Source organism: Arvicola amphibius, chromosome 6 (assembly GCF_903992535.2).
Source record: "Arvicola amphibius chromosome 6, mArvAmp1.2, whole genome shotgun sequence".
Lineage (NCBI taxonomy): Eukaryota > Metazoa > Chordata > Mammalia > Rodentia > Cricetidae > Arvicola > Arvicola amphibius.
The window spans coordinates 82,467,368-82,611,546 of record NC_052052.2 but is presented as its reverse complement, the minus strand read 5'-3'; the positions used below and the strand labels follow the sequence as shown (position 1 = coordinate 82,611,546).

Sequence of the window (144,179 nt, the reverse complement as noted above, 5' to 3'; positions counted from 1 at the left end):
CCTTTCTTTGGGGCTCTAGAGAGCCACTCATGGACACCATGGTCATTGATGTCTCCAGTTGCACTGTTAGTTGTTAATTGAGCAATGCTGTCTTCTATTTGCTGACCATGATGTGTGGTCAATACCCATTTGTCCCTTTCAATGATGGAATCACCTTCAGATCACATTGTTAAAGGAAGCTTGGACTGAGACCTTCCAGAAGTCCAGCAGTCATGTCTGTTCACATCTGTTCTCCTGCAAAATCCCACAGACCTGCCTTAGTGATTCTGTGTTCTCAGCAGCACCACAGTAGATTAGACTTCTTCCCTCAGCCCATCACTTTCTAAGAGGTGCTCGTATTTCATTGTTTTCAAGGGCCTAGAGTTGAAGCCAAGACTTGAAGTATGCCAGGCAAGTGTTATACTCTGCCCTGACATTTCAATTAAGTAAAAGGCTCTGTTATTAACATATTGAAATCCCAGCTGTGAAGCTCCTGGTCTTCTGTCCTTTACAAGTTGCTGAAATAGCATTATGCAGTATGCATATGCAATATGTCTTGCAGAGGATCTGAGGCTTACAATGTAATTATTGCTGTTTTGAAGTTCTAGGAGCAGGGGATTCATCATCTTGGCCCATAAATAAAAGCCTGATGATGGCTATTTCACTAAAAGTACGGATCTGCTGAATTAAGTTCAACTGCTTTAGTTAAAAAGAATGTTATTCAATGTGTCTTGTGAGTGTGCGTGGGGGAGCGCAGGTTGATGTTTGATGCTGTCTTCAATCGCTCTCCAGCTTATTTATTTATTATTTGAATGTCTGTTTATCTATCTATCTATCTATCTATCTATCTATCTATCTATCTATCTACCTACCTACCTACCTACCTACCTACCTACCTACCTACCTACCTATCTATCTATCTATCTATCTATCTATCTATCTATCTATCTATCTATCTATCTATCTATCTATCTATCTATCATCTATCTATCTATTATCTATCTATCTATCTATCTATCTATCTATCATCTATCTATTATCTATCTATCTATCTATCTATCTATCTATCTATCTATCTATCTATCTATATCTATCATCTATCATCTATCTATGTCTGAATCTGAAGCTTGCTGAGGCAGCTCAACTGCCTGGCCAAGAAGCCTCACTATCCTTCTTTGTCTTCCTACCTTGCACTGGTTTCAAGGTGTCTGGTTTTTTTTTCTGGGATCAATTTCAGGTCCCCACAAGGTCCTCATATGCAGTCACAGCAAAGTGCTGTACTAACCAAGTCACTTTCCCATACTTTTTTTTTTTTTTTGCATTTCAGTTTAAGGCTCCTGAATCATTAAGTTTGAGGGGAAAGGCTCTTTTTTCGAGACAGGGTTTCTCTGTGCAGCCTTGGATGTCTTTGAACTCACTCTGTTCAAACTTACAGAGATCCACCTACCTCTGCCTCCCGAGTGCTGGCATTAAAGGTGTGCACCACCGCTACCTAACTTGGAAAAGGTTATTAAATGAGAAAGCTGAAAGCAGATTCATTAAGCATATCTGAGCTTAGTAATCAGGGTTTCTAATCCCTTATTAAAATGCCCTGGAGAACTCAAGAGGAGAATTTTCCTGCCATCCTCAGAGAGGCTCCATGGACCTGATAGTATTTTAGGTCAATGTATTCAGCTCAGTCGTCCAGTCAGTACTTATCAAGTGTCTATCTGCTCTGCCGAGTTTTATATGGCCCTTGCCAAGTCATTGATGGTGCAGGTGGGGTCTCCACTCTCCAGGACTTGCATTTCTGGAGAGCTCAAGGGGAGACATGGTAACTCTCTTCTGTTCTCAGGGCCCATGCCCTTGTTCTCTCTGATTAGAAAGCTCTCCTCCCTGATCTTTGAGTGGATGGTTCCTTCCTCTTTATTCAGATCACCTTATCATAAACATCTCCCCAGACTACTGGCTCCTTTAATCAAATGATTTTTATGAATCTCTTAGTTATTTGTTTCATTGAACCAGGATGTGAAGGATGAGACTTTGCCTTTCTTGTATGTTGCCAACATCCCCAATACCTAGAGTAGAGCTGGGCTCACTAAACAACACATGAATGAGTGAATCCAATTTAAGGGAGTTCTGAAGGTCGTTTCCCTCTAGTGCGCATGAGGGTATTAAACTTCAAACAGAATTTCAAAATATGAATCAAGTTAAAATGAGGCAACTGACTGAGGCAGTAGCAGGGTACCACACATCCTGTTAGGACAGTGTCCTTGCCTGGTCCATAGTGAGCAAGAAAACTAGCCCACTAGCTTCTGAAGAACAAGGGTCCTGCCTGTCCTATGTACTGCTGGGTCTCAGAATCCTCAAACCCGGCATGCAATATATATCTGAAATTATCTGGATAAATATGTTGTGATTGCTTTGAATAAGAATGGGCCCCATAGGCTCATATATTTGAATTCTTATTTACCAGGGAGTGAAACTGTTTGAAAGGATTAGAATGATTAGGAGGTATTGTTAGGAAAAATCTTAAAAAGAACCTCTCCACCGATGCAAAATAACTCCAATTAAACCAAATTAGACTGAATCAAAAATGCCGTACTCCCGGGTGGATTGCGACAGCATGGCAGGGGCAAGACAGAGAGTGGACACACATGCAAAACCCAAAACCACATGTTCCTTTTTCCAGTGCGAGCCTAAATAAGTCTGTAGGGGTGGTCCTGATTGTCTCTGGGGCGGGGTCAGCGCTTGGCAGGCTGGGAGTTGGAGTCCGGACCAAGGCCATGGGCTGGGGTGACACTTTCAACTCAATATTACAGGTGTGGCCTTTTTGGAGGAAGTATGTCCCTGGGGATGGGCTTTGTGGGTTCAAAAGCCCATGTATGTCAGGCCCAGGTTCTCTGTCTCTGCTTGCAGATCAGGATGTAGCTCTCAGCCACAGCTACAGTGCCATGTGTGGCACCATGTTCCCTGCCATGATGAATGTCGACTAAACCTCGGAAACTGTAGGCAATGCCCCCACTTAAATGCTTTCTTTTATAGGAGTTGACTTGATCATGGTATCTCTTCACAGCAATAGGGCAGTGACTAAGAAATAAGTTTTCATTTGGAATTAGTGGTTAACGACAGATACCTAGCTTGTCATTGCTCCACGGTCACGAATGAGCCTCCAGACATGAGAACAGAGGGACTGGTGGGCTTAGAGATTGAATGACTTCTTTGCCATCAGCACCACAAGAGCAGACATGTGATCTGAGAGCCCAGCCCTTGCATTTGGATGGGCCAGTCTCTAGGCCCCAGCTTCTGGTTTCAGCTGCTCCTTTTAGAGTCCGAATGGATTAGGGGTGAAAGCACATGTGTGAATTACATGGATGTGCATGGGTGAGCACTGCATCTAGAGTGTGTGCTTAAGAACGGATGTGGGTGTACATGTTGCATGTCTGCAGTTAGAACACGATGAGGAAGTCTGAGAAAAAACTCAATAAAATGGCTATAAGCACATTTTCTGAGTCCCATTTTGTTTCAGGAGCTTGGGGTTAATACTGATTTCACAGAACCAGTGTCTTTGGCTGAAGATGCTCCTGGTGGGGCTTATCTCACTCTCTCCCGAATTCTTGTTTTACCCTTGCCGTCAAATTTAAATTAACTTAACTTGTTTTGATGGTCTCAGTCCACATGACAGATTTTACAAGTAAAAGAGTGCTCGCATTAGCAAAAGAGAAAAGGGGGTGAAAACATTAGACAGTGTTTAGTGCCTGAGACTATGACTCCAGGTTAAAACAATAATAAACACCACCCACGGAGCCCTTGGAGTGCGCTGCACTGTGGAGTTCACATGGAACTTATTTCCTGTTCAGAGCTGTGCAGAGCGAGGATTCTTATCTTCATTTTAGCCACGCCAAGGTCAGGGCCCTGAGCACCTGCCCCTGGTCACGCACCTGCCCCTGGTCGCGCACCTGCCCCTGGTCGCGCACCTGCCCCTGGTCGTGCACCTGCTGTAAGTAATGCCTCTGAACTGCTGTGAAGGAAGGGATGGGCAACGGACCCCAGACGTTTGACTCCAACCATTGCTTTACTAAGGCTTATGCATCCTTGAGCTGATCCTAAGCTTTCCCCTCACAGAGGAGTTTCATTTGAAATGTCAGTTGCCTTGCTTTTCAGAGGACCAGAATAAACCTTTTCCTTGGAGACCACTCCGCAGGACCCCCCATATTTCCCGACACTTTGGTTTAGGAGTGGTCTGTGAGTCAGCACTTGAAAAATTGAGGTATCAGCTACACTGAGTTCTCTGGGTGGCTGGAGAACTTCACTGTCTGTATCTGGAGACACACCCTGACTCACAGGCTGGGCTGTTGTCCAAAGGTCACATGGTGGAAAGTTTTGGGCTAGCAACTCTGAACACTTAGTTGTTCTTCGTTTTACAACAGGTTCTGCGTAACACAGTTTCCTTATCTCTGGGGAGCTGGAAAATTCCATGTGTTTAGGAACTCAAAGGTATGCGTGTTCCAGCTCTCCCTTCAAAAGAAGGATGAGGTCACTAGCAAACTACCAGTTTTGTTGGCATTTGCTCCTGGGTGTTATTGGAAGGTGGAGCTCTCATGCCCTGTCACCACACTGTGTCTGTTGAGCTGTGGCCCACGCATCTGATTGACTGAGTGTCTACTATCTACTGTAAACCATCATCAAACTAGGAACAAGCAGCAAGACTCATTTCTTGCCCCACCCCCGAATTCTTATTCTAATAGGGTGATAAACATAGGCCCAACACTTTTTACTACCCTATTATTACACAAAACGATGGGGAGTATTATAGTCTAGATAATGTCTTCCTTCCTTCCTTCCTTCCTTCCTTCCTTCCTTCCTTCCTTCCTTTCTTCCTTCCTTCCTTCCTTCCTCCCCTTTCTTCTATTATTATTAAATTTACTTATTGAAAACAATCTTTTCTCATTTTACATACCTATTCCAGTTTCCACGCCCGCCCCTCCTCGCTCTCCCCCCTACCTCAGCCTCCCATCTCTCCTCAGAGAGGGTAAATTTTCTCAAGGGGAGTCAACAAAGTCTGACACATCACTTGGAGGCAGGACCTAGGCCCTGCCCCCTATATCTAGACTGAGCAAGGTATCCTTCCCAAAAGAATGGGTTCCAAAAAGCCAGTACAAACAGTAGGGATAAAGCCTGGTCTTATGCCAGTGGCCCCACAGACTGCCTAAGCCATACAACTGCCACCCACATTCAGTGGGCCCAGTTTGGTCCTATGCAGGTTCCCCCACTATCAGTCCAGAGTCAGTGAGCTCTTGCTAGCTCAGGTCATTTGTTTCTGTGGGTATCCCCATTATGGTCATGACCCCTTTGCTCTTACTATTGCTCCTCCTTCTTCTGGACTGGTCTCCAGAAGCTTGGCCCAGGGCTTAGCTGTGGGTCTCTGCATCCTTCAGTTACTGGATGAAGGTGCTATGATTACAAGGTAATAGTCATCAATCTACCCAAGAGATGCCCAATCATACAACAAAAGCATATGCTCATCTATGTTCATAGCAGCATTATTTGTAATAGCCAGATCCTGGAAACAACCTAGATGCCCTTCAGTGGAAGAATGGATGAAGAAACTGTGGAATATATACATGCTAGAATACTACTCAGCGGTAAAAAAACAATGACATCTTGAATTTTGCAGGCAAATGGATGGAAATAGAAAACACTATTCTGAGTGAGGTAACCCAGACCCAAAAAGATGAATATGGGATGTACTCACTCATAATCGGTTTCTAGCCATAATTAAAGGACATCAAGCCTATAAATTTGGGATCCTTGAGAAGATAATAAAAAGGTGAACTCCCAAAAAAAGATATAGTAATCCTCCTGGATATTGGAAGTAGACACGATCGCCAGGCAAAATTGGGAACTTGAGGGTTGGGCATGTCATCAATCTGATTACAGGGGAGTGCCAGTTCAGGCACCCTCTCCACTACTGCTTAGGGTCTCAGCTGGGGTCATTCTTGTGAATTCCTGGGAATTTCCCTAGTGCTGTGTTTCTCACTGGTTCCATAACGGTTCCCTCAGTCTAGATATCTGTTTCCTTGCTTTTCCTCCCAGTCCTTCCCCCTTCTTGAACATCCCATTCTCTCATGTTTTTCTCACCCCTCCCCTTCTCCCCCTCCTTCTCCCCATACTCCCAACTTTTTCAGGAGATCTTGTCTAATTCCCCATTCCCAGGGGTATCCATGTTTGTCTCTCTTAGGATTCTCCTTGTTACTTAGCTTCTCTGGGGTTGTGGACTATAGGCCGATTATCCTTTGCTTTAAGTCTAATATACACTTATGAGTGAGTACATACCATCCTCTCTTTCTGGGTCTGGGTTACCTCATTCAATATGATGTTTTCTAGTTCCATTTATTTGCATGCAAATTTCAAGATGTCATTTTTTTTCCTGCTGTGTAGTACTCCATTGTGTAAATGTATCACATTTTCTTTATCTATTCTTCAGTTGAGGGGCATCTAGGTTTTTTTCCAGGTTCTGGCTATTAGAAATAATGCTGCAATGAACACAGTTGAGCAAATGTCCTTGTGGTAAAAGTGCACACCTTTTGGGTATATGCCCAAGAGTGGTATTGCTGGGTCTTGAGGTAAATTGGTTCCCAATTTTCTGAGAAACTTCCATACTGGTTTCCAAAGTGGCTGTACAAGTTTGCATTGTTGCCAGCAATGGAGAGTGTTTCCCTGGCTCCACATCCTCTCCAGCATAAGCTATCATTGGTGCTTTTGATCTTAGCTATTCTGACAGGTATAAGATGATATCTTCGAATCATTTCAATTTGCGTTTCCCTGATGGCTAAGGATGTTGAGCAATTCCTCAAGTGCCTTTTGGCCACTAGAGACTTCACTGTTGAAAATTCTCTATTTAGATCTATACCCCATTTTTTGATGGGATTATTTGGTATTTTGATGTCTAGTTTTTTGAGTTCTTTGTATATTTTGAATACCAGTCTTCTGTCTGATATGGGGTTGATGAAAATCTTTTCCCATTTGTAGGCTGCTGTTTTGCCTTATTGACCATGTCCTCTGCTTTACAGAAGCTTCTCAGTTTCAGGAGGTCCCGTTTATTCATTGTCGCTCTTGTTGTCTGTGCTGCTGGGGTTGTATTTAGGAAGTGGTCTTCTGTGTCAATACATTCAAGACTACTTCCTACTTTCTCTTCAGTAAGGTTCAGTGTGATTGAATTTATGTTGAGGTCTTTGATCCATTTGTACTTGAGTTTTGTGCATAGGGATAGATATGAATCTATTTGCATTCTCCTACATGTTGACATCCAGTTATGCCCACACCATTTGTTGAAGATGCTTTTTTCCCATTATATAATTTTAGCTTCTTTGTCAAAAATCAGGTGTTCATAGGTGTGTACATTAATATCAGGGCCTTTGATTTGATTCCCGTGGTCCACTTGTCTGATTTTATGCCAACGCCAGGCTATTTTCATTACTATCGCTCTATAGTAGAGCTTGAAGTCAGGGATGGTGATGCCTCCAGAGGTTCCTTTCTTGTACAGTATTGCTTTGGCTATCCTAGATTTTTTTGTTTTTTTCACATGTAGTTGAATATTGTTCTTTCGAGGTCTGTGAGGAATTGCGTTGGGATTTTGATGGGAATTGCATTGAATCTGTAGATTGCTTTTGTTAAGATTGCCATTTTTATTATGTTGATCCTACCTATCCAAAAGCATAGGAGATCTCTCCATTTTCTGGTATCTTCTTCAATTTCTTTCTTCAAAGACTTAAAGTTTTTTGTTGAACAGGTTTTTCACATCTTTGGTTAGTGTTACTCCAAGATATTTTATATTATTTGTGGCTCTTATAAAGGGTGATGTTTCTCTGATTTCTTTCTGAGCCCTTTTATCCCCTGTATAAAGAAAGAAGGGCTACTAATTTTTTCAAGTTGATCTTGTATCTGCCACATTACTGAAGGTGTTTATCAGATGTAGGAGTATCCTGGAAGAATTTTGGGGTTTACTTATGTATACTCTCGTATCATCTGCAAATAGCAAAGTTTGACTTCTTCCTTTCCAATTTGTATCCCTTTGATCTCCCTTTGTTGTCTTATTGCTCTATTTAGAACTTTGAATACTATACTTAATAGATTTGGAGAAAGTGGACAGCCTGTCTTGTTCCTGATTTTAGTGGAATCATTTTGAGTTTCTCTCGATTTAATTTGATGTTGACTGTTGGCTTGCTGTATATTGTTTTTTTATTATGTTTAGATATGTTCCTTATATCCCTGATCTCTCCAAGACCTTCATCATGAAAGAGTGTTGGATTTTTGTCAAAGTATTTTTTAGCATCTAATGAGATGATCATATGGTGTTTTTCTTTGTTTATTTAAATGGTGGATTACATTGACAGATTTTCATTTGTTGAACCATCCCTGCATCTCTGGAATGAAGTCATTTGATCATGGTGGATGACTTTTTGATGTGTTCTTGGATTTGGTTTGCCAGTATTTTATTGAATATTTTTGCATTGATGTTCATGAGAGAGATTGGTCTGTAATTCTCTTTTTTGTTGAGTCTTTGTGTGGTTTGAGTATCAGGGTAATTGTAGCCTCATAAAAAGAGTTTGGCAATGTTCCTTCTGTTTCTATTGTACAAAACTTATTGAGGAGTATTGGTATTAGCTCTTCTTGAAGTTCTGGTAGAATTCTGTGCTGAAACCAGCTGGTCCTGGGCTTTTGTTGGTTGGGAGACTTGATGACTACTCCTATTTCTTATTTGTTATTGGTCTATTTACAATTGTTCATCTGGTCTTGATTTAGTTTTGTTATGTGGCACCCATCCAGAAAATTGTTCATTTCTTTTAGATTTTCCAATTTTGTGGAGTACATGTTTTTGAAGTATGACCTAATGGTTCTCTAGATTTCTTCAGTGTCTGTTGTTATGGTCCCCTTTTCATTTCTGATTTTGTTAATTTGGACATTCTCTCTCTGCTTTTTGGGTTGTTTGGATAAGGGCTTGTCTATCTTGTTGATTTCCTCAAAGAACCAACTCTTTGTCTTATTGATTCTTTGTATTCTTCTCTTTGTTTCTATTTCATTGATTTTCAGCCCTCAAGTTGATCATTTCCCATCGTCTACTCCCCCTGGGTGAGTTTGCTTCTTTTTGTTCTAGAGCTTTCAGGTGTGCTGTTAAGTTATTATTGTGAGATTTCTTCATTTTCTTGTAGACACTTAACACTGATTTCATAGTGTCTCATAGGTTTGGGTATGTTGTGCGTTAATTTTTGTTGAATTCTAGGAAGTCTTTAATTTCTTTCTTTATTTCTTCCTTGACCCAGGCGTGATTCAGTTGAGCATTGTTCAATTTCCATGAGTTTGTAGGCTTTCTGCATTTAGTGTTGAATTCTTCTAACTTTAAGTCATGGGGATCCAATAAAATAAAGGGGGTTATTCCATTTTTTTTTGTATCCATTGAGGTTTCCTTTGTGACCAAGTACGTGGTCAGTTTTAAAGAAGGTTCCATTAGGTACTGAGAAGAAGGTATATTCTTTTGTGTTTGGGTGAAATGATCTGTAGATGTCTATTGATTCTGTTTGAGTCATGATGTCTGTTAACTTTCTTATGTCTCTGGTAAGTTTCTGTATGGTAGACTGGTCCACTGGTGAGAGTGGGGTGTTGAGGTCTTCTATTAATGTGTGTGTTTGATGTGTGATTTAAGCTTTAGTAATGTTTCTTTTACATATGTGGGTGCTCTTGTAATTGGGGCATAGATATTCAGAATTGAGACTTCATCTTGATGGATTTTTCCTGTGATAAGTTTGAAGTATCCTTCTCTATCTCTTTTAATAGATTTTAGTTTGAAGTTTGTTTTGTTAGAGATTAGATATGGTTATTGAAAGCTTTGCTGGTATAGTAGTCTGGGCTTGCGTCCGTGGTCTCTTAGTGTCTGCAGCTCATTTGTACAGGACCTTCTGTCTTTCACAGTTTCCATTGAGAAGTCAGGTATTATTCTGATTGGTCTACCTTTATATGTTACTTGGCCCTTTTCCTTTGTGGCTCTTAATATTCTTTTTTTATTCTGCATGTTTAGTATTTTGATTATTATATGGTGAAGCGTCTTTTTCCCCTGGTCCAGTCTATTTGGTGTTGTTCTTTAAGCTTCTTGTACCTTCATAGGCATATCCTTTTTTGCGTTGGGAAAATTTTCTTCTATGATTTTGTTGAGCATATTTTCTGTGCCTTTGATCTGGAGTTCTCCTTCTTCTATCCCTATTATTCTTAGGCTTGGGCTTTTCATAATTTCCCAAATTTCCTGGATGTTTTATGTTAAGGATTTCTTAGATATACCATTTTCTTTGACCAATGAATCTAGTTCCTCTATTGTACCTTCAATTCCTGAGATTTTATCTTTCATTTCTTGCAATCTGTTGGTTATGCTTGCATCTCTAGTTCCTGTTCATTTACCCAGATTTTCCACTTCCAGAGTTCCCTTGGTTTGTGTTTTCTTTATTGACTCTATTTCAGTTTTCAAGTATTGAACTGTTTGAACTGTTTGCTTCACCTGTTTGATTATTTTTCTTGGTTTTCTTGGCATTCTTTAAGAGATTTATTGATTTCTTCTAATTTTTTGTACATCTTTTCCTCCATTTCTTTAACAGTATTTTTCATTTCCATTTAAAGGTCTCAATCATCTTCATAAAGTTATGTTTAAGGTCATTTTCTTATGCTTCTTTTGGGTTAGGATGTTCAGGTCTTTCTGTTGTAGAATCGCTAGGTTCTGGTGGTGCCATATTGTTCTTTATGTTGTTGAATGTGTTTTTATACTGCCATCTGCCCATCCCTTCTTCCAGTGGGTCCCTCTTCCTCCAGTTGGTGAAGGTGGGGCTTGTAGTTTAGGTGGTTGCTCTTCCTCCAGATGCAGGCAGGTCTGTGCCTCTAGTGGATGCTGATTTGATTCTGGGGTTCTTCCAGGAGTTGGTAGGACTGACGCTCTCTCCCAGGACAATCACAACCAAGACTCCAGTGGTCATATATGCTCTCCAGAGGCAGTATGGTCCAAGGCTCTGTTGGTCACAGATACAGTGGAGGGATGGTTATGCATGTAGGGAGGCTACTCCAGGGTCTCTGGGGTTTGGTGGGTAGGGGTGAAGGGCATAGGATGTTCTTCCCAGGGCCAGGACCTAGAGAGCAGAGTCCTCCAGCTGGGAAACCACACACTCACCTGCCCAGAGGCTATCTGGGCTAAGGTTCATTTTTGTTCCTTTCTTTTTTTCCTTCCTTCTTTCTCTGTCTCTGTCTCTCTTCTTATGTACATGTGTGTTTGTATGTAGAACCTAGATGCCATGGCATGTGAGGCAAGCACTTTATTATTAAGCTCTAGATCCATATGTAAAAAGGCTGACTACTAATCTGTGGTACCATTGGGAGATAGTGAACCTTTAAGGTATGAGGCTATACAGAAGGAGTTAGATCATTAGGGGCATGTCCTTCAAGGGGTTATTGGAGACCATGCCCTTTCTTCTCTCTTTCTTTCTAGCTATTATGGGTCAGACAGTTTCCCTCAGCTACACAATTCTATCACCATAATGCACTGTGCTTAAAGCAACCAGGTCATGTGACTATGGACCAAAACCTTTGACACCATGAACCAAATAAGTTTTCCTTAAGGTATTTGTCTTAGGGCTTTCATCAGGACAGCAAGATGTCTAACATAAGGAGGTGTTTATGAAAGCTCAGAGGTTCCAGACTTGGTGAAGGAGGAGAAGGATGGGTAGACAATGGTGAGAATAACATCTCATTGGAGACCTGAGTTAAGAGAAATAGGCTAGGTGAAGAAGGGTGTGTGTGTGTGTGTGTGTGTGAAGCCTACATTCTTCAAAGGCTCTTAGTGCGGAAAGGTTCTTAGTATCCTGTTCCCATTCCAAGCTTTCTCTTTTTCCAGAGGAGACAATTGTTCTGGTTTCTACTCTTGCAGATTTTCTTGGTGTACTCTACAAGTGCACATGAATGGGTTCATGCAGTTTGCACTGTTTGAGGCCTATTGTTTCACTCCACACAGTGCTTCTAAGATTTGTACATGTGGTTACATGCTGTATGAAGACGTTGAAGTTTGGACATTTGAGTTCTTTCTATATATTGACCACTTTAAATAATTCTTTTCCATTCATTCTTTTGAGAACATGTTTCATTCCCCCTCTGTGGAATAAACATGTAGGTATAGAATTGCAAGGTCCTAGGCAGATGTACAAGTGAAACCTATGGCAGGTATGTGATATACTGACCCATTTTACACTTTCTCCAGCCCTGTGTGAAGGTTCCAATCACCACATCTTACAACTAGGTAATGCCTGTGCTCTCACTCTGTGCCAATGCTTTTCAACCTTCCTAATGCTGTGACCCTTTAATACAATCCCTCATGCTGTGATGACACCCAACCTGAAATTCTTTTATTGTTACTTCATATCTGTACTTTTCCTATTGCTATGAATTGTAATGTAAATATCTGATAAACACTATGGGTCGTGACCCACAGGTTGAGAACCACTGCTCTATAGCATTCCAGAAGCATAGTATGTTTTCTTTTCCATTATCCTAATGGCCGATGTTCTTAAGCACATTTTTATGTCTTTGCAGTCATTTTCATATCATTATGTATCATTCGTGATATATATGTTCAAATATTTATTCATTTTTCTATTGAGTTGACTTTTTTTTTGTGTTTTGAGACAGGGTTTCTCTGCAGCTTTAGAGCCTGTCCTGGAGCTAGCTCTTGTAGACCAGGCTGGTCTCGAACTCACAGAGATCCACCTGCCTCTGCCTCCCAAGTGCTGGGATTAAAGGCGTGCGCCACTACCGCCCGGCTGAGTTGACTGTTTTTTAAATTAAGTTTTATGTATCCTTGGTACATTCTGAAACCTGATTTTTCTTTTATGGTGAGTATTTTCTATGTCAGGTCTAAAAGATCTCTTTGCTTATCCTTGGGTTGGAAAGGTAAGAGCTTTTCTTTTTAGATTTTATATTTAAGATCAATGATCTGAAAATGGCATTTTAACTTACACGCTATTATTGATCAGGTATATGGCTCTTCCAGTATCATTTGTATAGAAGGCTTTCTGTACCCCCTCTGAATTATATGCTGCTTATGAAACAGCCATTGAAGGTTTTTAATACAGAAATAGTTTGGTCTCCATTCTCTGTTTCACTGGCATCTTTATCTGTTTTGTGTCGGTAGCAAAGAGTCCTGGTCACCACAGCTCCCCTCCTAGACTAGAAATCTGATGAAGGAGTCCTCCAGCTATAGGTTATCTTCACAGCATCTCAGAGTATTTAAAGTCCTTTATAGTCACTCACGTAGTTTAGAGTCATCATAAGGGTATTTATTGTATGAAAGCGTACAGAGATTTGAGTTCCCATGGTACTGGATTTATCAATAGTAATAGATAGATATGGCATCTCTTTCAGCCAGAGGGGTTTTCAGATCTCATCGGAAGGAGTTTTCTCTGCTCTATTAGGTCATTTTTAGCTTCTCTCAACATTCTAGGTTTTAGTGTGGAGCAGGAACCGGCACACTTTTCTTCATGAAGGACTAGATGTCAGCTGTTAACCCCCAGGGCTCTTTGTGTGCAACCTTTCTAACTCTTTCTACCTTAACTAAACTTTCATTAAAGATAAAATTCACTGTTAGGATTTCCCAGGTGTTGTACAGAGTTGCTTTGGTTAGCCTGGGTTTTTTTTTTTTTTTTTGTTTTTCCATATGAAATTGATTATTGTTCTTTCAAGGTCTGTGAAGAATTGTGTTGAGATTTTGATGGGGATTGCATTGACTCTGTAGATTGCTTTTGGTATGATTGCCATTTTTATTATGTTGATCCTACCTATCTAAGAGCATGGGAGATCTTTACTTTTTCTGGTATCTTTTTCAATTTCTTTCTTCAAAGACTTAAAGTTTTTGTTGAACAGGTTTTTCATGTCTTTGGTTAGTGTTACCCCCATGGTATTTTATGTTATTTGTGACTATTGTGAAGGGTGATATTTCTCTGGTTTCTCTCTCAGCTTCTTTATCATTTGTATACAGAAGGGCTACTAACATTTTTGAGTTTATCTTGTATTTTTTCACATTACTGAAGATATTTATCAGCTGTAGGAGTTCCCTGGTAGAGCTTTTGGGGTCACTTATGTATTCTATCATATAATTTGCAAATAGCAAAAGTTTGACTTCTTCCTTTCCAATTTGAATCCCCTTGATCTCCTTTTGTTGCCTTATTGGTCTAGCCAGAACTTCAAGAACTATGTTGAATAGATATGGAGAGTGGACAGCTTTGTGGCATCACTATCCCTGACAGCAAGCACTATTATAGGGCTATAGTAATAAAAACAGCTTGGTATTGGCATAAAAACAGACAGATGAACCAATGGAATCCAATCAAAGACCCAGATATTAATTCACACACCTATGAATACCTGATTTTTGACAAAGAAGCTAAAATTATATAATGGAAAAAAAGAAAGCATCTTCAACAGATGGTGCTGGCATAACTGGATTTCAACATGTAGAAGAATTAAAATAGACCCATATCAAGTCCAAATGGATTAAAGTCCTCAATATAAATCTGACCACACTAAACCTGATAGAAGAGGAAGTGAGAAGTAGCTTCAATGCATGGCCAGAGAAGACTACTTCCTAAATATAATGCCAGTAACATAGACATTGAGATCAACAATAAATAATTTGGACCTTCTAAAACTGAGAAGCTTTTGTAAAGCAAAGCACACAGCCAATAAGACACAAAGGCAGCCTACAGAATGGGAAAAGATCTTCACCAAGCCCACATCAAACAGAGGACTAATCTCCAAATTATACAAAGAACTCAAGAAATTAGACATCAAAATTCCAAGTAATCCAATTAAAAAATGGGGTGCAGATCTAAACAGAGAATTCTCAACAGAAAAATTTCAAATGGCTGAAAGACACTTGAGAAAATGTTCAACATCCTTATCCATCAGGGACAAGCAAATCAAAATGACTCTGAGATAACTTCTTATACCAGTCAGATTGGCTAAGATCAAAAACATCAATGTTAGCTTATGCTGAAAAGAATGTGGAGTAAGAAGAGCACTCCTCCATTGCTGGTGGGAATGCAAACTTATATAAGCACTCTGGAAATTAGTATGGCGGTTTCTCAGAAAATTGGGAATTAAGCTACCTTAGGACCCAGCAATACCACTCTTGGGCATATATCCAAAGGATGCTCATTCATACTACAAGGATATTTGTTCAACTACGTTCATAGCAGCATTATTTATAATAACCAGGACCTGGAAACAACTTAGACTCTCTTCAATTGAACAATGGATAAAGAAAGTGTGATACATTTACACGATGCAGTAATACTCAGTGGTAAAAAAAAAAAGCAAAACAATGACATCTTGAAATTTGCATGCAAATAGATGGAATTAGAAAATATCATACTGAGGGAGGTAACCCTGACCCAGAAAAATGAACATGGTATGCACTCACTCATAAGTGGATACTAGCTTTAAAGCAAAGGGTAACAAGCCTACAGTCCATGATCCTAGAGAAGCTAAGTAACAAGGTGGACCCTAAGAAAAACATATATAGATCCACCTGGGATGGGGAAAAGTCAAGATCTTCTGACAAAATTGGGACATGGGGATGGGGGGAGGAGGGAGGGCAGAAGGGAAGGAGGATGTGAGAAGGGGAGAAAGGGGGAGAACTTGAGGGAACAGGATAGTCGAGATGGAGGAAGGACAGAGATGAGAGCAATGAAAGAGATACTTTGATTGAGGGAGCTATTGAGGGGCTAGCAAGAAACCTGACACTAGAGAAATTCCCAGGAATCCACAAAGATTACCCCAGCTAAGACCCTAAGCGATAGAGGAGAGTGGGCCTGATCTGGTCTTGCCCTGTAGTAAGACTGATGACTGTTTTAAATGTCACTGTAGAACCTTCATCCAGCAACTGATGGAAACAGAGGCAGAGACGTGCATCATAGCACTGGACTGAGCTCCCAAAGTCCAGTAAAAGAGTGGGAGGAATGAGACTATGATCAAAGAGGTCAAGACCAGGATGGGGACACCCACTGAAACAGCTTACCTGAGCTAATGGGATACCTTGCTCAGCCTAGATATAATAGGGAGGGCCTTGGACCTTCCACAAAACAATGTGCCTTACCCTCTCTGAGGAGTGGATGGGGGTGGGGTGGGGGAAAGTTGAAGGGAATGGAAGGAGGAGAGGGAATAAGAACTGGGACTGGTAAAATGTAAAATGAAAAAAAGATAGTTTGTTTTCCTTTTTCTTAAAAAAAAAGAATAAAATGAGCATGGATTGCTAAGCCCCACCCCCCAAAAATTATTCCCAAGTATCATGAACCTCTATTTTCAATTTAAGTCTTTTAAAATTTTTATATTAATTGATTTATTTTACATCCTGATCTCAGCCTCTCCCTCTCTCTCTCCCATTCCCTCCCCTCCCTGTCCCCCTTACCCACTCCTCTGTTTTCACCCAGATAGGGGCAGGCTTCCCACCGGCTTCAGCAAAGCGTGATATGTCAAGCTGCTCTAAGAGCAAGCACCTATCCCTGTATTCAAACTGGACAACGCAATCCAGCATGAGTCCTAGCTTCCCAGGAGCTAGCACCAGCACCAGGGACAGCCCCTGCTCCCTTAGGAGTCCCACAGATGGACTAAGCTGCATAACTGTCACATACATGCAGAGGGCTAGGTCAGCCCCATGCAAGCTCCCTTGTTGTTGGTTCAGTCTCTGTGAGTTCTGGGGAGTCAGGCCAGTCATTGTTGACCCTGCTGCCTCCTGCAGTCCCTCCTCTCTCGCCTCACCTCAGCAGGACTACCCAAGGTTGGCCCAATGTTTGGTTTTGGGTCCCTGAATCTGCCCCCATCAGTCACAGAATGAAGGCTCTCTGGTGACAAGCAGGGTAGTCAGCAATTGGATCACAGGGGATGACCCAATCAGGCTAGGCATCCACTGCTGCCTGGAGTTGCCCTTGCATCAGGCTTCTACCCAACCCATAAAGCCCCTCTATCAAGTTATCTCTCATCTTATTCTACCCCTCCACCCACCCTCAACTCGATCCTGCAAGTTCCTATGCCCATCAGCCCCAAGTCCACCCAGGAGAGCTCCTCTATTCCCCTTCCCAGGGAGATCCATGTGTCCCCCAGGGGCCTTGTTGTTACCTAGCTTCTCTGGGTTGTAGCTGTGGTTATCCTTTACTTTACAGTTAATGTTCATGTATGAGTGACTACATACCATGTTTGTCTTTCTGGGTCACCTCGATCAGGTGTAGTGTATCTATGACGGTAACAGCTGTAGTGTATCTATGACAGTCACAGCTGTAGTGTGTCTATGAAGGTCACAGCTGTAGTGTATCTATGACAGTCACAGCTGTAGTGTGTCTATGAAGGTCACAGCTGTAGTGTATCTATGACAGTCACAGCTGTAGTGTGTCTATGATGGTCACAGCTGTAGTGTGTCTATGACAGTCACAGCTGTAGTGTATCTATGACGGTCACAGCTGTAGTGTGTCTATGACAGTCACAGCTGTAGTGTATCTATGACGGTCATAGCTGTAGTGTGTCTATGACGGTCACAGCTGTAGTGTATCTATGACGGTCACAGCTGTAGTGTATCTATGACAGTCACAGCTGTAGTGTGTCTATGACAGTCACAGCTGTAATGTATTTACGATAGTCACAGCTGTAGTGTATCTCGTGGACAATGTTACACCTTTCATCTGGCTCTATTTTTTTTTTTTTTGTTTTTTTGAGACAGGGTTTCCCTGTAGTTTCTAGAGCCTGTCCTGGATCTAGCTCTTGTAGATTAGGCTGGCCTCGAACTCAGAGATCTGTCTGCCTCTGCCTCCCGAGTGCTGGGATTAAAGACGTGCGCCACCACCGCCCGGCTCATCTGGCTCTATTTTTATATAGTATGTTTCTACTATGTTTTTCTCTCCTCAAAATAATAGCCTTTCTCCCTCTCTCTCTCCTTTCAGGTTAATATGTTTTAGTATCCCTAGAGGGGAGAAAGTCCCTCCCTGTATTGAGAGTCTACTTAGCAGTTGAAAAGGATTTCAATACATATTCTTCCATGTGCGCACTAAGACATGCATGTTGAAGTCATGGGAACTGGACCACTTTTAGTTCACAGTTACCTCAAAAACCTTGTTCAGATTTTCTATGCTCCCAAGTGGGGACACAGGATGACATGTTCTCCACAGTCCCTCCCTATTCATTACTCTCCTCACTATAAATCTTTTTTTGTTTGTTTTGTTAAAATTTCCAAGGAAAATAATTTCTACAGAAAATGTTCCCTACGCTTTTTGATAGGTGAGCACTACCTCTGGGTGATGTAAGCCCTCACTCTATGATGTTGGTCCATCTGTCCTCCTTTTGTTCTCAGGATTTGTCACATGTCTAGGTTCTCTGTTTGAGCTGTTGGTAGGGACTGAACCTTCTGCATACCCTACGAATGCTGTTACTGAACTTGCTTCTCAAGGCTTTTGTGGGGTCCTAGCATGAGACTCCTATGGTGTAGAATATTGTTAAACATGGCCTTTCTGATGTTCCTAGGGTAACAGTGACCTATGTGCTGGCCTGTGATACCTTCATTTTATTCCTGTAGTAGGTGAGCTGTCAGTCCTCTGCAGCCATTTTATACAATGCTTCTGTACCTGTGAGGTTCTGTCTGAAGATCTCTGCAACTACCCCTCCTCCACCTCCAGCACCCTTCTCTGTGTACTTCTTTATGAATTCGAGCCCCTAACATCCCCTGGTGGGCTAGCTCATGGGATAAGCATTGTTAGCTTAAATCTGGAGACGCTTTGACAGAAGCAACTAAGGTAGAAAGGGTTAACTGGGCTCATAATTCCAGGCTGCAGTTCATCTTTGCAGGGAAAGTCATGGTGACAGTTGGAGCCGCTCGTCACATCACACCCACCAGTCAAGAGCACAGAGCAACAAATGGCCTCATGCACACTCGTACTCAGCAAGCTCTCATTTCCTTCACTCCAGGGTCCAGCCTAGCAAATGGCATTGCACACTTTCAAGGTGGGTCTTCCCATTTCAGTTAACCTGCTTAAGAAAATCCCACACATACATACCTATAGACCACTTTAATCTAGAAAGTACCTCATGCAAACCCCTTCCTGGCTGACTTTAGATTGTGCCCAGTTGGCTATTACAACTGACTGTCACAGTCCACAGACCTAATGTGGACTTACCTCACCTTCTGAAGCTCAGTGCTATCTCTAGAGCTTCATTTTCCAGGCTTCCTATTTAGAAACTGGATGGGAGGAAAACGGAAGTAAAGGTGGAACACACATCATTGTGCTTCTCTTCTGAAGAGCACAGTTCTATGTGGCTTGCTTTTCAGTGATCAGATCATCTTCATATATGTTCTCTAGTTTTTAGTGACAAGGTAACATGGGAAGTATGATGTTGAGTCATTACTGTACTATGGATAAAACCCGAAGTCCTAGGATCGTCTTCATTTCTGTTTTCTCGAGCCCCAAGTACTGCCCAGACCCAGATGCCTGAGGTTAGCTGAATGAACAGTCAACCATGTTGACATACAGACTGGCCAAGGGAGCAAGGCAGAAGAACATATAGACTCCGAGTCCCTTGGTGAGGGTTTGCTATGCTGTATTTCATGGTTTTCATTTTCTTCTCTTGTGGTTTCAAGGGAAGGTTCAAAGTTCACCATGAATGGTCTTTTCCTCCCTTCTTGTTGAAACTGAGACCCACACTTGTGATGAAACCTTTGGGTTTACTTTGAGGACTGTGGGGGAAGCACAGGGAAATGTCCAGGAGTTTTCAGTATGATTTTCTTGGTTTCTTTTTTTAATGTAAAATTATTACTATTATTGTTATGTGTGTGTGCGCAGTGCATGTGTGTATGTGCATATGTTGTGTGTGCACACGCGTGTGTGCATGTGTGCGTGCACTCATGTGTGCGTGTGCATGTGTGTGTGCGTGTGTGTGTGTGTGTGTGTGTGTGTGTGCATGTGTATATGTGCCACGGCACAGGTGTGGAAGTTGGAGGACAACTTTTTGGCTTTAACACTCTTTCACACCTAAATCGAGGAGCTTAGGCTTTTGAAGCAAGTGCTTACCCACTAAGCCGTCTTGCCAACCCTCACTTACCTTTTTCATTTTACGAAGTCACAGAATGAATGGAGTATATGTTTGATGAAATCAGCAGCTACTTTCCTTTTTAATTTTTTCAAAGATCCCTTGTTTTTATTTTCTATTTCATGTGCATGTGTTTTTCCTTCATGCTCATCTGTACACCACAGGTCGGCCAGAAGAGGGCTTGGATCCCTCAGAACTAGAATTATGGATGGGTATGAGTTACCATGTGGGTGCTGGGAACTGACCTTGGGTCTTCTGGAATAGCAGCTGCTGAGCTGTCTCTCCAGCCCTCTTCCTGTTTTGTTGAATGACCCTGATGAGTAGCCTCGTCCTCTTGTAGCAAATTCTTATTTGCTTTCTGCATTTCTGGTTGAGGATGGCATATTGACTTCTGTTTGATCCTGGAAATAGTTGCATGGGGTGTGACAAGATGATGTCGAGGGCAGAAACGCGAACCCTAGAAGATGAATTCTGCTGCTTAGGAATTGGCAACATTGGTCAGTTTTTACAAGCTTTCTTAGCCTCAGTTTTATACATGACTGTGGTAGTAATAACATCTACCTTCTAGGCTAGGTAAGGTTTAAGGAATTAACAAGGATGAGGCTCCTTTGCTGTGCCTGCCTATGGTGCCTGCCTCAGAACCCATGACGCTCAGAATAGCAATGCGGTCAAGTGGCCAATGTCTGATGTTGAGCTCAGATCACTCCTTTCCTTGGAGCTGCTTTCTTTCAGGCGCAGCAAGGGAGAGCCCCTAACACAAGAATGCCATGGGGCTCGGAAGTTTGCTTAGTGAGTATTAAATGTGGGTGAAGGCAACCTGTTTTAGACACCACTCTCTGTACAGGGACACTTGGTGGGAATTATAGATGTCTCTGAAATACACTGTATCTCTGGACAAGGGGGACAAGGTGTGACTGGTGTGACTATCCCGACAGAATGGCAAATCCCAAAGCCCTTGGTCGGCATTCCCCCGCTTCTGTCTACGTCAGATCCATAAGCACTTCTAGGTATTTGTTCTTAGCATGTAGCCTCTACAGTGGGGTTTCTCTGACCTTTTAGCACATGGACCTGTTGGGGAAACAGTGTCGCAAATATTCAGATTTGCTCAGTCCCTGTATTCTTCTGACTCCTTCAGCTTCCTCTCTGAACCTGTCTTTACTTTCCATTATAGACACGGTCATCTGGATCCCATCCCCTGCCCCCCTCAAAGCTCTTGGGAAGAGGGACATAGTTTACTATTTTTCTTATGATGTTAGGTCACGTTTCCTTATGCAGAGGCAAAAACTAAGAGAGCTCCCTGACACAGGGACTAAAGCCTAGCTGGGTGTGGTTTTAAAAGTCATGCGACGAGAGGGATGTTGGATGTCACTGCCACAGCTGCAAGAGAGGCCCTTGCCATCTGAGAGCGTGGAGAGAGCATTTCAGGGGAGCCCGAGGTGGCCGGTCTGCTTTGACCTGGGGGCAGCTGGTAGCTGGCCTGTGTTTTGCCTTCTTGGTCTTTGACTCTCAAAGATCCAAAAATCAGAGTGAGTCACACTTATTAGCTGATTAGTAAATTGCTCAATCACAAGTCAGTTGTTACCTAAGCTGAGCCGTGTGCACTGAGGGGGCGAGGAGACAGACCCTGAGCCTCTTGGGGTAAAGGCCCCCTTTCATTGTTAATCTCCAAAGCCATTTCTTTCCTTTGTGTCCTTTGTCTCAACCGCTTAGCAGTTATTTAGTAATTTCTTTCTTGTACCCTCCACTTCAACTTAATGTTGCAAACAGTTGGTAAATGCAGTAGCTTTATTGTTTCACACATGTATGGCATAGCCTGACATGGCACTGTGGCCTAAAGGCCTCATATGTTCGTAGTTTAGTGGGTCTATTATAGGTGCAACAGAAAGAAAATGAAGACTACAGAATATCAAGGTCATTTTCGGACAGAGTGACAGTTGGCACTTATGGATCATGGACCAAGGACCTCGACTGAGTCATGACCAGTCACTGTCATACGTGCTGTCTCGTTTTGACCCTTCAAGGTCATCATGGGGCATGCATCAATCTTACTGTGTTGTAGATGGAGAAAGCAAGGCTCAGACAGACTAGTTCAGCTGTCTGAGGTCTCAGAGCTGGAACATGGTAGAAGGGAGATAACACACCTATCTACCTCCAGGACCCTGCTCTTTCCCTCGGGCCTCAGTGCTTTGAAAACTCAGCTTGTGCGAATTAGCTGGGAGCTTTGAAAAATACATTCCTTGTGTTTAACCTGAGAGACTGTGTTGGTTTGAATGAGGATGGCCCCTAGAGGTGCATATATTTGCGTGCTCAGTCCCCAGTTGATGAGTTGTTTGGGAAGGATTAGGAAGTGTGTCCTTGTTGGAGGACATATGTCGCTCAGGGTAGGCTTTGTGATTTCAAAAGCCCTCAGCAAGACCAATCTGTCTGTCTGTCTGTCTGTCTGTCTGTCTGTCTGTCTGTCTGTCTGTGTGCCTGCCCAGGGCAGATCAGGATGTAAAGCTTTCAGCTACTGCTCAAGCACCATGCTTGTCTCCTTCCTGCCTCGATGACAGCAGGCTAACCCGCAGTAAGCAAGCCCTCCCTAAATGCTTTTTAAAATAGGAGTTGCCTTGGTTAAGCTCTCTTCACAGCTGTAGAACAGTAACAGTGTTAGGGCTCCTAGTGGGGTGATGAAACACCATGGCCAGAAGCAACTTGGGGAAGGAAGAGTTTATTTGGCTTGTGCTTCCATATCACCCTTCAATGCTGAAGGAAGTCAGGACAGGAACTCAAGCAGGGCAGGAGCCTGGAGGCTGTAACAGATGTAGAGGCCATCTGTTCCTCTGCCTTGCTTAGCCTGCCTTCAGCCAGGGCCGTTAGCCCAGGGGTGGTCCAAGCCACACTGGGCTTGGTCTTCCCTCTTCAATATCAATCACTAATTAAGAAAATGCCCTACAGCAGGATCTTATGGAAGCATTTTCTTAATTGAGGTTTCGTCTTTTCAGATGACTTTAGTCTGTGTCAAGTTGATATTCAACTAGCCAGCACAGTAGCTAAGACAGAGATTCTGATTGGATTGGTCTGGGATAATTTATCCCTAGCCTCTACTTCCACTAGAATTCAGCCAAAATTGGGAACTTAGACAAACACAACCAGTAAGGCATCTTTCCTTTGGGGTGGCTACAGGCACAGTTGCGGGAGAATGCTTTAGAGTGGCGCTTCATGGTCCCTAGGAGGAATGCTAACCTGGAGAGGAGAGAGCTCTGGGTGTAATGTCCTCTAAACAAGTGAGATCAGACCTCTCACAACACAGGAGTGATGAAAGCTGTGCTAAAGCTACACCAGGACCCTGGACTTTAAGATCTGTAAGTGAATGTCGATGTCCCCACGGAGGCCCACAGGAGTGAGGTGACTTTGCCGATGATACACAATTGCGGAGGTGTAACAAAGCCAAGAAGCAGAGCCAAGACAGGGTGAGAAGCTGGAATCACGTGGATTGGAAGGCCCAAGTTCAGAGAGAATTCTGGCTCTGTGGCTTTGTGCAAGTCCCTGGGTCTCAGTGATGCAGAAGAGCCATGGCGACAGGGGTTTCTGTTCTCCAGGTCGAAAGAACACTTGCCACAGGGTAGACGCTCCTATCTTCCAGTCACTGACTAAGGCTGAGTAGAAGGAAGTGGGTCTTGTCGAGCCCATCCTGGGTGAATGGTGACATTGCAGAGGAACCTCATATCACTTTCTGCTTAGTAGTTGGAACTGCTCTGAGGACTTGATGTGGCCCCGACTTGAGGGTCCCAGTTCAGGCAAGGTTGGGATGACATAGTCACGGTGCTGATACTCCTATAGATAAGAAGGAGTGGTGATCTGGCATGCCAGAAAGGAAGGCAGTCACGGGTGGGATCCCCACTGTGGCTGCAGTGTCAAACGGTGAGTGAGTGGAAGATGCAGTCAGCCTTTGAAGACTTCGTGCTTTCTCCCGAGGCTGCCATGGCTGGAGGAGCAGGGGTGGCTGTTGACAGGATCTGCGGAAGTCATGATGCTCTGGGGAGCAGATGAAATGGATGAGGTGTGCAAAGAGCTCAGTGCTTCTAAGCGCTCCAAGTGTCAGTTAGCTATTGTTATTGACTACTGTATGAAAAGTCTGACCGGTGGGTATTTTCATCCTCTCTGGATTAGAATTCTGGCTCAGTAGAGTTATTTTGGACAAGTGAACTTTATCTCTCAGGCTTCATTCCCCTCATCTATTCAGCAAGAAAAGACTAACTTCATAGCATTATGAAATAAGGTGACTTATGGAATGATTGAAGCTCAGGACATGGGAAACACCAGCTGTAAATACTTGGTTTCAGGTTCAATAGAAGCCTGCCAGGATGGCATCTCCAATGATGTGGGATGGAAAGGGGCCACCAAGCCTACTGGAAGTCAAGGGGACCAGTGGGAAGAGGGAGTTGAAAGGCTCTGTGAACACAGAGCAGCATGAACAGACATTGGGAGATGCATCTCAGTTCCAGTTACCTTTCTGTTTCCTGCACTGCAGAGGAGAAAAGTCCCTATGCTCAGGGCCGCGGTTCTGCTTTCTCGTGGAGAAGTGTTCTTGACTCCTGAGACATACCCGATGAGAGGAGCACATCTGAAACTCAAGAGTGTTCTCCACTCCCGAGACATACCCGATGAAAGGAGCACGTTTGAAACTACAGTGCCAGGGCACAGAACTATCCAACCCTGCTCATTTCTTTAATTACATTTTTATTATTTTTTAATGCAATATAGTTTCATTATATTTAACCCCTCCCCCAAATCTCTGATGGTCCTTCCCACCTCTTTACCCACCCAACTTCATATTCTTTCTCTTTTTTAAAACCCTTCCCCATGAAAAACCAAAAACCAAACAAACAAAAAACTAGGAAAACAAAGCAAGCAAAAAACTAAAAAGACTAAGCCCACCAAATTGTAACAGCAACAACAAAAAGTGCACACAAAACATGGAGTTTGTTTTGTTTGGTTAACTACCCCTGAGCTTGGGGCATGCCCTAGAGTATGGCTTATATATCGCTCCATTGGAGAAAACTGATTTTGCCCCCTCACAATACAATATTCAATACAAATTTCAATACAAATAGCTTTTTTGGTTAGGGGTAGGATTTGTGTCCATTTCCCCTTCTCCTTCTTCTCGCTGGGATTGTGTCTAGTTTGAACTTGTGTAGGTTTTCTGCATTCTGTCATAGTCCCTGAGTTCATATGTGCACCAGCCTGCTATGCTTGGAGATGATGCTTCCTTGGAGTTGTCTGCACCTCTGACTCACTCTTACAGGCCTTCCGTTTCGTTTTCAGCACGGGTCACCAAACCTTTAGAGGAAGGGCTTGATACAGACATTCCATTTAGGGCTAAATTTGGTGCTTACTCTTTATCAAAGAAGGAAAGGGAAACTTACAAAAGTATTGGCCCAAGGCCTCAAAACTGGCATACCAGGGCCTCGAACATGGATCTTACATCCTTCACCTGCTGTACTTTGTATGATTTCATTCTGGAACATTAGTGCTGATTATTATTGTGATGGTGTATGTGTGTAGGGTAGGTAGATGCCAGCTCATTATTGACTGGGATTGTACTAGCTAACAGTCAGAACGGCAACATCAGTCTTTTGAGGTGGGGAATCACATCTGTCACTGGGTGTCCCTTGTGGATAGCTAGACCAACCCTGGAGAGAAGGTAAATGGCTTTGCCTCTCTGCTCTAGAGTTCCTGGAGACAACGAGCCACTTGGAGAATCTGTTGGAAAACTTGGTTAGACTTCCATCACTATTTCTCCTCTGGAAAATTGAAATAATGAGTTTTTACTGGCCTTGGCTGTCAGTGAATTTAAGGCCAGTGATTCATTTCATGTTATAATAATCAAGAACAAACTATTCTCCATCATTCCTAGGGATGGGCACAGATGAATGAGGAGGGGGAGAACCGCGAGGCTTCCCCAGGCTGGCCAGAGATTTGGAGGAGATGCTTCCGACAGAGCCTCATTCCCCTGCCCTTTTGGTCTGATTACACCTGTAGAAGGAGAGAAAGATTTTCTAATATGTTATGATTTAATCCTTAAAATGTCTATTTAGGGAGTCTGATAGGGAGAAGAAGGAAAGGTGAAGGGGAGGGGGAGGAGAACATGAGGGAATGGGAGGGTTGAGTTGGGGGAGGGACAGAGAGGGAGAGCAAGGAAAGAGATATCTTGATAGAGGGAACCATATGGGGCTAGGGAGAAACCTGGTACTAGAAAAACTCCCAGGAATCCACAAGGATGACCCCAGCTAAGACTCCTAGCAGTAGTGGAGAGGGTGCCTGAACTGGACTTCCCCTGTAATCAGATTGATGACTACCCTAATTGTCATCATAGGACCTTCATCCAGTCGCTGATGGAAGCAGATGCAGAGATCCACAGCTAAATACTGGGTCAAGCTCACAGAGTTCAAATAAAGAGAGGAATGAGGGATTATATGAACAAGGGGGTCAAGCTGGAGACCCACAGAAACAGCTGACCCAAGCTAGTGCAAGCTCACTGTCTTTGGACTGACAGCTGAGAAACCTACATAGGACCGAACTAGGCCCTCTGAATGTGCATGACAGTTCTGTGGCTTGGACAGTCTGTGGGACCAGTGGCAATGGGACCAGAATTTATCCCTAGTGCATGAAATGGCTTTTTGGACCTCATTCCTTATGGAGGGATACCTTGCTCAGCCTCCATACTGGGGTAGGGGCTTGGTCCTGCCTCAACTTGATATGCCAGACTTTGTTGACTCCTCATGGGAAGCCTTACCCTTTCTGAGGAGTGGATGGGGGCTGGAGGGGGGGAGTTCGAGGGAGTAGAAGGAGGGTAGGGGGAACTGTGATTGGTATGTAAAATAGAAGTGTCAATTTAATGTTGGACACCTGGGAAATAGAGGCGGGTGGATCTCTTTGAGTTTGAGGTCAGCCTGGTCTACATAGTGAATTCCAGGACGGCCAGGACTATATAGACCTTGCAAAAAAAAAAAAAAAAACAATTGGCAGTTTAAGGTAGTTCACACAACTACTGATTGAGCACCAGAAGTGAATTGGCCTACTGCTCTGGTAAGTTAGCAGAAATGGATTATTTATTTGCTTATTTATTTATTTCACTTTGTAAGCCCAGGCTGGTCTTGAACTCAAGTTCCTCCTAGCTTAGGCTCCTGAGCTCTGGGATTACATGCATGGACCACCACGCTTAGCCTGAGTTATTCTGATTGCTGTTTGTGTGCATCTCTGTGCAGAGATGTGTGCAAGTGAGTGTACGTGTAGGCCTGAGGAGGACATTGGGTATCTGTCTCTAGCACTCTCAATTGCTTCTCCCGATGGAGGGTCTCTTACTGAAGATGGAGATCACTATTTTCTCCACAGGCTGGTGACCTATGATCCTTCTCTCTCCCCACGTCTCAAACACGGAGATTCCAGGTGTCTGTGACTAACCCTGGCTAACCCTGGCTAACCCTGGCTAACCCTGGCTAACCCAATTCCTTTCATCTAGGTATTGGGGATCTGAACTCAGGACCTATGCTTGCACAGCAAAAGCCCTCTCCAGTACTTGGTTGCTGTTTGCATGGAAGACACAGGCCTAACTTCAGGCACGGGGTCCCAGGTCCATCAGGTGTTCCCATTCTATTCTTCTGTTTCAGGGATGTTTGCCACACAACCAAGCCACTGAGCTGCAGTGCCTGACTGCATTAATGGAAGCCAGTGGACTCACCCTGCTCTCCTGCTTCTTCGCCAGCATGGCTCAATCTGTTTGTGTTTTACAGTCCATTATAATCATGCTGAGGGTATGAACAGCCAGATGTATTTTTTCATATCTATGTATATGTGGTATGCATGCATATGTGTGTTCTCATGTGTGAGGGCACACATCAGTGTGTCAGTGGGACATATGTGCATGCATAAGTGGGGTTCATGATTGGTGTTGGAATCTACTCCAGTTCCTTCCTATCTCATTTATTGCATCTTTTATAGGATCTCTCAGTTAAAAACATGTCTTGGATCAGTGATACAGCTAGTCTCATCATAAAGCCTGCTTTAGGGATCCCTGTCTCACCTTCCAAAGCTAGAGATCCAGATGTCTCCCACACCCAGCTGACCTTCATGTTCCTTTGGGGGATCCAAACTCAAATTCTCTTGTTTGTGTTGCAAGCATTTTAATGGCTGAGCCATCTCCCTTGCCACCTAGATGTATTTTTTAAAAAGTCCCAAGAGATTCTTGCCCTTGGATATTTATCCAGAAATAAAAATAAATGAGCTGATTGATAAAATAGTTGATATAATCTGTCCATGATCCCTGATACCATTGAAGACCGGGTCAATGCCAGGGGTCTGGGCCACCACCTGGGACTATGTTAGTGTCCTTGGGCCATGCTGTTGCAGGAGCCTTGGTGGTCTGAGTTCCCTGTGCTGCCACCTGGGGTCATGTTGACATCCAGGCCTGGGCTACTGTGAGGATCTAGTCTGGGTCTGTGATCCTACCGTAGCCAGGGTCTGTGTTGATATCTATGGCACCTGGTGCCACCAAAGGTCACATGAATGCCTGGGATCTAGGCTGCAACCTGTGGCCATGTTGATGTCTGAGGGCCATGCTGCCATCAAAGCCATGCCAGCCTGGTTGGTCTGTGCTACCATATGGTGCCATGGTGCCATCTGGGCCTGAGGTGCCAAGGGCCATGTCTAGTTCTGTGTTCCTCCTGTACATATGGCCTATGCTACCGCAAGGGTCATAGGAAACATTCATGTTGAAATCCAAAGGCTGTGCTGAGCTGGCCTTGCCACGCACAGGCCCTGAGATAGCTGACTCCACCCCTCATTGGGAGAGCCCTCTCCCCTCCCCCCCCACACATTTGGAAGAGATGACCCCACCCTCATCATGGATGTGGGAGAGCTGGCTCTGCCCCTCACCTGACAGAGTGGTGGTCCTAGTGGCCCAGACAGACCAGCTCAGCTCCCACCCAGCTCCACATCCTGGGACTTGGTTTGATACACCCTGACATCTACCCCATCTATGACCTGCTGGAAAATATGAACAGACTGGTCCTGGAATGATTGCAGAAGGACCTCTGTGATTTGGGGCAGAGCTGGATAACCAAGAGGAGTTTGGGAGAGGGTCCAGTGATGACGGTGTGCCAGAGGCCTTGAACCAGACAACAGACCCATTGCAATGATCATTTTGCCATAGAGCTGCTTGGGCAAAGCTATATTCTGTGACACACTGTGGCACCCATTGTCACTGGGAGGAATGAAGAGGTGTTGGAAAGACAGAGGGGTAAGATGAGTTTTTTGTTTGTCTTAATTATTTTGGGGTGTTCTTTTGGGGAGGATGCTGCTGGGGTGGTGGGGTGGGGGCAGATATCAGGGACTGGGAATTGAGTGGGGTTGGGATACATGATGTGAAATTCACAAAGAATCAAAAAAGAATTGTGTATATCAAAAAGAATTGACATAATCAAATCCCTGCAGCCTTCATTGCCAATTTATTAAATTATTACTATTCTATATGTTAACATACATAAATTTTCATTTACAGAGTTTAGAATTTATACATGTGATGCATACTAGTTAATTACAGACCCAACAACATACAATATGCATTTTACCATGGCGATGTGACGTTTTAACATAAAACATACAACCAATAAAAGCACATAGGGCTTATCACTAAAATCAGGCGAACACCTACATCCGGTCAGCCTGTTTGCCCTCTGAGACAAAAGAGGGGAAAATGGTGCGTCTTAATCACTTTAAGACTAAAAGCATCTAAGTTCACTAGTCTGTTTACTCACTACTGTGAGTCTCCTTCCCCCTGCGTGCACAAAGCAGAGCAGGACTTCCTGTCACTGGTCCTTTTGTCGTGAACATGTCTAAGTGTGACAGGTGCTCAAAAAAGTAAAAATAAAATAAAATAAAATAAAATAAAAACCCCAAATTAGCCAGCAATCCCCAGACCAAATCGAAAGACTGCTGAGCCTGGTGTCGGGGACAGGAAGCCCAGCTCAGTCTCCACGCTTCATCAAGCTCTCCCTGCACCAAGCCTCGTACAGCATCTCCCCTGCGTTTCTTCACTTGAAGTGATGTGAATTTGGATAGAAAACTCTGCAGTTCATGCCAGCTCTAAAATCACATGACATCTTATCTACTAGTTAAGACACCAGAGTTGATAGTGTGGGGGAGATTACTTTTCTAGCCCAGTGGGAACCCCAAAACTCTTGGCAGGGCTGTCAGGTTTGTTCTGATCGGATAGAAAGGTGACCACATGGCCATAGATTTGGGAAAGGAATCCTTTGACTTACTCCCTCTCCTGACTTCCATGATGCAATAGCTTCTACAAAACTCTCTTTTTGCTTGACTCTCTCCAGAGAATGAGCTATCACTACCAGGTAAAAAAATCTATTTGGGGGCATAAAATTGGTTTAGGTATAGGTACCATGTGTAAATCTCCTTACTATTCTATACTGCCCCATAGGTAGTCAAAGACATTTCTCCTTCCTTTCTTCAGTTTCTCCTCTAGTTGCATCAAACAGTATCATTTGCCAAGAGTAGAGAGTCTTAAGACAGACTGACTTCTAGCTCTGCCTTCTCCATTAGCAGACTGTGTCATTCTGAGAAGGTAACAGCAATATGGACTTGTGAGTATCCTCAAGGTGGCCAGGTGGAAGAGGCAACTGTGTCACAGAGCTCAGGAAGTGTTAGCAAGGCACAAGTGCAGCCACTCTGAGCTAGCACCGTCACCTTTACTAACGGCTCAGCAAATTCTCCAAAGGCTAGCAGCCAATATGCTATAATACTGCCCACATTCAGAACAATAATGCAAGCTTAAATAAGATACTGAAAACAGCACAACAGTCCCGGGACTCTAAGTCCTAACAACCAGGGGATTTTGAGGCCAGGCATATCTGCATGTATTTTGCAAGGGGCAGGATATAAACAAACCTGCTCTAGAAATTAATCCTTAATGTCACAATCATGGAAACCTGATTGAGTAAGGACTTGAGAGAGTGCTGGCAATGGCCACGCCTGTGCACAGTGAACTTGTGGACTTCTATAAGCCAAGGAGTTACTGCCAAACATGGAATTGGAATTTCTTTGGGGTGAAGTAGCTTGCACGGAAATGGATCCAAGGGCTCTGGCATGCATGGAACCTAATCCATTCCAAAAGATGGTAGAAGTTCATCTTTCCTTTTTCCCCACTATCCCTTAATTAGACAACAAAATCAACTCAGAACTTACAGCCTTGCAATTGTGTTTTGCCAAACAGACCCAAAGCCAGCTAGGGTCAAAATTCCAATGACCTATGAAAGATGACTATGACTTTTGCTTTTGCTGGGGACATAGACTTTCCAGAGCACCTCTAGGCCATTCATAAAGTTCTAGTATTTTCAAAGGTGTTTGTGTCAAATTTTGAGGTGAGTAAATAACAATCTCTTTTTGTTTGCTGTTTCAGTGCTGGATCTCACCGTAGGGAGTTGTATTCTTACACTCCGCTCTTGTTTATTTATGGGAAACTGCCCTTGCTTAGCTATTATAATAACACTCAAGAAGAAATGCAAATCATTCCGTTACTGATTGTCCTTCTCAAATGGTGCCCATATTCATAATAAGAAAATACCAATGCGTCTCAGGTTAGGTGATTAATTAGCTAACAGCCAGAGTGATGTAAAGCTCCACAAATGACGGAGGTGCCAATCTGTTAGGAGGAGTGGATCCGAGACTAAAATAATTGATTTCTCTGTCCCCAGGGCAAGTAAGTCCGACATAAATGCTTATGTAACCCATTTGAGTTCTGTAGCTTTTTGAGAAACATTTAACCATCAAAACATTTTCACTAAGTTAACTATTTTTCAAAACACATGCCCTCTTTCCCAAATCCTTGAATATATTACTTTATCTTTGAGGACCAGCCTATTTTCTATTTTTTAAATTTTAATTTAAGAGGAGATCCTGTTACATAGCCCAGACTTGCCAGAAAGTTACTACTTAGGCCAGGCTTTCCTCAAACTTGTGACAATCCTCCTGGCTCAGCCTCCCCCATGCTGGGATTAAAGATGTGTACCACCACCCTTGATGCCACCACATGTTTTTAGAAAGCATTCTTTCCCCATCTTGCTTTACAAAGCAGTGTCCTCATGTTTGCTGTGAAACTAGTACCTTGGAAACAGAAGTGCTGATTGGAGTCCAATTAGGAATGTTTGGTCATGCCCTTCTGGACAGTAATACACACACACACACACACACACACACACACACACACACACACGCACGCACACACACGCACATGCACGCACACACACAGGCACGCACGCACACACACATGCACACGCTCACATACAAATATATTATATATGTTATATATAATATATATATATATATATATATTTAACAAACTCAATAGAGAAAATTTGAGTTCCAGTTTTCCACAAACAGGGGCAAAATGAATACATGATGGGGAACTTTCCAGAGCCTCAAGGATCCCGGCATGCCAGAAGATCCCTGTCTTGGATAAACTTCCATGCTGCCCAGATCAGCCATGGGCAGCTTTGAAGGCCCTTGACACAAAGTTTGGGTTTAGTGGAGGAGGGGAGCAGATAATTTTGGCTGCTCTTGTGCAAGTCCTTACAGTAAGTCTGTGCTGCTCAATGCTCTCATGCACCATGGAGATAGATGCAGGCAGAACATTCCATTCTCCTTTTCTTACCATGGAGCCAGACTAGAATCACTGATTAAGCATCCACAACTAATCAATGAACAGGAAGGAGGACATCTCAGAAACATCATGTCTGGAGAGCAGTAGATGGAGCCACTGGAGACGGCTGTTTTAATTTTTAAAACCCAGCAGGTCTCTAGCAAACATGATTTCTTCTGAGTTTTCCATTTACTATTTCAGTCCAAAACATATAGAGAGGATCACCTTGGGTTCCTAAATTATGTAGCTAAACCGCTGTCCCCATACTTGATCCCCCACACCCCTGATTATAGTTCCACATGAGCAAAGAAAAGTGGGAAGTAGGGATCAAGGAGGCCCTTCATGATTGTGGTTGTTTCCCCTTATAGTAAGAAGGCACCAAAGAAAGTTTTATCTTCTTTTGTGTAATCCACCAAGGAGATATCACTGACATTAACCATCAACCTGTCCCCTTCTTCCAAGGAGAACATAGCCCCAAGGTAGAGGGGCTGAAACCAGTTGCTACTTATTTCACACACAGACTTGGTTCCTGTGAGGAGGTGGGCGGGCTCGGGGTAGCTGTCTGTTACCTTGGTGATAACCACGATGATGAAGTCTGGCCTGTTAGGTCGTCTTCCTTGGCTGATGTTGCTACACCTAGATGTGATCCCTCGGAATGTGATCTGGGAGTAAATGAAATAGTCTCCGGACTCAGGGATCACCAGAAATTTGTTGGTATAGTTCATCCGGTTCTTGGTGAAGGCCAAGCCTAGTTCATGTTCCCAGTGCAGAGCGGGAAACTGATTTTGCAGATGTGGCCCTGGAGTTTGTTTAAGAACTGCAAATACAGGAGAGAAGTTTAATAGCACAGGTCAGGACCTGTGGCCTTTGATAAAGTCTTGTGCTCTTTTCCTGTTTTCTTAGTGTCTGTGTGAATGTGCCTATTGTTTGTGTTATGTTTACATGTGTGTGTGCAGGTGCATATGGAGGCCAGAGGTAGAAATGGGGTGTCCTTTTCAGTTGTTCTTCACCCTATGTTTTTTTTCTCTTTTTATTGAATTTTTTCATGGTTTATTTTTTATATTTAAAAATTTCCATCTCCTCCCCTCCTCCTCCCCCTTCCCTCCCCTCCCCTCCACTCATACCCCCCCTCCCTCGGTTGTTCACCCTATGTTTTGAGACATGGGTTTTCACTGAGCCTGGAGTTCACTAACTTGAGTAGACTGGCTGGCTAGAAAGTTGTAGGGACCCACTTATCTCTGCCACTCCAGTGCTAGGGACACAGGCATGAGTGGCTGTGCCAAGGTTTCTCAGTGGTTGCTGGAGATTCAAGCTGAAGCCCTCATGGCTGCAATGAAAGCACTGTTTACACTCAGCCTGCTTTCCAGCCCCTGCTTTCTCCATTCCCTTTCCTTGGCGTCTCTAGGAGTTTATGTAACTTCATCCACAGTCAGAGCTGTGCATTCCTGGTAATTGAAGTTTGTGTCCTGGTGTGGTCATTCATTCCTGGCTCATCATCAAATGTTTTCTTATTCACAAATTGTTGTTCTACATGGATGCAGTGAAGGTTAAGAAATCCCTTTGTTCTTCTGTGCACCTGAATAGAATCTACTGCTAACAGCTTGCTTACCCAGGACAAATCCTGACACCAGACCGTCCCAGTCCTCATTCTGGGGCCTATAAACAATGATTCCACCCTGTAATCCTCACTGGCCTATTGACAAAGACACATGTAGATTCGTTCTTCCAGGCCCCTAATCTTTGCCTACCCTCAGCATGACTAGCACCCGCTGTCTGGAAGACAAGGCTGACTTTGAACTAAGACATTCTCAGATTAGCCCTGATTATCCTTCTTTTCCATGCCTGGTTCATTCCAGCTTTTCCTACCCATTCTATACAAGACTTGGAAGAGAGAGCCTGCTGCAGTGAAAAAGGCAAGCTTAACTTTGAACTCATCTGCAGCATATCTGTCTGACGAGGAACGTGCAAATCATTGTCTGAGTCGGAGTTTCCTGAATGTTTTCTTCATGTGTGTCTATTATGTGTGCGTGCGTGCGTGTGTGTGTGTGTGTGTTCATGTCCAACTGTGTGTGCACCTGTGAAAACCAGAAGTTGCCACTGAGTATCGTCCTCTGTGGCTTTCCACCATCAGTTTTGAGATGGAGCTTACTGTCTCAGCAGCTTGGCTTTCCGGGGAGCCTGGCATCTGACTGAGCCTGCACCTAGCACCAGCACTGTAGGTGCCCAGGCTCAGAAGCAGCAGCATCCACTCACTGAGCTTGCCCTCTAGCCCCTTCAAGTCAGTCCAGAGATCTCTCAGCCATTATGAGAGCCAGAATTCCTTGAGGACACAGAATGGAGGAAAACCACTTCAGGATGGCTGGGTGTGTGTATGGCAGAGAGAAGCAGGAGGGACAGGCAGAAGGCCAACTGGAGAGCACCGAGCACCCGAGCGACATGGGTCCTTGGTTGTGTCACAGGGAAGAAGTTACTCAAAATCCTTGATTGTCAATTCTGATGCCAGTTAGAAGCCACCACAGTGAGTTTTGGTAATATAATGAAAGAAATCTCAGGCCTATGGCCCGTGGTGTTTAAAGGAGTACAGGAAGTCTTACTTGTCAGGTGCGCCCTTGGCTTGGCTCTGGAAGGTGTGTCTGTAACGAAACAAGAAATATGCTTTGAGTAAGACTAAGAAAGTGATGACAGCCCCTGTGGTGGGAGGGGAGCGTCGGCCCCATGCCTTGCTGCTCAGCTCCATGTATTGTGGGCTTTGGTTTGGCATGTGCTATGGTATCTGTACGATATGCCACTGAGGACATGGGAGACTCAGGAATAAAAGTCTTGCTGCAAAGGACTTTGGGCGAGTTGCCTAGCCTGGACACAGTTCTGTCTCTGAGATGAGCACAGTAATCTCTACCTTGAATGCTGTGTTTGTGAATGCATGGTTGCTGGCCCCCCAGTCAGGGCCTAATAAAAACCACGCTCGTTGTTCTGTGAAAGCCAGTTGACTTTTCATATTCTCTATGGTTCTTTTACTGTATCCACTGAAGTGTATGGATAACTCAACAGAGAAGGGATGGGGGGAGGCAAAGTAGGATCCACTCTGTTGCTCCATGACCTTGGCATATCCTCTTCCCTTTCTGGGCCTTTTTCTCATTAGTCTTTAAGAAGGAACTTATAATTTCTTGTTGACTTTTGTATTAAAGTTAAACAAGTTCTATACCATAGAATCTATAGTGGTAAAGATGATTCTATTGTATACTTTTGCTGCTTTGGGAATTGCTCTCAGTCCTTAATAGGACTTGATTAATTTCATCCACACGTAGCTAGCCAGAAGGATAAGCATGGTCAGAGATGACTGACTGTACACAGCTCGAATGATCTGTCTGAAGGCTGCGTTGCCCAGCATGTCTGTGAGCTGCGAGTTTGGACTCAAGCCACGTATCATACATGTAGTCAGAATACAGTTTTGCCTTCTTTTTTCGGGGGGGGGGGGTTCGAGACAGGGTTTCTCTATAGCTTTGGAACCTGTCCTGGAACTAGCTTTTGTAGACCACGCTGGCCTCGAACTCACAAAGATCCGCCTGCTTCTGCCTCCCAAGTGCTGGGATTAAAGGCATGCGCCACCACTGCCTGGCAGCACCACCACTCCCAGCCATTTTTGCCTTCTTATTCTTTATATTCTTCTCACTATTCTTTAAGTCTCTCTGCAGCTCTTGGCTTAGCAAGGTGTCAGCTAAAGACCCACTAAGTTTACTTTCTTCCTAAAACTATAAGAAATGCCCTTATTCCCTCCAAGAAAAGGCATCAAAAATGAACACTTACAAACTGGCTGTGGTGAAGGTTCACAATTTTGGTTTTGTATAGCCTGTTGAGAAAGAAAGATACAGTTCAGTCCTTACAGCCTTCTTATCTCAACACGCACAGATGCCCATAGACTCGGCTGTCTAAGCCTTGATGCTCTTCTGGGAGGGAAACAGCATTGGAATATCTCTGTTGGTGGGAATCTTGCATCTCAGCTCTGCACTTCCTTTCTAGAGACCCTCAATGTCCTCTCTCTCTCTTTTATCTTCATCTTTTAGCTTGAGGGTTTTCCCTGCTGTATCCTAGGAGACCTCAGCATCCTGTCATTGCTTGTAGTAAACCAACAGTGGGAGTTATTTTATTTTTGCCACTTTATTTTTAAGATTCTAACTATTTTTGTATTGGCATATACTAATTGTGCATCATGGAGAACTTCATATATACATTCTCACTCAAGTATATATATCATGTACTTTGACAATATTCACCCTCTTATATTCTGTTCTTCTCTTCCTCCCAAGCTGTTTTTCCTTTTCCAAGATTATCTAGTTTTTAATTTCATGAAATCCACCCCTCTATAGCTATATCTATATCACCTCTGTACTGATGATTGCATATAATTGAGGATCCGCATACAAAAGAAAACATGCAATATTTGTCTCTCCAAGTCTTAGGAAATGATCAAGTCAAAGAAATAATGGCTGTATTCCCTTTTCCTTCCCATCCGTCTTGCCACTCTTCCTGTTTCCACAGAACACACGAAGGATTCTTCCACTACCCCAATCCTAATTCATAAGTCAGATTGCCTATGATAGAGAAAAGGCAGTTGCCTTGGCATCAAATAGATAAGCATTGGGATTGTGGTTCTGTCTTTTACCAATGATAAGATCTCGTGGAAAACACTGTTCTTCTCTGAGTTTAGTGTGCCCATTTATAAACTGGGGATACTAACACTACTGAACCCAAATGATGCGCAGCGCTGAGGAGAAGATCTAATAAGAAAGTGCCCCAATGTACCCAAAGATTATGTGGAAAATGCAAGACTCAGAGGCCTGAGCACAAGAACAGGAGCAAGCAGGCCCTCACCTCACTAGTCATAACTCTGGCCTTCACACGCTTGTGCACTCTCACAGGCCAGTCCCCTAGCATGGACTTCTGATCTGTGTCTACAAATAAAAATCTGAATGTGCACATGTGTGTGCTTGAGAGGGTGTGTGAGTGCAAGGGAACAGGCTCCGACACAGGAGAGAGTGCACCAATCCCAAGGCCCTGCTTACTGCTCTCTGGGTCCCCTAAAGCCTCCTGGCGGAGCTTCATGCCTTTGCTTTCTTCCTTTCATCTATGTTCTAGCTCCTCTCTAGAAGGCTAACTAGAGAGAATTCTATTATAATCAAGATTCCACTATGCTCGTAATCCTTTGGTGGTTCCTCATACACTTCAAGATATGTTCTATATTTTTAAGAAATTGCATTTTATTTATTTTTGTATAGGTATGTGTATGCACAGTTCATGTGTGGCGGTCTAAGTACAGCTCGTGCTGATCTGCTATTGGCTTTCCCATGAAGGTCTTTTACTCACTGAGCCATTTTTCCACCCAACTTGTCGTTTATCCTGACATCCTGTATCTCACTGATCGCCTGTCTTCTTAACTGCCTCCTTCTTTCTATGCCCCCATGTTTCCAGCTGTAAGAGTTTGCCACAGTGCACGAATCAAGTGATTTGAAAGTACAGAGAGTTCAGCTGTTGCTTATTTATTATAAGTATATCTAGTCTCATGAAACACTCTATAATGGTTGCTATTCATGTCCCCATAGTGGCGGTGGGGCTTGTTGAATATTCTACATTCCTCATGAGCTGGAATAGCATGTTAACTCTGGCCAGGTGACTTACAGTTTACAGACAAGCTCCTGATGTGTTGGGGCAGAAGACAAGAGGGTCAGCAAGGTGGCAGTGGGGGCAAGCTCAAGGTTCATCGAACAGCAAACTGGTCCAGAACTGTGACGGGAGTCAGTTTGAACAGATACTTAAAGGTCCTGACAGGTCAGCCAGATGAAGGAGGAGGAATAGCCACACTAGACGTGCTAACAGCTTATGCAAGAATGAGGAGGCCCAATCGCACATGGGGGCAGCTGGAAAATGGCAAGACTTCCTGCTAGGGAATGAAGACACTATGCATATTCACCCAGGGTCTTGGAAAAGCCTAAACAATTGCTGGGAAAAACTGTCTCACGTCCATAGTTTGCTGGCTTGAGGGATGGAGACGCACCTAGAAGTGGTTCGGTTTCTATCTGGTACTTGACTTGCTGTGGGCAGAATGGATAAGGGAATTTGTTATTTGGTGAGGCAGGAAGCGGGAAGTGAGGTACTCAAAGAGTACTGGGGAGATCTTTATTGAATCTCCTCATGGTAAACAAAAAATATACCTGCCTTAGTCGGATTCCTCTTGTTTCATTTGCTTCTCCGCTGAGAAGCTATCCTTCATCCTGCTTATGCTGTGTGAACGGACTCTCAGGGCAAGTTTTAGAGCGTTCCTTTTTGATTGAGAGTCCCAGGACTCTGAGCAGATATCTGGGATATGCACACAGATTCCCGATGGCTCTGTTGGGTTTCTATTACTTGAACATAAATTTTATTTCCATATATGGTTGGGATGCATGGTTTTAGTGGTCCTGACTGCCACTATCTAGATGTGGAGTCTGAGCTGGAAGGTGTTGAAGACCACACTATCCCAAAATCTGTAGGCAAAACAGGAGCAGGGACTCTATCTTCCTTTCCTTTACTGCTGTGTGTGTGTGAGGGGAACATAATGTTATAGGTGCAGCAGCAACAAATGAGGTGTGAGGGGTGGAACAGTAGCTTGTCTGGGGAAAGGTTCATGAGCCAAGCTGCCCTAATGCCTGCTTTCCAGATAGCTCCTGGCAACACCAGGACAGTAAGACATCTTTCTTTTCCTCTCAGCCTGGTTTCTTCTGTCTCTTCCGGGTGACTTTGGGGTACCTAGAAGGTGGCAAGTCCAAAAGGCTGCTTCATTCATTACTCTCCAAATTCAAATGGACCCTGGGCCCAGGCTGTGCCTCAAGAATGGGGCATTTCCCCTTAGCATAACTTCTCAAACCAAGAACCATGAATCAGAATCCAATTTTATTTCTTGTGACAATGCTTTTCCTTTTAGGAGAATTTTCTAGGCAGAAGAGCTGGTCTGCTCTTAACCACTCTGTCCCCAGTGGCCAGGGAAGTGCTTGTGTTTTTACTGGATTATGTAATCTACAAAATTAGCATATTTCCAGACCTTAGGAGGAGCGAGCAATGGAGCACAGTTCAGTGTTTCACACCCAGAAATCTGGGCGAGAGATAATTTTGGTAAGATTAAAGCCTTTTATGCCGGGAACATGCTCAGCACTTAAACGCAAGTGCTGTCTTGCAGATGACCCAGGCTCAGTTCCGGCATCCGCATCCATGTGGTGGCTCACAGCCAGCTGCAGCCACGCTTTCAGGGTATCTGCTAGTGTCTTTCACCTTCTTGAACACCAGATATATGTGTGGTATACATACACACATATAGGCAAAACACTTGTACACATAACAAAATAAATGTAGCAACAACACCACCATTGGAATGATTTAGAGCTGAGTAGTCATGGCCTGTTGGCACTACAGTCTCTAAAGGGCCCCCTAAAGTCTGTGTGCAACACAGCTGGTACTCTGGGAATGTTTGTTGAAAGTTGTAAAGGTTGGCCAGAAACCAGAGTCAGAAAAAAACAAAAAACAACAACAACAAGAAAAAAAACAAAGAAAGCTAATATGTATGCTCATGAACATACGTCTCAGTGGGACAGTGGGGTGTGCAGGACCTGCTTGGTTTAACCTTTGAAATATAATTATTATTTCCCCACTCATCCCCCTACCTTTAATTATTACAGGTTGCAACATTATCACTATTTTATGATTTTCCTTCTTTCACTGATTTTTTTCTTTTTGGTATGTTGACTAGTAGTGACCCCTGGCTCAAACTGACTGTGTCCTTTGCTGCACACATTTCTTGACTGAATCTACTTTTTTAAGCTAGGCAGAAGAAAGGCTGTGGGAAGGAGGACATGCCAATTAGCCAAGTGTTCCTTCTTTCTCGACTCTGCACTGGGCCTTGGTGTGTAAGCCTTTTAATAGTCTGAGCAAGTTGACCTTCATTACTGGGGTTTAGAGCCTTCACAAAGTCAAAGGGAGGGAGAAGGCCTGGGATCTGAACCCTTGGATCAAATTTGTTTCCTGGGGTACACCAGGATCCTTCTAAGCATTGACAGGGAACACAAGCAAACAGATTAGTGGTGGGTTGGTATTTGAGATTTCTTGGCATTTCCCCAGAAAAATTCCTGTGAGTGTTTTTAAACTAATGATCCACTTAGCCTTCCCTCCCACTGGCTGTAGTCACCTGCTCTTGTCTATCCTGCTCACAAACAGGAAGTTATATTCATTTCTTGCTGCAATTGAAAAGATATTCATGCTTTATGACCTGTGACACTTCCCCCAGCACGTCTAGGAGAAATCAGGGCATGAGAGGCTTCCTCTCTGTGTGTGTCTTCACAAGGATCAATCCCTCTGGAAACGGCTTACTTGAGCTCATTTCATTATATCATCTGCTTCATTGGCCTGGATCAGGCTTGCCAAGAGTCAGACATTTGTAGCAGAGTAAATTCGGAAATCCCAACTTCGTTATTTCTTGGTTCCCGATCCTGGCACAGCAGCTGACCTCAGAGATTCTTTGCTGGCAGGCCTATTCTTGTGGCTCAGGGGAGGCTGCACTTAAAATTGCTACTAATTCATTTGTTTTATTTCTTCCTTTGGGCCCAGGCAATACTGTGCTGTCTGTGTGTTGAAGGAGCTGCGGGCAGGCCTGCTTTTCATCCCACAGGGCTCCTGGCTGCCTGGCTAGCTTATGCCCCGAAATAACAACACACAAATTGTATTCTTTTTAACACTGCCTGGTCCATTAGTTTCAGCCTCTTATTGGCTAAGTCTCACTTCTTGCTTTAACCCATATTTAGTAATCTGTGTAGCACCACGAAGGGTGGTTTACCAGGAGAGATCTTAACCTGCATCCATCTTGGAGAGGAGAGCTATGGTGTCTGCTTTCTTTCTCCCACAATTCTGTTCTGTTTACTCTGCCTACCTAATTTTCTGTCTTATTAAAGGGTCAAGGCAGTTTCTTTATTAACCAATGAAAGTAACACGTAGACAGATGACCCTCCTCCATTATTTGTGCCTTCTTTAGGCTTTTACTGCTTTGTCTGTAAACAGGAGCTGCCATTGGCTATGTTTTATGGAAAGCAGGGATTTAAGATCCTGTATAAGTTGTTTAGGGGTGGCATTACTCCTTTCCCCAAACACAGACACTTTGTAGGCATGGTAGATCCATAGTTTGCTATGAACTCCCCCTTTTGATAATGCCAATGTGTGAAGAAGCTGAACTGTCCACTTCAAACCCTCATCTTGCTGTTGTTCAGTTGTTGTGTGGCATGAGGCTCAGGCTGGGACACACCTTTTTGCTGTGCAAGGGCTGTGGTGTCTGGTGGCATGCAATTTCAGGCTGGGTGAAGGCACAGGAGTTTGCCAAGCTAGTGTGGTGCTCACTGTGGTGCAGGCTCGCTTGAGAGAGTGACAGTGTGGCCTGTGAGGTGACCTGCAGCTTGGTCTTGTTCTGCCTTTGAACGTATCACTGTTGTCCCTGGCAGCTGCTCACAGCCTAACTTTTGAGCTAAGCCCTTCTGCAGAAGCCACTCTCCCTGGGGTTGCAGCAGGGGTGACTCCACTATGGGACAGACTTGGACACACTTCTTCCATTTCATCTGCTTGGGTCTTCTAGACAATTGTGCTAGGGATTATGGGTATTATCTACCTTCAAAACAAGAAAAACCTTGGGAAGATAAAAGTCCTGTCCAAGGCAGAGTGGGTAAGGAAGCCCTTTCGGGAGCATCCTGTCTTTGCTTATAGCTTTTGGGATGTCTTGGAGTCTTGCAGAACTCCCATGACAGTGTTAGGAAGAGAGTGGACTGAGAGTCTGAGCATAAGGGAAGGCTGATAAATTGTCCAGTATTTTATCTTCCTTTCCATCCAGAAAACACCAAGTGAATATCTTCCTTTCCAAGAGGAAATAAAGCTAGACTTTATTCATCATTTAATGTGTTCTAGACTTTTCTGGTATGTGAGGTACAGAAAATAGTGGAACCTTGCAGGAGTTATCAGAAAGGCAGAGAAATGGGATTAAAAGAGGCTGGCGAGAATGTGAGGAGAGTCTGGGAGGACAGCACGGGAGGTGACAGGCCGAGCAGGAAGCCCTGCTACACTGGCCAGGCGATTCACTGCACAGAATCTGGTACCAGTCTATCTATGCCTGGCATGGGGCTAAGAGGCTCCAGCATCTTCTCTGCTGGGGCTGGGGGAGGATGACGACAGTAGAACCATTCAGGGCCCTAGAGGATACCGAACTATGATCAAATGCAACTGACAAAGCAGTTTAAGGGGAAAGGTTGTGGTGATGGGGTAAGATTGTAGTGCAGAAAGGGGCACTGAGACATTCTTAAGGTCAAGAAAAGCTCCACAGCACCCAAACCTGCTCTCTGTCCTGCAAGGGCAGATTCCACAGCAGGTAGGGAAGTTGTACTCTGTGAAGTAATCTCCCAAGGAGGGAATTTCCCTGCTCAACATGATGATGTAAGCTTGCTGTTGGCTTGTCTCCACAATACCAGACACCTCACATACCTTGTTTCTAATTATCCACATTTTATACAAATGCAAGCAGAGGCCAAGGGAAGGGAGATGACGAACTAGCTAGTGGCCAGTCTAGAACTCAGACTAGGTTTGAGATTTCATGACTCATGGCCTTTCCAAAATGCAAATCAGCTTAGCCTCCCATAAATCTGAAGATCCTAAAATACCACACTGCCTCTATTTTTTTAAGATAGGGAACACATCACATTTTGTTCAAGGAATGTTTATAAGCATTTCCCTCCTTCATTGGCTCAGCCACCTGCCTCCCTAGCATGTTAGCAAGACCCTTTCTGCATTTATAAATGCGCACATGCAGGTGAGCTCTTCCAGGAACAAAGCATCTGCTATTGTATCTGCTGTGAGTCGCTTGGCTCTTTACACGGAACTGTGAGTGCTGGGCTGTATCTACTGCCCATGCATATCAAAGAACAATCTCTCTGCGCCTCTGCGATCTCTAAGTCCATTGTCTGTGATGCATATCACATCTTAGTTTAAGGATTATTCAATAATAATAAAAGTATTTCTCTTCAGCCTTGGGGGGGGAGAGAGAGAGAGAGGGAGAGAGAGAGAGAGAGAGAGAGAGAGAGAGAGAGAGAAAGAGAGAGAGAGAGAGAATGAATCAGAGAAATCAGAGAGGTGGTCTGGCTCTCTCTCTCTCTCTCTCTCTCTCTCTCTCTCTCTCTCTCTCTCTCTCACACACACACACACACACACACACACACTCACACTCGCGCGCGCACACAGTCCTAATTTCCTGCCAAGCTAGGTGTCCTTGGTGGGTGATTGTGAGTGTGCCGCAGGTTTGTGAAAGTCCTCACTGGGCTGCCGTGGGATAGCGGCTGTGACCTTCCTCCATGGCATCGCGGAAGCTTTCTTTCCAACTCACGGTATGATATCTAGAACATAGTGCAGTGGGAGTAAGCCCCACGGCCGGAATGCGGAGTAGGGTTTATGTTGTCTGGTTTTAAGCTTGGATCTGCCTCCAACTAGAGAAATAGTCTTGGAGAAATCTCCACCCCCTCAGCTTCCTATCTGCAAAACAAAGGTTTCTGCCCAGTGGCCAGGCTAGGGAAACACTGTAGCACCAGCAGGCGGAAGTAGCTTCTTTCCTTTTCAGTCTCAAGCATCAACCTCTAAGCTCCTTGAGACCCAAGGTCAAGTTTCCCTAGTGATTGTTTGGTGCCAGCATAGAGTGGTAAACGTACCCCAGGCTCCTGAGCACTCCATTCGGCCACATTCCAGCCATGCAAAATGCCCCTGCGCTTGTCTTATTAACACTGTCAGCATGCTGTCAGAAACGCCCCCTTCTGACTGAAGAAGAAACAGCTCAAAGACATTTAGCAAGGAGCCTGTTTTTCACTTGGGCACAAATGGCTGAACTGGGTTTTAAGCACAGGTACCTGAGAGCCATATTTTGACTTAGTTTCCGCTCCCATCTCTGCCCTCCTCAGTGTGACTCCTTCCTGGCCAGCCTAGCCTCTTGGCATGGCTCCTACCTGGCTTCTTTGTGCCCTGGCTCCCACTCTAAAGAGGAAAATGGCCAATGTTTCCTGCTCCCTCTGCCCACCCTTTTCTTTGTCCAAACTTACATTTTCTAGTCAGGTCCTTTCCAATGGTTAGCTTCCTTCTAGATTCCTCTAAATCGTTTGTTCTCAACCTTCTTATTGCTGTGACCCTTTAATACAGTCCCTCATGCTGTGGTGACCCCAACCATAAAATTATTTTGTTGCTACTTCATAACTGTACATTTGTTACTGTTACAAATCCATAGCATCCCGCACACCCACCCCAGCCTTACCCCAAATCCATAGCACCCCCCACACCCACCCAGCCTTACCCCCTTTTCTTTTCTGTTTTGCTGCACTAAGATGTCCTATAGCCTGGCTGAACAACACTGTCAAGCATCCTGTGTACCTCCCCAAACCCACGCCCCGCTGTCAGGAAGACTGTTTTCTTTGTGATGGGACTGGAGGTATTAGGTATTAGTGTGGTTCAAGTCTCAAGCACCTGAGAAGGGGAAGCAAGAAGGGGATTCTGAGTTGTTGCTATTTGTGATAAAACTTAGTACCCTCCTTGATAGGTCTTCCTGTCTGGTCACTTCCCCTGCCAATTCCCTTTCCTGGACTGCAGCATCCACTAGTACCCTAGGTGACCTTCTTTGGCTTCTGCCAACATCGGGATTACAGACAGCATCCTGGTAATAGAATCCTATTGTATGTCGGCATCCCTTCAGAGTCCAGGGCAGCACAGGTTGCTGGAAGACACTTAGTAATACTTCGTTCAAAACAGCTGTTCCCTCTGATTGGAGAGTTCCCTGAAGTTTCTCAGTCTTGTGTGCGTGCGTGCGTGCGTGTGTGTGTGTGTGTGTGTGTGTGTGTGTGTGGTCAAAGCCTGACCTCCCATTTTCTTATTCCCTCCAGTTCTCTCTAACCTAAGCAGCCTTTCTTGTCTACTTGCACGTGTCTGCATTGTATAAGCCGTGGCACGTGGCTGCCAGAATCACTGATGACCCTGATGGAGTGGCAGGAGTTACACATTAGCCACAGTGTGGAAATTGTCCAGGATTGATTAGAGACCAGGATTCCAATTAAGCTACCTATTTTCTCCTTTATAGTTGAATCCTTGGAACTAAAATATAATTAGTCTTCACAGAGCACGAGGGACATTTCCCCCTAAAGAATAGTCATTAACTAACACATTGACTTTTCAGATCCTTCCTGGGAGTTCCCAGGATCCTGGTCTCCTCCTGGACACCTGCACCCTCACTCTCCAAGCTCCAGTCCCACAGCCTTTGGGTGACAGCTTCTCCAGGGAGACCTTAGGCTCGGTCAGTTCTTAGCTGAGCAAGGAAGAATAGTTCTAAACTCAAGAAGGGGAAGTGGTTAAACAAATCTTAGCCTATACATATAGGAACATAGTACAGCCGGCTAGCCATATGTCATAGTCATCACACATATAGGAACATAGTACAGTCGGCCATCCGTCATAGAGTTGTCACACATATAGGAACATAGCAAGCCATACATCATAGAGTCATTACTGTAGAAACAAAACATAGCTTCATACTATGTAGGAAGCTCAGAATAATCCCATTTTATTAAAAACAGAAAGGAATTAAGTACTTTAGATAGTTAATAGTTTTCACCTCTAAGGATTTATGAGTAAGGCTTTTTCTTCATTTCCTTGCCTGTGATTTCTATTTCTTTCACCTCAACAACTGTGCATTATGTAAAACAATTTAAGAGCCTGTTGTTTTTAAGAAAAAGGAATGTTTCCAAAGTATCTGGTACACTATGATTGTAATTACCTTAAAAATGGACTATGGAGTTGTTCTTGTATAAGCATGAGATGAAACAACTCAATTCCCTGGAAATCCAGAGTTAGGAGCCAGATGGGACCTTTCCATCTCTCACCCTCCCAGTCTGTACTTTCTCTGCACAGGGAAGCTGGCAACACCGTCCATGAACAGTTCTGACATGGGCCCCAAGCTGGAATAGGTAGCTGTCTGGAGAGAGACCACTGATTCCCTAGGTAGGAACAAGCGTACTTACCCGCGGCATACAGTCTTTTCCCCGGGTCCCGGGCTGGCTGACCATCAGGAAGGTGCTAAGTCCGGCAACGGTAAAAAATGACAGCATACAGCAGATGAGAGCCACGCATGCTTTGCTCCTGGCGGCTGGCCTGGCTCTGCCCTCTGGCATTTCCACTCTGACTGCTTCCTCAAAGCCCAGCCCCAGCTCCTCAGCCATGCTTCTGCTCTCCTGGAGGCACTTCTGACTCCTTCTGAACAGAGACCCCCCCATTAAATAAGGGAGCAGCTGTCACCCTGGGTGACTTAAGGCTCTGCCTCTCCTCCCCTTTTTACTACCGCCTCCCCTGATGGTTCGCTGCAGCCCGCCCTGCCCGGCTAGGGAATGTGCCGCCTACAACAGAAACCAAGTTTGGTTAAAGAAAAAAAAAAAGAAGAAGAAGAATAAGAAGAAGGAGAAAGCTTTCCCAAGCATATTTATATACAGTATGCTCATGTGATGTGCTCTTTCCTTCATTTACAGAAGGGAAGTCAGGAAAGTCCCTGGAGGAGGAGATCCGGAATGCGGCAAGCCAGTGGGTGGGGCACATTAAAATGTACCTGCTCCCTTCACTGGACTCCTGCCAGAGGAGCTGTGCTCAAGAGTGCGTTCCTTCTGGAAGTGAAAGTGAGGGCCTGGGAGGTATGTGGCTCACAGCAGGAAATGGAAATCTGGAAATCACGTTTACATCAGTCCTCTGCCAAGTGCCTCTTAACCTTCCTGCTCTGACAGCAACTCGCTGTCATTGTACAGATGATAGATGGAAACAGGAGGTTCCGAAAGGTAAGAAGGTACCTGCCCTAGGTCATGCTGTGAGCAAGAGGCAGAGCCATGATCTGAAATGGCATTACCTGTGAAATGTAAGGGTTTTTTGTTTGTTTGTTTTTGTTTTTGCTTTTAAAGACAGGGTTTCTCTGTGTAGCCCTGGCTGTCCTGGAACTCACTCTTTAGTCTAGGTTGGCCTCGAACTCGGAGATCCACCTGCTTCTGGAGTGCTGGGATTAAAGGCATGCGCACCACTGCCCGGCTCACATAAGGATATTCAGTCAATGAAGAGCGTGTCCGGTCATTGTCAGGAGTGACTGTCAGAGAGATAGGGACATGGACTTCTGGGCTCCTGTGTCCCAATATTTGCCTTGCTGTGCTGGCTGCGGATGGGGGAGGGGTATGGCAGCCGGAATGACAAGGAGCAACACTCAGCAAGTACTTGCTTTTTAATTCGTTGCTTTTTCCGTCCTGAGATAGCTCTGTGTTTGGTTGGTTGGTTTTCAAGTCAGGGTTTCTCCATGTAACAGCCTTGGCTGTCCTGGAACTTACTCTGTGTACCAGGTTGGCCTCGAACTTAAAGAGATTCACCTGCCTCTCCCTCCCGACTGCTGGGATAAAAGGTGTGCGCCACCACCACCCAGCTTGTTTGTTTGTCTTTTGAGGCAAGGTCTTGCTATGTTGCTTTGTCTGTCCTGAAACTCATTGGGTAGTCTGGGCTGGCTTCAAGCTCACAGAGTTCTTCCTGCTCCTGACTCCAGAGTACTGGGACTAACGGTGCGCAGCACCATGCCTGGTCCTGAGAGAGCCTTTCCATGTACTTCTGCTTCACAGATGAGGTGACTCAACACAGACAGGGGTGACTAGGAAATGACGATGGCTCAGGCAGACTGGCTTCCGACGGTAAATATCACCGTCCACTGCACGTATGCTACCATTTGGTACACACACACACACACACACACACACACACACACACACACACACACAGGTTCCTTGTACCTGCTGTCTGCAGGAGAGAATCCCCTCCAGTGAGGGGGTGAGGAGGCCTTCTGGAGAATGAGGTGGGGTTTGAACTCGGCCTTGGAGGTAGGGAGGGGTGTCACCAGGGAAGAGGAGAGGAGAAGAAGACATATAAAGGTGGGCTACGGAAATCAGGAGCCCAGGGTCAGTGAGATGGCTCAGCAAGCGAAGGTGCTTGTGGTTGAGGCTGGCGACTTGAGTTTGCTATTTGAAACCTGCATGGTAGAAGGGAGAAGTGACAAGTGTATGCACTGCACCATGGATCCCTGCAGAACAAATGAATGACCAAACAATAAACAATGGGCGAAGAAGAAAAAATCCTAACTGGCTAGCCTGCTCCTGTCCAGTGGTTCCTTTTCATCACAACCAGAACACTTTCAGTATTGGGAAACCCTTGCCCTGGGGTCTGCTTGTTGTCTGCCCTCCTCAGGAACCAGCCGCAATCTCCCCACATTCTCCAGGCATCATTTCTCCGCTCCCTACAGACTAGTGCTTACCTGTGGCATCTTCTCTGCTGTGGAAGCTTCCGTTTTTCTCTTTATACGCATGCTTCCTTCATTCCTCAGTGGTACGTAGAACCCTTTCTTGCACCCCCTTCCCTCAGCTGGAGACAATGCTGTCTTCAGTGCTCATCCCATCTTCTCTTGACAGTGAGGGCTTCTTACTAGACTTGGCTCGGCTCTTTCTGTTACTCCCATTGCACCAGCATCCAAGCTGGCAGGGCAGTGCTAAGCCTTCTCTATGGTTGTTGCTCCTAACATGGTAGTGCTCTGTAGTGTGGAGCTCGGCGGGCAGGCCTGCTTTTCATCCCGCCCGGCTCCCCTCTTGGTTAGCTTTACCTGAAATAATTACACGGAAACTGTATTCTTTTAAACACTGCCTGGCCCATTATTTTCAGCCTCTTACTCACACCTTGACTAACCCATATCTAATAATCTTTGTAACACCACGAATGGTGTCTTACCGGGAAAGATTCAGCACATCTGACCTGGTGGCTGGCTTCTTCGCATCTCTCTCCCTGAGGAGAGGCACAGCAGTCTGCCTAACTTAGGAGAGGCATAGCATCTGACTGAGCCATCTACCTCACTTCCTTCTTCCTGTTCTGTCTACTCCGCCCACCTAAGGGCTGGCCAATCAAATGGGCCAGGTAGTTTCTTTATTAGCCAATGGGAGTCCTCCATCAGTGCTCACATACTGAACTCATAGTTAGCATCCATTGAGGTGAATTCCAGCACAGGGTGGTTTTTATAACCCCTGTTTACTCATGCTTCATTTAACAGACCTACTAAGAAATGACATTTCTTTTGGTGACAAAGCACTGTACCATGAAACAGATGTTCCGGTTTGTTTAACCTTACCCACTGAAGGGCATTTAGGCTATGTCTAGTTATTATAGATAAAGCTGTCATGAATAGTCATGTGGAGGTCTTTGTGCAAACTCACTCTTATTTCTTTGAACAGTGACCAAGAGTGACTTTGCTGAGCTGTGTGGTGAGTGCTGAAGTCGCTTCAGAGATGTTATGCCACTTTGTCCGCAGCAGCAGCCTGTCAGAGATCCAGCAGCCTTTCCAGAGTTTGGTATTATTACTTGTTTTTATCCTATTTGTGTGTGTGTGTGTGTGTGTGTGTATGTGTGATGTGTCTGTGTGTATATATACATGTCACAGTGTGGGTGTTTGTGTACTTGGTAATGTGTGTATATGTGTATAATGTCTGTGTACACACGTGTCACAGTATGTGTGATGTGCATGTGTGTGTAGGCATAGGTCAGAGGACAACCTTGAATGTCAGTTCTTGCTTTCTATTTTGTTTCAGATAGGCACAGCGTGTAATAACGTGTTTGTTGCTATATTTGCTCTCAGCCTAGTGGGCCTAAGAACATCTGGGGATCCTCCTGTCTCTGCCTCCTCAGTGCTGGGAATAAAGGTTTGCACCCCCAAACCCAGCATGTTTTAGACATTCTGATAGATGTGAAATAGTAACTCACAATGGTTTGGATTTGCATTTCCCTAATGACTAGTGATGTCGAATATCTTTTTATGGGTTTACTTGTTGTCTGTTAAATCCTCTTTGGTGACACAGACATCTATTTTGGTTGCTATGTGTATTTCTTCTTTTCTGTATTCTTAATGGATTCAAAGACAAATGGTAATGAGATTGTAGAAAAGGGAGTCAATGCACTCATTAACCAAACAGCAAAACCTAGAACACCCCCACACCCACACACACATAAAGTGCATGCAGCAGTCCCCTCTAGTCACAGGGAGGGTGTTTGCATACCCTTGCAGATGCCAGAAACTGCAAGTCACCAAATCCCCTGAGAGCATTCCTCTACCTGTGTGCAGCTTATGATGTGTTGACCCCAGACAAGCCATTGAAGACAAAGATATTGTAAGTTGAAATCATATCTAACATATTTAGTGTATCAAACAGCACAGTTTAGTGCCATGGGGTGCTGAAGAGTTTTTGTTGAGTGGCTGATGAGGGCTGGCGCCTACTGCAGCTGCTGAGACTCCCCAGCAAGTATGTGTGATAGATTGCTAGGAAGGATACAATAAAAACTATGCATTGTTTTTGTAGCATCATGAAGGGGAAATTTTAAGACAAACTATATACACTGGAGGTCATCTATAGATACAATGGTTTTCCTTTTTATATGTGTCTGTGACAAATCTTAGTTTAAAAGTTAAGTACTGTAAGAAAATACCTGGAATAACTGATGGTAAAATAGAACAATTGTAACACTACCCTCTAAATTGCCAGCATCTCGAAAGCTCTCTTAAATAAAGTGTGGCTTATATTATTGGAAGCATTATGATGCTGGACCCGATAGTCAAGATGCCTCCTGACTGCTTCGCAGTGGGAGAACACGGCTCCTACAGTGGAAGCAGGAGACAGCAACGATGGGGCAAGAACAAGATTCCACATTTCTCTGAATGGCAAGCAGTTCAGATGTAGGCCTTTTGTTCATTTCTGGAATTCTCTGTTCAGTACTTTTGTACCACGGTTGACTATAGAGAGTAGAAACCATAAAAGCAGGACTGGGGTTGACAGGGCCCTCCTCTGTTTGGTCAGGATGATGGCAAACAAATGAATTCTATTAGCTGAATTACAGCTTGGGAATGATCTTAATTTAATAATGTGGTTAGAAAGAAGGAAGGAAGGAAGCCAAAAGGGGGGGGAGATGGGGAGGATAACACAAGAGCAAGCATGAAGAAACCACGAGGACACACGCGTGAGGAAGTGTCATTACACAGACAAAGAAAGTTAATTAAACAAGAAGAGACTAAGCGTCCTTGAGAGCAGGCACACGAATGAGGGTCTAAAGGAGGCAGGAAGGCTGTTTATGTAATCGGCGAAGAGTCTGTTTTGAGAAAGGCTTGGGGTGTGTTCCCAGAGTGTGAACACCAAGGCTCCTAGATGGAGCAGTGGGCTTGGGTGGTCATGAAGGCAACTGATTGGGTAGGGCTTCTGGGGCTGGTGCAAGACATAGTTGATCTTCCAGTGAGGTATGGGTCTTGGATGGCACAAGGCAAAGAAGTTGTTGAATTTTGATTTTGTTTTGAGAAGATCTTGGTGGCTATCATTTTAAAAGTAGCTCAAGGGAAGGGAGAGTTTTGAAACAAGTTGAACATTTCTCTGGTCATCTGGAAGGAGCATACTGGCATTTTGGATAAAGTATCAATAGGTAAGGTCTCAGGGAATGACAGGTTTAGGATAGATTTTGGAGCAGCGGTCTGTCCTTTCTTACAAAGTTGGACAAAGGAAAAAGTCTCAGTGAAGAGTCCATTTTCACTTAAACCACTTTGAACACCCCACCCCCACCCCAGCCCAGACATGTCCAGAGGATTTCCTTAGTGATTCTAGATCTAAACATCTTGAGAATAAAGATGGTGGACCACAGAACTCAGGTCTTTAGTGTTGTGTGGCATCTGTCAGTGGGAAGAGGTGGCGGTAGCTGTTAAGCTGGGGCAGTAAACCGAAGGAAGGGAAAGACACATTCATCTCAGTGTTAAGCCCGTGTCAGTGCCATTTAGAAATACATCACACTCACAGAAACAGGAGATTAATGCTTCAAGAGAAGGAGTTTGAGAAAAAATTCAATGATTGGGGAACTGATCCAAATCATTTTGACTCTCCAGACTCCATTCTTCCCACCATGTGGGACTATAAAAGGGGATGGGGCTGAATTTCTGTGAACTCTGAAGTGTGAAGGATGCTTTGCATAATATCCAGGGCTTCTGTGACTCTGACCTTCCATGAATCATTTTTGTCGTTTCCCCACCATCCCTACACGGTCCTTCTAGCATTCTAGTTTTGGAATAACTTTTTCCTCAGAGTGTACTGTAGAAAGTTCTCCACGGTAGAAAGTTCATGCCATGAAGATTGAGACGGGGCAACGGGGGGGGGGGGGGGAGGGTGGTGTCAGCAGATGTTTGCCCAGTTGCTTCTTGATTGGGAAAAGTAATTTTTCTTAATTTAAAAATTATTTGTTCGAACAAATAATCCAATAAAAAATAGGGTAAAGGCCTAAACAGAGAACTCTCAACAGATAAATCTAAAATGCCTGAAAGACACTTAGGTAATGCTCAACATCCTTAGCGATTTGAAAAATGCAAATCAAAACTACTCTGAGATTTCATCTTACACCTGTAAAAATGACCAAGATCAAAAACACTCATGACAACTTGTGCTGGAGAGGATGTGGGGTAAAGTGAACACTCCTACATTGCTGGTAGGAGTGCAAACTGGTACAGCCCCTTTGGGTATCAGTATGGCAATTTCTCAGAAAATTAGGAAGCAACCTACCTCAAGACCCAGCAATACCACTTTGGGGTATATACCTAAAGGATGCTCAATTATGCCTCAAGGACATGTGCTCAGCTATGTTCATAGCAGCATTATTTGTTATAGCCAGAACCTGGAAACAACCTAAATGTACCTTGACCAAAGAATGGATAAGGAAAATGTGGTACATTTATACAATGGAGTACTACACAGCAGACAAAAATAGTGGCATCTTGAAATTTGCAGGCAAATAGATGGATCTAGAAAACATCATTTTGAATGAGGTCACCTAGACCCAGAAAGACAAATATAATATGTACTCACTCATAAGTGACTTTTATACATAAAGCAAAGAAAACCAGCCTGCAATTCACAACCCTAGAGAACCTAGACAACGGTGAGGACCCTAAGAGAGACATACATGGATCTAATCTACATGGGAGGTAGAAAAAGACAAGATCTCCTGAGTAAATTAGGAGCATGGGGATCATGGGAGAGGGTAAAAGCTGAGGGGGGAGAAAAAGACGGGAGTGGAGAAAAAATATTGCTCAATAAAAATAAAAAAATATTTTTTCATTTATTTAAGATTATAATATAATTATATCACCCATCCCTCTCCTTCCATCCCTGCAAAGCCTCCCATATATCCCTCCTTGCTCTTCTTAGATTCATAGCCTCTTTTTTTATTAATTGTTGTTATATACATGTATGTATCTGTATATACATATATATTCCTAAACATGTAAATACAACCTTCTCAGTCTGTGCTTTCTTACTGGTATTTGTGTTTTCAGAGCTGAGCATTTGGTATAGATTGACCAATCAGTGGACTCTTTCCTGGGCAAGACTCTCCTCCACTATCCGTATCCTTGATTGCCTCAAGTTCCTTATGTAAGGTTGAAACTTCCTGGGCTTTGCCCCATTCATACTGTTATGTCTATTGTTGTTTTCTTTGTTCATTTCATGCATCTGCCAAGGCAATTTTGGGAAGATTTCACCGTTATTCTTCTGAATACTTCCATTATGGAAGTCTTGTCACATAGCGCTGTGGTGACGTATTTGTACGGTGCTCTTGCCCTCTAGCCGGCAAACATTAACAAGCAGTCGATAAGCTTTGTAAACTGATAATTCAAGTCCAGGGTATAACTGCTAAATAAACCCGTGGGGGAACTCTACATGTGGCCAGGGCTCAGAGAGTGGACATCACTGTTGGGACATGTTATCACAGGCTGGAAGAATTCAGGACAGTTCAAACAGGAGGGAGTGGTTTGAGTTGTGTTTTCTGTAGATTTCACAGATGGAGGTAGGGAGAGTAAGGATGGAGCCGAGAGCCATTGGTGGTGATGTAAATACTGCCCAGAACTTCATGCTTGACGACATTTGATTCTGACTGCCGAAATTTGCTATTGCCACGCTGTGGTTATTAGCCATAGGGAAGCCTAGAAGCCTACCAGGGACTTGATGATGGCTGGTCTAGGGAAGAGGGAAAATAAGAACAAATGTTTCAGTGTCATTGCCCCTATTCTAGATGGCTCTCAGACTCATGTGTGTGTGTGCACACTCATGCACTTAGGTGTGTGTGCACGCACAAGTGTGCGTGTTAATATAGGCCATATGCAACTTCAGAGGCCCCCCCCCCTTAGGTGCTGTTCACCTTGTTTATTTGAACAGTCTCTCACTGACTTGGAGCTTGTCAATTAGGCAAGCAGGCCAGTAAGCTCCAAGGGTCCTCCTGTCTTTACCCCTTCCTGTATCTTCTGGGGGATTGAACTCAGGAGGTCCCCATGGTCTCAAGGCAAGCACTTGCCGAACTGAGCTATCCCCTCAGCCCTAAGGTTCCGTATCTATATGGTCTTTCTTGAATCCCACATGACCTTGTCAGGTAGGCGTTGTTCCTCTAATTTTGAAGAGCAGGAAACAAAATCAGCAAAGAAATTCTTACTTGTTCAGAATCACCAAAGAAGGGAGTGATAGCAGTAGAAGCTGAAGTTGGACTCAGGCTCCAAGTTTGCTGGGCCTATGCTCTGCTCTGTTCCTTCTGGAGGTTGTGGCCAGCAGAGGTCAGGGTAGTTAGAGAGACAAGACAGGGCTCCACGCAGGGCAGGGAGGGTGTGGGAAATGAGCTGGAGATGAGGCAGCAGAGGAGAGTGGGCAGTTCCTCTGGAAAGGGCAGATGAAGCATCGTGTTCACACACAGTCTGTTTGGACTCTGTCTAATCTTTCTAACTACGAAAGTCCCCAAGGGTTACAAGTTTATCACAGCCTTTCCATGGAATGCTTCTCTAGTTGGCCGCAAAGCTGAGGCTGTGTGGAAGGAAATGTTAGGACTCCTGCCAAATGCAACAGTTTGGGAAGTTAGAGGGACAAGGTGGAGTGTGAGCGTTGAGCAGTTGGGACTGGAAATGAGTAACTAATAGGGACGAGGTCCACTATCAGAGGGAAAGGAAGTGATTCAAAGATAGCTCAACACACTAGCTAATCAAAACTGGACACAGGTGAAGAGGGCAGTTAGCTTAATGCTGACAGGGGCGACTGAGGACCCAAAGGACTGTTTTATCCAGAACTAATTTTCATAAAATCTGTGAGTTGCAACAGCACATCTCTGGAGGCAGCCCTTGTGAGGGAGGGTGGGAATGTGGGAGAAGGGAGTAGAAAGGCCTGAAGAGAAGAAATACATAACACGGTGGCACATGCTGAGATGGCACACGCTGGGGTAACAAGCCGGAGATGCAGGGACAGGTGGAAGCAGGGCAAACCATCAGATGTGCAGAGATGGGCTGACAGCAGCAGGACACAGGAGGCAGTGTGCAGATATCTGTGCTAACTAGAGGATATAGTGAGAACTCTGCAGTGATGCAGGTGTCACCGTGGAATGTGCTAACTAGAGTGAGAACTCTGCAGAGCAGTGACAAGCTCCTTCGCTGGACGGGTTGATGTCTAGGCCAGCCTTGCTGCAGCCCGACACCCCCATGCTTTTGCCTCCTCCTAGTCCTTGGCACCGCCACCACATAGTACCTTAGACTGGGTAGTTTATAGTGTACTGCTCATTATCCTGGGTGTTGGAAAGCACAAGACCAAGGCGCTAGCAGATCAGATGCTTGCTGAGGGTTCCCTCTCTCCTTCGAAGATGGAGGGGGTGAATCAGTTTCTCTGGGAGGCCTTTACAAGGGTACCAATCCCACTCACCAGGCCAGAGATTGGGTGGCATTTTCATATTGCTTAAGGTGGATTTTTTCCTTACTCATTTTCTGAGGGAGCACTAACATTCAGGCCCCATCCCTCCATGATATGGAGTCCTCTGGGTCAAAGGTCACTGACAGGGAGACTGATGTTCCCTGGTGGGTTCTGTTTCTCAGAACACACCCCTTGAGGCTGAGCTTCCTGAGTGTGCCAGCCTCAGTTTGTGAGAGGTATGTGAGCAAATCTAGCACTCCCCAGAATAGGGTTGTCAGTTACCTCAGAGTCTATTGAATTTTGGGGGAAAATGAAGGGCAGGGGTTTGGCTGCTGATTGCCGCAATGGAGCGATCTCTCTCTCTCTCTTTCTCGTGTTTGCACATAAGGGTATCCTTACCTCTGTGAACTCATATGGGTAGATCAGAAGTTGACGTGGGATATCTTTATTGCTCGTCACCGTTCTTTCCTTCCTTCCTCCCTTCCTCCCTTTCTGCCTTCTTCCCTTCCTCCCTTTTTTCCTTCCTTCTTCTCTATTTTTGAGTCTATCACTGAATCTGGTGTTCACTGATTGGCTAGAGCGGTGGCCAGTGAACTCAACATGTCTCCATTCGCCCTGGTGCTGGGGTAAAGACATGGACTATCATGTCAGCTTTCATATGGGTTCTGGGAATCTAACTCAGGTCCTCATTTGGTACAATAGGCACTTCCCTCCTTAGCCGCCTCCTTAGCTACGTTGCTTCTAAAACTGTTGGGTTCAACCCTACACAGGCTCAGGTTCTGAACTCACGTGCACTTTGCACTGTGCGTACCATCACAGTGAGCACCTCCAGTGAACCTGGCTGGAGCCCCTCAGCTCAGAGTCACATCCAGTCATGTGATGAATTATTGCATTTTTGCTGCGTTTGCAAAGGTTTTTTTTTTTTTTTTTTTTTTTTTTTTTGCTTTTAGAAGCAGAATGACTTAACTACAGAAAACAGACATTCAATAATTTCTTGCTATCATTCTTCAGCATGTAGATATCAGATTGGTAATCTTTGGGTCATGTTGTATTAGAATGTTTGACTTTAAAAAACAATCACTGGTAAAGTTACTGAAGACTTTCATAAAAAATCATTAAATGAATTTGACTCAGATTAGGAGAGAATTTCGGGCCCTTCTGGAGTGGTTCTAAACATGCTTCTGCCGTGCTTTAAATTGTGTGACAGTTGTAAGTCAGAATGTCAGTCAACTCGGAGAAATGTTGGGTATGCTCTCTATCAGGAAGTGTCAAACATTCAGCTAAGATTTAATGATTTATGTAAAAATAAGCAAGCAATCCATCTTGTCATTAGGCAAGCTCTCTTTCAACTTTAATAAATGGTAAAATTATATGCATATCATGGAATTGTTTCCACACGAATTATGTCTTACTGTAGGTAAATATTTGATTTATATACTTATGCAAATACTTGGTGTTTCATAAAACATTTTCAGGCACTCACTGCAGATGCCACTGTCCCCTATATCTGCTGGCTGTCAAGCCTGACCAGCCTCACTGTATTTCCCCATATTTCTGCTGATGACAAGCCCTTGGTCTGTGTCTCTTTCCAGCTGTTCATAAAAAATTCCCAAAGGCAGCAGACAACTTCAGTGCTCTGAGCATTAGGGAGAAAAGAGTTGCCTGTAACAGCTACTCCTTTAGAGAATCATTCCAGGATTCATGTGGCAGGATGGTGACTTCACATGCTATGATGGTACTGCCTACAGCTCCATCTCAGGGAGCAACTTCATCCTGAAGCTTTCAGGTCTTGACATCCTGTTCATGGCAAATGCTGGATCGTACACAAACATTTCCTAGTTTTTCATCTCACTAACAAGCCTGCGTGGTTGGGAGGCAAGTCTGTGGTCTCAGGGAAGTAAAGGAGGGCATGAACATCATCAGAACCCTGAATTCCTTTGAGTCCATGACAGCAAGAGCAGCATGGCGATTGGCATTGCCAACTGTGGACAGCTTGGATACCTATGACTTGCAGGCACCTTAACCACCAGTCTCTCTCTTCTGTCACTTAGCAGGGGGCTTCCCACTCCATCTGTTCTCAATTCCCCTCCAAGTCTCTCTGGATGACCGAGTACATGACTATTAATAAAAATCTAAATAAGAATGGTTAGAAGTCCCCATTTCTGAGGAACAAAGGGGCCGTGAACTGAGCAACCATGTCTTGCTGTAGTGTCCGTACGCTCATCTGTCACTTTACTATTCTTTGAGTGAGATGAGCTTTAAATGCAATGGATGAGGAAAGGCCTTTGGGCCAGCACACGGCTGCAGTGGAAGAGAAGCGACCCTTTCCTTCTCTGAAAGGAAAGTGGTGTTTCAGCTTCAGAACTGAAACTACTAGGGCCTGGGCCTTCGGGTAGTGTTTGTTTACGCTGTGCTCAGGCCTCTTCCAGATGCTGCTCTAACAGCCCAGAGACCCACTTTAGCTGGGGAAGAAAGGACTTCATAAACCACCCTCCGTAAGGTCTTCAGGGGGAACTGCTTCATGCAAATCTCTCTGTCTCAGCTGTCCGTCCCGAGAAGGCAGCATGCGGAGTGGGTGGTTTTACTTTTGCTTTTCTGTTTCCAAATATGAAACAGTCAAGAAGTCAGGAGACCAGTCACAAACTTGCTGCATGACTTCAAGCCATCAGCATGCCCCCTCACCCAACTCTAGGAGAGCAAGGGTCTTCATGTGGGCAAGCAGGGAGTGGGCTGTTGTGGGGAAATGTGTTTTTTGGTGAGCTTGGCTGACTTTAGTGTTTAGAAACCTGCTGTTTCCTGTAAGCATGGGCGTGGAGGGAGGTCTATACTGGGATTTTCCTGGTAGCAGTCTTGGTTAGTGGGTGAACATACATGACCTGAAAGCTGCTCCTGCCTGTGTTCCTCACCTTCTTCAGCCATGTGACCTTCTGCTCTCTGTTGATTCCTCTCATGGCTTCTATGTGTTCTCCTTGACTGTGACAAGGTGGCAGCCATATGGCTACATGCTGTGAAGACAAAAGGCATCATGTTCATAAGGTGCTGGCTGCACTGTATACAGTTCATTGCCTCCCTTCTCTTCCCTTCATGGGGTCAGCCTGGATGACCTTACCCTGACACCACTGATGATCCTTTTATGACCTCCTTGTATGAGGTCAGAGAATAATTACCACCACCCAATGTTTCCAAAAGGATGGCCAATGGAAGCATCCTCCCAGCTCAGCCTCCAGATGGCTGTCTCTGTCTATGGCGTCCTCTTTCTCTATCCAGTCTCTTTGAGATACGGCTCTTTCCACTCTAGTTTCCATATTCTCTTCTGTGAAACCTGTAAGTGAGAAGAAATCATCTCTAATAGAATTGACTTCTGTTCCATCCTAGGTTATATTTTCTGTACTTAAAACGGGGTCTCTTAGTCTTACTATTATTGACTTTCATGTATGTGTGCACACATGTGTGCATAGGTACAATGTGTGTGTTTACAACTACATGAGCATAGAAGCTAAGGGCCAACCTCGGGTGCTGTTCCTCAGGACCCAGTTGCTTCTTTGAGACAGGGTCTCTCACTGTTATCTGGAACTTGGGAGTTCAGCTCTATGGGCTGGCCACCAAGTCCCAGGGATGATCCTGTCTCCATCTCCTCAGAGCTGAGTCCCAGGGATCATTCTGTCTCTGTCTTCTCAGAGCTGAGTCCCAGGGATCATCCTGTCTCTGTCTCCTCAGTGCTGAGTCCCAGGGATCATCCTGTCTCTGTCTCCCCAGTGCTGAAAATTCAAAGTCACATTGCTCCACTTGGTGTTTTTCTTATGTGGGTTCTGGAGATCCAACTCAGTCTCTCAGGCTTATCTGACAAGGAGCTTCCATCTACTTTTCAGACCAGGCATTTCTCTGTTGTCCCATGTGTAGAGACTTCCCAGCGGTGTCCCTGGTATCTTCCCCTTGGACACCAGTACCATTCCTTTCTCAAGCTGTGACAACTAAAAGTGCCTCCAGATATTGCCACCTATCCCCTGGAGAACATCATTGATTTGGACAGAAACATGCCTTAAAGCACAAAGCACCACAATGCTGATAGCCTTTATCCAGCACTTCATGCCATCCCTGTGTAAGCGTTTCATAGTGTACTTCTGAAGTGGGCATGATAACCACCATTTTGCAGATGAAGGCAACAGGCTGCTGATCAACTATGAACCTGGGATATAAACCCGAGTGTTTGCTACTTTAGAGCCTGGCTGCTTCACTACTTTGAATGTAATGGGGTAATCTTACAGAGCAAGGCAATGGGGCTGATTTATTAAAGAGCATTGGATTTGAGGTCTGGCAGAGACCCATGAGTGCATCTCTGTCCCTCCCATCATGATACTGGGGAAGATACAGGTTGCTGGACAACGGGCTGGGAGCAGACTCACACCTGCAACATGGCTTCCATTCATCCTCTGCAGGCCTGGATGTGGTGTTATAGGGTGGACAGAAGTATCACCTCATCCTCAGTCTCACACTCTTCTGTATTTCTAGACCTTTCTTCTTAGATACAGTCCAGTATAAACAGCAGTTGACTAGGAAACTTTAACACATGTGGGGTGGGAAGAGGCATATTGACCCCCTCTGTAGTTCCTCTTATGTCTCTTTTCTTAGGGGTCACCACAGTGGTTCTGGTATAACTCTAGTGGTCATTCTTAGCTTCTCCAAGATCCTTACTTTCTATAATTAAGCAGTTACCAGGAACTGGTTCTCCCAATGAAGAGGCATAAACTAAGGACAAACAGAATTAACCAGGCTAGCTTAAAACAAAATATTCAGCTTTAATAAAAGGAGGAAAGGGGGAAAACTTACAAAGCCAGAGTTCCAGCGAAGAGCAGGAAACAAAGAGAGCAAAAACAAACGTACACGGATGTTTTAAAGGTATTTACCTCCCCACCCCCCGAGGGGACACGCCCCTCAAACAAGGGGATTGGTTAGCTCCCCCTTCATTTCCCCCCTTTGTCTAAATAAGACAGATTTAAAACCAAATACAACTATATACAATGGGAACAGATAATAAATATAAAATTACAAACAGCAAACAATATTAAACAAGAAACATATAACAAAAGTTTTACTACGCATTCTATTTCAAGGAGTCTAAATAATGTAGAGGGTAACTATAATTATCTAATCTTCAACCCCATTAAAGATCTGAGAAGGGAAGTAATATTACTTAAGCAACCAGAAAGTACGAATGAGAAACTTCCAAACTGTGCAACAAATGACAGAGATAACTGACTACCTGGGCAATCATCCAAAGTCTCATTTGCAATGTTGAGGCAACCAACTTTGGCTAACGCCTAACATAACTGACATACCATTATCAAAGGCAAGGAACTTTTTTAGAACTATCCTACTCTGTCTTGGCAAAATAAGACAATCTTGTTTTATCCACTTATGGATATTTTGTGTTTTTGTCAGTAGTTGAGGTATGGGCTTTTCTTTGCCCAAAGGCCAGTTCTAACAAGAAGAAGACAAACTCCCAGTGGAGTTCATTGGTGTTCAACGTTCTTTTGGGAATAGAGCAGTGTTGCCAGGAGTGATTGTGTCTCGTTAGTATGGAATTCTCCCCCATCAACCCATCTTGCCAAGCATCTTTGACCCCTATTGCATTTCCTCTAGGCTGGGCTGCCTCACCTCTCCCTTCTTCACTGACTTTGACATTCACCATCCATCTTGCCCATCCATCTAGAAAGATCCTTGCTCTGCTTCTGACCTAGCCTTGATGTTCTATTCTTAAGATAAAGCTCAGCTTCCTAAGTAGCATACAAAGCTCTTTTCATTCATCTTTTGATTTTTCTTCACCCTCGCTTCTCTTTTTTTCTCTGTGTCATCTCCATGTAGTGACTCGACTTCTCTGAGGGTACCATGCTCACGATTCTCTTTAGTCATCTGAGTTTGTCTTTGCCTGATCTAGAATACCTCTCGGCAACACTGAGTTTGGCTTAGTTTATTAGTACTTTCCCCTTGGGGACACCCTCTGCTGCCAGGCTTGTGTGTAGCGTCCCACTAGGGTCACCCCACATGCTGCTCTGAACTCACTTATCTGTTGTTATGTCTGTCTCTCTCACCATACACACATGCTTTAAAAGCATTTAGTATTCCTTTTTAAAACATATAATCCCAAGTCATGGAGCTGGCTCAATAGGTAAAGGTGCTTGGCTCCAAGCCTGAAGACCTGAGTTTCATCCTAGGTGTCCATGTGTGAGAGTAGAGAACAAACTTGTGAATGTTGTCTTCTGGCCTCCTTCATGTCCCCATAATGTACACACAACAAATAAGAAATGAAAAAACAAATAGGTAATCCCTCATACTCAGCACTGACATTGTTACAATAAATGTTTCCAGCACACATGAATGGCAGCCAGTATTGTATAATTTCAAAAGTACTGTAGAAAGGATGGGGAAAACAGGCAGCAACCTGTTTTCAAGCTTGTCGGGATATGGCAAGTAAGTGATCAAAGTCAAGCCTGGAAGGCTCAGGGTCTCTCTTCCACCTTGACATCTTCAGCAACTTAACTGGAAGTGATCCTGTTCAGTGGAAATATGACTCCAGGTCACATTTGATACTAAGATAGATAAGAAGCTGACTTTGTTACATGACAGGGAGACAGTGTTCTCCCTCTGTGGCCTAAATGTCAGCTGGGAGGGTCAAAGCACCAGGGGCGACATGTCCCAAGTCATGCTCGGGTTAGTTGTTAGCTCCATGACCCCAGTCATGCTTGCTATTACCTTGGCAAATCTGTCTGATGAATAACATGAAGAGCAGGTGTTTGAATTGTGCAGAGCAGAACTCCAGTGTCCACAGCATGGCATCCAGGGTCAGACAATTCCCTGGGAGAGCTGTACTATGCACGGGAGCATGTTTGGCTTCCATCTGTTAGATGCCAATAGTATCTTCTCTGCTCAAACAGTAACAGCCACGTGTGCATGCAGACACACCGAGATGTCCTGAGCGCCTCTGCCTTAGAGGTGTTAGAAGTGGAGCCATCTGATGGAGCTGTAGGAGCTCATCTGACTGGGGAAGAGCTGGGCTGTCATTCACTAAAGGCTTTTTTTAAATAATGAGATCTATTTGAATTTGACTTTTATAAAAATAGCTTCTGCACTCTTTCCTGCTCCCCTGTCCCCCACAGATTGCAGCTTACTTTCTTTAAGCAAAGAACAATGCAAGTCTAGCAGTTTGTGGGCTCTTCCAGGTTAAGCTTTGGTCTTAGGAGCCATAGGAGGATGGGAAAGCCCAGACCTTGGACCAGAGACTAGTTATCTAGCAGCCACAGTTGGGTGATAAACTGAGGCCCCCATTGCTTGGCTTCTCTCTAGAGACGACCTCCCTGTCTCCCATGAGCTTAAGAGGTTCTTGAAGGAGTCTGCCTCATTCAGTCTCTTATTAGCTGTACTCTTTCCTGGCAGCTAAGACTGTTAGACCTGGAAAATAATTCAAGACATTTTTACATTGGGAAAATCGAGGCTTAGAAGAGTGAAGAGATTTGTCTAACTAAGGCCATATCATCTGCGGGTCCTTGGTAACTTGTTTCTGGCATTCTTTCTCCCACTAGCACTGTCCACTCCACATCTACCAAAGCTTTGGTGAACCCTGTTGTAGACTACTGTAGTGTTTCCTCTGATTTCACTGAAGACTTCAGTCACACATCCTGCCTCTTGCTTTCTATTTGCTGATAGAGCATTTGCACACCAGCAGGACCTTGGCACATCAGCAAACAGTGTAGTTCCCGCCCCTACAGCTCAGGGAACATTGTGGAAGAAGGGGAAGGAGACTTTAGAGCCCGAGGAGCAGGGGTGTTGATGTGAGACTGTGTCTCCTAGAGATGTCAGAAGTTACGCCCAGAAAGTCTCACCCAAACATGAGCCAAACAAGAAGGGCATCAGTAAGCATGGCAGCACAGAAGAGGCGTGCTCACCATACACAGAGATCACAGTCACTAAGGACTGCTGAGAGCAGGAGACACAGTCTTTCCCAAGGAAGAGTACACCAGCCGATTATTCGCTAGTAAACAGTCATCCCTGGAAACATTGTACAGACTGAGTAGGTTGCAATTGTGCATCATTACATATACAAATATGTATGTAACAGCAGTTAATGAAAGAGAGGCCATGAATTTGAAAGATAGCAAGTGGGGGTTTATGAAAGGACTTGGGTGGAAGGGGCAAATGATGTAATTATATTATACTCTCAAAAATAAAAGAAATAAAAAAGAAATGATATGTTGAGACCACCTTTCAAATGCTATGATGGCTACTGACTGAGATTGAACTCAATGGAATAAAAGGGAAGAACCCGAGGAACTGAGCTAGGCCTAAGTAGAGCTGCGGAGAAGATGGACCCTTTCGGGAAACTCCCCTGCGTCTGGACGATAGCAGTCCTCTCCCATGCAGGGTTGGGCACTGGGGTTGTTTCCCATCATGTCATTCAGAGGAGTGAAACTGGGCTTTGGATTCAGGTTCAAAATCTACAGCTCACACCTTCACCACTGAGATGACTCCATTTTGGAGTGTTCCCTGTGGGCTGACCCTGATAGCTAGGTAGAAGTGTGTATGGGGGGGTGGGGGGGATTCACAATTTTCAGATGAGAAAACTGAATTGTAGAGAGTTTAAAACACAAAAGGGCAATAAGGAATAGAGCTGGAAGTCAAAGAGTCAGAGGGAGCCCAAGTCATCTGACACCAGATTGGACATACCTAAATTGAGATTTTTATTAAATATTTAGGTGTTACCTAACATCTATAAACGTCAATTTCTTAGTCTGTTGAGTTGATGATACCTCCTTGAAAGAACCCCATGGGGATTAATTATAATAATTCTTTAGAAATATTTTTAAAATTTTAATTTTGCATATATGGGTATTTTACTACATGAATATCTGGTGCCCATGGAAAACAGAAGAGGACATTGAATTCTCTGAAACTCGTGTGACAGATGGTTGTAAATCATCATGTGGGTGCTGGGATTGGAATGCTGGTCCTCTGGAAGAGGAGCCATTTTTCTTAATCACTAAATTATCTCTCTAGCCCTAAAGCTCATTCTTGGGCAGTATTTGGCATCTCTGAGTATCCAGTCCATATTCAGTCTTTCTTTATTCAACCATGACTTCTTAGGTGCAATGTTGGTATAGGCAAACTAATAAGTGAACATGTAAGTATGATTACATTTAAAATTAGCATATGATGAAGTAATGCCAGGTTTCTTTCCATTCCCATAGAGGATCTGGAGGCAGAGAGAGAGTCATTGACTGCTTAAGTTCAAATATCAAAGAGTTGGCTGGGCCGGAATTTGCTTTCATTATGGTTGACTCCAAGGTTCCCAGGCTGTTCTTTGCCCTTTACATACTGAAAGCTTCACTGAGCTTTAGAATTGTTCAGCTTCTTAAGGTCATTCTCTGGGCATGACTTGCACCCTTACAAATATGCTGGTTGTTTGCCTGACTTAGACCTCTTCTTGTTTTAGAGGCTAGTTCCTTGAGGGCCATCTGAATTTTATTAATTCTTGAGGACTCTAAAGTCAATTCTTGTTTATCCCTGGTGAATTTCTAATTTAGACTTGCATCCATCCCTCCATGTCATGCCACAGTGGGACCTTAGGACTTCAAACAAGTCTTCAGTGAGGGTGGGTTGAAATCTTATTAAAGCTCTTCCTGGTGTGTCCCCAAGCACACAGCTAGCCCCATTTCCCCTATGCCTACTCCTTCATGAGTCCCTAAAGACTCATAGCTTCCTCAACTCTCAGATTATCTCTTTAACCCTTCAGGCTCCTGTTTGGCATCTTTAGATCTGTCTTCACCTGATCCAAGCATTTTTTCTCTCCAAGGCCATGTCCACACATATGGGAAACATGTGGTATAAACAGTCATATTCTACAGGTGAAAGCTTTAGAACTTGAAAGCCAATTCTTTTTGTATCTGTACCAGCCCAACATGGTGCCCAAACTGGTTTGGCGGTTGCCTAAGGAAAAATCAGGAAACTCAGCGTCACATCAAAGCAGGTGCTTTTGTGACCTGACTGATATCCCCCCAGTATTTACAAACTTTGTGATCTGGACAAATTATAGAGAACCCTTCTGAGCCTCATTTATTGGCGAACCATGGAAAACAATGTAATATTTCAAAGCTGACAGTGGGTCTGTCTACAAAGGCACCGTGCTATCCAGTGAGGTCTAGGCAGAGACTTCATGTGTGGCTGCTTTTCTTTGATCAGCATGTCATTCCTCCTGCAACTGTTGGACACTTCCAGCTTGCCTGTGATTCAGTGTGTGTGCTCTGTGTGTGTCCTCCTGCCACTTGAGCTCTTGGAAAGCTGAGGCTTCAGAACAGACTCAAAGATGACTTCCCAGAACACTCATCATAGATGTGCCTGGGAAGTTGCTGTTCTGTGAGTGAGTGGAGAGAACAACTTTGGGAGGAAGAAGACATTTGGGGGCTTCAAGGAGAAATGTGTGAGAGTTAGCTTGTAAGGGCAGAGGTTGTTTTTCTCAGTCTCAGTGGAGTCTCTGTCGTCACTTGACTCAGCAATAGGAGAACAACACACACTTACTAAAAAATGAATATTAACTGCAGAAATGGTTAACCTGGCAGAAAACACAACTCCCACTTGAGCTGACACCTACTCAGTCATAAAAAGAGAAACTAATGCTCTGGAAGGGAAAGAAATGTCTAGTTTCATAGTGGCCAATAATAGTATTTTAGTTTCCTTTTCATATAAGGCAGTCCATGACCTGGTACCTGTACAGTAGTTGACTAAGTCTGACTCAATGTGGCATATCAGAACTGAACTCAGCTTGATCTCTTGCTGTCTCGTGACTTTCAGGGCTGAGAAAATCAGAGTATGAAAGGGGAACTTTTCAAGGTCAGTAAGCAAACGTAGTAAATTGTATTAGTCATAGTTTTTACATTGTTATGACAAGAAAACTGATAGCAACTTCAGAAGAAATGTATTTTGGCTTATGAGAAAGCATAAAACATCTGGGCAGACTAGGAATCAGAGAACAGAATGGTGCACATCTGGATTTATTATTTTTTAATTTTATTTAGTTACATAGCCCAGCTAATGGGATGGTGCTGTCTCTATTCAGGATGGGTATTCAAGCACCCTCACAGATGCACTCAAATCAGATTAGGTTGACAGGGAGGACATCCATCATAACTATCCTCTCTGGATTATTGGTTCATCTGAAAAATTACATGACTGGGTGACCAGCTATGAAGAGGGCTGAAGACCAGAAAGGCTATGACAATACTTTCATTAATCTTTTAGGAGATATTTCTTTCAGGATAATAGTGGACTGTCAACTGTTAAGACCCTATTACTGCAGATATCTAAAGCATAGAACACCTAGTTGGTGCTCAGCAGGAAACTGTTCCTTCTAACTAGCAGTGTCCATAGTGCTGGAAGGCAATCATCAGTCTCAAGCAGCTGTGCATCCTGCAAGCTACAGTAATGATGCTCCTGGTAAAAATATACTCACTGGTATAATAGTGGCATGGATGTTATGGGAGTAACCAACCACTTAAAATGAATTTAAGACCTGCTTTGTGAGATGAAGCACATAAAAAATGGACTATAAACTTTTCATCAAGGTAAATCCAGTCATTGTCGGGTGACTGATGGCAGATGGATTACAGATGTGTGCAGAGGCCCAGATGAAGGCATCTGAAGAGCTTTGCAGGGGGATTAGTGGTGTGTGCTGCTGGGAAGTGGAGAGAGATGCCACTGCAGCAAAATCTGGGAAAGAAATGAAGAATGATAAAGAGTATTGGGGTTGAATGCTCGTGAGAACCAGTTTTTTTTTTTTTAAATTGAGTTTCTAGGAACTAGTTAACCCTTGACTTCTTAAAGTTCTATGATATTGTATAAGATGTTCCTGTAAGAACCAGACAATGCTTCTGTCTCTCTGGGAAACAAAAATAGCTATAACACTATTTTCTATGCATAGAATTGATTCATTGGCATAGAGGGATAATTTGTTTATCCCTTACCATTTCCATGCTTCCCCCTTTCTTTCTCTTGTCTAATTGTTCTTAAAAAGACTTCTAATATCATGCTAAATAAAAATTGTGATAAAGGATATTTTTGTTTTGTTTTGAATCTTAGATTAGTAGATTAGACATCACTATGATGTTGGTTATGGGTTTGTTAGGTGAAATCTTGTTCATAATATAGCTACAAAATAAATATATAGAAATAAATTTAACCAAGGAAGTGAAATATTTCTATAATGAGAATTGCAAAACTCATATGAAAGAAATTAAAGAGGAACACACAGACACACAAATATAGAAACCTTTTATATTCATGTATCAGAAGAACCGACATTTTTAATATATCATATGTCTAAAGCAGCTTTGATACAATCGGTATCAAATTGCTGACATTTTTCATGTTTTTTTTAAACAACTCTAAAATTTCTGTGGAAGTATGAAAGTCTCTGGTTCTCCATAGCAACCTTAGGTAAAATGAACAAAGTTAGAGGCATCAAATTGTCCAACATCAAATACATTGAAAATCTATAGTAATTGAATGCTATGGACTTGTCATAAAATATAGAAGCATAAATTAATAGAACAGAGATTGCCCAGAAACAATCCCACATATTTATAGTCAACTAATTTCCTGAGAAACACAAAAAGAACATTGAATAAAGATAATATCTCAATAAACTGTTTATGTATTCATGGAAACTAGATATTTACATGTTGGGTTTTGAAATCTGACCTTTATTTTTCATTCAATAGAAAAACAAACAACAACAACATAAATAATCAAGATTGGTCCAAGAGCAGTGTGCTTATAGCTAATTGATCACCCCCCCCCAAGGCTCAGGGATCATTGTGAAGGGGGCAGAAAGAGTAGTGGGTGACTCCAAGGAACCCGTGTCTTCCAGACACAGCAGGACAGCTGCCTAGAAACTCACAGAAGTCATGACATCATGTATAAGACCTTGAGAGCTCAAGACAGCAAATCCCAACATAGAATGAGGAGGTGGGCACAAAGTCTGCTCCTAGTAGAGGTGCTCTGAGCATTCATAGCTGCTGGGAGAGGTGCAGACAGTCTTATTTAGGAGTGGACCCCCTGTAAGGGGATCATACTTCAATGGAAGGCCACGTATCTAAGATTATGTAGGCAGCACAAAGTGGACTTGATAATAGGGAAAAAAGGACCTAAAAGTTGGGGGAACAGGGAAGGGTGTATGCGGTCCTGGGAGGAGTTGAGGAAAGGGGGTGAATGTGACCAAAACACTTGCATGACTTCTCAAAGAACTAGCAAACTTAGACAAAAACAAACCAAAGATTTCAACGTGAGACTGGAAACTATGAACGTGTGAGAAGAGGAGGGAACAGGGTCCAGTGAAGGTAATACAGTGTCACAAGAGTGAGACGGCTCAGTGGGGAAACATGCCTGCTGCTGAGTTTGAGTTCTGGAATGCTCATGAAGAAGGAGATAATAGGCTCCTGGATTGTACTCTATCCTCCAGATGCACTCTGTGGGATGTACAGATGTGTGCACATGTGCATGTGTGCAGACACGAATAAATAAATGCAGTATTATTTGAATAAGAATATAAAAAGAAGATATGAAGGAAAAACTAGTCATATCACAATTTAGATCATATTGTTAAAGTAACCATTTACAGCCAGAGGAATCAAGGGTATCACAATAAAACTTACAGAACCGACCAGCTAACCTGGGCTCACCACAGAGACTGAACTGACAATCTGGGAGATTGCATGGGGCCGACCTGGGCCCTCTGCATGCACTACAGTTGTGTAGTTTTTTTTTTTTTTGAAAAATGGAAGTTTCAAAAGAAAGAACAGAGGCTGTCTCTGACTCTGTTGTCTGCTTTTGGAACCCATTCCTTCTAGGGTTACCTTGTCCAACCTTAATAGGAGAGGGTGTGTCTAGTTTCACTGCAGCTTGATATGCCATGACTGGTTGATATCCATGGGATGCCAGCCTGTGTTTGAAGAGAAACAGATGAGGAGAACTGGGTGGGGTGGATGGGTGGGGGAGGAAAGAAAGGAGGAGAACTTTGGTTGAGATGTAAAGACTAAAAATAAACCAACTACAACAACAAAATAAAAAATAAGAGAAAAAAACCATTTATGAAAGTGAAGAAATAATCCTCAGATAAAGAAAAACATGATTCACCTGGCAGTGGATTAATGCTCTAAATAGGTAAGGAATCTGAAAATAACAATAAAACAGACTGAACACTAATCCGAGGAATAATTTCAAGTGGCTAACACATCATAGACCATGTTCAACTTTATTAGCCATTTAGATACAAGTCAAAACCACAGTTTGATAATATCTTACTTTAGTTTTGGAAGGCTATCCTCTCTCTCTCTCTCTCTCTCTCTCTCTCTCTCTCTCTCTCTCTCACACACACACACACACACACAAACACCAAATGCTGGTGAGCATGTGGAGAAAAGGAACCCATAGATTCTTGGTGAGGATGTAAATTTATACCGTTATTAGAATGAACAGTCTAGAGGTTCTCTATGAAACTAGAACCAAATCTACCATAGAATGTAGCAGCCTCCCCACTGAGTGCACCTGGGACTACCAGAGGGAACTGCTTGTTACTGCACTATCTAAAACTGCTAACATGTAGAATACACTTAGTTGTTCATTAACAGGTGAATGGACAAAGAATACAGTTTATATATACAATATGAAAGATTTCATTATTTGCAGAAAAATGGATGAAACTAAAGGATAAAGTCATACAGAGTACAGCAGTTGCTACTAGAGGCAGAGAGGAGGGGAACCAGGCTGGTGATGGTTAGAGGACAGGCGTCCTAAGATGCTTAGACAAGAGGTAACTTAGCTTTGAAGTTTAGAACTGGGGAAGATGAGTACAGTTTGTAGAAACATAGCTATACTCATGAACTACTAGGAAGCCTTTGAATCCAAAGAAATAATAACTAGGAACCATTACTTATACTCAAACTAACCATAAATACTATCTATTGCACACACACATTAAATAGCATATATTCCCTATAAGTAAAAGCATAATTATTCTAATAAAAGTCTACAAAAATGATATGGAAATGGAACTACCCCAAATTGGCCATTATATACTATGTACACGTTTTAAACTACCACACTTAGTCACATAAATTTGTACAATTAAAAATCTTATAAAAAGCGAATGCTCTTTGAAATGAGACTTGAGGAATGGAAGAGACCTCTACTTGGAAGAGAAGGGATGACTGGAGGTCAGGTGGCAATTACACAGGCAGTAGCATTCACACAGACAGCCTGAGTTCTTGGGCACAATAGTGACTTGGAACATCTGAAGGAGGAAAAGAGAGTCGGGCAAGAGGAGTAGGGTGGTGTTCAGACCCTAAGAGCCAACTGATTAGGCTCAGAAGGACTTTTGTCCCTGCGAGCAGCAATAAGCCATGGAAAATGGTAGGTGAGTGGGAATGGATGACAGATGCATCTCAACACAGCACTCCAGCACCTGAGGAGGTTACTAGGAGGTAAGAAGGGCTGGAGTAGAGCTCCCGGTGTAAAGCTGATCCCCTTGTCCTGACACATGTAGGAGCTAGAGACTTGGGGTGCATGTGGGAGAGGCAGCAGACAAAAATAGAAGGAAGAAATACTGCAAATACTTAAATTTAAAATTTCTGAATATTTCTACAATGGCCTCAAAGACAAGTACAGGGCATAGCCATGGCTGGGATTATGGGTGCCTTGGGAAATGAGAGGCCTCAAGTGGATCGCCATTTTGTGAGTTCCCTGTAATACTACTGGCTGTTGTCTTAGAGGTTTTATTGCTGTTATAAAAGCAACTTTGGGAGGAAAGGATTTATTTCACCTTAAAAATCTTAGGCCACACTCCATCACTGAGGTTATCCATGACAGGAGCTCAGGAAATGTTCCTCACTGGCTTGCTCCCCAATGCTGCTCAGCCTGCTTTCTTACCTATTCCAGACTACCTGCCCAGAGACGGCCCTTCCCACAGCCAGCTGGTTTCTTTCACAGCTATTGAGGCTGTGGAAGAAACAGCCTTACCAAAGACACAGGCTTACCAAAGACCAATCTTATGGAGACATTTTCTTAATGGAGAATGCCTCTTTCCAAATGACTCTAGCTTGTCTTCACATATTACTAGTCAACACAGCTGGGTGTTTGGCAGGAAGGAATATTATAACCTCTGTAAGAAACTGCTGCAGGTGGCGAAACTCAGGTGAGGAACTTGAGGAATGTGGCCTGAGGCTGGAGATTTCGGTCATGGCAGAATGACCTCAGATGTGGAAGAGTGATGGAAACTGTCATGGTTCGGATGCCGGTGTCTTCTCCTACAGAAACTTAAAGGTCAACTTGGTAGTATTGGATTGTTTAAGAAATGACCAAATCTTGAGCCCTCCCTCATGAGTTGGTGCAGGCCTTGCCACAGAGGTCTCCCATGGCTTTCAACACCTTCTTCCCTTTAGATTTTCACCATGAAGGACACAGAGTTCATCTCCTCTGGGGGAAGTGCCAGTGAAGTACCATCTTTTAAGCAAAGAGCATCCCTCATTAGATATCTGAACTTACTGGTGCTTTTCAATGTACAGAATTCTCAGAGATACATGTCTGGCCTTTATAATCTAGTTAGTCTTGGTCTTTTGTTATAGTAGTACCGACTGAACTAAGGCAGAAGTTTCATAGTGAGTCTTCTCAATAGCTTCTCACCTGGTCACTAAGCAACTGTCTACTCTTTGCTTTCAAGAAGATGGCTACCTCCCACATAGACTGTGTGCTTTTAATATTGTACATCTACCCACCAATACAATTTCAACCTGTCTCAGGCAGAGAAAGCTGTGTCTTTAAAAGAGTTGTCTAAGAATTTTTGTGCAAAACTGGTGATTAATGATGGCGTTGCCACGGCAAGCCAATGCCTTGATTGAAATTGATTTAATTTTTTTCTCATTCAAAGTTTAATAGTGTTTCAAGTTGTTTGTCAAACAAAGCAGAAACATAACTGAACTCAAGAAGGATCTTCCCAATTGCATAGGGTTGTGACAGCAGAGAACTCTTATGCCAGCAGTGGAGTGGAGATTGTTGTCTACAGGAAGAAGAGTTCCTGTAGGCAGAAAAGGCACAGGGTCTAGGTTGTGAAAAGTCAAATTGTGTGTGTGTGTGTGTGTGTGTGTGTGTGTGTGAATGATGTCTGTGCACGAACGGGGGTATACTCATGACGTCTAGAACACATGATCATTGTCAGTGGCATGCACTGGAAACAGTTAAGAAATAAGGAACTTGCATCAGTGAGTGACCTGAGCATGGAAAAGCATTGTGGCAATGACTTTAAGAATGATGGGCTATGTCAGCCCTGCTTCCCTTTCTTCCTCCTACTCCAAACCTCTTCTTCCTGGTTTCTTACATTGTCGTTTATCTAACTGCCTTCTTCCTCCTTCCTTCCACACCAGCTCTTTCTTACTCCAGGTTTCTGTCTCATTCCCCACATAGGAGCAAAGCCTTAGCCTATGTCTCACAGATCACAAAGCCAAACGGAATACATGATCTCATCAACCTCACAGCCACGCATGGAGATCGGTGCTGTCCCCATTCTGCAGATGATGAAAACGGAGGCCAAGAAGTATGAGATCACTTGCCTGAAGCCACATAGCCATAGGGAGGCAGAGGCAAGATGGTGGCTTGTGGTTTTTACTTCCAACTTTACAAGTCACAGGAATTCCAAAATGACAGCTTGCACTGCATTTCCCCAAACAAGAACCAAACCTTCTCCATGTTCAAGGACCCCAAAGTACAGCTGCTTTCTCCTAAGAAGATTTTCTAGAGACTTCTTGAGACTTATCTTGACTTATGTGGCAGCCTTCCTTTGAGACATTGAAATCTTCTGATGTTCAAGACCATTTGTATATAACGCTGTTCCCACAGCAAGGTAGGCTTAGAGTCTGGAGTAAACACACTCTGGTTCATTTGTTAGATTTTCAGCAGTTTCATGAACTGCTGGTCGAACAAAGCAGACTTCTAAAAAATCAAGTCATTTCTAAATAAATGAATTATATCAAGAACATAGATCAGAGGTATCCTAAGTTCACTATTTCTTGATTATTTCCCTATAATTTATGACTGTTGCTATGATCTCTGCAGTTCTGAGGTGACTCACATGTTGTATGTGAACAGAGAAAATAAGAACACTAGCGTTCTTTCGCTTATCTCTTCCTAGGTCTGAGTTCTATGACATTCGACTGGGAATTAGAATTGGCTACAAGAAAAGTATTTACACTCTGGAAATTGGCAAAAGCTATTAACACAGGCCTTCCTTCCTCAGGTAACCATCTGTTAAACATTAACCAGTCCATTGATGGCCAAAGGACTGAGATTAATAGTGAATACTTCGCTTTATTGTCTTTCTTCCTGACATGAACTTGGGCAGGAGAGAGAATTGGATTTCCTGAGAATGGAGAGGAAGTGATTCTCGCCCCCTTTCTCCACGTTGGTGGTGATGATTAAGCAACAGTGGTATAAATTATTAACAATACTGTGGGCTCCAGACTCATTCATGGCCATGGAAAAACAAGAGGTCAGTTACCTTTTGTCCAAATAAATCATTAATTCCAAATAGTCAGATTTGGGGGATTTATTAATTCAAATATTTTTGACTATATCTTGTGTGGTTCATGCTATGTTACTTTAAGTGCTTGGAACCTAGAAGCAAACATGACAGACAAGATACTTCATTTCTGAGTTACCGTGGGGCTGGCAGGGAGTCTTAAGCTTGGTGAGACATCTAAACAATTGGCACCTTCCCAGTGATCTCAGAGCAGGCTTGGAGATTATGTTCAACAAACCGGGTGAGCCACCTAGGAGAGAGGGAGGGACCGCCATGTCCTCTCCTGTCATCACCAGACCTTGTCTGGACCTGGCAATCTCCACCCTTGTCTTTTCTCTCTTCTCCTTAGTAAGATTGGTCATCAGCTGTATAAGTTACTAGTTCTGCAAGAAAGGAAATATGGCCCTGGGCTTGGCCCATGGATTATATCCTCTTTCGGGTAAAGGGGATGGAGAGAGGGGTTTACACAATTTCCTCATGTTGTGGCTTTCTCTTTAGCTATGTGGCTTAAATCCCACCCCCTTTGGCAGACCTCTTCCATAGGGCAGGCAAGCATGTGATGAATCCCTTTCATGGCCTGGCTCTGATGCTAGAGAGGAGGCATCTAATTTCATCCTTGTCCTGGGGAGTGGAATCAAAGCTAGCAGTTTACTTTTTAAAGAGAAATACCAGGCCATTCTAGAACACCCAATTCTAGCCCTACTCAGATTGCCGGGTGGTGATACTTACTGAGCCTTCCCTTTGTCTGGAAAACAGGCAGTGGGGCTCTCTTGGCAGATAGAAAGGGTACATTTACTTTGATCTCTGTCACATCGGCTTGCTTAGGTTAGCTGGAGTTACTCCTCATGTCATGAAGAGAGTAGAAACCTCTTGAGAAGCCTGGAAGCCCACAGAGGAAAGTCCCTTGGGAAACCTGATTATCGACCGTGTGTGACTATGGCATTTTTAGATGTGATTGGTTTCTACTTTTCTGAAGGTTGGGCATTCCATGCCTGCTTCTCTCTTCCTCTTGCCACTTGAAAGGGAGGTGATAGTTGATTGTATTTGGAAAGTATGCCCAGCAGATGGCATTCGTTCCAGTGGGATGGGGAGAGGAACACGTTGGCAGAAGGAAATGCCATGCCAGGAGTCTAGAATGTCACAGGGGAAAGCACCCAAGGGAGCCTATGAAGTGTGAGCATGGAGAGTCCCCACTTGGGTAGGGAGGGGTGCAGAGCAGGTAAGGTAAGCCAACATTTCTCACACTCCCATAAAGGACAGGGCTTGATCTTCCATGATAGGGCTCCCCCAAAAAGGTCTTACTTGGGCAATTCAGGGTAGTGGGATGCTGCCAAGCTGGAATCCCACCTAGAGGGCAGCAGTGTCTGTGTTTTCTGGGTCTCCTGACTTCGTGTTACTTTTGGCTGTTTAGCTTCCAGAAAGAGCTATCAATCCCTCCATCAGGGACATTTTTGCTGTTCTACCACCAGACTGGCTGAAAAACTCTGGTTTGTAAGATGGTTTCCACTAAGTGCATTTTCTTAGTTTCCACGCCTTAAATACTGGATGTTTAGAGCTTCCAAACTGTAGTGATTATTTGGGGTTCAGCATACGTGCTTAGGAAATACTCAAAGGAATTCATTCTGTTTGGGAGTGCACTGACAAGTGTTCCTGTTGCATTTAGATTCTCTTACAACTTCACACCGAGCATGGAAGAAAATCAAAGTACACGGAGCACTGCTGAAGCATCCGCCTCACTTACTCCACACGGCATCTGTATCCCAGTTTGCGGAAAATTCTGCTTCAACTTTTATTCTTGACTCATCTCATGAAAGCCTTCCCAGAGTCCCTTTTATCATGTGACCCTAGATCTCTGGGGTCTCCCCTGACTCTGGCTTCTCAGTGAGTGTTATGACGGCTGTGCCACCATCAGTGTAAACTCATAGTGTGTAAATGAAGATCGGGTTTCCTTTGCCTTGTCCTAGATTTGTTCTGAATGGTGCTGATTGCTCCTTGCCTAACTGCTCAGCTAGCCTGATGATTTGGGCCATCTTCAGTTTATCCTCTGTCTTCTCTGCTCTGTTTTCATCATCAAATCTGGAAGAATTCCAAGACGTATCTCAATCTCCCTATAGATTGCAATCATTTTTCTGCTTCTAGCTCTTGCTCCTTTTCTTAGTTAACTCAAATTGAAAAATCAGATCATCACCAAGTGACATATTTTGGGTGATAAATGTGTTGTGAAGGCTGAGAAAAGAAGTCTGAGATCAAAATGCCAGCAAGTTCTTGTGAAGGTCTGCTTGCTGGCTCACGGACAACGCCTGTGTGCTGTGTTCTCCTATGGTAGCACGAGGGAGCTGGTTGCCGGAGTGTGTTTGGTAGGAGCACTGATCCTATTCCTCATGGTTCCACCCTCTCCTATATTCTTTCTCTTCCCCAGTTTCCCAGTTCATGTCTGTTTTGTCCTGACCACTCTCAACATTTCCTCTTCGGTGTTCAGAGTACATGTATTCCACTGCCCCACCCACGTAAGGCCTCTGCTCCCCTCCAAAAACATGGTCTTTCTACATATTCCAATTTAAATTTAAAAATACGAAAATTTGAAGGTATGAGTCACATATGAGAGAGACTATGTGACATTTATCTTTTGAGGCATATATTACCTCGGTCAATATATGATATATAATGGTAGTCATCTTAGCTCTTGCAACTATAGCAGAATGCCTAAGCCTAGGCAATTTTTAAGGAATAGACATTTGTTTCTGAATGTTCTGGAGGAGATAAAGGTGATTACAGATCAACATTTGGTAAAGTTTCACTCCATGCCTCAGAGATGGTGCCTTTTGTGCATGTCCTTCCACCTTCTGGGGTGAACGCTCTGTCCTCACATGGTAAAAGAAATAGAGAGACTAAGCCTGAGCCTTCAAATACTTTCATGAGGTACTAATCACATGTAAGTCACATGAAGGCCCATGGCTGCCCATTCTTGCAGCCTCACCTGTTCATACCGTTGTAGCAGGGATCACATTTTAAAGGTGAAGCTTGGAGGGGACACAGACTTCCAAATCACAGCACCATTGTCATTTTCCAAAATGCCGCCATGGCTTCCCACTGTATAAAAAGACACATCTGCATTAGTGCTCTGGCTGTCCTTGGCCATAGCATGAACTAGTGCTTTGAATTCCCCTTCAATACTTGGTTGGTTCCAATATTTCTGCTTTTGGTCACACTGAAAATGATTTGAAAGTTGAGACTGCTAAAGAAACTGGATTTTCACTAGAGAGCAAAGAAACTACCTAGTTCTCCTTACATCAGACTAAGAAAAAAATATCAGTGTACGGTATGATGGTGTCAATTGTCAGCTTTCACCTGCAACAGGAAAAGTAACTAAGACAGATCCAAATGACAAATATTGTGAAATATTTTGTATTCCACGCGTGGCTTATGGTAGCCAGAAGTTGGTCTAGTTTATAAGTGAACAGGATTTAATGATACACGGAGAGGGAAGATTGTAGGTAGACTTCACTTACACATTCTCAGGCTTATGGGTTTATAATCATTAACAAAACTAAAAGCTGGGCTGGGGAGGTAGTCCAGTTGGAAAGTGTCTGCTGCTCAAGCACTGAAAGCTGACTTTGGATTCAGAACCCACGTGAAACCAGGTGTGGTGGCATGTGCCTTTGACCAAACCCTTGGGTGTGTGTCATGGTGTCTGTGTGGAGACAGATGGGTCCTTGAAACTCGGCCATCAACCTACTGAAATCGATGGGCTTCATGTTCAGTGAGAAACCATGTTTCAAAAAAATGACAATATTATCTATAAGAATCATAAACAAACAAGAACCTCAGAACCAAGCAATGACAGACCTCCTTTTGAGTGACTCTCAATAGTACAATAATACACCATTGCTGGTGTCCTTAGATGCCTCTCAGTAATGACAGCCACATAATGGTGGCAACAAATAGCTGTCTAGGTAGACTTAAGGCCCACTCAAAAGGAGAGAAATCATACCTGGTACTTGAGACCTAGGCAGCCATGTGGAGCTAGTGAGATAATTTATTTTAGAAGAGAGTCTCTACCACTATTTTCCTGGAGCAGCATAACTTCTTAACTACACTGCAAGCCTTAGACCCGCAGACAAGTGTAGCTACCATTGGCCACCAAAGAAGCTACTCTTTACAGCAAATGGAGACAGTTACAAAAAGCCACAACTGGACACAAAGACCCATCTGCAGCATAGCTCATGAATCTATGGTAATAGCCAGAATACCAGGACATTTGCTATGTGACTGCATAAACAACACACGGACACTTCCAATACTGATAAGTGGAAATGCCAGTGTGTCAGGGGAGAATCTCACAGGGCCCATCCCTAGTCAAAGAGCTGCAGGCAGTGAATCACAGCTGAGAGTTAACCTCTCCTGGGGATGAACTCCCTGACTGGTAATCCAACACAAAGTTGTAAGTCCTGAAAACATTTTACATAAACAAGAAAAATGGCTCAGCAGGATATGTGTGTGTATTTATGTGTGAAGGAAAAAGAGGCTATAAATTTGAGAGGGAAGTATAGGAAAGACTAAAGAGAGAGGACATGGGAGGAACTGGAGGGAGGAAACAGAAGGGAGAAATTGATGTAGTCATATTTAAATTAAAATGTAAATAAATAATTAAAAAATAAAGATAGAGCTCTGTTGAAGAGAGAGGCCTGATCTCCAGCCCTCACACACCTACATCCACACATCCACACACCTACATCCACACACCTACATCTACACATCCACACATCCACACACCTACATCTACATACCTACATCCACACACCTACATCCACACATCCACACACCTACATACACACATCCACACACCTACATACATACACCTACATACACACATCCACACACCTACATACACACATCCACAAACCTACATCCACACACCTACATCCGCACATCCACACACCTACATCCGCACATCCACACACCTACATCCACACATCCACACATCCACACACCTACATCCACACATCCACAAACCTACATACACACATCCACACGCCTACATCCGCACATCCACACATCTACATCTGCACATCCACACACCTACATTCACACATCCACACGCCTACATATACACATCCACACTATGTGTATGTGTGCACACACTGCTCATATGCCCAACACCAGAGTCTTAGTGTCCTGTGAAGAGACCATGACCAAGGCAATTCTTACAAAGGAAAGCATTTAATCAGGGCTTGCTCATAGTTCTGAAGTTTGGTCCATTATTGTCATGACAGGAAACATGATGGTGCTGGAGGAACTGAGAGTTCTACATCTAGATCTGCAGACAGCAGTAAGATAAAGACCCTTGTCTTGGCTTGAGCACTTGAAACCTCCAAGCCCACTCCTAGTGTCACACTTCCTCCAGCTCGAATGGTGCTCCTTCCTATGAGCCTACAGGGCTGTTATTCAGACCACCACAGCCAGAGGCACATGGAAATTTAAAAATAACAAAGACAAATGCAAACCGGCCTGGGAGACCCTCAGTCTGCTGGGTAAAGCTCTTATACCACACAAGCATGAGGCCCAACTTCAGAGTCCCCTAAACCTATAGAAAGCTAGAGATAGTAGCATGCATCTACAGTCACAGCATCTGCTGGGAGATGGGAGGCAGGCAGGAAGATAGAAGCTTGTGCTCTGACAGCCAGCGTAGCACACACACCAGCAAACAGCAGGATACCCCGTCTCAGACAAGGCAGAAGGTGACTAAAGACATTTGAAACTTGATCATTGTGGGAGCCAGCCATGAGAAGCTCAATAGAAACAGACCACCCAAAGAAAGTTCTTCTTTTCTTTGATTTTTTTTATTGATTTTTATTGCGTTCTACATTTTTTTCTCTGCTCCCCTTCCTGCCTCTCCCCTCCCCTTCAACCCTCTCCCAAAGTGCCTATGCTCCCAATTTACTCAGGAGATCTTGTCTTTTTCTACTTCCCATGTAGATTAGATCTACGTATGTCTCTCTTAGTGTCCTCATTGTTGTCTAAGTTCTCTGGGATTGTGGTTTGTAGGCTGTTTTTTTTTTTTTTTGCTTTATGTTTAAAAACCACCTCTGAGTAAGTAATGTGATAATTGTGTTTCTGTGTCTGTGTTAGATTGCCTCATTCAACATTATGTTTTCTAGCTCCATCCATTTTCCCACAAAATTCAAGATATTATTATTTTTTTCTGCTGTGTAGGACTCCATTGTATAAATGTAACAAGGGGCATTTAGGTTATTTCCAGGTTCTGGCTATGGCAAACAATGCTGCTATGAACATAGTTGAGCACATGTCCTTGTGGCACGATTGAGCATCCTTTGGATATACACCCAAACGTGGTATTACTGGGTCTTGAGGGAGGAATTGTTTCCCAATTTTCTGAGAAATCGCCACAATAAAAATAGACCCATATCTATCACCATGCACAAAACTCAAGTCCCAAATAGATCAAAGACCTCAGCATAAAGCCAGCCACACTGAACCTTATAGAGTAGAAAGTGGGAAGTACACTTAAACACATTGGCACAGGAGACCACTTCCTAAATATAAGCCCAGCAGCACAGACACTGAGAGAAGCAATTAATAAATGGGATCTCCTGAAACTGAAAAGCTTCTGTAAAGCAAAGGACACAGTCAACAAGATAAAACAACAGCCTACAGAATGGGAAAAGATCTTCACTAACCCCACATCAGACAGAGGGCTGATCTCCAAAATATACAAAGAACTCAAAAAAATTGGTCATCAAAAGAATAAATAATCCAATAAAAAATGGAGTACAGACCTAAACAGAGAACTCTCAACAGAGGAATCTAAAATGGCTGAAAGACACTTAAGGAAATGTTCAACATCCTTAGTCATCAGAGAAATGCAAATCAAAACAACTCTGAGATTCCATCTTACACCTGTAAGAATGGCCAAGATCAAAAACACTGGTGACAACTTATGCTGGAGAGGTTGTGGGGAAAAAGAAACACTTCTGCATTGATGGTGGGAATGCAAGCTGGTACAGCCCCTCTGGATGTCAGTGTGGCGATTTCCCAAAGGAAGTTCTTTACTTTCAACCACTATCACCTGCCAATGTAGGACTCAGCCATCGATGAGTTTAATGGAGGCCTGAGTCTTAGTAGTTTACCCTACAATACCTGGTTGAAGGAAAGACCACAAACTGAGATTATCAGAGCACCACCTAAGAAAAGACTACCCAGAGGAAATGCCTAATTTTCCAATCATTGTAGATAGGATCACCTGCCAGTATACACTCATCAGACAAATGTCAGTCAATCAGGGATCTTGAACTTTAGAAATCCCTCACCCCCACCTTTACACTATAAGAACCCAACTCTAACTGTGCTCGGGACTCTCTGTTTATTCTAATACGTTGGACATGTAGAGAGACCGAGTTTACAAACTTGTATAAAATAAAGGCTCTTTGCTTTTACATATGGAACTCAGTCGCCTTGTTGGTTTTGGGGGGACTTTGCAGATCTGGGCATAACAGTCATGTCCTCTGACACACATGCACTGTGACATTTGTGTGCCCATAACTTCTCCCTCTCTCTTTCACATGCTCAGATAAAACATTTTAAAAGTTAGAATCTACGTGCATCATTTAAATATAAAAGCAACATACAACTTTTAATACTAAATATTATGATAGTATATGCTTATGATAGCCATAAAACAAAATAGACATTAAAATGTGCTGTCTTCTATGTCCAAACACAAAGCAAGTTTCTTATTCAACTCATTTCCTGATGACTTTTGAGAAAAAGGAGTTTCTTTGGTTCTTGTGGTGTGTCTCAGGTGATGTGCTGATCTTATCACTTACTTTCATCATGATGTAATGTTGGAGAAACACAATTAGCCCGAAAATTCTTAGATCCGGTTGACTTTAGTAGAAAAAGAAATCTCAGTGCTGGTGATTAAACCCAGGACATTGCCGGTTCTGAGAGAGCAGTCTGCCTCTGAGCTATATCCTTAGCCTGTCTTGCTAGTTTTAGATTATTGGAGTAGTGGCCTAAAACAGTCAGCTTGATTGAGATGAAGGAATCTAATCTAGGTTCCCTGGCCTTCCCCAGCCTTCCCTACCCTTCTCTTGCCTTCCCTGCCCTCCCCTACCTTCCCCTGGTCTCCCCAGCCTTCCTCTGGCCTCCTCTAGCCTCCCCTTTCTTCTCCACACTCCTTCCTTTTCCTTCCCTTCCTTCTCCCCTCTTTTCTCCTTCCTTTCCCACTCTTCTTTGGCTGTTTCCCCAAATGTAAATAGTGAAAGCAAGAATGAGCTTTTAACAGATGGCTTCATCAAACAATGGAATTAAGTAGTGATGCTTTGGAGATCCAAATACATGCCAGAAGACAAGTGAGAAAGATATCTTTGTATTTTCTGAAAACAGGTGCTTGCTGCTTGGGACGGTATTTGTAGTGTTAAGGCTGTTCATGTTTCTCTCAGGTCTGGAGCAGAAACGTAGTAGATTTTTCTCTTAAGAGACTAAGTAAGATAACTCAAAATGGCTCTGATAAGCTAAAACAACACTTTTCTCATATGCAAAATGTGTATGTATAAGTATGTATATCTATGTACATTGTATGTGCATATATGTGTATATATGTATATAAATGTGTGTATTTGTATGCAGACACATAAATAAATACATGCATGTACACGACAAGAATCAGAATGGGAAAAGAGACTGGGAAAAGTGTGGAGGAGGAGTTGGGAGGACAGCGTGTGTGGTGGCAAATAAGAGCAATGTGCTGCTGTGTGTTTATATGTTGCTATGATTGGTTTGGTAAACAAGCTGACTGGCCAATAGCTGAGAGGCAGGAGAGCCAAACTCAGAATGATGGGATGAGGAAGGGCAGAGTCAAAGCAGTTGCCAGTCAGATGCAGAGGGAGCAGGAGATGAATGCCTATGCTAACTAATAAAGGTACATGGCAGAGCGCAAATAAGGAATATGGGATTACTTAAAATGTAAGAACTAGTTAGCAATAAGCCTAAGCTATTGGCCAAGCATTTATAATTTATATTAAGTCTCTGAGTCAGTTGTTTGGGAAGCAGCTGCCGGTTATTTGGGAGCAGGCAGTTGAGACAAGAAGACTCCACCTACAATGTACAATGGCTGTATGTGTATGAAAATTGTAATGAAATCATTATTTTGTTGTTAGGTAAAAAAATTATACAAATGAACAAAAGGATTCTACAGATCCAGGTTATGGAAGTATCCTATGTGTCCATGAGCAGATGCACAGAGAAAACACAGCACATATACACACCAGACTTGCATTTGGCTGTAAAGAGAATGGTGTGTCATTTCCAGAAAAAAAGCTTTATCTCGAGATCATGATGTTAGCAAGAAAGATATTGCATGTTTTTTCCTCATATGAAGAATTTAAATTAAAGATGCAGACAAATACGACCTGAAGCCAGAAGTAGGGCTTTCCGAAAAGGTGGGAAACCAATCGAGGGGGGAGTGGAAACAAGAATGGGTAAGAGGAGTGAACACAATCAGGGCACACGACAGAATGACAAAAAATGTTGCAACGAACAGAGAATACACACTAACTAAAATTAGTTAATTGAAATGAAAATGCTTCTAATGATGACACAGATGTTGAAACACATGAAGATTTTGGATAATATGAGTACAGGATAACAGAGAGTAGGAAAATACCACTAATTCTACATGGATAGGGTTTTACAGATAATGTTAAAAATGTTAATAAGTATTGCGAGTAAAAATGACTAGCTTACGTGTATTGACTAGAACGTGTGTTTACCTGGGTGCAGACCTTTCTTGTCTTTTGTATTTTGGTATTCTGAGAAAGAAAACATCACTAATTTGTGTGTCTAGGACTGACTGATATTTAGACATAGGTGGCACTCACTGGACTGTCTAGGACTTGGTGCCTACCTCTTTTGCATGTTGAGATCTGGCCTGGCTTGAGTTGCTTGCTGATGGATAAAAGCAGAATGCTCTATACTAGATCTTATGACTGCAACAAAGTGCCTGACAAAGGTGACTTCAGCAAGGTTTATTTCAGCTTAGTGTTCCAGGAGATCTAGTCCAGCATGGCAGAGAACAGGAGATGGCTGGTCTCATTGCTGCATTAGCCAGGTGGGAGAGGGATGGCTCCTTGTCCTTAGCTCACTTTGCTTTTCTCAGTCTGGGATCCCAGTCCATAGAATGGTGCCATCCACATTTGGGGTATGACTTCCCTCATCAGTGAACCCAATCTAGATAACCTCCCAGAAACACACCCACAGATTTATTTGCATGATGGTTCTAATCACAGGCATCTTCATTCAGGGCTGGCCACACATGCCTGAGGTATGGAGCCAAGACTGGAATGGAGGAAAGGATATAAGTTCCAGACCCTTCAACTACTTTTCAGAGAGGAGTGTGGCCCTGAAGGAAGGGCAGGGTGTAAAGTAAACTGATGTTGTGGGTGGGAGCTTGGTGTCAGACTGTCATGGTGGCGTCAGTCCCTTAGAAGGTGTCAATGCCCCAGGAACTCAGACAGAGTTTCCAGTCAGCTTTATGTAGACCTTCAGAGGCACTGTGTTTGTAGCTGTGAGGGTGATAACTGGGCTACACAAAGAGTAGCAAGTAAGAGCATTTTCAGGAGTTGCTTACAATCTAGAGCGGTGGTTGCATATTCTTTGCCAAATCTCTATCTCCAAAAATATGTACATTATGATTCATAACAGTAGCAAAACCACAGTTATGAAGTAGCAATGAGAATAAGTTTATGACTGGGGGTCACCGCAACATCAAGAATGGTATTAAAAGGTCACGGCTTACAAAGGTTGAGACCATTGAACTAGAGGCAATTATGTGTAGAGACCAATCCAAAAACATATCTGTCTTAGGGTTATCATTAACGTGATGAACTACTACAATCAAAAGCAAGTTGGGTGGGGAAAGGGTTTACTTCACTTATACTTCCATATCTCTGTTCATAATCTAAGGAAGTCAGGGCAGGAACCCAAACCTGGACAAGTGCCACTTACTGTCTTGCTCTTAAACCCTTCTGCCAGCACCGCCTGCTTTGAACACCCTATGGACACCTCGAGGAAGCTTCATGGTAACTATGATGTTTACAGTCAAAGGCCTCCACCTCCTGCAGGCACTACTGCAGCCACAACAGTTTCAAACATTATGCTACGTGTTTTACCGTTTAACCAGTAAACTCTAGCTGACCCCAAAGACATTTTTTAATCAAAAACAGAGGGTCCAGACACAGCCCTTCACCTGGTACACCACCATCAGATCTGTGACTGTTGGTACAAATACAATCTTTCATTTGTGGCCTTCTGTGATTGGTGCAATCATGATCTCTCATTTGCCTGGGGGTCTGTGCCAGGATTGGTGCAAACACTGTCCTTCCTTTCCATTCATTCATCCCTCATGTTACAATACTTCGCTGGTTCAGCCATGATGGTGTGATTACCCCTTTTCTGCCTGTAGAAGCAGGTTCCTCTGCTCAGTTTGTAAGGGCAGCCAGGAGATAACCTTTCTGTGTTTTTTACCTGATGTTGCAAAAAATTATTCCCAAATAAAATTCTTTCGGATGATCTTTTCTTGCTTGCTTTTGAGTTTCTTCATTACAGAGGGGGCTGAACTGGGCATGGGAGGGGAATCAACCAGAGAAAAGGTGGCTGCAGCAGGGACGGCAAAGGCAGCGATGACATCAACAAAAGTGGTGAGAGGCAGCCAAAGAGCTTGACAGAGGGACTGGGATGGATATGACCAGGCACAGGAGTGACAAACATGAGAGTGGGAGGAAGCAGAGGGCTGAGAAGGAGTGCAGAACCGTGGTTGGAGACATTAGAAACCATGAAGAGAGTTCCAGAGGGCAGTCATGTCCTAAGAGCCCAGGGTCTTAGATACCTTAGGTCTGAGAGTTGTTTCAGAGGCTGAGGCTGCTGTGCCCAAAGGCCTGAAGTTGGTGATGTGTGTCACTGTAGGACCGAGGGCTTTAGCACCTGGAGCCTGTAGGAGAGGTAAAGCACTAGACAGTGCTCCCTACTGTTGATTGTTGTGTCCCCTGCTGTGCTGTGCCCATGCTGACAGAAGCCAAGGATGGATGACAGCCAAATACAGAGCTACTGGTGCCCATAATGATAAGCTTCTAACCTTGGTGCCAGGAACAGTAGTCTCTAGCTTCCAAGGGATCTGCTCTGAGATTGCTAGCCCATGCCCTAGGCTTTAGGTGCTTGCTCAGGACTGCCAGCAATGGAGAAGAGCTTCTCCTTGTCACCCATGACTTCTAGCTGGGTAGAGCGAAACGACTCCAACCAGAAGATGGTAGGAACTAAAAATGAAGTCAGAGTTGCTGGTTAAAGGCCAAGTGAGGGGTTCCTTCCTCCTGACCCCTTTTCCTTCATGGCCTCTCCCCACCAAAGCATCTTCCTAAGCTGGGAGCAATACAATGCGTGTGCTTCAGAAACACGGAAGTGTGAGCTTTGGCTTTCCTTTGCCGCAAAAATGCCGTGCAACAGCTGCTTCCAGAATACTCATCTACCCAGAGGTCGGCGGGATTCCCATGAGCCCGTGATCCAAGGGATGCTGTTGCCCTTGGCTAGACTTGCTCATGGAGTTGTGAGTCAGTGAGAAAGCTTGCTGATCTGGGCTAAACTTATTCACATTTCTGGGGGTCAGCCAACTTTGTTAGTTGATGCAAGCTTAGGGCAGTGGGGAAGATTTGACTTACAGACACATTTCTCAGTTTAAAATTTTTTTTTTAAATGTTTCCTTTCTGTTTTAGGACCTTGCTGCCAAAGATACTTCATTATTCTATATGAGACAGTTGTGACACTTTCCCAGACTTTTCTTATTTTTGATGACTTTCACTATTTTGACATATACTGACCATGTATTTTGTAGTAATCCCTGTACTGAGGCTGACCTAAAGGTTTTCTTCTGATTATATTAGAGATTAGGGTTTGGGACAAAGTACCATAGAAATAAAATGTCATTTCCATCCCATCATATCAAGAATGAAGCTGGGTGGTGGTGACACATTCCTTGAATTCTAGCACTTGGGAGGCAGAGGCGGGAGGATCTCTGTGAGTTCAAGGCCAGGCTGGTTTATAAGAGCTAAATCCAGGACAGGCACCAAAGCTACACAGAGAAACCCTGTCTCAAAAAAACAAAATAAATAAATAAATAGATAGATAGATAAAATAAAAAAGAATTAATCAGTTTTATCATTACATTATACTTCTCAACTAGTCTTACAGAAGGACTTATTTTTAATTATGTAAACTATATGTGGAAGAACAAATTTAGGAATTTCTTCAAATTCAGAAAAATTTTAAAGATTTATTTTTATTTCTAATTGTGTGTGTGCCGTGTGTGCAGGTGCCTGGAGAGGCCAGAAGTGTGAAGGAGTGTATGGGGCCCTCTGGAACTGGAGCTGTACGTAGCCATGAGCTGCATAGGTGCGGAGTTCTGTTCCAGCAACAGAGAATTCTGGCTCTCCAGAAGAGCATTGCATTCTACAGTAAAATTTATCTTTTTAGTGGGTGCATTTGCCTTGATGTGTTTGGAGGTCAGAGGACAGTGTGTGGAAATCTGTTCTCTGCTTTCCAGGGGTCAAACTCAGCCTATCAGGCTTGGCTGTAGTGTCCACCTAACAGACCCAAGTTTCTTCAAATTCTGTTTTTATAAATGTTCTGTTTAAGATGTAACACATTTTTTTGGGGGTATATGCCCATGAATGAGCTGCCTGGAGGCCAGAGGTGTGCTGGATCCCTTCCAGCTGAAGTGACAGAGTGTGAGCCCCCTGGTATGGATGCTGGGAACCAACATGGAGTCATCCCTCTAGCCTAAGATCACTGCTTTCATTGTCACTGGTTAAAAACAAAGGATGTAAGATTTTAAGTGGATTAGTTATTACAAGAATAAAAACTAGGGTTACAATCCCCTAACAAATATAAAATGAATAAATATGAATTCTTCAAGCAAAGAGGGAAGATGGGGCTTTAAGTTAGGTAAAGGCCATCACAAAGCAGTGTGCATCTATCTAGCTGAAACTCTCGGGCCAGAGTTTCTATCAGCAGACACCCCTTTCCATGGTGACTGGGTTTAAGAGTTAATTATATTCTAGTAAGCTTTTCTCTCTACTTTGACTAATGCTTTCCTTTCCTCCCCAGTCATTTCTTATCTTTAGAAAAATGATATTATCTACACCAGTGCTGTTCATTTTCAAAAGCACTCATGGCAAGAATTTTAAGAGTTGTATTCTTCACTTCCTGCCAGAAAAGTGTGGGGCCTCTGCTTTCAATTACAAGAGCAACCCAAACCAAATTTCAATGCTGGGCACATAATTCTTAAGTCCCACATTCTAAGACCACAGAGGAGAAGGGAGTAGGCAGAGAGAGTTTAACAAATATGTTTAAGCATCAGTATGAGCTAGGCTATGAGCCAGCAGACAGTGAGTCAGTGGTTTTTCTGAAAGATAGGAAGTGAGTGAGTGTGTGTATGTGTGTGTGTGTGTGTGTGTGTGTGTGTGTGTCAAGACTGTTGTTACAGGTGGAGGGAAAACCAAATCCCTTAAACCTATACATCTGCAGATGTGGCACATTTGGGAGAAGGATAACACAGTCTCCGCAGTTAATTATCTTGAGAGTTCAGGGTCAGGGAGGGGCCTTCCTGCAGAAAGTGACTATTGAGCTTATATGTAAGGAATGAGCAACCCAAACAAGGGCAGGAGTTAGTCACTACCTGAAAGGCACAGAGAAAGAGAGCACTTGGTTCTTCAAGAAAAAGATAAATTACTCAGACGAACCAGTGTGTGTTGGTTGGAGAACGGAAAGGTCCAGGCAGAGGAGAATCAGGAGAGGTGGGATGGTGACAAGAATTCCAGATCTACTACCCACCAGCTCCAGCCTTGAAAGAATTAGTTAGCATCTCTGGGCTGCTGCTGCTTCTTTTTTCTTCTTCTTCCTTTTCATCTTAATGTGGGTATGATAATGTGGGTCCTGCATCACGCACTATTTTGAGAGTTAAATGAGGTAAGTTGGAGGACTGCCTAGCATGGCATTGGCAGGTAGGAAGAGCTTAGCAAGAAGGGGTGCGTTATAATTAAACACATTTGGGTTAGAAGCCATATTAATTCAGTGACTGTCTGAAGTAGCAAGCTTTTGACGGTCTTTGGATTTCCTGGAGAGCATCTGCCCTGGCATCATCCTGAGTTCATCTTGACAGTCACAGGATAGGTGTAGAAGGAAAGGAAGATAATCTCTTTTATATTCCATACACAAAAGGGAGACCCAGTGCCTACCTTGGATTGAATGGGGGTGGATGAATGGGCTTTACAGAGGCTGGTCTAAGTGGGAGACTTCCCATCTATGCTCCCCTGACAAATTTTAGACAGATATTCCCCATCTCTCTCCCTTGCCTATGGCCACTCCTGAAATGAAGATTTTTGTGACTGGAAACAAGAAGTAATGTTCTCCTGATTTCCAAAGCAGCTGTACCAGTTTGCACTTCCACCAGCAATGCTGAAGTGTTCCCTTTACCCCAAATCCTCTCCAGCATAAGTTGTCATCAGTGTTTTTGATTGTAGCCATGCTTACAGGTGTAAGATAGAATCTCAGAGTTGTTTTGATTTGCATTTCTTTGATGGATAAGGATGTTGAGCATTTCCTTAAGTGTCTTTCTGTCATTTTAGATTTTTCTGTTGAGAGTTCTCTGTCTGTACTCCATTTTTTATTGGATTTTTTTTGATGACCAATTTCTTGAGTTCTTTGTATATTTCGGACATCAGCTCTCTGTCTGATGTGGGATTGATGAAGATATTTTCCCATTCTGTAGGCTGCCATTTTGTCTTGTTGACCATGTCCTTTGCTTTTACAGAAGCTTCTCAGTTTCAGAAGGTCCAATTTTTAATTGTTTCTCTCAGTGTCTGTGGGGTTATATTTAGAAAGTGGTCTCCTGTGCCAATGAGTTCAAGTGTACTTCCCACTTTCTCTTCTATGAGGTTCAGTGTGGTTGGTTTTATGTTGAGGTCTTTGATCCATTTGGACTTGAGTTTTGTGCATGGTGGTAGATATAGATCTATTTTCATTTGCTACATGTTAATACCAGTTATGACAGCACCATTTGTTGAATATGATTTCTTTTTTCCATTTGATATTTTTTACTTTTTGTCAAAAATCATGTGTTCGTAGGTGTGTAGATTGATATCTGGGTCTTCAATTCGGTTTCATTGGTCGTCCTGTCTGTTTTTATGCCTGTACTAGGCTATTATGCCAAAACCACTCTGTAGTAGGGTTTGAAGTCAGGAATTGTGATGCCTCCAGAAGTTCCTTTATTGTACAGGATTGTTTTGGCTATCCATATGTTTTGGCTTTTCCACATGAAGTTGAGTATTTTTCTATAGAGGTCTGTTAAGAATTTTTCTGGGATTTTGATGGGTATTACATTGAATATGTAGATTGCCTTTTTTTGCTGTTAATTCTACCTACCCAAGAGCATGGGAGATCTTTCCATTTTCTGGTGCCTTCTTCAATTTCTTTATTCAAAGATTTAAAGTTCTTATCATATCGATCTTCCAACTGCTTTGGAAATCAGTATGGCAATTTTTCAAAAAATTAGAAAACAACCTACCTCAAGACCCAGCAATACCACTCTTGGATATATACCCAAAGAATGCTCAATCATACCACAAGGACATGTGCCCAACTATGTTCATAGCAGCATTATTTGTCATAGCCAGAACATGGAAACTACCTAAATGCCCCTCAAAAGAAGAATGGGAAATGTGGTACATTTACACAATGGAGTACTACACAGCAGAAAAAATAACAACATCTTGAAATTTGTGGGCAAACGGATGCTTCTAGAAAATATAATATTGAATGAAGTAACCCAGACCCAGAAATACAAATATAATATAGTCACTCATGAGTGGTTTTTAGACATAAAACAAAGAAAAAACAGCCTACAGTTTCAATCCCAGAGGACCTAGATAACAAAGAGGAGAGTAAAAGTGACATACATGGATTTAATCTACATGGAAAGTAGAAAAAGACAAGACCTCCTGAGTAAATTCGGAGCATGGATATCAAAGGAGAAGGTGGAAAGGGAGGGGGAGGAAGGGAGGGGAGTGGATAAAAAATATAGCTTAGTAAAAACAATAAAAATAAATAAAAGACAAAAACAGTGGTGTTCTACCTGTTGTCTGTTAAGTGCCATATTATGCTGCCCCAAATTCTATGTGTGATTTTTGTCTTCTCAATTATGTGGTTGACTATGGGTGTGCAGAATTTCAGCAAGACAGAGAATTTCATGTTTTGACCTTTGCAGGAGAGAAAGGAGCCCATGGAGGCAACTGCTTATCCAGCTCCCATTCAGATGCTTCTCAGAGCAGTGGGACAGTTGACTTTGTACAGAGACATCAATATCCCTCAAGTCACTGCATGGCCAAGATGGCAGGAGCTTTGCGTGACATTTCTTCCTCCTCCCTTTTTTATTAAATGGCCAACCAGCGGTTAATCGGGTATCCTTATTAGTCATCCTATCTTCTGGCTATGTCCAACTACTCATGCCCAAATACCATCTACTTGATTCCTAGTTGGAATCCTTAATCTTGACTCTCTTTGCCATCTGCTCTTCTCTACCAGGCTAGACCCTGCTCCAACTGACATTAAAGTTAGTTCTCGGTCAGATGCTCTTCCAGTATCCCATTTGTGGTCACTCTCCCAGGTCAAGTTAACCTATGATTCTTTCTGCCTCTGTTGTCCCAAAATCCCAGGCAAGCACTAGGCTGGGAACTCATGGGACACTAGGACCCTGTGGTGCTTGTGTCAATGATCCAAGACATCATCATGGGGATACAGAAATAGAAAGAGTAAAGAGAAGAATTAGTTAATAAAATAATAGTATATGGAGAAGACACTAGAATATGTCTCTTGGTATCTTAGGGCACTTTAAAGGCAAGTTTCTTGAAAGCTTTTTAGTCTTCATAACATTCTAGTAAAAATTACATTAAATTTTAATTGTTTAGGACCCCGGAGATACAGCCCAGTTGTTGTAGGTGGTGGCTGTGTGCATAATTCAAAGCACTGCAAAAGGATTATCATTTAAATAGTCACTCAAGAGTAATCAATGTTTCCTGGAAATACCTTAGAATTTACAAATGGGTAAGAAGTAAAGCAAAACCCCTGTAATCTCACCACATAAACAGTATAGCTATATATATATCCTGTATGTTTCTAATAAGTGTAGATTAGTAATTTCAATTACTACATATTTTATAACTCTTCTTTAATCATTTATAATATCACCAACATCCTTCTTGCCATTAGTCTTCTTTTAATAATTGTATCATGTCTACTGAAGATGAAACATAACCAGATAGTTGTCTTATTTAATGATTTCTCTGGATTCTGGCCACTCAATTGCTTCTAATTTTTTCCTCTGTTATGATTTACTTCATAATGAACACTTTGCAGCTAAGTACTTCTGTACATTTATCTTGTTTCTTTCTAGTTTTAGAATACGTCCCTACAAATTAAAGAACAGATGCTACTGAGCTTATGGTGAGGTGAGATTGAAAGCACCTAGCACAGGTTTGTAGTAGGAGCTGCAGGCCACTTTCCACCACCCGGCTCCCAGTTAGTTTTACCCAAAATAATTACATGGAAACTCTATTCTTTTAAATACTTCTTGGCCCATTAGTTCCAGCTGCTTATTGGCTAACTCTCACAGCTTGATTAACCCATTTCTAATAATCTCTGTACCACCATAAAGTGGTGGCTTAACGGGAAGATTCTAGCCTGCATCTGTCTTGGGTCTGCCTGAGGCATCTGCCTGACTCTGCTTTCTTTCTCCTACAATTCTGTTCTGTCTACTCTGCCTACCTAATTTTCTGACCTATTAAAGGGCCAAGGCAGTTTCTTTATTAACCAATGACAGTAACACATAGACAGATGACCCTCCTCCATCACAGGTTGAAAATCTAAGCTGAAAAATATACTTTACATGTTTAGCACAATAGTTCTCAATGTTCCTAGTGCTGCAACCTTTTTAATATTTATAGCTCCTCATAAAGTTATTTTTGCTGCTACTTCATAACTGTAATTTTGCTACTGTTATGAATTGTAATGTAAATATATGATACGTGGATGGTCTTGGGTGACCCTTGTGGAAAGATCATTTGACCCACAAGTTGAGAACCTTGGTTTAGTCCCTCAGAGCCCTGAGGGCATGGTTGCTTTTCTCTTGGAATTGCACTGCTCACTTTGCTGCTGCTCTCCAGTGTTGCCAGAGAGCATCACATTACTTACAGTTAAACCCCAAAAGCATGTTGGCTCAAAACTCAGTGCCTTCTTAAGTCACTTATATACACAGGGACTTCATATATCATAACACATATAATTAATATAAATTAATATAATACACATATATAGAGAAAACACAAATAATATTATGAAATTTGCATTATAACATCTGTAACTCTCCCATAAATTTTAAATAATTTCTTGGTTGATTACACTATTTAATGTAATGTAAGTATTATACAAGATAATTAACTTGTCCATGCAGATTCATTTTTTCCAAGATATTTTTTTATATTCACACTGGATAACACAAGGGTTTATTAAAAATAAAAGATTAAATCAGTGTTTGTTGATCTGAAGGGATGTCAAAAATGATAACCAATTATTTCCAAATATCAAACAATCAGCATCAAAAACATGCATACAAGTAACATTGTACAGACTAATCATGTATTTAGTACATGTGTATGTAAAACAACAATTATTTTTTAAAGAGGCAATAAATTTGAAAGAGGTCAGGGAGGAGTATATGTGAAGTTTGGAGGAAGGAAAGAGAGAGAAATAATGTAATTAATTATATTATAATTTCAAATTATAAAATATTTTAGATGTTTCTTATAAAATATGCAGTAGAATTTCATATGAATCTAGTGATGTCATCATAGATTACTAACCCACTCAAATATGGTTTGTTGAATCTGTTATTGTGAAAACTATGAAGAGAGATGTACAATTGTATGGTTTCTAGGGAAAACATGCCTATAGCAGGGTTGAAATATCATTATCTCAAACCACAATCAATTGGAGACCATCTGTAAAGGTCTCAAAGACATGTATTTGATTTTCAATATCTTTGGTGAAGACTTACTCTTTGCCAAAGAAAGTCATACTATCAACACTCCTATTAAATCAGCTTCTTGATATCATCTGGTGCTGTCATTATTTTCAATATTTGGCAATTAATGAGTGGAGAGGGGATCTTATTGGAAGTGCAGACTATTGCTGAATAATGACACTGAGCATCCATCCTACCAGTCAGTCTCTTTACTTAAGTTTTTGCTTCCTTTTTGTGAGTTACTCTGCTTATAGTCCCAGTTTTCATGTGGTTAGTATGTGTTTTTTGCCTAGCAGCCACAGTAATACTAAGACTTATTGGGCCTGCTATTTACTAAATCATTTCATATAATCCTGTGAATAACTCTAGTATTTGAAATAAGAATTCTAGTTCTCTGAAGACATGTGATACCTTTTCCAACACTGCTTTCCAGAAAAATGTGATTTTCATTTTGTAGAGAATCTGAGGCAAGGAGGCATCATGAGTTAAGACACCGAGCTATCAAAAGGAGCACTTGAGTTAACTTCATCTGTCAGCATACTTTTGAACAAAAACCTGCATGGCAGTAGCATTTTTTCCTCACATTTAAAATACAATTCCATGGGACTGAGGTGATAGGTTAGTTAATAAAGGGCTTGATGTGCAGGCATAAGGATTCGATTTAAAGATCTAGAAGCCATGTAAAAAAAAAAAGCCTGGCATAGAGATACACACTTATAATCCCAAACTGGTGGGGTAGAAACAGACAAATTCCTGGGGCCCATTGGCTAGACAACCTATATAACTCAGAAAAATTTAGGTCAATGAGAGACCCTGTCTCAAAAAACAAGGTGGTGGCATAAACCTTTAATCCCAACACTCAGGAAGCAGAAGCAGGTTGATCTCAAAGACAGCCTGGTCTACAGAATGAGTTCCATGACAACCGGGGATACACAGAGAAACATTGCCTCAACATAAACAAACAAACAAACAATAGAAGGTTATTGCTTCCAAGAAGAATGTCAAAAGTCACATAATTTTGTCTTGATTGTCTTCTGGCCTTGACTAATGGACACACAGATGTGTATGTGAAATTGTACTCATGTGTACATACATATTTAGCTCCATAGCTCAGATGCATATATGAACACACACAGTCACACAGGTTCAGAGATAAAATGAAATAAATATAATCACACACATCTATAATAGATATAACTGATGCTGAAAATCCATGTTCTTTTAATATATTGTCTTTTATTTCTGTCCTGACTATTGGGAATCTGTGTTTTCAGGGTTGCCTATGAAGGTAATCCACAAACATATAAAAGATATGGGCAATGACAAACAGTCCAGCTCATTCTTGGCCCTGTCTCCAGTTATCCAGAAGTTGGGAAGGATTTTACAGCCAAATCCATTCTTCTCTTCACTTGTTTCTATGTTCAGCACCATAATAAGAAAGTATCTCACTACTATAAGGTGTTAGGAATATTCATGTATATTTTCTTACTATTTTGTGGTCTATTTTACCCCTAAATTTTAATGTTGTGGGGTTTATTTTGACTTCACAGAATGGTATACAATTCTTCCATTTTTTTTACTGTGTAGTTAACATTTAAATTTTAAATCTGGAGAGAAAGCAGAGAGTATTTCGTGTCCAATTGCAGAGCCCAAGAGGATTAATTATAGAGAAATAAAATGGGAAAAGATGCCAGTGCTGAGGGTCCACAGGAAGGAACTGCTCCTCGAGTGGAAAGTGAACATGTTCACTATTTTCCCAGTGGAACTCACAATTTTTATGTGATTGGTTCCAACAAATAACTGATGTAACAAGAGAGAACCTCACAGGACCACTTCTGGCAGATTATTCCAGCTAGATTTCCTCCACTGCTATAGCTAAGGAAGAACAATGCAGGGGATTCTCCTAATCCTATTTGGTTTGGAGCCTCAATAATCTTGGGTGAAAGCCTTTTGATTTCAGGGCTAGTGTCTTGGAGGCCTTTGATATGTGGCCCATCTTGGGACTCACAATGTTCAACTGGTGACACATTCGAACTTGACCTCGGAATCCAAGATCTTAGAGGAGAGTTGGGTAGTGTTTAGTGGGAGATTGCGCCAGCAAAGTTCCAAACCTGTTCTCTTTTCTTATTTTTTCTTTCATTCCTTGTGTTAATTTAAACATTCTCAGATTTTATATAACACACATGGCCTTGGTCCAGCACACAGTGCTCTCCTCTGATTCCTAGTTGTCCCTAATCTTTGGGGTTCTTTTACTAGGAGAACAACACCCTGCTTTTCTGTACCAGTTGTGAAACCTCAGAGAACCTCTTCTCCCTTTGGATCACTCCTGTGGCCTCCTCATTTGTTTGCTTACTCAAGTGCCTTCCTTTTGTCCCTCCTGCACAGAATAAATAAATGATGTTCATCTTCCCATAATACCCATCTGTGGATGATGCAGTTCTATTATGGCTAAGGCGATGTGTTTTGATTATTCAATGAAATCTACATGAAATGTATCATGTAAACTAATTTCATTTGTTTCTAGTCCTTTCCACTGTTGGCTTATCCTCCCATTATACTGGACTATCATGATGTAGTCAGACTTTCTTTAGACTTTCAGCTCACAAACAGCAACAAGGGGACACTTATATTAATTATGATAGCCCTTGTAGCTTAAATTAACCTGTCTCTATTAATCTACATTCTGCCTGTGACTCAGTTACCTCTACTCTGTACTGTATGTCAGACTTCTTCAGAGTCTTCTGGTGTCTCTACCTCTGTTCTTCATAGAGTTCTATCTTCCCAGAAGTCCTGCCTAGCTATTGGCCATTTAGCTGTTTATTAAACCAATCAGAAGGCGCCTTAGGCAAAGACACGTTTTGACAGTGTATACAAATATTCCACAACATCATGGTCCAATCCTGCACTTTTCTGGTGTGGTTTTCTCTCTTACCATGTCTTCAAAGTTTGATCATGTTCATTTTTCAACCCTCCTTCTCAAAGTTTCCATGTGGGTCAAGTCTTCCTGGTTGCTTCAAGCCATGATGATCTTCTTTTGCCTTTTTTATAATTAATTTTATTGTCTTCATGATTATCTAGAGTATTTTTCTTATGTTTCCATTCCTTACTTGTGGAACCCAATGCTATTCCTTGGATGAGGGACTTACATAGTTTGTCCTCTTGATTTCACTCTTCCCGAGGTTCAAATGCTGTTGATATTCAGCACACACTCACCAAATCTGTCAGTGCTTAGTAAGCATTTAGCATTAACAATTCTTCCTGGTTGCCATTAACCCAGGGGCAACTTAAATTTAATTGCCACTTAGAAGTTTCTAGAGCAATGCTAATTAATATTGTATGCACAAAAGCTTTCAGGGGTAGGAGCCATTTTCAGGACTTGTTTAAAGTATGAATTTTCAAGCCTCATTTTGAATTTTTAAGTAGCAACTCTGTATTGATACCTTAGTGAAGCCTGTCTTAAGTCAGGTCTAAAAGAACTACGGCACACAAGTCTTTATAAGCCATACTAAGTTATGAAGAATGAGGTAAACAGAATAATCATATAAAAGATGTACAACAGTCTATTTGCTGTTTGTTGTGTTATTTTAAGTATTCAATTTATGTTAATGTATTAAATCCTTGGAATGCTTCTAAGAGATAGCTAAAAATTATAGTTTTCTTTTTCATTGTATCGAGACAGCATGTTTCTATGTAATTAGGGCTGGCCTCAAACCCTTGATCCTCCTGTCTCAGATCCACAGTGCTAGGGTTATAAGAGTGGACCACCATTCCTGGCTTATGTTATCCTTTTGTCTGACTAGAACACATGCTGATCTAGAGGGGTCTTTCAGACAGAAGAAAGGACATAAAAGGTAAAAGGAACCCCACAGAACCAAAGGCTCTGTGCTTCTGTGATGAATATTCTGTTCCACAAAAAGAAATAAGTTGTGAATTTTAAGATCTTTATTTTGTTCTACACTGAGAGGATGCTGTTGTGGAATATTACATTAACTCTGCAAAGATGTGTTATATTTGTTTATGTTGTGGTATAAAGGCATTTTACATTGTTTATGCTGCAGTTATTTAATGATATAAAGATGTGTCTTCTTTCTTGCATAAAGCACCTGATTGGTCTAATAAAAAGCTGAATGGCCAATAGCTAGGCAGTAGAAGAATAGGCAGGGCTGGTGGGCTGACAGAATAAGTAGGAGGAGGAATCTAGGCTCATGAGGGAGAAGAGAAGAGGAGGAAAGAGAGGGAGACACCTGGGCCATCAGCTAGGAAGCCGTCAGCCGTCCAGACATGGAAGAAGCAGGAAGAGTAGGACATACAGGATAAAAAACTGTAAAGAACCCTGAGGCGAAACATAGATGAAGAGAAACTGGCTCCATTTAGTTATGCAAGCTACTGCGACAAACACAAGGCAGGGCTGAGCATTCTCAAGTAATAAGAAGAGCCTTTAACCAGAATTTTGCTTGTTACTTAGGGGCAAGTGTCAGTTCAAAATATTGACCATTCATATCCTGAATATAAGTGTGTCTTTTAATATCTGCCACTTTGATGATTGGATAGATGCAGTTCTTTTTTGTAAGGCTACAAAAATCATTCATGACCTGGGTTTGCATCAATGTCATAAGAGAAATACTCAAGAGGATATGGCCATTCACAAGTTCTGAGACTACGACCTGACTCTAGGAGGAGGTTAATGTGATTTTTCATGATTCTCCATTATGGTAACAAAAGTCTGGATTTATTTCACCAACACTAGAGGTTAAAACTTATTATTATCATTGCAAAGATCTCATTCTCTTTTTACTTTCAGCATATCATGATCAATTAAATAGCATCAAAGAAAAAAAAAAACAAAACAAAACAACAACAACAAAAGAAGTCTCCATGTCATGATTTGGAAGTTGGTTGTGGCCCCAAAGAAAGCCTGCTACAATACACACTCAAATTTCTTTGCTATGACACCCTAATGTGTGAGTATTTATCCCAGTGACATAAAGTCACACCTCATTCAGAGCAGAAAATGAATTCTTTGATCATTTTTTCTTATTGTTTTTAGAACTTGTACTAGGGAAAATGGTATCAACGGTCCTCAAAGTGTGGTCTGGGGACCCATGCTTGTCCTTAAGACACTGGGGACCCATGGATTCTCTGAAGACACTTCTAAAATTATCTTCATAAAAATGAAGATTCAGGGTCCATGTGACTAACATGCTGTATTATATGGGTACAAATTAAAGGCAGGAGCAGATGTGAGAGCACAGCTTACTTCTGCCATACCAAACATTAAAGAAATTTAAAAATAAAAGTAAAATCTCAATTTTCCTCATCAAATTATTTTGTCTTGGGAAAGTTTTTTATAACGTGTTAATTATATTGACCTTTTAACATTTGGTGGGTATAATGGGCTTACAGTTATTATTTCAAAATAAAAAATACATTTTAGAGGCTTATTTTATTTTAAATTTTGTGTATGTAGGCAGGTATATGCGTATGTGTACATGTGCTTGCAGGGACCAGAAGAAGACATCAGATCCCCCGGGATCTGCGGTTTCAGGCAGTTGTGAATCTCACAATGTATGTGCCGAAACTGAACTCTGTCCTCTGCCAGAGTAGCAAGTGCTCTTAACTGCTGTGCCATCTTGCCTGCTAGCCCAATATATAAATATTTTAAGTAGTCATATAAAATCTTAATTTGGTCAGCATTAATAGATATGACCAATATAAACAAAGCATAATATAACTGATAGGATGAAGAACATTTGAATTAAGTTACTCACTACAGTAAGTTAAAGTATAAACGAACCAAAATTTTGAGCTCTACTGGGGAGGCTAGAACAGACTCAAGTCTTTAATTGCACCTGGACTATTCTCTTTTTTCTTTCCCTCCCAGAAATCTATTTACTTAAAATTCATTGTTTGAGAATTTCTTTTTTTTTCTCATTTTTTTATTAAAGATTTCCATCTCCTCCCCCTTCCCTCCCCTCCCTTCCACCCATACCCCCACTCCACCCCTCTCCAAGACAAAGAGCCATCAGGGTTCCCTTCACTATGTTAAGTCCAAGGTCCTCCCAGTTCCCCCTAAGTCCAGGAAGGTGAGCAACCAAACTGACAAGGCTCACAGTGAGCCCGTCCATGCTGTAGAGTTCATGCTCATCGCCGTTGTCCTTGGTTTCTCAGTCCTCCTCCACCGTCAGCCACATTCAGAGAGTCCGGTTTGGTCCCCTGTTCCATCAGTCCCATTCCAACTGGACTTGGTGGTCTCCCGTTAGATCTGTCCCACCGTCTCAATGGGTAAACACACTCCTCACGGTCCTGACTTCCTTGCTCATGATCTCCCTCCTTTTGCTCCTCATCGGGACCTTGGGATCTCAGTCCGGTGCTCCTATGTGGGGCTCTGTCATTTTCTCCATCCAATGCCAGGTGAAGGTTCTATGGTGATATGCAAGATATTCATGAGTATGACAATAGGATCTGTACATTTCTGGCACCCTCTCCTCAGCTGCCCAAGGACCTAGCTGGGGGCGTCTTCCTGGACACCTGGGAATCCCTCTAGAGTCAAGTCTCTGCCAACCCTAGAATGGCTCCCTTAATTAAGATATATAATTCCTTTTTCCTATATCCACTTTTCCTATATCCCAACCATCCTATTCCCCCAAGCTCTTCCCATCCTCCACTTCACACTTTTCTCTCCCCATCCCCCCCCATCCCACCCCACCCCCATGTTCCCATTTTTTGTCCGGCAATCTTGTCTACTTCCAGTATCCAGGAGGATAACTATATGTTTTTCTTTGGTTAAAGGACATCGAGCCTATAATTCATAAAAAATCCTAGAGAAGCTATATAAGAAGGTGAACCCAAAGAAAAACATATTGTTTGAGAATTTCTTACAAGGAGATAATGTGTTTTGATCAGATATACCCCGTCTCCACCACTCCCCGCAAACTCCAGGTTCCCCTTCTTTCCTGTTTTAAGTTTATGTTTTCCTTATTTGTTTATTTTTTAATGGTTCTTGAGTTTGAACCCAGAGTTTGGGAAATGCTCTTCTGAGGAGCTACACCTCGTTCTTACATTGGTTTCTGAAATCATAACTCAGTTCTCTATGTGTGTGCTTAAATAATTAAACTTTGAGATGCATTTTGTCCTGTGGGTTTATTTGATTTAAAATTTTATTTACGTATGCAATGTTTATTTGTAAATCCTATCATATAGTTGGCACTCAGCTAAGTGTTGGAAGCTAAAAGGGGCATGGGAACGCCTGCCACCAAGCAGCTCAATATTGGTGTTCAATCTTAAGGGTTCTGTTCTCTGTCAGCTGCTTAGCAAGGCTCCCGGGCAGTTGTTAACAAGGGAGCTAAGAAGCTATGTGGGCGCTTCTAAGAAAATCAAGCTGAATGCAATTCAGAAAATGTTCCCTAGCAGGACTGTAGCTGACTTTTGTGTTTACTCTTTGCTCTTTGGAGGCCTGCCACCCAGCTCCCAATTAAATACACAAAGACTTATTCTTACTTATAAATGTCTGGTCCTAGTTTAGCTTATTTGTAGGCTGCTTTTCTTAACTTAAATTATCCCATCTACCCCTTTTCTCTGGGATTTTACCTTACTCTATTCTATATACCTCTCTTTCCTTCCTACTCCGTGGCTGGGTGTGTGGCTGGATGTGTGGCTGGGTGTGTGGTCCCCGGTGTCCTCCTCTCCTTTTCTCACTACTCCCCCTTTGCTCATTCTTCTCTCTCCTCTTATTTATTCTTTTTGCCCACCTGCCCTGCCTATTTATCTCTCCTGCCTAGCTATTGGTGCTCATCTCCTTATTAGACCAATCAGGTGTTTTAGACAGGTGAAGTAACCCAGCTTCACAGAGTTAAACAAAGGCAACATAATATTTGCATCATTAAACAAATATTCCACAGCATAAGCAAATGTAATACTTCTTTAACTAATATTCCACATCACAGGTCTCAGGACGCAGAGTCCAAGGAATGGAGAGATCCATGCACACTGACATGAAAATGATATTTGGATCTGGTGTGGACTCTGCGGCTCAGTAAGCAGACAGACTGAGACTGAACGGCTAAGCCAAATTGAGCAGCTGCCAATGTCAGGCTGAATGCGGAGAGGTGGGCATGCTTATAGAAGTGAGATCCCTGTTCCCTGTGTACAAGATGTGGGCTGTGGCAGGAGCCTGGCAGCACAGACACTGGGGGCAGAGGAATTTGGGCCCACACTAGCCCTTTTGCCTATGGATGCTTTCTTATGTCTTTTGGATTACTGGCAAGAAGATATCTCTCTTGGGTGTGCTTAAATGTCCATGCCATCATTCCGTGTTTCCCAGACTTACCAGATTACAAACTTCCCTACATCGCAAGCATTAACTGGAAGGGCTAGTTATAGATGCAAGATTCAGTCAGTCCTGGGTATACTGATTTCAGGAGGGGCCTGCTGTTCTGAGTCCTCATCAAGATGTCCAAAAACTCCCAATCAACAGCTTGGGAAATGACTCAGAGTTTAAGGGCACCTACTGCCAAGGCTGATGACCCAAATTCACCAGAACCTACATAGTGGAAGGAGGGAACCCATTCCTGAGAGCTGTCCTCCCCACCACAGATGTGCTGTTGGGCGACACATCCCCCCCAAAGCCAACAAAAGACACATGAATATTATAGTCATGTTTGAGAAGAGAGCTACAATTCAGTCACTAACTTCAAAGCTGTGCTCTGGGGGACTTAAAAGAAAACCCAATCTGTTCATTAAACCATAGTCACAGTGACCCAATCTAACAAAGCAAGAATGGCAACAATAAATGCAAGCTAGCAGTGATTAGGACACTATGATAACTCTTGGGAGTTCACTTGTTTCTTTAATGGCACTATGTTCTTCTTAGCCTCAGCATCATGGCTCCTCTGGGAAATCACGGCTGACCTCATTGCTGGTGATTTCCTGGTTTTACGATGCATGCCGAGAGCATGGCATTAGAGTTAGGGGTATGACCAGTGCTGCTGGAAGAGGTGGAGGAAGGACAGCTTGTTCCTGGGAAGAGAGGCAAGCTCATGTTTGGTCAGGGGCTCTCAAGTTCATGGCCAAAGTTAAGAGCGATTTACTGAGGGCCAAGTGGAAAAAGAGGCTCTAGGCTTCTCTTGACTGGAAACTTTGAAATTCTGGAAAGAGACAAATCACCGCAGAGCTCTCGTTTGTTCTGAGAACTTCCCGAGGAACTGTGAAGCCTGTGCTGTTTGATCCCATGGGAAAGGAGCTCAGTGTTACTGGAGTGGTTTTTCAGTTTGTGAAATTATGCACACCACATTTTGGGGATACCTGAGTTAGAAGATGTCAGGGATATCAACCATCTCATCTTTTTTTGTTTGTCCTCATACAGCCTGGTCTGGCAATCAGCAGACATGAGCTTCAAGATGCCTGCGGCACCAGCTTGCAGGGTGACCTAGAGCAAGCTCCTGCCTCTTCTCAGTCTCCTCTACAGCCTGCTTAAAGAAAGCTGCATGGATTTCTTGTGCTTGGAATATTGCAAAACAATGCTGTCATGACATGGTTTGAGCATTCTTAGAGGAAGAAGCCTGCGTATACAAGGGTAAAAGTCTGAAGTCTACCTTCTCTGTGTTCTGAACTATGTGAACTATGTCTGCTGTGTGGTCAAAGTACACAGGATCAGCTTGGGAACTCAAAAAACAGGTGTGTGTGTGTGTGTGTGTGTGTGTGTGTGTGTGTGTGTGTGTGTGATATTCGTTTTCCTATACAAACAAAAACAAAACAAAAAGCAGACATCAGTTCTGGGGCTGGAGAGATGGCTCAATGATTAAGAGTGTTTGCTGCTCTCAGAGAAGACACCTATTCAATTGCCAGCACCCAAGTGTTTGCTCACAACCATCTATAACTTCAGTTTCAGAGAATCTGACACCGTCTTCTGGCCTTCAAAAGGCATTAGGCAAGCATGTAGTACATATGCATACATACAAGCAAAACACTCATACATATAAAATCTAATTAAGAAATCTTTTTTTAAAAAATATCCAGTTTCTTGTTACTGAAGTGTTATTGATGAATAAAGATGGCATATAAGTAAAGTATATGATTAATGTGGGATTTCCCTCTGTATGTTGTAAATACCATTGGTTAATAAGGAAACTGGTTTGGCCTGATAGGGTAGATAGGCGGGAAAAACTAAACTGAATTCTGGGAAGAAGAAGGCAGAGTCAGAAGCCATGTAGCCCTGCTGGAGACAGACACTGGAACTTTACCTAGTAAGTCACAGCCACATGGGCATACACAGATTAATAGAAATGGGTTAAATTAACATGTAAAAGTTAGACAATAAGAAGCTAGAATTAATGGGCCAAGCAGTGCTTTAAATAATATAGTTTCTGTGTGATTATTTTGGGTCTGAGCAGCCAGGTGACCAGGAAACAAACAAGAGACTCCTTTACAACATATGATGTATACAAACCAACAGATAGGTTACCTGACATGATTTTTGTGAGTGGTTTGTATAAGATTTTCTTAGCATGTTCCAACAATAGAATACATCATACCAACTATTCATCTTAACTGTGACTTTATGCATTCTGACCAATATTGTCCTTTGCTATCTGCCTTTCACCATTAACCTGTAACCACCATTAGACTTTGATACTGTGGATTTGACTTTTTTAAAAAAAATGTGTCACAAATAAGTGAGATCATACAGTATCTGCCTGTGATTCTTTATCTGGCTTATTTCACTATCATAATATCTTCAAGATATGTCTCTATTATTAAAAATAGGGTTACCTTCTTTTTCGTAAGGTTCAAGACTGTTTGTGTGTGTGTGTGTGTGCATGCACGAGTGCATGTGTATGTGTGTGTGTGTGTGTGTGTGTGTGTGTGTGTGTGATGCATGCCTTTGACACTTGTCAAGCTGTCTCCATGAGTAGCTCTGCAGTGACCACAGAGGTGTTCCCTTCAACTCCCTACTTGGTTTAATGGTTGTGAACTTTTCTCTGAGATCATACTTTTCATTTTCAGATATGAATGATGGATTGCCTCCCCCAACCAGAGATGTGCTTTGTGAAATATATTTCCCAAATATAAACTTTCTGTGCAAGTCACTGGCATGGATAAGGACATTCAGATTCTCTCAAGGGTGGATTCCCAGTACGAAGAACCGTTGCTTCTTCCTTCCTCCTCTTCCTGCCGTAGTCCTTAGAACTGCACAGTGGTGGTGAGGACTCCAAGTTGCCTCAGGCTGTTAGGTGTCAGGCCTGGGATCAGGACTTTGGATCCCCCCATGCTGTCCCACTGGCAATGGTTCTATGAACAGGTGCTTTAGAATGTGTGTGTAGCTCTGTACAACAGACTGTACTGTATGCACTGTAGAATGTATGTGTAGCTCTGTACAACAGACCATTTGTATATACTGTAGAATGTGTGTGTAGCTCTGTACAACAGACCATTTGTATGCACTGTAGAATGTGTGTGTAGCTCTGTACAACAGACCATTTGTATGCACTGTAGAATGTGTGTGTAGCCCTGTACAACAGACCGTACTGTGCGCACTGTAGAATGTGTGTAGCTCTGAACAACAGACCATCATCTTGTATGCAGATTCACAGTTTCAGACTTCACTCTCAGGGATTCTGGCTCACAAAAGTAAAAATCACATTGTGAGTCACTGCTCTGGACCTGTGGCAACTGCACATCTAGCCCTGGATGCCTACCATTGTGTGGTGTGGTGCAACTCACCCACCCATGGAAATGAGTGCGCCTTGGGCAAGTTTCCTCTTGCATAGGATTGCCACCAGTTCCTAAGTCTGTCATTCTCTAATGGGTCACAGGATCTTCTTGAAGGCCTCCACCAGAATCAAATGTGAGCTCTCTCCTCCCATTTGAGGAGGCTAAGGACATCAATTGCTGCCTTTGCATATGGTTGAGGGTTGCTCGCTAGTATCTCCTATATCAACTTGGGTTTTGCTGAAGGCAGAAGCTAAAGCAGGGGTGAGATGAGATGTTTATATAGAAGCTGATCTTCAGGAACAGAGGAGTGAAGCACAATTAATAAAAACTCAGGGTCAGAAATTGGGGTTCAACCTGAAGATCCAAAAAGCAAAACAGCCAGCCACTGGCTCTTACCTCAACCTCAGTCTGAAATCTTGATCCTGCCTCCAGGAATCTCAGAAGGAGACTGAGTCTGAGAGCTGTCTTCTCCCATTTTATATTCCTCTCTAGGGCTGGGATTAAAGGCATGCACCACAGACTTTAAAGGCATGCCCCACCCAGTTTCTATGGCAACTAGTGTGGCTACTGGGATTAAATGTGTGTGTTACCATAATCTGGTCTGTTAGGCTGACCAGCGGGACTACTTTACTCTTATATCTTCAGACAATCTTTATTTATTAAAATACATTTGAAATTCCACTACAAAAGAGTAGGAAGGGGCAAAAACCTACAAAGAGTATGCTGTCAAGTTTGTCATTCTGTGGGCAGCAGAATATTTTTTCCCTTTGGGGACCCTTTGTAAATACATGAAGTTTGGGGGGTTCAATCAGGAGTGTTTCATTGGGCAAGGTATGGAATCATTTTGGTCATTAAAACTGGGAGACGACATCAGCACTGGGGCCAGGCATTGTGGGAAATGTCTCACAAAATTAACTGGCTTAGTGTCAGAAGCTGAATGGGCAAAGAATGTATGACAGCTACACATCAAAGTGTGATTCGGCTACGAGAAGATCGGAGTGTTGTCTGCAGGATGATGGGTAAAACAGGAGGATGTCTTGTTTGGTCCTGTAGTCCAGACAGAACTGGAAGACAGCTAGTGTAACTTCTCTCATATGTGGAAGAAAGAAGGAAAAAGGGATGACCTGAATGTAAAAGATAGATTAAAAGGAAGGGGGCTAGGGAGAGAGGACAAGAGAAGAGACGTGAAAAGCACAAGAGATGTAGGAATAGGGATGCCATGAACTCGGGTCTAGGGAGGTGTCTCGGTGGGAAAATACTTGTTGCATAACCATGAGGACCTGAGCTCTGGTGCCCAGAGTTCATGAAAATTGGACACAACAGCTGGCATCTGTCATCAAAGTGTTTCTATTGCCAGGCGAGAGGTGGAGGCAGGAGAATTCCTGGAGGTGTATGTGGTGACAAACAAAAGACCCCGTCTCAAATAAATGAGAGGTTACAACCAATCCCTTGGTTGTCCTCTGACCTCCATGTGTGCTATAGCACTTACTCACTTCCCCTTCCCCCGTCCTCCTCACTCTTTTACATATACACACACAGCATAAACATACACACGTGAGACAAAAAAAGAAATGTCACTGATTTTCACAATTAATATGCCTTAAAAGAAGAATGAAATTATCTTGTCTAAAGTATCTACTGTGCAATTCTGAAAAGTCAAGAGAATATTCCTCAGACCCTGCTGGATCACAGTCATGGAGCATCTATCAAGTCTCACCCACCTTAAGGAAAGGGTCCACTCTGAGAATGCAGATGCCTGCATTCTGCCAGGCTGCACTTGCATTAGAGCCAATCAGGCTTCTGTGGTTTGGGAAAATTCACTGAGGCAGAAAAGCAGAGACACTGCGATAGACATCAATAGGGCAATACTTGCATAAAGTCGTGTCAGTGCCAGATGGCTGTGGCACCTTACAGTTTTCGTAGTTGAGTGATGATTCTTGGACTCTGTCGAATTTTGGTAATTGACAATCCTGTGGAATAAAATAGCTGCAATTTAACTCTGGCCATGGATCTATCTGAACGCTGGAATAGGGTGAGTGGCTGTCTGACACAGCAGTCCAAAGATCTGTCTCTCAGCCAAGAGTAAAACCAGCGTCCTTGGTAGCTTGGTGCCTTTGCCTAGAAAATGAACCTGTTCTCTCCCTGACTTACCTCAAGGAGATGTTTGTGTGTGTGTGTGTGTGTGTGTGTGTGTGTGTGTGTGTGTGCATGCGCGCACCCGAAATTTAATGAACATTAGTTGGGTGGCAACTGACATCAGCCCAGGGGTTTTGTAGCATGAATCTCCCTTGGTCTCCCTTTCCCATGTTGGTGCCAGGCACAGGAGTTCCACTGAAAACATTTATTGAGCTCATGTTGTAGGTTGTTGTGGTTGGCTCTTAACCACGATAACAGCAATAGCAGGAATTGTCTGTCTCCTCCCTGCAGTAGCAGAGATCCTCTGTCCCCTCTGTCATTCCCTTTACACTGCCTTTTTGTTTGTTTTTGAAATGTGGGTAAAGGGTACAGGGATGGACGCATGTAACTCCAGAACTTGGGAGATTGAGACAGGAGAATCATGAATTCTAAGAAGCCTTGGCTATATAGCAAGACCCTGTCTGAAACAAAATCAATTATTTAACTAAAAATTAATAAACAAATTGCAGGTGGAGGATAAAGAATATTGTAGTTGAAGAGATTAATTATAGCTCTGGGATCAACTTTTCTGTTTGGTGGTGGTGGATTATTTGGGTGTTGTTTTTCCATCTTCATGCAGAATAACTGTAACTGTGTAACTTACACCCTCCTCACTACCGACTTGAGGTATAAATGTATCAATCAGTATTCTAAGAATTGATAAGTGAGCCAAAAGTTTATTGCTTTACTAAAATTTAGTGTCTTAACTCTGTGCGGAGCTAAGCACTTTCTCTGGGTTGTTTTCGCATGATTATTCATATGCCTGGATCAGTTATAGCTTGAATCAGCGGCATTTTCCAGGAGGTTTTCAACACTCCTGGGTGGTGGCATAGCCCCATGAACTGAGCGGAGATGGGGACTGAGACAAAAGGATCTCGAGTTGGAAGGCAGCTGGGATGCACAGAAAAACACCATTTCTCAGAACAGAGATGACTTAGTGAAAACCTTACTCTGCCTCCCTGGCACTTTGGTAGATCTAGTGGGTACAAAGTACAAAATGAAAAAACATAATTTTACACTTACTTCTTTAGAAGCAAACTAAATTCTGGAAAGAACAAGTATCACACCCCCACACTTTTAAAAGGACCCACAAGATGAAATTTTACCACATTTTAGGAAAAAAAAAATCCTAGTAGTTTTTCTAGGAACAAATAGTATTGACTTGATAATAACAGCAGTTCATGTCTAGCTACTGAATGCTTGAAATATGGCTTATTTAAATTGAGCTCGGATATAACACAAATTGAATTTCAGAGACTCCTGAAAAAATATATAATTCATTCATTTGTTTATATTGATTAATGTTTTAACTGTAATATTTTCTCATATTGGGCTAAACAAAATGTTGAATTTAATGTTATCCCTTTCATTTTGACTTGCTAGAATGTGACTCTAGATATATTTAAAATTGTATGTATGTTTCATATTTGGGGCTTCCATTATATATAGATATAAATGTGCATGTGTGCATGTGTGCGTGCATGTGTGCATGTGTGTGTGTGTGTGTGTGTGTCCTGTGTACCTGAGTGAAGGTGCCTGCAGAGGCCAGAAGAGGGCATCAAATCCCTTGAACCTGGAGTTATAGGCAGCTTTGAGCCACTGTGTGGGTGCTGGGAATCTAGTTCTGGTCCTCTGCAAGAGCACTTTCAACCACTGTGTGATTGCTCCAGCCACTGCATGATATTCTGTACATGGTATGCTCTCCAATGTGTTATGTTTAAAAAACAAAGTAAAAAGGATAACAATCACCAAACTTCATGATGGAATTATATAAAAAAAGAAAATCAAATTGTAAACTGATCATTTAAATTAGTGATTGATGGAGGAAGACCCAGTCGATTGCAGGTAGATTATTGGTCTGGTGGTCCTGGTTTCTATAACAAAGAAAGCTGAGAAAGCAAAGAGAAACAAACCAACAAGTAGCACTCTCCATGGCCTATATATTAACTCCCATTTCCAGGTTCCTGACCTGTTTGAGTTCCTCTCCTGCTTGACTTCCTTTAGTGATGGACTGTAATGTGGATATAAATTTTTTCCTCCCCAACTTGCTTTTACTCATAGTGTTTCATTGCAACAATAGAAACCCTAACTAAAAAGAAGTTGGTACCAGGAGTAAAGTATTGCTGCGACAGTACTAACCATGCTGTTTTTTTGGAGGATTGTGGAAGGACTGGAATATTGGGCTCTTGATGGAGGAGGGTCATCTGTCTATGTGTTACTTTCATTGGTTAATAAAGAAACTGCCTTGGCCCTTTAATAGGACAGAAAATTAGGTAGGTGGAATAGACAGAACAGAATTTTGGGAGGAAAAAAAGCAGAGTCAGGCAGATGCCTCAGGCAGTCGCTATGCTTCTCCTCTCTGAGACGGACGCAGGTTAAGATCTTTCCTGGTAAGCCACCACCTTGTGGTGCTACACAGATTACTAAATATGGGTTAAAGCAAGATGTGAGAATTGTTTAAAAGAATACAATTTGTGTGTTGTTATTTCAAGGCATAAGCTAGCCGTGTGGGAGCTGGGTGGCGGGATGCAGCCCGCCGTTCCTTCTACAGGCTAGAAAAGTCATGGAGCATTGAGAACTCAGTGAGATGTTTTGTACGAGTTTGGAACATAATGTTGAGAGCAGTACAGATAATGGGAGCCTGGCTTGTGAAGTTTCAGAGGAAAACAAATATTCCACTGGGCCTTTTGTGTGAAGACTCCATGTTTCTGGTCAGCTGGAGCTGAAGATTGTCAGTGATTAACATGAGACCAAAACCATGAAAGTAAAACTTTTGCTTTTCTGGGACAATTGATGCTCCTCAGGGTCAGCAACCAGAAGCTGTGTTCCAGAGGCAGCCAAGATCAGACCTCAAGCTGGAACACAGCTTCTGGGTGCTGACTCTGAGGAACTACTTCTAAAAAGACTTCACCTCAATGAAACTGGCCTCTTCTTAATTACTGCTCATTCTTCAACCCCAGCTGACTGGCATTAACTGTTCCACTGAGGACTTGGACTATGTATTATGAGAAGGAATGAAGAAGAAGAAAAATGTGAGATATTAGGAGCGACCGCTACACCTACTTGTTGTTTGAATGTTGGGTATTAGTGAAGATGAAATTCTTGGTTTGGTCAGTAAAATTGATGGTCATAAAAGTTAGTAAGGAGCCCAGAAAAAGGGAGGCAAGGGAAAGAATATCCTAAAGTAGTGAGTTATAGACAGTTAAACTTTGAAATGGCAAGAAGAAAATGTTACAGTTCCATTTGGAAGAGAGCTATCTGAATTAGAGGGAGATAAAGTCATTACAGCTTATATTTGGCATTTGAGTTGATTGTCATCTGGAAGCTAATGGTGGGAAAGACCTTCCAAAGAACTTCAAGTTAGAGGAGGATAGGGACCAGGATAATAGTTATATAGATGTTGAAACTAGGGATATTTAAGACAGCTAAGTCTCTGAGAAAGATGTCTCATTTAGGTGAATGGGAAAAGCCAGCTTATTGTGGGATTATAGAAGCCAAGAGTGATGCATATGAAACACAGATATTGAAAGGCTGAGTAACAAGAACAGGAGATGTGACCTGAATTTACAACCATGGGCTTTGTTGGCTCATGATGTGCAGAGCAGTTTTGGTTGGTGGTAAGGCAAGAGTCAGGGTAATTGAGAGTGAATGTTGATACTGCAGTCCCCTGTTGTTCCACATTTCTAGATGTGTTATGGTTAATTCCACTGCAGCTATATCTGCTGTGTATTTTGTATGTATATGTTTTATGAATTAAGGCACAGGTACAACTAAGTATCCATTTCTTTCCATGATACACTATATTAAGTGAACATTAAGGGAAAGTATTGAGGTGGGTTTAAAAACAGAGCACATGAAGTTGGAAGGTAGTGGAATGCTAAGAAAAGAATTAGAAGAGAAGGGTTAGGTGATTAATTTAATCTAAATCCATTGTCGCACTGTGAGATTTTCAAACAAGAAGAATTTAGGTATATATGTTTACTTGCTGATGAGAATGACTTAGAAGAGGTGAGGTGAAAATCAACTATGCTTCAGCAAAGAAAGAAAGGAGAAAATACAATACAGTTCTTTAGAAGGAAGGGAGGGAGTCATTAAATAGGATTTTAAATCCAAAAGGACATTTGATCTTTATTTGGCCCAAAGGATACTTTCTCCATCACACAGGTTAAAAGAAGGAAGAAATGGGCAGATACTGTGGGCTTGAACATAGGAGGTGGGACATTGAGAGTTTGATTCTGATAACTTTTATTTGTCTTAAGTATGAGACAAGGTCATCAGCTGAAACCAGATGGAGAAGATGGTGTAAAAAGGGGAAGGGAGAGAAAAGTCACTTAGGATGTGGAAAAAGGAGCCTGTCAAAGAAAGATGGTCATCTTCCTGGTGCCAGTTAGTGGTTAGAATTAGGGTTAGGGATCCTTAGACCCTAATGCTGATGGAAAATACATCATCTTAGTTGTGTAGTTGTTTTCTCTATATATCTAGCATTACACAGCTGGTTTGGGACAGTTGGAGAGAAGAGAGGTGTTGTGGCTGATGCTTTCAAGTGTATGTGGTAAAAAGGATGTAGATGAAGGGATATTTGCAAGGAAGCATTTTGAATGATTATGAATGAGATCTGTCAACATGCATGAAGGGTGAGTCTGGAGAGGCAGAGGGATTGTGGGGAAATGATGGAGACTGGAGGGTAAGGCCAAATAATTACAATAGAAGTGGTGGGTGTTGTTCTATAGTTTATGATCTGGGATGATAGGAGATGTTAGGCCAGAAGAGGAAGTTAAACTTGATCCTTCAGAGATAATGTTTGTTTTGTTGGTTGGAAGGTCTAGGATATGACTGTGAAATTGGGAAGCTCAGATAGAGTGGAAGAAGGCAGAGGAGCAGAGAGGCCAGGAATCCAAAACTTAAAATGTGTAGGGTATTGGAATAAAGAAGGAAGCTGAATCAGGTCTTCAGCACTGTGGGGGAGTTGTTAGGAAGTCACTACATTATAATAATAAGGTAGTGTTGCTTGATTTTATATTTATTCATCCCAGGGAAAGCACTGATGACTAATAAGAGAAACAATTCCACCTGAGTTTAGTTTTATAAACCAGAATATTTTTTAGAATTACGTATAGTAATGAATCAAATGTGGATGCATCAACAAAGGCCCACCATACAACACCTAACTATCCCTTGCTTTTGATTCTTCTGTGACATTCCCTGAACTTTGAAGGGAGATGATATAAATGTCTGGTTATTTTTCTCCATTTGTGGTCACTATGCCACAGCAAAAGTCACTTACTCTCAGGAGTTTGACTAATTATGGGTCTTTATAGTAACTACTGCCCTCGTCCAAAAAAGAAGTTTCTGCCATGACCAAATCTGATAGCAAAAGCCATCTGTGGGTATAAACATAAATGTTTGAAAGCCATATATCATGCTTTTCATAACATTTGTAGTAATAACAGTGCCTTCCACAGACATAGGTTTTTGTCTTAGCTAACAGTATCAAATGTGTATCTATTCATAAAGAGTGAGATTTGTGTACAATGAGAAAACCATTGGCTACACCTTTAACAGTTGTGCCACTACTTCACCAATAGACATTTTGCCTTGCATGTTTGTAGTTATTCTGGTAATTTTTATTGTGAACTGATACAACCAATGCTCACCTGGGAAGACATAACTTCAGTTGAAGAATTGCTTCAATCAGAGTGACCTCTGGTCATTGTCTGTGAAAGATTATCTTCACTGATGATTGATGTGGGATGACCCAGCTCCCACAATATAGTTGGTATAATACCTAGGGACCTGAGCTATATAAGAAAAAGCTAGATGAAGTTGAACCCCTAGGAAGTATTCCTTTATGGTTTCTCTGACTTTTCTCAATGATGGCCTGTGACTTGGGAATGTAAGTCACAAAACGTATTTTTTTCTCCAAGTTGCTTTTTCTCAGAATATCTTATAGCAATAATAATAGCAATAAATCAGTGGAGAACAGTAATGTGATACCCAAGGCTTATAATTTAGCAAAACTATTAGTTATAATTCTTCTGCAGCAACTTGTAGTCTTCTGTTACTGCAATCCAAAGGAGTCCAGTTACAACCTACTATCTACAAAGTGAGTGGTATCTTCCACAATATTATCCAGTTTAGAAATTTAATCAACCACAGTAACAATAATCTTATGGCTTGGGTGGCCTCAGAAATCTCCCAGGCAAACAATTCAGAAGGAGATTATCACTACTTGGGAATTTCTTGGGGGACCCTTTTTCAACCCCACAGGCTGCCTTCATTTATTAAGGCATTTATAGGACACTCAGGGTTAGGATTACATAAAGAAACCTTTCCAATAGAGGGTGAGAATTTTTTTTTTAAATTGAGTTTTATTGAGCTCTACATTTTTTCTCTGCTCCCCTCCTTGCCTCTCCCCTCCCTTTCAAACCTCTCCGATAGCCCCCATGCTCCCAATTTACTCAGGAGATCTTCTCTTTTTCTACTACCCATGTAGATTATATCTATGTATATCTCTCAGAGTTTTCATTTTTGTCTAAGTTCTCTGGGATTGTGGTTTGTGGGCTGTTTTATTTTTGCTTTATGTTTAAAAACCACTTATGAGTGAGTACATATGATTGCTGTAGGAGCACATTCTGCTCCTTCAGCCAATAGTCTTTAAGATATCAGCCCACTTGGACATGATCTCTTATACTGTTAAAGCAGCTGTAAACGTGTGCCCACTCTCTTGCTTCTGGCTCCTGCTTTGGGCTGCTAGACTCTGTTCCTGTTTTATGCAGAGGACAGTGATCTAGAAGTTTTCTCCTTAAATAAACAACCCTTTTATTATTCATAATTCTGAACTGGTGTGGGATTGTTTTGTGACTTATGCCATCATCTGTTGCCCAAACATTTGGTTTTAGACTCCCCCTCCCGATGGCTCTGCTGCAGGCTGCTGGCTCAGACTGTGTCCATGTTAGTGTGAGCCCTCCCTCAGTTAGCCTGTGCGCAGAGCCAGTAGTTCATTTGGATATAGAATTCTCACAAAGCAGTGGTTCTTCTTGCTACAGATTGGCTATGGTTCTTTATATTATCTCATTACTCATCTCAGAGAGGCTTCCAATCCCCAAGCGCTAGCCCCAGTGTGTCCTGCCACCACAAACTGAGCAGAAATTCAGATGGGACATGGGCTTTCCTGGGTGCCTGCTGTTACCTTGTTATCCCTGTGCTTCTGTAGGTGCTGACTGATCAGGACCAACCATGGTGCACAGTTTGTGATTTCTATTAAATGACAATTTTTTTTGATCTAAGCACATCTTTCAGCATTTCGTGCTAAAATCAGATTCAGACCAGTCATGTGACTTCAGGTGTAAAGCTAGGCCAAGCTGGGTTTGTTTTGTTGGTGGCCCGTGACACCTACTGACAAGTAATAGTTATTGCACCAAATCCAGCTAATTACACCACAGATAAGATTTAATACCCAAAATATAAATTATAAGTTTCTAACTTAAAAGAGCAATATGTCATACAACCTAACCATTCAAAGTTTCAATAGCCTCTTTACTTACACCATGTGCGAGGTTTTACAAGATTTATATGATGTCCCTTCTACATCACTTTTTTTAATTCTGGGGATTAGTCTTGTCCTCAATATTTTTTTTCTTTAAAATGTGGTTTGACAATAGGGCTAAGAATGAGGATTTTTTTAGAAATTGTACAATCTTTACAATCTTCTCAAAAAAGAGGTTGGAAATCTGAAGGAGGATACCACCAATTTAACTAACAAAACTCAGTCAATTGAGGAAGTTTTAGAAATGGTACAGACTGATTTTAATTTATTTAAAGAAAGATTCAGCACTCTGAAGAAAGATACAGCCAATCTGGCGCATAATACCCAATCAATGACAGTGGGTACTGAAATATTATTTGAGAGAATTCACACTGTTGAATGTATTAATCGAACTCTGTTAAAGGGGTATGGCAGATTGACTGATAGAATGTCTCTCTTGGAAGGTAATATGCATACAATAAAGATTGTGTCCAAAAATGAGACATTATCTCTACTGGTCAGATTTCATACCTTGGAATCATCAATGAGGGCATTAGAGCAGAACACTGGATCCAGACGTTACAAATGGCAGTGGTAAACAGATTTGAAAAGATTGAGGAAATCATCAAATTTGATGACCAGGAACAAAAGGTAAAAAGGCAAAATTTAACCTCATTGGTACGTAAAAGTCTCTGGAATAGCTTCCACAGAGTTCTGTCTGCCTTTCCAGTAATAACATCAGAAAAAGTATCTGGTCCTAAGTACCCTAAGGTTGTCAAAGAATATTCATGGGAGCCCATAGGTGTGACTGATCTAAAGGAAATTAAACAAGCAACTGTAGCTTACAGACTATATTAGTCCTTTGTTAGGGAAATGGTCAAAATGTGGGCATTCAGTAACAAAGCAACATATCAAGATTGGACTCAGTTAATCTCAGCAGTCCTAGAAAGTGACCTGCAATTACTTTGGAGGTGCTTTTTTTGTAAAGAGGAGGCAAGAATTTTAGAGAAACAAGAAAAAGCAAAAGGACTTGAGATTTCCGTAGATCAAATTCTAGGCAAAGGACTTCACTCTGATTCTCAGGATCAAGCTTTTTATGATAACCACACCTTGTCCCTATGCAGCACAACAGCTTTAAAGACTTGGGACAGGCTTAAGGAACTAGGAAACAGAGTTGAATCATATCTTAAGGTTAAACAGGGTCAGAGAGAAACTTTTAGTAACTTTTTGCAAAGACTAACTAGGGCCGTACAAATAGGGGTAACTGACCCAGAAGGTAGACATATAATAATCGAACCTTTGGCTTATGAGAATGACAACATAGGATGCAAAAAGATCATTGAGCCTTTAAAGATCATATCAGCACCCATGAATGAATGGGTCTTGCACACAATGAATGTCGAGACACTTGATTATGGTACTGAAATTTGGGTAGGAGAAGCAATTTCCAATGGTAAGAGAAAACATCAAAATACCAAATATTTTAATTGTGGTAGAATGGGACAACTGAGAAGAGATTGTAGACAATGGATTCCTAGGAATAATGTCTCCTTTGGGAATGGGAGAAATAGGAGGACTTAGCCTTCAGGTATTTGTAGGAGGTGTGGCAAAGGCCAACATTGGACCCATGAATGTAGGTCAATGAAAGATAGACATATCTGCCACACCAACAGTCCTACCTTTAAAATGGTTAACTGAGAAATTAATATGGGTTAAGCAGTGGCCTCTAGCTTTAGAATACCTGGTACAAGAGCAACTAGATGCTTGTCATATTGAAGAATCAAGCAGCCCTTGGAATTCTTCTGAATTTGTTGTTAAAAAGAAATCTGGAAAATGGAAAATGGTTATTCAACCTATGGACCCTCTACAATCTGAAATTCCTCTGTCTTCTCTGTTACCAAAGGGATGGCCTCTCATAGTTATGGATTTAAAGGATTGTTTCTTTACTATACCTTTACAAGAAAAAGATAGAGAAAAGTTTGCCTTCAAAGTGTCTACTTATAATAATTCTCAGCCTACTAGGAGATATCAATGGACTATCCTCCTACAGGGAATACTCAATAGCTCCACCCTGTGCCAATACTTTGTCAGCCAGCCATTAGAAATAATACATAAACAATTTCCTAAGTCTACCATTTTATGGATGGCATTTTGTTATCTGATTCAAATACAGCTACTTTAGAAAGGATGTTTGAAGAAGTAAAGAAAGTCTTGCCTAAATGGGGATTACAAGTTGCTCCTGAAAAGATTAAAGAGAAGATTCTGTTAATTACCTAGGTTACAGAATTGGTTTAAAGAAAATTAGAACACAAAAGGCAAAAATTAGGAGAGACTGGTTGCGGAGTCTTAATGACTTTCAAAGATTATTAGGAGACATTTCCATTCTATGACCAGCTGATCGTAGATTGATTTGTGACTTACACCATCATATGATAATTGTCTTTCTGGATCTGGGTTACCTCACTTAATATGATGTTTTTCTAGATCCATCCATTTGCCTGCAAATTTCAAGATGTCATTTTTTTCTGCTGTGCAGTACTTCATTGTGTAAATATAATACATTACCTTATCCATTTGTCGGTCAAGGGTCATTTAGATTGTTTCCAGGTTATGGCTATGACAAACAATGCTGCTATAAACATAGTTGATCACAAGTCCTTGTGGTATGACTGAATATTCTTTGGGTATATACCCAAAAGTGGTATTGTTGGGGCTTGAGGTAGATTGTTTTATAATTTTCTGAGAAATTGCCACACTGATATCCAAAGGGGCTGTACCAGATTGTATTCCCACCAGCAATGCAGGAGTGTTCCCTTTTCCCCACAACCTCTCCATAATCAGTTGTCATCAATTTTTTTGATCTTGGCCATTCCTACAGGTGTAAGATGGAATCCCAGAGTAGTTTTGATTGGCATTTCTCTGATGAATAAGGATTTTGAGCATTTCCTTAAGTGTCTTTCAGCCATTTTAGATTCCTCTGTCGAGAGTTCCCTGTTTAGGACTGTACACCATTTTTTATTGGATTATTTGTTCTTTTGATGATCAATTTCTTTAGTTCTTTGTATATTTTGTAGATCAACTCTCTGCCTGATGTGGGGTTGGTGAAGATGTTTTCTCATTCTGTAAGCTGTCATTTTGTCTTGTTGACCATGTCCTTTGCTTTACAGAAGCTTTTCAGTTTCAGGAGGTCCCATTTATTAATTGTTTCTATCTATGTCTGTGCTGCTGGGGTTGTATTGAGGAAGTGGACTCCTGTGCCAAGGCATTCAAGTGTACTTCTCACTTTCTCTTCTATGAGGTTCAGTGTGGCTGGCTTTATTCTGAGGTCTTTGATCCATTTAGACTTGAGTTTTGTGCATGGTGGTGGATATGGGTCTATTTTCATTTTTCTACATATTGATATTCAGTTATGCCAGAAACATTTGTTAAATATGATTTCTTTTTCCATTTCATATTTTTTGCTTCTTTGTCAAAAATCAGGTGTTCAAAGTTGTGTGGATTAATATTTGGGTCTTTGATTCAGTTCCACTGATTCTCCTGTCTGTTTTAATGCTAATACCATGCTGTTTTCAGTACTGTAGCGTTGTAGTAGAGTTTGTAGTCAGGGATTGTGATGCCTCCAGAAGAAGTTCTTTTATTGTACAGAATTGTTTTAGCTATCCTGGGTTTTTTTATTTTTCATATGAAGTTGAGTATTGTTCTTTCAAGGTCTGTGAAGAAATTTGATGGATTTTGATGGGCATTGCTTTTGGTAAGATTGCCATTTTCTCTATGTTAATTCTGCCTATCCAAGAGCAGGGGAGATTTTTCTACTTTCTGGTGCCTTCTTCAATTTCTTTCTTCAAAGATTTAAAGTACTTGTCATACAGGTCTTTCACTTGTTTGGTTAGAGTTACTCTGAGATATTTTATGCTATTTGTGGCTATTGTGAAGGGCGATATTTCTCTGATTTCTTTCTCAGCCCATTTATCATTTGTGTAGAGGGGGCTACTGATTTTTTGAGTTAATCTTGTATACTTCTACATTATTGAAAGTGTTTATGAGTTGTGGAAGTTCCTTGGTAGAATTTTTGGGGTCACTTATATAAATTATTATATCATCAGCAAATAGTGATAGTTTGACTTCTTTTCTGATTTGTATCCCCTTAGTCTCCTTTTGTTGTCTTATTGCTCTAGCTAGAACCTCAAGTACTATATTGACTAGATATGGAGAGATTGTCTTGTTCCTGATTTCAGTTGAATTGCTTTGAGTTTTTCTCCATTTATTTTGATGTTTGCTGTTGGCCTGCTGTATATTAACTATATTATGTTTAGGTATGTTCCTTGTATCCCAGCTCTCTCCAAGACCTTTATTATGAAGGGATGTTGTATTTTGTTGAACGCTTTTTCAGCATCTAATGAGATGATCCTGTGGTTTTTATTTTTCAGTTTGTTTATATGGAGGATTATGTTGACAGATTTTCATATGCTGAACCATCCTTGCATCACTGAGATGAAGCCTACCTGATCATGGTAGATAATGGTTTTGATGTGTTCTTGGGATTGATTCGCCAGTATTTCATTTAGTATTTTTGCATCAATGTTCATAAGTGAGATTGGTCTGTAATTCTCTTTTTTATTAATATCTTTATGTGGTTTGGGTATCAGGGTAATTATAGTCTTATAAAAAGAGTTTGACAGTGTTTCTTCTGCTTCTATTGTGTGGAAAAATTTGATGAGTATTGGTATTAGTTCTTCTTTGAAAATCTTGTTGAATTCTGAATTGAAACCTTTTGGTCCTGGGATTTTTTTTTTTTGGTTTGGGAGACTTTTCATGACTGTTTTTATTTCTTTAGCAGCTATAGGTCTTTTTATTTGCTTATCTGGTCTAGATTTAATTTTGGTAAGTGAGATTTATCCAGGAAGTTGTCCATTTTCTTTAAGTTTTCCAATTTTATGAAGTAGAGGGTTTTGAAATATAACCTGATGATTCTCTGGATTTCCTCTGTATCTGTTGGTATGTTCCTTTTTCATTTCTGATTTTGTTAATTTGGATATTCTCTCTCTGTCTTTTGGTTAGTTTGGATAAAGGCTTTTCTATTATGTTGATTTTCTCAAAAAAATCAACTCTTTGTCTCATGATTCTTTTGTATTGTTTTCTTTGTTTTTATTTTGTAGATTCCAGTTCTCAACTTGATTATTTCCTGCCATCTAGTTCTCTTGGGTGAGTTTGCCTTTTTTTTCTTCTAAAGTTTTTTTTCTCATTTTTTTTATTAAAAATTTCCATCTCCTCCCCTCTTCCCTCCCCTCCCTTCCACCCATACCCCCATTCCACCCCTCTCCAAGACAAAGAGCCATCAGAGTTCTCTTCACTATGTTAAGTCCAAGGTCCTCCCAGCTCCCCCTAAGTCCAGGAAGGTGAGCAACCAAACTGACAAGGCTCACAGTGAGCCCGTCCATGCTGTAGAGTTCATGCTCATCGCCATTGTCCTTGGTTTCTCAGTCCTCCTCCACCGTCAGCCACATTCAGAGAGTCTGGTTTGGTCCCCTGTTCCATCAGTCCCATTCCAACTGGACTTGGTGGTCTCCCGTTAGACAGAATCAAAAACACCAATGATAGCCTTTGCTGGAGAGGATGTGGAGTAAGGGGTACACTCATCCATTGCTGGTGGGAATGCAAACTTGTGCAACCACTTTGGAAAGCAGTGTGGAGGTTTCTCAGGAAATTTGGGATCAACCTACCCCAGGACCCAGCAATCCCACTCTTGGGAATTTACCCAAGAGATGCCCAATCATATTACAAAAGCATTTGTTAAACTATGTTTATAGCAGCATTATTTGTAATAGCCAGAATCTTCTAAAGTTTTTAAATGTTCTGTTAATTCACTAGTGTGGGGTTTTTCCAGCTTCTTTATATAGGCATTTAGTGCTATGTACTTTCCTCTTAACAAAGCTTTCATTGTGTCCCATAAATTTGGGTATGTTGTGTGATCATTTTCACTGAATTTTAGTAAGTCTTTAATTTCTCCCTTTATTTCTTCCTTGACTCTTTGATGATTCAGGTGAGTATTGTTTAATTTCCATGTGTTGGTGGGCTTTCTGGAATTAATGTTGCTGTTGAATTCTAGTTTTAAACCATCACAATCTGATAAGGTATATGGGGTTATTCCAATTTTCTTTTTTTGTATCTGTTGAGGTTTGTTTTATTACTGAGTATGTGGTCAATTTTTGAGAAGGTCCCATGAGGTGCTGAGATGAAGGTATATTTATTTATGTTTGGATGGAATATTCTATAGATGTCTGTTAAGTCCATTTGGGTCATAACATCTGTTAGTTCCCTTATTTCTCTGTTAATTTTTTTGTCTGGCTGACCTGTTCAGTGGTGAGAGGGGAGTGATGAAGTCTCCCACTATTAGTCTGTGGGGTTTAATGTATAATTTATGCTTTAGAAGTGATTTTTTTAACATATGAGGGTGCCCTTGTATTTGGGGCATAGATGTTCAGTATTGGGATTTCCTCTTGATGGATTTTTGCTTTGACTAATATGAAATGTCCTTCTTTGTCTCTTTTGATTGATTTTAGTTTGAAGTATATTTTGTTAGATATGAGGATAGCTAAATTAACTTGTTTCTTAGGTCCATTCTATTGGAAATTTTTTTTCTCAACCCTTTACTCTGAAGCAATGTCTGTCTTTGAGGATGAAGTGTGTCTCTTGTATGCAGCAGAAGGATGGATTCTGTTTTCATATCCAATGTGTTAGCTTGTCTTTTTATAGGTGAGTTGAGTCCATTTATACTAAGGAATATTAATGACAAGTGATTGCTATCTCCTGTTAATTTTTTTGTTAGTGATGTTAATTTGTATGTTGTTCTTTTCTTTGGGATTTTCTGCTGTGAGATCATCAATTGTCTGTGTTTTTGTTAATGTAGCCAACTTCCTTGGGTTGGAGATTTCTTTCTAGTACTTTGTGTAGGGCTGGGTTTATGGCTAGGTATTGGTTAAATCTGGATTTGTCATGGAATATCTTGTTTTGTCCTTCTATGGTGATGGAAAGTTTTGCTGGCTATAGTAGTCTGTGGTCTCTTAATGTCTGCATAATGCTTGACAAGGTCCTTCTGGTTTTCATTGTCTCCATTGAGAAGTCAGGTGTAATTCTGATAGCTCTACCTTAATATGTTACTTGGCCTTTTTTCTTTGCAGCTCTTAATATTCTTTCTTTATTCTGTATTTAGTGTTTTGATTATTATGTGGCAAGGGGACTTTTTCTTTTTGATCCAGTCTATTTGGTGTTCTGTAAGCTTCTTGTACCTTCATAGGCATATCTTTCCTTAGGTTGGGAAAGTTTTTTTCTATGACTTTGTTAAATATATTTCCTGTGCTTTTTGAGTTGAACTTCTCCTTCTTCTATACCTATTATTCTTAGGTTTGGTCTGTTTATGGTGTCCCATATTTTCTGGATATTTTGTGTTAAGCTTTAGTTAGATTTAATGTTTTATTTGACTGATGAATCTATTTCCTCCATTGTATCTTCAGTGCTTGAGATTCTTTCTTTCATCTCTTGTATTCTGCTGTTTATGTTTTCATTTGTGGTTCCTGATTGTTTTCTCACGATTTCTGTTTCTACAGTTCCCTCGGTTTGTGTTTTATTTATTGTCTCTATTTCAGTTTTCAAGTCTTGAATAGTTTCTTTCATATGTTTGATTGCTTTTTCTTGGCTTTCTTTAAGGGATTTGTTGATGTCTTCCCATTTTTTGTCTTTTCCTCCATTTCTTTGAAGGAATTTCTCATTTCCTCTTTAAGAGTGTTAAACATTCTCCCGAAGTTATATTTTAGTTCATTTTCTTCTCCTTCCTCTATATTTGGTTGTTCAATCTTGCTATTGTAGTGTCACTAGATTATTATACTAGTGCCATGGTGCTCTTTGTGGTGCTGCGTGTGTTCTTACCTTGTCTATTCATGTTTTCCTCTAATTCATGTAGTGGGGCTGTGACTCTGATGATTAATTTTCCAGGTGCCAGTGGATCCAAAGCTCAGGTGATTTCTTCTCATGGTGCAGTCATTGCTATGGTTCCAGTTACCCCGTTGGTCACTCAGTGTTCTTGGAGGTCACTCTTTGCTCCTGGGGTTTGCTCTGCTCCCCTGGAGTTCACTGTCTTAGGCCTTCTCTGGCCTCACTTGACAGCTCAGATCTGTTTATGTAAATGTCCCTAGTCTGGATCCACTCCTGCAGAGCTTCCTGGCTTGGAGTTGGTCCTGCAAAGGTTTCTGGCTTCAATCTACTGCCTCAGAGATCCCATACTTGGGTGCACCTGAACCCACAGAGGACCTGGCTCAGACCTACTTCCTCAGAGGTCCCAGACTCATGCCCAGACCTGCAGAAGTTTCTGGTTCCTGCCACTCCCCGGGAGGATCCAGACTGATGCCAGGACCCACAAAGGTCCTGGCCTAGGCCTACTCCCTCAGAGGTCCCAGACTCACTCCTGGGCCCTGGGTCTCTGGTTCCTGCCTACTCCCTCTGAGGACCCAGACTCATGCTCAGACTGGCAGAGGTTCTGGCTCAGGTTTAGTTCTTCGGAGGCCCCAGACTCATACTTGGGCCTGCATGGGCCCTGGCTCAGGTCTGCTCCCTCAAAGGTCCCAGATTCATGCCTGGACCTGTAGAGGTCTGGCTCTGGCCCACTCCTTCAGCAGTTGCTCTCCTGTACCTGTTTCGATGGAGTTCACTGTCTCAGGTCTGCTCAGGCCCAGGTTGCTGACTCAGTTCTGCCTCCACAAATGTACCTGGTCTGTATCTGCTCCTGCTCCCATGGAGCTTGCCATCTTAGACCTGCTCTGGTCCAGGTCACAGGCTCAGTCCTGCTTTTGTGGAGTTCACTGCTTCAGGCCTGCTCTTGAGAAATTCTATAAAGGCCTGTTTTTGTCTACTACAAGCTGACAAGTGTCAGTTGGTCTTAAGTGGCCAAGGAGATAGGAAAGAGGAAATGTTAGCAAAATTCAATACATAATAAGAATATCTTATTACTTGTGTAAACTGTTTCATCAAGAAAGCAGTGTTGGACATAGCAGCATGGATGGATACACGAATCCATCTAACACTCAGTGATCTATAGAAGTTATCCACAAGCCAACTATCTCTTTCATTCTGGAATGCTACTGTTGCCATGGAAATGTTGTACATACCCTTTCTTCTCTGCTCCCCCCACCCTACCTTAATGGACTTGATGAAGCTGGCTTTTAATCTTTAGTTTGGCTTTGGCCCAAAAGGAAGCAAGTTTTTTTTAAAGATTTATGTATACAGTATTCTGCCTGCATGCATGCCTGCACACTAGAAGGAAGAGGGCACTAAATTTCATTATAGATGGTTGTAAACCACCATATGGTTGCGGGGAATTGAACTCAGGACCTCTGGAAGAATAACCAGGGCTCTAAACTGCTGAGTTTCTCTGGCTCTTATACCTTTGCCAGACATTGGCTCCCCAGCTCTGGCAAGCTCTGAAGGCAGCCCCATGGTCCTTGCTTTTCTACCAAGTCACACATGGATCCTGTAAGCCCTGCTTCGGGGAAATAATCTCCACCAGCAGTGTATTTTCTTGTAAAGGAGAAAAGCACACAGCTTACTCTGGGGTAGTAATTACCTACCTCTGGGACAAGCATACCCTCTGTATTTTTGTCCCCACTGTTTTATTGTTTACACCTCTTGTGAAATGTTGCTTAGGTTTTGGAATCTCCGAAAGCTTATCAGAATTACTTTTTGTTTTCTGTTAAATTTCCACCCATAATTCAGCTCAACACAAATCTTGCCACTTTGGCTTTTCAATGACGCCCTTGTTATCTTTTCTTCTCTCTAGTGATTGCTCTATCTCTTTGCCAGATGGATTAACAAGTAGTTCTCAATCATTTAGATTTGCCAATGCCTTTCCTGTCTTATTAAGATCCCATCATAGGCTCAGTAAAGACACTAAAACCCCATTCTAGTTTTGAGGTTCCTGCTGGGTCAACTTCTTCTAAACTCTTCTTTGAATATGATGCTATCGAGTCCAGTGGACATCAAATGCTGTCTCTCTCATTCTAAGTTCTAAGTAATGCTATCTTTTCTCTGTTGTCTTCCTCATTCCTGATACTGACGGGAGTCATAACCATGCACCAGGATCTGATTTTCCTTACATTACTTCAGTTTTTGCATCCATTTTTCTCCAGGAGAGACAAGTAGTTGCATTGCCCAGTTTCTCTGCATCCACAGCTTTCAGACATCTGCTCCTATGTCCCTTAGTCACAGGAGGTTTTTTAACTGCTGGATTAAAAGTCTTTGCCAATTCAAGCAGTTCAGATGCTAAGCATGCCTTGATTAATCATAGTTTTTTATACTATGCCCTTATTAAGGCTCTCTGACCTCATGCTAAATCCTGGATTGCTCTTCCTCTATACTAAAGTTCAGACTTGGGGGTTCTCTTTGAAGACTCCTACTACATTGACTAAATCACTAGGAAGCTAGTCTCAAAGGTTTCAACTTTTGGGATCCCAGTCAGGATTCTCTTGCACAGATCTAATTTACACTAAACTTTCCATTGTATTTGGCCTCAGTTGGGCAGTAGTGGTTCATGCCTTTAATCCCAGTACTCCAGAGGCAGAGGCAGGAGGATCTCTGGATTTGAGGCCAGCATGGTCTACAGAGTGAACTGTAGGACAGCCAGGGCTACACAGAGGGCAAGCCAACATGTCATCTCATCCTCTCTTATTCCCATTGCTCTGCCTCTACAAATCAGAGACCAGTGCAGAGAACAGTTTCCACGTGTCTTTTCTCCTATTGTGCTCCCTCCCTTACACAGGCATGCTCTTTTGGAGACACAGGTATTTTTTCCATGTCTTATCACCTAGAATAAAGGTCTTATAACTGACACAACATTTTGCTTATAATCCTTTTCTGTTGCTACTTTCAGAGATTCTCTAGTCTACTGGCAGCTCTGGAGGGATCTCCATCCTTTTATAGTGTGCATCATTCTCAAGGATGTATGCTACTTCATACCAAGTAAAGGAAGACGGGTACCTCAGGATTCCCACCAGTGTACTCCACTATCAGATGGATTTTTCTTGGTTGTATCTGTTGTCACTCATCACAGCACCTCTACAGAAAGAAAGCATACCCCCCAACCACATGGGAAAAGTAGCTGTGCTTGGTCAACTCACATGGATCAGCTTTGGTTACATGTCTAATAATCCATTGCATTACCTATGTAACCACTCCTCCCCAACTCATCTTTGGTCATTTTGGCTTCTATTTGTATATAAGTTGTGTTGTGTGAACAAACAAGTGTCTATTTATGCCAGAGAAGATGCTGATGATGAAAGAAACAATTCTACCCAATTATAGCTTAGTGAACTAGTTAGTTTACTGAGGTTACTTATGGAGTATGGGTGACTCAAAGGCAGCTGAATCACACACAAGAAAAACAAAAAAAAAAAAAAACAAAAACCAAAAAACCCCCATGGTTTGTAGCATTACTTCCTGAGTCTTATGAGGCCCCTTTTTTCCTCCAAGGAAGAATTTCAATTTGGAGGAAATAGCTTACAACTAAGAATATGTGAGTTTACAAGAGACTTATTATAGGTCATGGAGAGAAATGACGTATGTCTTAATTACTTTTCTATTGCCATGATTAGTCACCATGACCAAGGAAACTTATAGAAGAAAGTTTATTTTATTTGGGGCTTGCAGTTTCACAGATGAGTGTACGCCCATCATGGAGAGGAGCATAACAACAAACAGGCAGGCACGGCTGGTCATGACAGATGCTGAAGCAGTAGTTAAGAGCTTACATCTTGAGAATCCAACAGAAAGGACAGAGAGGGATAGAGGGAGGGAGAGAAGAAGAGACGGTGGAATCTACTATGGTGTGTCTGCCACCAGTAGGAGCTTCAGAAGCTTCCTGTCTGCAGTGTGTCCCCAGTTTATTTTCTGCTTTTAATTCAGTCAAGGATCCCAGCTAAGGAGACTGTGCCCCTATAGTTAAGGTGGGTCTGTGTGCCTCAGCTAACCCAATCTAGAAGCTCCCTGTTATAACCATCCCTGTATCTGCTCTTTTGTGTCCATGTGACCTGATTCCTCTGTAAAATGGGCCTAGGTGTGGAGTAGTTGGGTCATAAGACAGGCACAGGTACTGCTTTGGTGAGCCCTGCTGGACAGTGTTCCAAATGACAGCACCGCTTTCACTTCCCCCACAGCGAAAGAGAGTTCCAGTTGCTTCACAACCTCGCTGTGCTGGTCACTTAGTGTTGGCTGTAGCTTGATTTCAGTTCTTTGATGGGAGTGTAGTTACATCACATTGTGGTTTCCATCCTCATTTACTTGGTGTCCTAGTGATACTATCATCTATTATTAACTCATCTCACACACAGCAATCACTTTGTTGAAGCCTTGTTCAAATCATTAGCTCAATATACATTTGAGTGGATACTATGTGTCCATATGAAGATGATTTGTCTTTATAATGAACATGTAGAGATTTCCATGTGATCTGAATCCTTTACTATATTGCAAGGGTCTTCTCAATATGTGATTTTTCGATTCACCTACATAGGGGGAACCAAAAGTTCTTCATTTCAGTAAGTTCTAGGTTAAAAGATTTGTAGTCTGTGTGCTTCTTCTTCATATCATGAAGGTATTCTATATATTATCTTAAAAGCTTTGTTCTCTTACTGTTTAGATTTAGTACTATATCCAGATTTTTTTCAAGATAGCATTTCTCTGTGAAACAGTCCTAGCTGTTCAGGAACTCATTCTGTAGACCAGGCTGGCCTCAAATCCACAGGGATCCACCAACCTCTACCTCTCATATGCTGAAATTAAAGATATGAGCAATCACCACTTGGTCTGATTCTAATTTTTAATATGTGGCATGTACCAAGTGCAGGAACCAATAATACATTTTTATGTAGATAGTCAATTATTCTGACATTGTTTACTAGGGAGATTATTGACATTTTCTTGATGTTATTCAAATACTCCTAAGTATTTGAATTCATTTACCTGTTTTTTTCTTCCTATTTTAATTTGCTTTGCTTTGCTTTGTAGTAAGTCAACTTCTGATGATAAGTCTCGCAATTTGCTCATGTTCTTCAAAGCTACTTTGGCTATTTTAAGATCTGTGCATTTATAAATCGATTTCATAGTTTGTCAACTTCTTTTCTTCCATTTTTTTGTGGTGCTGGAGATGAGACCCAAGGCTTCAAACATTCTAGGTAAAAACTCTGCAACAGAGCCATGTCTTCAATCTAGTTTGTCAACTTCTTTACTTTTTGATAGTCTCATGCATACATATACTGCTTTGTGATCATATTCACCTGCATTACCTGCTGGCAGCCCCCTTCCATTTCCTGCTTTACCCCCTCTTCTTTCTACTTATTTCCCCAGTGGCTATGTTAGAGAAAAATGACACCATGTCTCATTTACTTTCCTATTACTCTTAAAACACTGAACCAAGAAACTTATAAAAGAAAGCATTTAATTGGTCCTATGGTTGGTTCCAAAGGGTTAGAATCCATGATAACAGAGCAAAGTCAGAGCAGCAGGAACAACTGAGAGCTCATATTTCTATGTGCAAGTGGGAGGCAAGAACACCTGAGGGGCAACCTCAATCTTATGAAACCTCTTAGATTATCCCTAGTCCTCCAATAATGCCACACCCCCAATCCCTTTCAAAAGGTTCCACCAACTGGAGATCAAGTTTTCAAAGGTATGAACCTATGTTAGCCTTTCTCACTCAAGCTACTCCTCCTCCAGTCACTAGTGATCATTAGTTCCTAAAGAAGGGATGGGCCTCATGGGCACTGTCCTGGATGTTTTTCTCAATAGTTTCCTAATTTCTCTTAGAAAAATAACACTCACAGGAATTTTAGCTGGCATGGCATTGTTCCTCAGGCTCAGTTTGGGTAGATTATTTGGCTTATACTTGTAGTCTCTGTGTAAGGGCCTCATCTTCTCCCAGAACTGTTTTAGAGTTTACAGTCTGAAGAATGTTTACATCTTTCACTAGAAATTACCTTTATTTCTGTGAAATTTTAAGTATTATAATTGCTCTACTTCCCCAAATATTGTTTTCCAATTACTTCTTGGCAGCTTAAGGGATAGGATTTATTTATAGATATCCACACTTTACCTATCAACTTGTTAAAGAAGGAAAGAGACTGGAGGAAGATGGAGACGAGTGGGAGCTGAGAAAACAGAAGTATGGGGATTAAGATGAGCAAATAAGAGGGGAGTAAATATTGTAAAATGACGTGGTGTGCATAAGGAGCTTTATGAAATGCAATACCATGAGCAATGACTAGATATCAGTACAACTGCTTATAAATCTATTAATTTAAAATTATTTACATTCTATCAAAATGCAAAATTTTATGTCATATCTTTATTTATTTACTTCACTTTTTAAACTCTGTCTAGATTCTCACTTTGGTATTGAGTGGGTGATAATGGTCAACCCTCGGTATTCTTTTTTTTCTCATTTTTTTTATTAAAAATTTCCATCTCCTCCCCTCCTCCTCCCCCTTCCCTCCCCTCCCTCCCACCCATACCCCCACTCCACCCCTCTCCAAGCCAAAGAGCCATCAGAGTTCCCTTCACTATGTTAAGTCCAAGGTCCTCCTAGCTCCCCCTAAGTCCAGGAAGGTGAGCAACCAAACTGACAAGGCTCACAGTGAGCCCGTCCATGCTGTAGAGTTCATGCTCATTGCCGTTGTCCTTGGTTTCTCAGTCCTCCACCGTCAGCCACATTCAGAGAGTCCGGTTTGGTCCCCTGTTCCATCAGTCCCATTCCAACTGGACTTGGTGGTCTCCCGTTAGATCTGTCCCACCGTCTCAATGGGTAAACGCACTCCTCACGGTCCTGACTTCCTTGCTCATGATCTCCCTCCTTTTGCTCCTCATCAGGACCTTGGGAGCTCAATCCGGTGCTTCTATGTGGGGCTCTGTCATTTTCTCCATCCAATGCCAGGTGAAGGTTCTATGGTTATATGCAAGATATTCATGAGTATGACAATAGGATCTGGACATTTTTGGCACCCTCTCCTCAGCTGCCCAAGGAAGTAGCTGGGGCGTACTCACTCATAATTGGTTTCTAGCAATAAATAAAGGACATCGAGCCTATAATTTGTAAAAAAAAAAATCCTAGAGAAGATATATATGAAGGTGAATCCAAAGAAAAACATATAGTTATCCTCCTGGATATTGGAAGTAGACAAGATTGCCGGACAAAAAATGGGAACTTGGGGGTGGGGTGGGATGGGGGGATGGGTGGATGGGGAGAGAAATGTGTGAAGTGGAGGATGGGTAGAGCTTGGGGGAATAGGATGGTTGGGAAATAGGAAGGGTGGATATGGGAACAAGGAATTATATATCTTAATTAAGGGAGCCATTCGAGGGTTGGCAGAGACTCAACCCTCAGTATTCTACCACGGAGCTTCATTCCAGTGTGTGCATTTATTAACATGGTTCCTTTATGTTAAGGGGCAATGAATGCAAGAGGCACACTACTATTCTTTAGGCTTTTCTTCCAACAGAAGAAGTAAGATGCATACTACTCCATGCTCCCCTTGGCTCTTGTTTATTCAGCCCCAGGAAGGGCCACTCACTGATCTGCTTGGTGCCTGTGCTGGCTGGTGGAATGTCATATTGACAAAAGCTAGAGCCATCTGAAGGGAGGGAGCCCCAATTAAGAATGTTTCTGTAAGATCTGTTTTTTGGCAAGCCTGAAGGGAATCTGCTCAATGACTGATGTAGGATGACCCAGCTCATTGTGGGTGGTGCCACCCGTGGCATCAGTGCCTGCCTCCAGGTTCCTGCCCTGTGTGAGTGTCTGATCTGACGGCCTTCGATGAGGTGATCAGTGATGTGGAAATCAAATAAACCCTTCTTCCTCGAGTTGTTTCTGGTCATGGAATTTTATCCCAGCAGCAATGACGCTTTCTTAGACAGTTTCTCTGGTAACAGTGACCACTTTACTGCTGTCTCTGGAAAGTTTGCCATTTTACATGGTTTTGGGAATCTAATTCATGTTATTAGGCAAGTATCATCTCAGCAGCCCCTCTCAGTATTTTTTAATAAAACATGTTTGTCTGAGCAAGACATATTCAAAGTATGATGTTCAGGGATCCTCGGCTTCTCCTTCTTCATCCTGCCCTTCCCTGCCCCATTTCCTCTCTGGTGCTCTTCCTAATATACTTTTCCTGGCTCAATCCTCCCATATCTGCACACCTATCATGGTCCCCCTTCTTCCTCAGTGGGTGCGATTGACAGGTGGCTTCCTAATTTATTTCAGAGCTACACCCTCAATCAGCCACCACCACCACCACGTACACTGAATTAAATTAGTCTCTCCGGACCTTGATTGCTTCTCTTGAAATTGGGGATAATAATAGGATCAACCTCATAGAAATAAGATGAAATGAGCCCTCTGGATGTAAAAGTCCTTAAACAAGTGACTGGCGGATAGTAAACTCATCATACATCATTTGTACTTTCCAAGCTCCATGAAAGCACATCTCTCATTTCCATTGTGTTCATCAAATTTACTAACCAAAATGAAATAATAAATTGGAATTTGGGGGTTTTAAAATCTGTATTTCTGGTAATATCATCAGCCTGAGCCTTTCCCAGAGGGGATGGCAGTATGCTGCTCTATGCAGATCTTTTGTTCTTTTGAGTAGCCATGGAAGGATGAAGAAAACTTCTCAGAAACTGAATGAAAAAAAAAAAAAAACTTGTTGTCTGAAAATCTGGCTTGAAGCACCAAGGAAGCTCTTCTCAGCGGGGTGTCCTTTGTCTCATCCTCAGCATCTAGACTTCATGTCTTTAAAGGGGAAACCCAAAGGACTCTCTTTTAATGCCATATTTACCTTTCTCTCATATTCAGATTTAAAATTACTCAAATAGTCACGTCTCTTTAATGAGAATAGTTCTCAAAGGTTGCTGGAGCACTGGAATACAGTGTCAATTTTGCAGTCATGCATGTGTGTGTGTGAATTTGTGTGTCCACTAATACAACATTGTTGAGTTTACAACAGCTGTAAAGAAAGCAGACCAATGACCCAGGACAGTTTTTCTACAAATACTAACAGTTTGGATTGGAGCAGGTTTAAAAATAGGGAAAAAAATTTGAATAACCGTAAATTTGAATGTACAATAACCACAGAGGGAAAAAAATCAGTTCTATTGTCTAGGACATAAATTATGTTTTTATGGGTAAGACTTATGTGTTTTGCTACCAATTTTCTACAACTTTCAGAATTATGACAATTTAGAGGCAATGGAAGCTTGAAATAACCTCACTTCATGAAGAAATGCCCCCAGGAAGCTTGTGTCCCAGAATTCCCTTCTTTACCTCATTTTTTTCTTTTCTTTTTGCAAGCAGAGCAGCATTCTTGTTCATGCTTCGTGTAAAAGGAGAAAAGGGTAAACGCAGGAAGTGTTTGTAAGCTGCCCACCACGTGACTCAAAGAGCGATGGTGGTGGCATTTTGTCCTTACTGGCCATCCACTGTGTTTCTTCTCTTTCATGGATGTGCTTTGGTGCATGTTTTTTAGCAGGCCCTCATGTCTGATACTATAATTCTAGAAGATGGAGTAGTTCTAAAATATACTGTAAAGAGAATTTTAAAATCCATGTCACTAAATGCCCCATACTAGTGTAAATGGAAAAATTATTTTAATTTCCCTCTAGCTCACCACCTGGTACTACCTTGGGTAAGTAGCTACCTGAAAACCAAAACAAAGATCTCACAGAGCAGAAACCATGTGATAGCTTTCCTGAAGCATTGCTTTCTCATATCTTCTTTAGAGAGACTTTTATTAAACTCCCTTACATTTTTTAGCTTTCTGAGATAAGATCTCAACAGTTTGCTATATCTTCAAAGTCTCCACCTGCCTCGCTCCCCCCCCCCCCGCCTCCCCAATGCTGGTGTTATAGATGCATGCCACAGGCCCAGCTCAGAAGCCTCCTCACTACCTTGAAGATGTTCACATACTCACATGGCAGCCTCCTCATTCCCAGACACAGTCTTGGCTTTGGTAACCAGATACACTAATGCACCTTTTAAAACCAAATGAACTCTTGGCCTGTCAGATCAAATCCAAAGTTTTGATAGTAGGAAGCTCTCAACAGCTGATTCTCTAACTCAGTCCATCAAGATTTAAAATGAATTAAAAAACAAAGCAAAACAAAACAACAATACTACAAAAGCAAAATAAATACGTCGTTAAAACACAGCTATGGCAGACTTCTCTTACTGTAAGAGTGGGCGGGATTTTACCTCTGTTTAGAGGGTCCATGGTGTTATCTTTTCCTCTTTCTATTTTTGGTAGATTTGTGTCAGAGGCCTCTCTTTTCTTCCCTCCCTCACCTCCTTCTCCTTTCCTTTTTCCCTTCTTCCCTCTCTCCTTCCCCCTTTCCTCACTTCTTCCTCCTCTTCCACTCTTTTCAATATTTTCACATTAAGAAGATAAAGAATGTTACCAAGTACACGGTTAAGGCCTGTGAATCCCACAAACATTGACAGACATAACTAAAAAACTTTTATTCACCTCCATTCACAGCAGGCAGTCTTGAGGGGTTCAGGTAGAGGTGTTGAGTGTCACTCTCTTTGTGGGTGAATTTATAATGTGTGTGAGTGTGAACTGTGTATATCTCACCATACACAGCACCGATAATAACAACCATGGTTGATGAATATTTTCTGTAAAGGGCCAACAGACTTTCAGGAGTGTAGGAGCTCTTGCTAGGGCAGTCAGCCTCCTCACTGCTGGTAAACAAAACCAGCCATGCATTCTAAGCAATGAAGGATGAGGCTGTTCTCCTTTAATTGGCAGAGGCTGCCCATTGCTGACCCCTAAGTACAGTGTAGCACTGGGTAAAAAAGATATCAATACCAGGGACCCCCAGTCTTTATCAGCAAACAGCATTGCTGAGCTCTCTCATCTGTCATTTTAAGTAATTGTTTTGTAAACTCAAAAGTGCTGTGTAGGCATTCAAGATAGCATTTGCTCCATCTTCATTTATTGAAGTAGTATACATAAAATTCCCACTGTGTGCCAAGAATGCTTCTTGGATCACAGTAAAGATAGAGCCGGTGGAGTAACATGACGTTTAGGAAAGGCACTAATGCTGGTGTTGGCTGCTTGTCAGGTTGGGCTTGGGCTCCTAGCACAAGATGACAAGAGTGGAAGTGGGGGTGGGGTTCTACCCCAGAAGGAATGAGTTCTCAGACAGGCATACATGAAGGGAAGTGGTTTGTCCTGGGCAGGAAATGAGTACACACTTTGGGATGGGGGTGACCAAGCTTCTTCCTCTCTCTGGTGCCCAGAAAAGTTGTGCCAAGACTCCAAATTACAGAAAGATCTGGGTGATGCGGTATGGGGGAGTGAGCTGTTTCCTAGCTATTCTGAGTTTGCTTTAGGGTGATTGGCATTATTCAGTTCATAATTTTCCACGTGTCGGTGGCAGAAAGGAGAGATATGGCATTTCTGGAGCAGCCAGCCTCAAAACTCAAGATTCTGCAGAGGCTCAAAAGGGCAGGTCCTTTCCGACAGCCCTGAGAAGACTATGAAGGGCAGAGGATCAGGCCGGAGTAACTGAAGGAAGAATGTCCGCCTTGCAGACATGAGAGGGTCTGCGTTTAGACGGCTTCTCACAGAGCAAAGGCACACACACAGAGTGTCAAGTGTGAGTGGCTGGTGGCGAGGCTGGCAGGCTCGTGTTGCAGGTCCAATTTAACCTGACAGTGGTTCTTGAGAAATGATGTCTAATTTGAGATTTAATCAAAGTCAAGTTAACCAAGCTGAAGGGGTAGAGGTGGGCAAAATCCTTGTGGATGATGCTTGTACGAGGTCAAGTGGCCTCCTGTCTGCTCGCAGCATCGTGAGGCTGGATGAGATTCTGGAGCCAGATGGAGAATGTTTACATATCTTTCTTCAACTAAGAAGGTGCTTATGCTGGGACAAGATTTTACATTTCTTCGAACCCGTGTTTCTCCAATAATCTCGTGTGACTAGCGGGAGGGTGAAAGGGCTCCAGTCTCTGGAGCCTTCGACTTGCTGCTGGGAACCCGGTGAGCAAAGATTCAGTAAGCATTACCCATCATGCTTAAGTGCCAGAGTGGACTAAGTCAATGTGCCATGATTGACATCAGAGGGGCGTGAGGGAGCACGGTAGAGGTCTGTGCATTTGTGAGAGTGCACAGCGCCAGAAACCAGGTGTCCTGCTGCATTTGGGTGAGGACAGACAGCAGAAGGAAAGCAGAGAGGCAACAGAGGACAGTTACGTCATCTGTGGTCCTGGCCATTGGAATGGAATGGTTAATTACTTAGGCTGGGGGTCTCTTGGAGGAAGACTGACCTTCAGCTTGATGTGTCCTGAGACACTTTAGTCAAAAGCCCGGGCTGGTCATTCCCTCATCCTAATCTCCAGAGTCCCATCTGTGCTAGACACCTGTGTCTGTGCTGTCTCAGACACATGCTGTTTTCATTTCTGTATGGACAGGTGGCGCACCTGCGGCATGTCTGGAGTTGCTTCAAGGGGATACTTAAAGAGAGAGCCCTAGGTGCTCTGCCTCCGTAGGAGGAGCTCTCTGTTTTGTGGGGATTGTGGAAAGACTCGCCCTTTGAGTGTTTGCTTCATGAAGATCTTTGCTGAGCCAGTGGCTGTTTTCTTCAGATGTGGAACGAAACACCTTTATGTGTGCATAATAAACCTCTACTTCTTTCAAACCTGAGTTGACTCCACAAGCTAGCGTCTTTCAGAGACGGCATCCACAAACACACGCCCCAGTGGCATATTGTTCAAGCTTAGTATACATGTTCTCCTGATGATTGGGGAAGGATTCTTCTCATTTTAAAGCAGAGGAATGAGGTCTCTTTGAGACTTGGCAAGGTCAGAAAGCTAGCAATCGCTTGAATCAGGACTCACCCTTGAGTATGCTGAGACTGTAAGGACTGCCTTTCCCACTAGCCACTATGTGTCTTCTCTCCTTTCTCCGCCTCAGGAGAGTAGTTTGCAAACTGACCATTCAGCCAATTAACAACAGTGGGATCCTCCTTAGGGCCAAAGATCTTCCAGTCATGGACTTTTGACTATGTTTATAGCAACAAGAATGAGTTCTATTTGGTGGTGGTGGTGGTGGGGAAACCACTAAGGGACTCTCTGAGGAGTAGTTTAAATAGACTGGGGGAGTGGTCAAGGTTTAGAAGGCTGCCTTGACCCTCCTCCAGGGGAGGAGCCAAGGCTTGGTGGGCTGCTTTGACCCTCCTCCAGGGGAGGGGCCAAGGCTTGGTGTGCTACTTTGACCCTTCTCTGGTGTGGGGTCAAGGTTTGGCAGCCCCAAGAGACCAGGATTTAGACTGTCTTGGGGAGCAGAACTCAAAATCAACCAGAAGACAGTTTGTTACACCAATGACAGTCATACTACCATTGCCTCAGTGGACACATCTTACCTAGTAGACAAGTATTATAGCTTGCAGGGTCCAGAACTAGATAAGATCACTGATGTCTTTTCTCTTCCATTGGTAAATATGGCACCTTTTGGCACTATGAGAGCTAGCTAGTGTAGAGAAAGTTTCCTGGCTAATTTGAGATTGATTCCTCTGTATTCTGCAGCCAGAGAGTGTATTGTCTTCATTGGATCTTATCATATAGTTATGATAGAAAACTAAGAGCAACAACAAGAGACTGTGTTGTTTTGGAGAGTGCTGGGGCCTCCCTGAGAGGTGTCTCATGCCAAGCACTGAGATTTTTATGTATTAACTCGTGTCTTCTGGGGGCAGCATTGCCCTCCCATACAGGGTATCTCTGTTCAATAGCCTTTAAAATTATATTTTGTAATTATTTTACAAATATGGAGCAGGTCTCCAAAGGCTTTTACACACATCCTTAGTTTTGATTAACTCACTCCCTATAACTCTCTTTACTCCCATCCTCTAAAACCATTAACTCTTAAATTTGTTTTAAAAATTGGGAAAATAAAATAATTCTGATGCTTAGAGTCTAACCTTAGAAATTATAATTTAATATAGTTATATTTTATATGATTATATATAGATTTATAGGATTATATAAATAATACAATTATTTCTCTTGTATGGAGTCTGAGATTTTAGGATCAAAACCCCCACAATGTTTATTTGATTCAGAGGTCCACCAGAAGTTAATAAAAACACCCTAAAGTTAGTCCCCTCACTAATTATTTCTGATATCAATATGATGAAAACAGCAAACCTCACTCAGAGTAAGAAGAGGGGAGTGCATCGTTCCACAGCATACACACTACAGTTTGCCTAGAAGAGCCATCCAGTAAGGCAAGGAAGGATGGTCTTTCCCCCTTTAACATTCCTGGAAAGCACAGGGGAATGCTATCTTCTATAAATGTCATCTTTATTTAAAGAACCTCCCTGGGGTGTTGAAAATCATTCATAAGAAAGATAGCACACAGCACACTCAAGTTACATCTCTATGTTTTGGGTTATTTTTAAGTGTTGAGATGGAAACAGGAAGTCTTACGCAATGTCATTTCCATAAAATGGACTTTGACTTTAAATGACTTTCTTCAATATTCATTTATAAAATATTCAATAAATAGTCTGCCACATCCCAGGAACTGTGCTGACTGTGCAGTCCTAGTGCATTCTGGGATTGGAAGTCAGTGGTGATGTCTGTAGAGATAACCAAGGGATGCAAAGAAGACTGCAGTCACTGGGGTTGGGAGAGCAGTAGGTGAGCCAGAAGGTGCCTGCAGGAGGAAACATGGAAATGGAAAAGAGCGTTGAAAAGGAAAATTGGAAGTAAGCTTCCCTGTGAATGGTGACAGAGAAAATATGGAAGACTGGAGGAATGGAAAGATGAGAAGGAGTTAAAAGTGATTTGTGCAAAGGTAACAGGAGGAGGGGCAGGTATAAAGGAGAGATCTGTGTGACTCCTGAATTAAACTCTACCCTCTGCTGGCTGAGAGATGTTGACCATGCACTCAGAGGCTTGGACTCTGTCATTACGGGAGCACAGGGGTAATACTGTCTACTCCTAAGGCTGGTCTGAGGAAGAAATGAACACGGGTATGGAAAATGGCCAACCAGGAAGAGCTGGATGAATGACACCACTATGCTCACTTATGAAAAGCTGTCTGGGGAGGGGATTGTAAGGACCGCCAAGGATGAGAGTTGGGAAGGATTTTGCATAGTGTGTGTGAGGTGATGGTGGTTGGAATGAGGTACTGGAGGACTGGGCAAATGCTGACTGGGTAGGAAAGACCACCAGGAAGAGGACAGTGGCCGAGTGCAGCCAGCTTGAACATACTGAGAGTATATCCAAAGGAATCATGGGAGGGAACAGACTTCATCTTAGAGACATTACCAAGACTAACAAGGGATTGCTCACAGTGCTTTAAATAGGACCAACAAAACAGAATGGGCCTTTACAGGGACAACTTTACGGTTGCTCCCAGGACATGAGATGCCACAGTAGCAGTCATGTAGAAGTAGCGGCGGGCTGTGTCCTGCCACCCGGCTAGCTTTACCCAAAATAATTACACAGAAACTGTATTTATTTAAATACTGCCTGGCCCCTGGCCCGTTATCTGTAGCTTCTTATTGGTTGATTCTCATATCTTGCTTTAACCCATATTTAGTAATTTATATAGCACCACGAGGGGTGGCTTACCAGGAGAGATCTTAACCTGCGTCCATGCCAGAAGCATGGCGACTGCCTGAAGCATCTCCCCTCTCTTTCCCAGAATTCTGCTCTGTCTACTCCGCCTACCTAATTTTCTGTCTCTTAAAGGGCCAAGGCAGTTTCTTTATTAATAATGAAAGTAACACATAGACACTCCTCCATCATTTCCCCTTTTTCTGTTTAAACAAAAAAGAAAGGCTTTAACTTTAACGTAGTAAAATTACATATAACAAAACAGTTATCAAGCAAGAATTACAGTTACAATATTTATATCTACTTTATCTTTTATAATAACTAAGGAAAACTATAACTACCTATTTATTCTTCAACTCCATCAAAGACTCCAGAAGGATATAATACTACCTAAGTAAACAAGATATATGCAACTTTCAAACTCTAGAAATGACAGAGACAACTCACTGCCTGGACAGTCACCCAAAGTTCCTCTGTACCGTTGGGGCATTCATCTTCGGCCTTCAGGCCCATAGTGTCCAGCAGACATTTCCATGAAGCAGGAAATTTCAAAGACAGTTCAGTCACTTTCTGCTGTGTCCTGCAGAATGTCTTGCAGACTCTTTCATGAATCAGGAATCCCAAAGAATCATCTCACCTTTAGGCAAGTTCAGCAGTCATCTCTCTGTGGGTTCTCTGTGTCCAGTTTATGCAACAGTCCAGGCAAAAGTAGTTTCTTGCCCAAATGGCTATCCAACTCCATAAGGATCCTCTTCGATGCCCATCTTCTTCTTGAAGTAGATTGGTGCTGCCAGGAGCAGACGTGTCTCATTGTCATGAAAAGCCCTAAGTTATTAAAAATCTTAAATGCCATGTTCTGTAGTCTTTGAAAGATATGAAGAATGCCTATTTAACTAAAATATATCTCTATATATCTAGAAAATCTAACTAACATGACTACAAGCTTGATTATTATCGATGATTATCCATTAGCAACCTATATTTCCTAATTATACATTACATTTTAAAATGAACTACACAATCAAAATACCTCAATCAAGAGCAGAAATACATATACATATAACAAAATTGACCTTAAAATCTATACCAACGCAATTTATTCATATCTATATCATATCCCCCTTTAAATGTAAAAGAACATTTATAAACAATATTTGGGAAAATGGGCACAGTTATTTCTCTCCAAACTGCTTCCTGCTGAATGGGGGCATTGTTATTTAGGTCTTTCATGGTATAACCTGTCTGCTAGGTTCATCTCAGTCGGCAGTTGAGCGAAGTAATTTTTTGAGGGTGTTCACAGCAACCTTTCAGGAGGGCGTGGTCTATCATACCATATTGGGATAGAAGCAATCCACAGAGTCTCGTCCTCTGTGAAAACAAAAGAAGAAACTCTTTTCCAAAGCGTCATGTTCTTAGATCCAAATCCTGAAGTCATACCGTTAAGATGTCCATTCTGGTCTAGCCTGGCAGCCCATATAATGAAATATCTCTCTGTATTTAGCTCCTTTACAGTCAAAAATTTCAAAGAAAACACAATAAAATACATAATCCAGACTCTCTGTGAATTTTCCATTTTTACGTGGCTTATTTTCACTCTATCACTTTACTTTACTCTGTCTCTTTAAAGACTTTACCCTTTTTTAAAAGGCATTAACTTTATCCTCTATATTCTTTTTTTCTCTCAAGCCTACGTACATTCATCCAACATTGTGACCCGTATTGGGGTCTTCTATGTCTGAATCTGTCCTATTGTGAATCTGTAATTCTTTACTGTCCAGAAACATGTTTGATTTGCGCCTTTAAATCACTAAGCACTTAAGACTCTAAGCTGTGACATTCCTGGGTCAAAAACAGGTACTGTGAACTTGCCATGCCCAGTCCAACATGGCGGAGCCGCTTGTAACTCTGTATCCGTTGCACCTCTGAGCTGCAGAGCCGCTGGGCTGTTCTGGATATTGGCTCCACCTCTCTCCAATTTCAAAATGGAGGATGTACCATTTTCTGCTAGCTCTGGGGCCGTGAGGTAGGAGCCGCACTCAGCACTTTAACTCTGAGACTGAGCGTGCAGCACAAAAACTCTTTTCATCCGAGTTACAGCCAAATCTGACGCGCAGAGAATTGCGCAGTCTGAAAACATCTCTCTGTTTGGTGGCAGGAATCCGCCATGCTCTCCTGCTTGCCTAAGCCCCTGCCATTTGCCCAGGTGCAGGCAGGGAGCGCTGAGCCATTGGCCCAGTCTCAGTGCACTCTCCTTCGGATCCCAAGCAGGAACACAAACATCCAGTCCCATAAAAGCCATTGAAATGCTTTATAGCCAGAGTTCGTGCTGGCGGCACAATGCAGGAAGCTGTATTTTTAAAACCACAGAGGTTTTTTTCCTGTTACGCTGAGTCAGGGAAACTTCTCTGTGGCACACCAGCAAACAGCAAAAAGGTGTGTTAAAAAAAAAGTCTGTCTCTCCTTTATTTAAAGCCCTCTCTGGTTTTTAAGTGGATTTAGTCCATCACGTTGGAGCGCCAATCTGTAGAAGTAGCGGCGGGCTGTGTCCTGCCACCCGGCTAGCTTTACCCAAAATAATTACACAGAAACTGTATTTATTTAAATACTGCCTGGCCCCTGGCCCGTTATCTGTAGCTTCTTATTGGTTGATTCTCATATCTTGCTTTAACCCATATTTAGTAATTTATATAGCACCACGAGGGGTGGCTTACCAGGAGAGATCTTAACCTGCGTCCATGCCAGAAGCATGGCGACTGCCTGAAGCATCTCCCCTCTCTTTCCCAGAATTCTGCTCTGTCTACTCCGCCTACCTAATTTTCTGTCTCTTAAAGGGCCAAGGCAGTTTCTTTATTAATAATGAAAGTAACACATAGACACTCCTTCATCACAGTCACCTCCTCAATAATCTGGCAACCAGGAGCCTGGCCCTTCTAGAACCTTGACACCAACGCAACCAGGAAGCTGCTACACTGCTGCAGACAGCATTGCGTTATCAGAATGGATGTTCTCCCTGGTCTATCCAGCCTCCCCATGATATACTTTGCTAGTAACTGAACACTGGGACTTCTGCCACTACACATGTGGACTTGCTGATTGAGGGGACAAACATTCCCAAGTCCTGCCTGTCCCAGACTCAATCGCATTGGAGTCCTTGCTCCTCTGGAGTGAGGGAAGTATATTTTAGCTTTGAAACATCTGGGTTGCTTGTTATAATAGTGGTTTACAAAACATAGTGTGTGACTAATGAGATTATCATACTGTCAAGATGGTAAATACAAGGGTTATTTTGTTGTTTGTTTGTTTTTTAATCTTGGTCCTAGCTGGCAATGTGAGATATTTCTTCTGGTTTGGAAAGATGAGTTCTGGAAAAAGCATCGTACTGGCTGGTACATGCCAGTCTGCAGTATGCAGTCTCAGGAGAGAACCATGGGTGGACTCTGATGGCTACTGAAGGCACGTGACTAGATTTAATGATAGAAGCAAGTTAGGGATGGATTTTTACAAGAGCTTGGAGAAAGCTGACTCAAAGACAGAAAAGTGGATTGTCACCCCATGAGATACTGGGGAAGATGAGGAAAAAGTGACCTGGACCAGACACCAAGAATCTAGTTGGTCTTGGAGAAGAACCTCTTTCTGGGACTTTTCTTATCCTTATGCATGCTGGTACTTCTCAGTGACTATCCAGAAAAAGAACGGAATCC

General features: G+C 42.4%; 1 protein-coding gene and 1 long non-coding RNA gene across 4 annotated transcripts; one reads left to right on the top strand and one right to left on the bottom strand.

The window, feature by feature from the left end:
- Positions 1 to 32,895: 32,895 nt before the first annotated feature.
- Positions 32,896 to 47,982, bottom strand: Tnfsf15 (TNF superfamily member 15). 2 transcript variants are annotated; one of them, XM_038334849.1, is made up of 5 exons: positions 47,859 to 47,982; positions 46,897 to 47,128; positions 36,605 to 36,647; positions 35,395 to 35,433; positions 32,896 to 33,617 (listed from the first exon to the last, which is right to left on the bottom strand). In XM_038334849.1, the coding sequence occupies exons 2-5, from the start codon at positions 47,092 to 47,094 to the stop codon at positions 33,163 to 33,165; spliced, it is 735 nt and encodes a 244-aa protein (XP_038190777.1). In that variant the 5' UTR covers positions 47,095 to 47,128; positions 47,859 to 47,982; the 3' UTR covers positions 32,896 to 33,162. The 2 variants fall into 2 exon arrangements, with proteins under 2 accessions (XP_038190777.1, XP_038190776.1); XM_038334848.1 differs by lacking the exon at positions 47,859 to 47,982 and having other exon boundaries at positions 46,897 to 47,175.
- LOC119817539 lies at positions 47,580 to 105,133 on the top strand. 2 transcript variants are annotated; one of them, XR_005285905.1, is made up of 5 exons: positions 47,580 to 47,697; positions 50,164 to 50,280; positions 100,216 to 100,375; positions 103,358 to 103,519; positions 104,776 to 105,133. It is a non-coding gene; the product is annotated as an uncharacterized LOC119817539 (long non-coding RNA). The 2 variants fall into 2 exon arrangements; XR_005285906.1 differs by lacking the exons at positions 100,216 to 100,375; positions 103,358 to 103,519; positions 104,776 to 105,133 and adding exons at positions 74,888 to 74,992; positions 75,098 to 75,244; positions 76,938 to 77,207.
- Positions 105,134 to 144,179: the final 39,046 nt, after the last annotated feature.

Excerpts from the sequence above, each read along its gene's own strand:
- Tnfsf15 (XM_038334848.1), bottom strand. The coding sequence starts at position 47,148 with ATGGGGGGGTCTCTGTTCAGAAGGAGTCAGAAGTGCCTCCAGGAGAGC. Across the intron at positions 36,648-46,896 it reads GAAAAGACTGTATGCCGCGG|GCTATACAAAACCAAAATTG; the intron begins GTAAGTACGCTT and ends CTTTCTCAACAG. Across the intron at positions 33,618-35,394 it reads GCCAAGGGCGCACCTGACAA|TTCTTAAACAAACTCCAGGG; the intron begins GTAAGACTTCCT and ends CTGTATTTGCAG.